This window comes from Mytilus trossulus, chromosome 10 (assembly GCF_036588685.1).
Source record: "Mytilus trossulus isolate FHL-02 chromosome 10, PNRI_Mtr1.1.1.hap1, whole genome shotgun sequence".
In the NCBI taxonomy this organism is placed as follows: Eukaryota; Metazoa; Mollusca; class Bivalvia; order Mytilida; family Mytilidae; genus Mytilus; species Mytilus trossulus.
In genome coordinates, this window is record NC_086382.1 from 5,565,419 (window position 1) to 5,709,597 (window position 144,179).

The window sequence follows — 144,179 nt, forward strand, 5'->3', positions numbered from 1 at the left end:
AAATAAAAAACGATATAAAGTTAAAAATGAAAAATAGGTATGAAGATTTAATTCAAAATAAATTTTAAAACATCGATGATAAAAGTATTTTTTTTCTCTATAAAAAACTTAAAAAAGATTACAAACTAATTTTCATATAAGGAGATTAATCACTAAATTTTGAATAAGTGATCACTCACTCTTGATTGTAAAGGGGAGATATTTTAAAATCCCAAGAGAGGAACGTCTTTGCCATAAATGTAAAATACTAGAGGATGAGAAACATTTTTTACTATATTGTGAGTATAATAAAACTCTAAGAAATGACTTTTTTCATCACATATGTGCAGAAAATAATAACTTTAATAATTTAAATGAAGAAGAAAAAATTCATTACTTACTAAATCCATCATCGCCTTAACAAACAAATAAGTTAGGATCCTTCTTGAAAAAGTCATTAGAACTGAGGGCAGGGGACTCTTAACAACTTGTTTGTTGTTATAAATTTTAATGCTGTTGATATTTTGTATGTTTAATATGTATGTATATATGTTTATTGTGGTCAATGTATTAATATATGTTGGTCACAAACTGTAAAGTTTATATGACAATAAAATATTTGATTTGATTTGATTTGAATTGATAATTTCAGTAATTTGTGACAAATCGAGCCTTCGCTCTTGATAATGTTTAAGTGTGTTAAATTCATAATTTTTGTATGAAGTAAGCCCGTTTTTTATCTTAACTAACTTTCCCTTGGTCTATATTATAAATCTAAGCTTTTTGAGAAATTGATATCATTTTTGTACAAGGGTTATGCTCGAAAATTTTCTGTGTATGGAACGCAAAAGCTGTCATAATTGAAATTGTGTAAAATTTTGTATTTTTTGTAAAACTCGATTTTTCTGTTAAAACAAGTGCTTGAATGCGTGTTTCTTTGTATTTTGTAGCTTTTTACCTGCATTACGTCCAATAAAGATATTATTTAAAGACCCGTCTTATTTAATTATTGGATCTAATCTGGTAGAACTATCTGTGGTGACAGAATAGTAAAAAGACTATAACATCAACTTGATAATAGATAGCTACATGTCACTCACATTCCATGATGGATAAAGGTTTTGAATCGTTACGTATACGAAAACTGACAGAAAAGGCAGCTGTAGAATTTGAAGCTACAAATGATGGTTTTGTCACTGATTTACACGGAAAGTGGACCACAATAAAAAAAATGTGATTTCAAGCTTTAGTTCGTCAATCACGACAGTAGAATATATTGAAAATATTGAAAAAGACATTTCAAAAGTTTATACTGAACTATGTTCAACATCCTCATCATACATTCTATTTCTTACGAACATTCGAACAGAGGACAGCATTCGATTATATCAGGAACATTTAGAAGCAATGTCTAAATGCAAGAAAACGGTAGAGGAGACCATCAAACATAGAGACGATGCACGCCAAAGGGCATTAGAAGTCGCCTTACAACGGACCAATGGTTCATCACGACACTCTCAAGGTTCAAATGCTTCGTCTGCACTTTCTAGGAAACGAGCAAAAGCCGAAGCAGCTAAGGCAAAATTGGTTTTTGCAGAGCAAGAAATCATCCTGAAGAAAGAACAAGCTGCGCTCGAAGAGCAAGAAATGACTATAATGGCAGCATCCTCACACAAAATGTAAGAGCTGGAAGCTGATTTGAAACTTCTAGCTAGCCGTCAAGACTTAGCCGTGGCGGAAGCGGAAGCAGAAGTCCATGAGTCAGGCAGTGTTATAAATGGGCCATCATTGTGTACTCTTGAAAAACTTGACCAGCTAAAACGGATTAATCCAATCGAGAGGACAAATCAATACGTTAAAGACCAAATAAATTTTATTAACGCCGATAATCAACCAATGTCAAAACCTACTGCTCCACTTAATGTTAATGCACAAACTTTTAGTCCTGTAGCGCAAGATAACAACCTTCAACTATCTAATCCGCCATTTCAAAACTTGAGTGTGCAAAATGATCAAATTCAAGATTTGACGAAGTTTCTACTTAAGAAAGACATGCTAATTTCTAGACTGTCCTGTTTTAATGATCGACCGGAAACTTATCAATTCTGGAAGGCTCAATTCAAAGGAATTATGCAAGAACTATCAACAACAGACATTGAAGAGTTAGATTTATTATCAAAGTGGTTAGGACCTCAATCTTACAAGTACGCTCTAAGCATTCGTTCAGCTAATACGTATAACCCTAAACGAGCATTGCAGCAAATTTGGGAAAGGCTTGATGAACTATACGGGAGTCCGGAATTGTTAGAATCCGTGCTGAAAACAAAGCTCTAAAAATTTCCACGTCTTGCCAACAAGGAAAATTTCAAACTTCACGAGCTGATGGATATTTTATGTGAAATTGAATCGCTTATGACCGATCCAAAATATCAGTCCCTGCTTGGATATTACAACTCGTCGTCAGGTGTCCTACCAATTATTGGCAAACTGCTCTACAATCTACAAGAGAAGTGGACAATCCATGCTCATAGATATAAAACAAAGCATCATGTTACATTCCACCATTCACTTGCCTTGTAGAATTCATGCGCGACATGACGAAGATGAAAAATGATCCTGGTTTTTCATATCCAAATGAGTCATCGATTACTCCAACAACTGTAAAGGAAAAGGACAAATTTCCTCGTAACAATCATAGTCGACCTCAAATCGCAGTTAACAAAACCGAAGTTAAATCTGAAAGAAATCAAGTCAGTAAAACATGTCCACTAAATAACACTAATCATAGTCTCAACAATTGTCGCGGATTCAAAGAAAAATCTTTTGAGGACCGCAAGAAGTTCTTGCGTGAACATAACATTTGTTTTAAATGCTGTAATTCAGATCAACATAAGTCCAAGGACTGAAAAGAAAAAAATCCCTGTGAAGCATGTGGAAGCAAATCACATGCATCAGCAATGCACCTTGGGTTTACAGAACATAAATCCAGAGTCAATCACGGTGAGGAGAAGAATATACCAGAGCAGGACGCGGTAACAAAATGTTCGCAGATATGCAAACAACAATTTTCAGGAAAATCTTGCGCAAAGATAGTTCAAGTTAAAATTCACAAATCAGACTCGCCAAACAAAACACTAACATCTTATGCGATTTTAGACGATCAAAGCAACAAGACCTTGGTGAACTCCAGTATTCTGGATACTCTGGATATAGCTTGTGATGCTTCATAGTATAGACTTACTTCGTGCGCAGGTGTCATAAAAACATCAGGAAGGCAAACTGACGGCCTTGTTGTAACATCGTTGGATGGAACTGTTAGCCTTACTTTACCTACCGTTATTGAATCTGACCGTATTCCTCAAATTCGTGACGAAATTCCAACGCCAGAAGTGGCCAAATACTATCCTCATTTAAAGGAATTAGTGAAATACTTACCAGAAATCAACGACAATATTCCTATCTCTATTCTAATCGGAAGAGACTTACCAGAGGCGCACCACGTTTAAGAACAATGCACTGGTGTGAGAAATTCTCGATACGCTCAGAGACTGCCACTAGGCTGGGTAGTCGTAGGTGAGTCTTGCCTACACAAAGTTCACCCACCAAAGAACAATGTAATCATTAATAAGACTTTCGTATTGCCAAATGGAAGGACTTCCATCTGCGAACCTTGCCCGATTCAGCGATTGAATATGTTAAACGGACAATCTGAGTCGGACTCACAAGAAACTCTCGACAATTCAATATTCTTAAAAAAGAAAGATGATGATACTGTAGGACTATCAATGGAAGATAAAGAATTTCTTAAGGTTATGGATGAACATGTTCATCAGAATTTCGATGGTAACTGGGAAGCCCCATTACCATTTCGTTACCCTAGGCAACGCCTACCAAACAACAGATCACATGCATTTAAGAGAGCAATGAACTAAGATGCCAGTCTTCGAAGAGACGAGAAGAAAAAGGAACATTTCTTCCAGTTTATGGAGAAAGTATTAGAGCGTAAACATGCTTAGATTGCACCGCCTTTAAGCCAAGAAGATGAGCGGTGGTTCTAACCTATTTTTGGGGTCTATCACCCACGTAAACCGAAAAAAATTAGAGCAGTCTTCGACTCTTCAGCTAAACTTGAAAATATTTCTCTTAACGATGTACTTCTGCCCGGACCAGATCTGAATAATAAACTACTTGGTGTATTGTTAAGATTCCAGAAGGAGCTTGTAGCCGTCACAGCAGATATTGAGTCTATGTTCTACTGCTTCGTCGTTAATCAGGAACACAGACAATACCTTCGTTTCTTCTGGTACGAAAACAATGACTTTGAAAAGAATTTGGTTGAGTACCAAATGAGAGTGCACGTATTTGGAAATTGCCCGTCTCCAGCAGTTGCTTCATACTGCCTTAGAAAATCAGCCTCAGTAAACAAAACTACAAACATATCAGATATTGTTGAATTTGTTTATAGAAATTTCTATGTAGACGATGGGTTGGTCTCACTTGCAACACCGAGAGAAGATATCGATTTACCTCAGCGAACTCGTGAATCACTTCAAACAGGAGGTAATCTCCGCATCCACAAAATTGCATCTAATAGCAAGGAAGTTATGGAAGCTTTTGAACAACAAGATCGTGCTAATAACTTCAAAGATATTGATTTGTGTGTTGACGAACTGCCTACTCATCAAAGTTTAGGTCTTAATTGGGAGTTAGAAACTGACACATTCACATACAAAGTTTCTCCAGAAGAGAAACCTTTCAGCAGACGAGGATTATTATCCACCGTAAACGGGATATTCGACCCTATGGGATTTGTTGCGCCTATTGTCGTTACATGGAAGTTGTTACTCCGAGAAAACGCAAATGGATCATACAACTGGGATGACCCACTTCCTGGACATCTGTTTGCAAAGTGGTCGGACTGGAACCAATCACTTATATCACTAGAGGGCTTGCATATACCCCGATGTTATTCGCCAACTTCTTCATGTAATGCTGCGGAAAAGGAGCTCCACATTTTTTCTGACGCCTCGGAACAGGCAATTGCATCAGTGGCTTACTTAAGGACCAAAGATATGGATAATAATTATCATGTCGGATTCGTTCTTGGTAAGGCTAAGGTGGCCCCGACCCACGGCCATACAATCCCAAGACTCGAGTTGTGTGCCGCCTTACTGGCAGTGCAAGTTTCAGAAATTATTCAAGACGAACTAGATATCCAAGTCAATCACACTCGCTTTTACATTGACAGTCAAGTTGTTTAAGCCTATATACATAACCAATGCAAGCGTTTCTACAAGTACGTCGAAAATCGCGTTGAGAGAATTCGAAAATCTACTCAACCAAATCAATGGTCACACGTCCGAACCAGTTTCAATCCAGCAGACTCGGCTACAAGAACTGTGTGTGCCGAAACCTTTCATAACAGCATGTGGTTTCTTGGACCTCCTCAACTTCGTGATTTTGAAATAGGAGATTTGGATGGAAAATATCCATTGCTGGATCCCGATAATGACTCAGAAATCAGACAAAATGCTAACGTCAAAACGTTGAAATCCGACAGAGAACGGTGCCAAGGTTTTTAATTTCAGTCATAGGACAGAAAGGTTTTCACAGTGGAACTCTCTGGTTCAATCAATTAACCGCTTAAAAATGCTTGCAAGGAAATTTCATCGAAATAACAAATCCGACTTAAACACAGTGTCGACAACGCTTATGTCAGAACAGATGATCATTCTAAATGTGCAAAAAGAAGCTTTTTTTTCGGAAATAGAGTGTATTAAAAACAGGAAACCCTTTCCAAGAAACAGCAGCATTGGCAATTTGAATCCGTTTATCGACCAAAGTGGTCTTTTGAGAGTTGGTGGTCGCCTTAAGAGAGCCGAAATAGAACTTTCAGAAAGACATCCAATCATTTTGCCGAAAAACCATCACGTCTCTATTCTTTTGATTCGCCATGTTCATGAATCTGTGAAACACCAGGGAAGGCACTTTACAGCTGGAGCTCTTCGTAAAGCTGGATACTGGATTGTAGGAGAAAAACGTCAAATCGCAGCTATCATCTACAAGTGTTTTCGATGTAGGAAATTCCGTGGAAAATATCAACAGCAGTTAATGTCTGATCTTCCTGATTCCTTACGATAGACTACAATCTACTCCACCGTTCACATTTATTGGCATTGATACATTTGGTCCATGGAACATTTTGACACGTAAAATCAGAGGTGGTCAAGCGAACAGTAAACGCTGGACAGTGCTTTTTACCTGCCTCTACACTCGAGCTATACACATCGAGGTGATTGAAGAACTCACATCATCTTCTTTCATTAACTGCCTAAGACGATTCATTTCTCTGAGAGGAGACATACAGGAAATTCGATCTGACCGTGGCACAAATTATATGGGTGCGACAGATCATTTGAATACAAATGTCGTTAACGTTGAGGACACAGCTATCAAGCATTTCTTGGACAATAGTTAAGTAACTTGGATCTTTAACCCCTACATTCCTCACACATAGGAGGAGTGTGGGAACGTAGGATTGGTGTCACCTGCCGGATCCTGGTTTCCATGATGATGGACATCCAATCAAAGCATCTGACTCACGAAGTCTTCATAACATTAATGGCTAATGTATGTGCAATTGTTAACTCAAGACCGATCGTTCCCATATCAACTGATCCGGACTCTCCAACCATTTTAAGTCCAGCTTCTTTGATAACTCAAAAGACGAATCAAATTCAGTCCAGCTTTGCACCCTATATGACATTAAAGATCTTTATAAATCACAGTGGCGTTGTGTACAACATCTCGCAAACATATTTTGGCAAAAATGGAGAACGGAATATATCCAGCAACAACAAGTGCGTCGTAAGTGGCAAAATGTAACACCTGATCTTACGGAAGGTGATATCGTTTTAATGAAAGACCAGAGTTTCTCGAGATGCGAGTGGCCAATTAAAATAATAGTAAGGGCAATTAAAAGTTTTGATAACAAAGTTCGAAAAGCCGAGGTCAGGATTTTCAGGGATGGAAAGCGTTTGACGTATACAAGACCAATATCTGAGTTAGTTCTGCTACTCCATGAGGAATAAACAGAACACATGTTGAACTTTGAACTTTCAGGTGAGGAGTGTTCTGACAACTTTTCTGTCGTTAATGTGGACTGCGCTCCATAGGTACTTTTTGCTAATTATCTCCCTTTATTATTGTGAACACACGGCATGTAACGCAAATCAAACTTTTACATTTTGGTTCCTGTGAATAACTATAGTGTATAGATATAGGAAGATGTGGTGTGAGTGCCAATGAGACAACTCTCCATCCAAATAACAATTTAAAAAAAGTAAACCATTATAGGTTAAAGTACGGCCTTATGTATGTATGACTTAATTACTTTATTTTTGAGATAATCTTATGTTGCGGAACACTTACCTTTGATGATTCAGTTGTTTTTATTGATAATTTCAGTACTTTGTGACAAATAGAGCCTTCGCTCTTGATAATTGTTTAAGTGTGTTAAATTCATAATTTTGTATGAAGTAAGCCCGTTTTTTTTTTATCTTAATTAACTTTCCCTTGGTCTATATTATAAATCTAAGCTTTTTGAGAAATTTATATCATTTTTGTACAAGGGTTATGCTCGAAAATTTTCTGTGTATGGGACGCAAAAGCTGTCATAATTGAAATTGTGTAAAATTTTGTATTTTTTGTAGAACTCGATTTTTCTGTTAAAACAAGTCTTGAATGCGTGTTTCTTTGTATTTTGTAGCTTTTTACCTGCATTACGTCCAATTAAGATATTATTTAAAGACCCGTCTTATTTAATAATGGGATCTAATCTGGTAGAACTATCTATGGTGACAGAATATGAACAGTGCGGTGCATTGCACGCTTTTAAATAAAAAGACATACGCACGCAACACATTTCTCATCTTTTGCATTGTGATGAATTAACAAAGTCTTACATTGCAAGGAATCGTCATTTTCAAGCATTGCATGAATAATGACTTCTTCAAAATATTTTAGTGTTGTCATTTTCTCTCTTTAAACATAGCAAATACTTATGCGTAACTATCATCAACAACCTATCCTGGGTCAGACACATTGGTAATATTGTAGGCAAAGGAAATAAAATATTGGGATTTATCCGAAGAAATCTGAAAAGACTGCATTAAAACAGTAAAAACAGCAGCATATACAGTCATTATAAGACCTTCAGTGGAATATGTCTGCACAGTGGGGGAACCATCGAGCCAAAAAAGGATCAGATCATTAGAACAAGTTCAAAAAGAGCAACAAGTTGTGTTCATAACAACAACTCAGACCAAACACCTGGCTGTGTAGCACACTTGGTTTAACAATTACAATGGGAAAGCCTAGAAGAACGTGGAAAAAACAATAGACTATGTATACCTTTCAAAATCCAGCATGGGCTGCAAGATATAGATAGACAATAATATATGATACCCAACAACAGCCGGACCAGAGGTATCGGTCGCTTTTACCAGAAAAGAACAAAAAAGTTCTAAATGTAGATAACTTTTGATAGTCCATCGGAAGGGGACGATAAATCGCTGACCCGTGTTTTGAGAGAGCCATATCTCTTGCACGTTAAAGACATCTTTGTAGATTTCGAAAAAGAGTAGGCTGATGCCGCTACAAGGCAGCACTCGCACCCGCAAAGTGGAAAGGGATTAATTTAAGTAGCAAAACTTGTTTCCCAATCTGCTATAAATAAATATGTTTTAACTAACTTTGAGAAGACTTGCTGCCTTGTCCGGCACTGCGCTAAGTTTTTCGCGGAACCATACATATTGAACATGAATTCGGTTTCTTTCTTGGAAGAAGAAGAAAAAGAAAACAAAAATACGTTAATGATTCACAGTTCTAACGACTAGTGCAAACAACTAATTACTAAATATGTGAATGCCCCATCTACGATTGTAGAGGGTTATTGTGTTTTCTGGTCTGTGCCTCCATTCGTCCGTTTGCTCGTTCGTACGTGCGTTCGTTCGTCTGTTTGTCCATCTGTCCCGGTTCAGGTAAAAGTTTTTGGTCGAGGAAGTGTTTGATGAGTTCAAGTTTAATCAACTTGAAACTTAGTACACATGTTCCTTATGACAGGATCTTTCTTATTTTAATGCGCAATTTGAGACTTACCCCCATAATTTGGTTTTTAACACAAGAAAAGACGTGTAGGTGTGAATTGTTTCCAAATGATAGAATAAGCCTTCAGTGATACTTAAGTTGAAAGCCCAAGGCAAGATTTTTTTTTATTGTATTTAAAAAAGAGGGACGAAAGATCTAAAACAAACTGACAACGCCATGGCTAAAAATGAAAAAGCCCAAACAGAAAAACAATAGTACACATGACACAACATAGAAAGCCAAAGAATAAACAACACGAACCCCACCAAAAACTAGGGATGATCTCAGATGCTCCGGAAGGGTAAGCAGATCCTGCTCCACATGTGGCAACCGTCGTGTTGTTAAGTTAGCACTCCACAGTTAGGTGTGTAGTTTCGCATTTTGGCCCCTGTGATTTTTTCAAATATGAGAGCTAGTGTGCAATAAAATTCATTTTTGGATAGCTGAGTATTAAAATAGCCTTTGTATTGATTTTATATGAACATTAAGGTTATGTAATGTATGAAATATAGACTGTTTTCTGTATGACAGTCCGCATTTGCATGTCCCTACCATACATTGGTCCGGCAATTATTGTAATGTGTTTTCCAACTTTTTATCGCACGAACTTTGTGTTTGGATTTTACGAAAAAATGAGGCGAAAGACACCCATTTTTTATTTGATCATTAGGAAGATTTAGGGGAACAGTTTCTGAAAAGGTATCACTCAAAGGCATTGAAATTCTAGTTTGATGCAAATTTTTGGGGGAAATGTGACATGTTCACCCCCGTTTTTGCAATATTTTATGGGAAATAAATGCAGAATGTTGCCATGGATACACATAAAAGGAATTAATTTTCACCCTTTTAACTTTCGAAAATGAAATCTATGGAAGATACTGATTACATACATATGCACATGTACAACACAAATAGTTAGGTTAATGTATTAGAAATCCAGGAATAGGAGATGATAAAACATTTTGTGGCTCATTTTTAAATTGATTTTCTAATTGTGGAGTACTACCTTATGTGATATCAAATCCGGTAAATAGTCTACTTCGGTAGCTTAAATTCATAAAAGGGAAGGAAATTGTAGTTACGACTTAAGGAACATATCCGATATCATTTGTGAAACGGTTATTACATAACGGTCAACCAACTCGTGATGGCGTCCGTAAATTACGTATCTACACAACTACAAAAATGAACCCTGTTAAGTCTTCCAGATCGAACTTATCAATACAACTAAAGTTGTAGTATATACGTACAATGTAGGAATGATCATTCGTGTTGTTTCCTTGAAGAATAATTTGAAACTAAGAAGAGGCAATGTGTATGTGTTTCTGATTTAAATTTGTATATACTGCTAACTGTCCATGTCGAATGAAACACGTCAACTACAAGAGATACACAGCAGACCAACAGAAACACTAAACTGCAATTAAAACAACACAGACATACATAGGAACGGACTATCATCCTTAACAAAACCATGTCTTATCTATTTATGGCGTTTTTCTGCATAAGACGAGATGACATGTGATCCGGACCTGAACGCATGTATTTTTTTTGAGACACTGGTCCCATTTTTTTATAATAAGATATTTTTGCGAAATAGAATAAGTGCACTTAATTTCGAAAAAATCTCACGGTACCCGTACTTGGTACTACCAGTTTCTTTTAAACAGGACAACATTGGAAATAGGAAATATGCCAAAATAATACCATTCGCGTTCTCTGTATATACCAGTTAGGTAGTGTCCCGTATGCGGGGTTAACACATTGCCGATTATTGCTCCCGTTTGAGATCAGACAGAGATACGACACGAACATTATCTGGAATGTCCTATTATTGTCTGAACGCAGTCGTTTAAGTTCGTTACATATTCCTACGGGTCGGGAATGGTCCTGATAGTTCGGCGAAGTTCCCCGACAGTTAAATGCATCCCGTAACATTCGGGGAAACTCAACTGATTTAGTCTAGTCGGATTACAATCATGCCTATGTCGTGACAGATTCTACTGTATGGGATCAAAATACTAACAATTTTCTGTGCATATGGACGGTGTCAAATTGAACGGGAATGATCTTGAGAAATTTTTTCATTGCTGTTTTTCTGCCGATTGAGTCCAGATTGCATTCATATCTTTTCGATTGCGAACCGTTTTTGCCAAAACAGTTCCGGAACAGTCCCGTTATTAATATGAAATTCGTCAATAATACCCACGTCAGAGTCCCGACAATTACAGAATACAATACGACTGAGACCAGACAAAGCCGTCTTCAATGCGATAGAGCGGACCGTGATAGAATTACGGATATGGTCCTGATAGTTCTGCGAAGTACCCCGACAGTTAGGCGCATCCCGTAACATTCGGGGAAACTCAACCGATTTAGTCTAGTCGGATTCCAGTCGTGACTATGTCGTGACAGATTCTGATGTATTGAATTAAAATCGTAACATTGTTCTGTGTTTTCTGGATGTTGTCCTCTGGAACGTGCATGATCTGGAGAAAATTTTCATTGCTGATTTTCCGTCGATTGAGTCCAGATTGCATCCAGATCTTTGATTGCGAACCGTTTTTGCCAAAACAGTTCCGGAACAGTCCCGTTATTAATACGAAATTCGTCAACAATACCCGCGTCAGAGTCCCGACAATTACAGATTACAATACGACTGAGACCACACAAAGCCGTTTGCAATGCGATAGAGCGGATAGTGATAGGATTGCGTTCCGACAGTACCTGATCATACCAAATATGACGACCGTTTTCTGACGGATACCTTCCGTCAGCGTCGATTCACTGTCTGGTCACTGTATGATCTCTGTCGGATCACATTTGGTAAAATAGTGACACTGTCGGGACAGATTAGGTTGTTTTGTACCATGCAAAAAATACCAATTCGATTGAAAACGGGATTATCTGATAAATCGGTCTGGAAACGGCTGAATTTGGACGCTTCCTGAAAAATATCTGATTGTTGTCTTGATTCATAAATATTTTTTCCAATTTTAATTTGAGTTTCAATTTCCAGCCATTATACAGACTTTTGATAAATTTAAATTGTAAATGGACCTGTTGTGGACGGCAGTAAAAATCGTGAATGTGTGACTCAAGCTTAACAGATACAAATTTCTGGAGAAGATATACAGATTATCCGTTCACACTAACAACAATTATTAAAGACGAAATTATTGACTAATATTTGCTGTAATTGATTGATTTTATGTAAGAAGCGAGAGAAGATACGTGACAAAATAGGCAACGGAGATCAGACAAAACCGCAACTGAAACAGAAAAGCCAACAAAGTGAATTAAACTAAAAACAAACCATTACAATAAAACTTAAGATTTTAAAACAACACACACTCAATTAAGAACCGAAGTTGAAATCGAGTGCTTTGGAAGGTAAGCAATTCCTGCTCCACATGTTGAATTAGCCGTGTTGCTCATATAATCATGTCGATTAATTGTATTTGGTAATGTCATAATTGAGGAAAGGTGACTGGGCTGTTTTATGCTCTTCAACTTTGTACTTGTTTGGCTTTAAAACTATTTTGATATAAACGTCACTGATGAAGCTTATATAGACGATACGCGCGTCTGGCGTACTAAATAACAATACTGTAACCTTTGATAACAATTACCACTACTGGGTCGATACCACTGCTGGTGGGCGTTTCGTCAATGAGGTTATCACCAACCCAGTAGTCAGCACCTCGGTGTTGACATGAATATCAATTGTGTGGTCATTTTTATAAATTTGCTGTTTACAAAACTTTAAATTTATCGAAAAACTAAGGATTTCTTATCACATGCATTATCTTACCCGTATTTGGCACGACTTTTGAATTTTGGATCCACAATGCTCTTCAACTTTGTTCTTTGTACACATCAAACAAACGGACAACAACTGTCATATTCCTTACTTGGTACAGGCAAGAGTTAAGAAATATACTCAGTTTAAAGAGAATAAAGGAACATGGTCCTCTGAAAATGAAAATAAGCAAAAAGGAACACAACAAATAATCCTTGATGTCGTAAAAATTAAATAGTTTTTTAATAAAATACATTGTCGTGAATATTTTTTTAAAGTTATATTAAAGGTAGTTTATATCAAAATTGATATTAGTGTTGTTGTATACACCTGTTCAATAGCAAATATGTCAATTTTGATATCAGTGTTGTTGTATACACCTGTTCAATATCAAATATGTCAATATGTCAATTTTGTTTTCACACATGTTGTTATTTTACTTCCTATCGATTCATAGGGATATGATAGGTTAAAGGACTATACGTGGTGACTATAGATAGTTTTATAGGGTGTCGAAAAAATACATGGTTAGTTACCATATAGGGAAACAAAAAAGATGGCATGATTTTTTTTATAAAAACATTTTAAAACAGCACGGTGTTGAGGAAAATGTAAACATTTTCAACAGACGATGACATTGGTGATGAATGATTAAGATAAAGTTATAAAACGCATTCAAAGCAAACAAGTTGGTGTTGTTGGCATTAAGGAGTTACTTTCCTTTCAAAACAAAAAAGAAATCTGAAAGGTTTCAACAAACGAAGAAATTAGTACATGTAATGAACGATTGAAATAAATTCATAAAACAAATTTATAGCCAACTTATTGTTATTGTTCGCATTCATTTTGTTTTTGTATAGACAAATGGAAGTAGGTTTTTGATACTAAGTATTGCAGACTTAATCACTTTGATAGGCCGCTAGTCTTAATACCACAAGTGAAGGTAGTCGGTAAGATAATTTCTCCCAAAATATCATATTAGGTCACTAACACACCATGTAACTAATATTATAAAATTTCAATACAAAATTTATACCAGGCATCTGCAAATTACGAAGACTTTCACTAGTAAAAGATAAAAAAAATAATAGTTCCTGTAAATATTTATTTTTGTGCTGGCTAGAAAAGTTATTCTTATTTGGTCGTTTCTTATTTTCTGTTAGCCATAATTTTTGTATGTCTATCAATTTGTAATTCATATTCGCCCCTCGTGCAGTACGTTTTTTAATATTCTCTGCTTTTTTTTTTTTTTTTAGTTATTAAGTATCTCTTAGATTTAAGAGTCTCACTGAATTAAAATGAATAAAAGACTAATCGAGTGTTTTTTGCTTAACGTAAATTAGTAAAATAAAACTAATTATATGTAATGTAATTAGATTTAATATATTTATAAGATATATAATTAATATCATATAACATGTATAATATGATAAGTTTCACTTCAAAGAGTTAACTGATAGTGTAGATAGCTACGTCCCCATCCTCCTCGTTGCACACAATTAACACTTTTTTTTCGAAATCATAATGAATACTTCTGGGGTTCTCCAAATTGTCTGCTTCGTTCATCAGTATTTTGCTAGCTTCGCCATTTTGTTGAACAGCTGTAAGCTTGTTTTCCTGGTCACTTGCAACAAAAATGTGGTTTTTATTGTCAACTGCTAATCCTGTCGGACCTTTAATGGACTGATCCTTAAATTCCCAAACCTCCTGACCAGCCATATCACAACTATGTAATGAGCTGTTGCCATAATCTGTGTAGAATATTCGGTTCTCTGTAACGGCTATATAGTCCACTATTGACGTAGCTATTGTAATTGTTTTCAGTTTTACCCCAAAAATAGCAATAACTGATATTCCGCTTCCATTAATAAAAACATAACACTTTTCATTTCGATGACATATTCCCCAGCAACTATTTTGAAAATATATCTTCTTGTCTTCTGTTCGTTTTGAAATGTTAATAATTTCTGTGTACTGCCCATAGTCACCATAAGTGATAGCAAGAACATCAGATTTAATTAGAGTGAGATCAAACGGAGGCTCGGAGACATCAATGTTTCTGATAAACTGACCGGTTTCGCTATACTCCATGACAACATTCGTACCATTATAATTTGCCAGTAGTAAATTACCGTCAGGTGCCATTGTACAACCAGTGATGCTCATTGTCTTTTTCGTTTGATTAATTTTAAACTTTTGTTTCAAAGTGAGACGGATTCCACGGACTAAAGGTACGGAGAGACTAATAGTACTCTGAGCACCTTTGAAACTTGCATTATTTACTTGAAGACCAGCTTTCTTCTTTTCCACCAAGATGTCACCAAACATTTCAATTTTCATGGAATCTTTTAAGAACTTGCAGAAAAATGGATGAATATTGATGGCAAATTTGCAATTTTCAGCGGAAATTGCAGTCGCAGTTTTCATTTCTTCATGGACTTTATGGTTAACCTGCCGTGTTGCGAGAAAAAGATGCTGATCCGAAGATCCAAGCTTCATTTGTATGATGGAATCATTAAGTGTCAGGAGTTCTCTGTGTGCTTTTTTGAATTGTGTCATCACTGTTGTGATTTTTCTTTTGCATATGTCGTTCTTCGACTCTAATTCACTCAGAGATGTTTTCTCTATTTCGTCTAAGCGCTTATTGATATGCTTTCTTGTATCTCGAATAATTATTTTAATGTTTCCCTTTTCTTTTTGTATATTTTCTTGTTCTTTCTCTCTATCATGAATTAACTGTTCGATGTTTTCTAAGCTTTCTATGATTGTTTTCTCCAAATCTGCTAGAGCGGTTGATTTCTTGGTATTTTTGGCCGCTTCTTTTATTGAAAGAAGATCTGAACAGTTTTGATGAAGGGCATTACTTTTAAGGCATGCATTACATATAGCCATGTCATGTATTTTGCAGTATTTAATAAGTGGTCTACTATGTTCGATGCAGCTCTGACTTACATGGAATTTGGACATTTTCAACTGAAATAAGAAAGTACAAATGGGCTACTTCTTATCTCATAGAATATCACAATCCATTTTAAAGTTTTTCCTGCAATATTCGAAACTATACTATACAATATTGGAGCATAACATATCAGACGAATAAAATTTAAGGAAGAAGATATTGGAAGAAGTCATGTATATGCGTGACTATTTTTCAATCACCTTTTTTTATGTCATAGATACACCACTAGTTATATAAAGAAACCTATAAGTTCTTAAAACATAATCAGAACCCTTTCTAAATCTGTGGTTGTGGCATTGTTTTACAAATGATCAACAGCTTTTAGATCCAAGACAAATAATTAAATGTTTGTATCTAAGTGTGTATTTACATTATTATTTGGAACACATATATGTATGTGTATACTGATAGATGGAAATTTGATATGATTTTCAATGAGACAGTTATCCGACAGAGTCTTTACGAAGCGGTACTTCAGCAATTATAGGCTACCGTCTAATAACCTCAGTCAATGAGCAAAACGCATATTGTATAGTTTTGTATGAACTACCGAAATGACAATATGTGAAATAATGCAAAAGAATCGACCTGATTTGCCTGTTCATGTGTTCACCTCTAAATGCATTCTTTTATTATTGCCTCGAAACTGTCTACTAAATACTGACATTTATACAGCAATTATTTTCAAATAATAAGTTTGCATGTATGTTTCATTATATTAAGTTATTTTGATTGGCTAACAGAAAGTTCGCGTCTTTCTAACATTGACGTTGAATTTCATTACACAATGAAATTTAACATTCATGATGACACGAGGTCCGACATTAAAGTATACAGTTAAATTTTTAAAACAGCTTGATAGAAATCATGTTTTCATGATCCTAGCTAAAAAATGTAATTATATATATATATAAGTATTGAATGCTTATTTTTGTAATTTCATAGGGTTGTAAAATCGTTGACCGCGCACACATTTTTATAATGAAGCGCTCCCGCACTCCAAACATAATGTACTTCGATAACGCTGAATGCCTTACCAAACTTTCTCCTTTAAAATCAAATATTGCCATGAACAATAAGAACACATGTACCAGTTACTTGTAATGTATAAAAGTCTAAAAACTTATCAGTTGTGCATGACAACCCTTTTTCGTATTTGTTTTTCTTCTTTCAAAAACAATTAAATTATGAAAATTACTTACTATATATTTTGGATTTTAGTCCAATTGGTGAATTTCCAATGGTTTTCAACTGTTTGTTTCTTAACAACCTTAATATGTATATAGATTTTATTCTGCCACGTAAAGAAATCGTTAAATGATTCAAAAGGTAAAGTAAAATTTTGTGATAAAAATGATTTCAATTTGATGTTATCGAAAATTTAATCTGATCAAACAATTTAATATCATAATGTTTTAGATACCAACGTCATGTCATCAGTTATCAGACGTCTTCAGATAAACCATATCTTTGAAATATTCTCTTATTGGTAGAATAATATTCACAGCAGGAATACTGATAGGGTGGCCTATTTCCCATTTAGACATCTATTCAACAGAGACAATACAGGGTGGTATTTGTTATCCATATTTTTACATTTTTTTTTATAATGTAACAAAACTTAGAAGCTGCCATCAAACTTTGTCGAGTTGGCTTTTTCGTGCAGAAGTTTATACTTATAAGTTCAAACATTACGTGTCAAATGTTTTTGACATAAATATAATTTCGAAATGTAAAGTTTCAAGCAGGGATACATCATTTCTTTTGTTTTTCTGCATACTAAGTATAACAATTAGTAGTAATATTACCAATGAGACATCCGGTGTTCAAATGATATAGATGGAATCATTTTTTGAATTATATATGCACCATAAGTCCATCATCAATAAACAAATCTAATACCTAACCGTCAGCTATCAAAGATACCTACTAGGCAAAATGTAAAACAATGTTATCGAGGAAAACACGGCCTTATTTATTACAACACAATTATTAGAAAACATATTTAACAGGGTGACATAACATGACAGGGTTTTCCTCTTGAAAGGTTACATTCAAGGTTGGTTAAACTGTGTGAAATGCTATTAACGCCATTTAACGATTAAGTGTGTTTAAACAAAACCATAACAAAAGTACCGAACTCTAATGCAAATATGTGTGTGTGTATTGTCATAACGTGTGCACATTACAATGCACTGTTTACACTACTGAAAAAAAGAGAATCCAATGTAACACATAATCACCATATAAATATAAAATACTTCTTGAGAATGAGATAAACATGTTTAAACAACAGTGATTTAATTTACGCAGGTCTCTACCTTATAAATTCTTAACATCTTCATGTCAGTAAAAAAAAACAACGAACTGAATGTGGATAAATGATCTTCGTTAAGAATTCTTAGGTCTCAACTAATTTTACCAAATATCACTGAATTATTATTTTAGGCCAAATTCGTCTATTTCAACATGTTTATGACTTCAAAGTGATGTTACATTTTGTATATCATAATATAACTAAAGTGTCAACATATCATCCTATGAATTCATCATTACAACTATACAAATTTAAAAGAATGAAAGAATTTTACTATTTTTGTGTTTCCAGGGGTCAGATAATATCTTTTCATATACCGTACCATTATCAATATGAAATTATTCCTTTTGTTGTTTCAATAATTGTATGTTTGTTCTTAAGATATGATAGATTTGCAAAAGTGTTGTCACTTGATAAACTTAAAACATATTTTCTATTCATAATTGAACATCTTCGCATTTTAGTTTCATTTTTCGTCTATTCTATGGAAACTTTATGCTTTTCTTTGAATTATCCCTCATATTGTCAATTTGGTAATTGCTTTTCAATTATTATTTTTTTGATATTCATTTTCAATGGAAAAATATAAATTAATAAGGCATTTGAAAAATTTATTTTATTAACCTATCTCTGTATCAGTATCTTCAGCCGAAAATCTGTTCGGCATTAACAAAATCTGTAGCTCTGAAAATAAGATAATGATTGCCATTATGATTCCTATCAAGTGTACCATAGGCTTCGTCACATGGAATCACGTTCTGGTCTACCAATGCCACAACTGGCTTTAATATTTCTTTAAAAAGACAGCAAGAAATACTTAAGATACAATAAAATTCATAATTCGATGAGAGACCGAGAACACCATACTGAAAACTGAAATTGTCGAAATTTCAAACAACTGCCTACATAATATTGCAAGGAAATCGGGAACCAGAGCAAAACGAACACCAGTTAATATCATGTGATTCTCAGAAGCACCGGGGAGTATGAATGATCTTTACAACATGTAGCACCAATTAGGTTGCTCATGATAAGTACATGTTTGGTCATTAGTTTCATTATGTAAGTTCACAATAAAAGAAAAGCAGTAGGATTTCGCTTACTTAATTGGAACATATCTGTTGTCAACAATGACAATGATATTCTATAACGGTCAATATACTCATCATAGCGTGCATACAACCTTCAAATGAATGATCTTAACTTAACCATGTGGAACCATGGTATTAATAGCCTTCTTGTAATCAGCGATCCTCTATCAAGGAAATCATGATAGAGAATGATAACTCTGCAATATTATATTAACTAGGAGACATATACCTCATGGAATTATGCAGACGCTGTTAGAGTGTTGATTTATGGAAATGGAAAGCACACAATTGAATGCCTGTTAGACTGTAAATACGACTTATTACACCAAATGATTTCAAGTTTTGACTAATTCTAAAGTTGTTGTTGTGTGTTATCATCTTAATTCTGAAACTTACTGTTTTTCACAAATGAAATGAACATTTCTATCATAACAATCGTTGTCGGTCCAATACAGGTTATCACCATCCAGGAAACACATCAAACAGTTCTTTTTGATAGAAAGTGACACATTATTATCTGGTTTACCTGGTTCCCAGGCTGTGTAACCTTTTTGTGCGGTACCAGTTTCTGTCCAAAGCCATTGTCCTTCAAACACTAGATCTGTTGCTCCAATAAAAAAGTTTCTGAAACCTTCTCCTGCAGTTAAAGACATTTTCAAATTTATTGGGGTGTAAAAGCGTTGACAGAAGTACATTTTTTTTTCTAAAAATGTGCGGACGGTGAACGCTTTTACAACCCTATGAAATTACAAAAAGAAGAATTTAATACTTATAATTACATTTCTTAGGTAAGATCATGAAAGCACGATTTCTATCAAGTTTTCCATTAATTTACCTGTGCACTTTATCGTGGGAGCTCGTGTCATCATGAATATTACATTTCATAGTGTAATGAATGTTGACTTCAGAAGGATGCGTGATTGATATTGGCCAATCAAAATAACGTATCATAATGAAATATTCATGCAATGTTATTATAAGAAATTGAAATGTGTCGATTCAATAAAAAAAACCCATTTATTTGGAAGAGTCAAATAACATATGTCATTAGTTTTGGACGATAATTGCCTTATTATATCATACCAGATTTTCTGAGTTTTAAATCTCTATAAATCAATGTCCTCGATGCTGTTTGACTTGGTACACATGATTTACCCTAGAATATCATCATCAAACAGTTGGGTCAGTTCAACACGACGGGTGCCACATGTGGAGAAAGATCTGCTCATCCTTCCAGAGCACTTAAGATCACCCCTAGATTTTGGTGTGGTTCGTGTTGCTTAGTCTTTAGTTTCCTATGTGTTGTCTTCTGTACTATTATTTGTCTGTTTTTCTTTTAATTTTAGCAGAGGTGTTGTCAGTTTATTTTCAATCTATGACTGTCTTTTCTAGCCTCTCTTGAAATTTTTCAAAAACTGAACTAGAACAACAGTAGAACTGTTCTGATATCCGCTGTTCTGTTGTAAAAGAGTTTGGACAGTTCTAGCTAAGAACATCGTCGGGAAAAATATTCATAATCATAATTGTTTTATTTAGCGTCACTGATGGTTCTTTTTAAACGAAACGAGCGCGTCTGGCCTACACAATTTGAATCATTGTATATATGATGAATTTTATTACGTTTTTTAACCCTATATTAGATTCTGACAGTTCTACTCTAACAGATTCTGACAGTTCTACTCTAACAGATTCTGATAGTTCTACTCTAACAGATTCTGACAGTTCTACTCTATAAGAAAGGTTAATACAGCTATAGTAGAACTGATCTAAAACTGTTTCGAACAGCGATAAAACAGATTTTACTGAGAAAATTGAGAGAGATTAGAAACAATCCTGAGATGTTTAATGAAAAATAAGTTATTCATGTTGTTTCTTCGAATATCAGTAGCTAATATCCTTTAAGCAGTATGATTTGTGTTAACTATAAAAAAAAAACGTTTTATAAAACATAAGCCACATCATCAACAAACTAAATTTCAAGTTCGTTTTTTGTTGTTGTGATATTTTGAGGGGAAAAAAGATATGTGCCTCTTATCTCTGTTTACTCATATTTTACTAACCATCTAAGATACTGATAATTTTTCTCATAAATGAATGTTTTTCTGCACTGTCATCTGTTGCTAAATACGCCTGATGAGATCTACAGCTGCTCTACAAACAAATTATAAATATCAATTCAGCATGTTATTCACTTGCACATTTGGTATGTGACCTTTTTTTTTAAACTTCATAGGTTAACATCTCATTCAGTGTGATGACTATATCCATTGGTTTACTATAACGGTTTATTGGATTATCCTTCGTAAGTAGAAATCAGTTTAATTTTGCAAAACATTTTTTTTTTTATTATCTATTATTTAAACTTCGTTTTTACAAATTTGACTTGCAAGAAAACAATTCGACATTATTTTGTTTTCGATTTATGCCGATTTTATATGTTAGACATTCTGTATTTGCTCAGCGAGTCCAGCTAATGTCAGAAGGAAAATTGAAATCAGGAAGACCAATATCGCTTACTATTTAGACAGATTTGGGTTTTTTTTTTGTTAAAGATAAAACGATTATATCGATGATACGTAATGTTTTGATATTCAATCAAAGGAATTTCGATACTAGTATTTAACTATTGCAAATGAGGTTCAAACTTCCAATCTATCTTCAAATGTCATGTTGATGTATTATTAATCCACTGGACGTGGAAAGATTTCGTGATGTTTTTTTTATGTTTTCGTACATAATAATATGTTTCCTGGTATACATCTAGTTTAGAGACAGCATAAATTAGTTCGATAAACAGATAAGTTCTCACGAAAGCATGAAATACGTAACTTCAAATCCTTCTATTTAAATTAATACCAATTTTATAGAAACTTACATGTGCCTCAAACCAATTTTTCTTTTCAGGACTAAACAAGAGACATTCGCCTTGAAATTCTGCCCAGCCCTTAGGACACCTTGAAGTTGACGGCACGTGTGGTATGCCTGAAAAATAGTTAAACTACAGTCCTTTATTAAGGTAAAAATGTAAACGGGATTAATTCCGCCATATTTTGTGCCAGGCTATATGCACCATAAACTAGCCATAAAAACTCAAAATCAAGCGTTTTCAATCCAGGGACCGAAGATAAAAAAAAAAATCTGATCTGTCATACTCCAATCTTCGTTACAGGCGATAGAAATTCTTATTTCCACCGTTCTTGAATGATATAAGCTGTTTATTGGATCGATGTTATAAGTGCTATCGAGAACAAAAAGTAAAAGAGCAGAAATATCGAACTCCAAAGAAAATTAAAAACAACAAGTCTCTAAGCAAATGGCAAAATCAAAACCTCAAAGAAATCAAACATGAATGGAAAACAACTGGCATATTTCTGACTTAGAACAGGCATATCACAGCGTAATCAAAGGGGCATGAGTTGCGTTTTAGATCGAGGTATGATGTTTTTTAATTTTTATAAAAGCGGAATATTAAAGATATATAACTCATAATTTTGTATAAAAAATCACATTCTTACTACATCAATATCGACACATATTCCATGACTTAAGTACCTTGAACATGTTATTATATCCTATAAACATAAACTAGAGGCCGACCTCTACATAGATGAACTAAGACTTTGATTAAAATTGAGAATGAAAATGGGGAATGTGTCAAAGAGACAACAACCCGACCTAAGGACAGACCAACAGCATAAGGTCACCAATGGATTTACAATAAACTCATCATAGATACAAGGATTGAAATTTATACAACACAGCGAGAAAATCTTTATTTGAAAATATTCAAGTAAAATTCAGTATAAGTGACAGCTTTAAAATCAAAAAACCTGAACTGCGGATGTCACACTTTATTGTCAAGGTACTTACTACAAAGGTTGCATGTCGCTTGGCAGAACATTTTCAAGCCGCTATCACATGCAGATTGATCGCACGCGACACGTGAATCATCCACACAGGACGGTACAGTTTGTGTTGTAACTGTTGTAGCTTGAGGTTTAGTTTGTACTGAAAATATATATGATATGTCACTAATTTAAAAAGCAGCTATTTTATACTCTTTCATTGAACAAAGTAACATGTTGTTTTCAATGTTTTTTGTTCTTTGGAATATTTTAATATTTAAAAACGGATTCATCCCCTACCTAACGTATATATTTTTACAAGAACTCTGAAACCCGGTTATCATTGCTGATAAAATTAAAATTGATGTTATTAGTCTTAAACAAAAAAGGTTACATTGAGCACTTGGAAGAGACCAATACATATGACGGTGTTTTGAAGACACTCATGTGATTAAGATATGAAAAAAAGTATTTATAAAAGTACCAAAATCCAGGGTTAATTCAAATGATGTGAACTCCATAAATCTGTCAAAACACTCCGCTATACCAACCAATGGTAGAAATTGTAAAAACTGAAATATTTCTGACTTTGTTCAGTCATTTTCTGAACAAAAGATTGTGTTAACACTGGTTTAATAGATGACAAAAACTGCAACTTGTATAACAGTTGTTGTTAGTTCCGATATATCGACAATATTGAATGCGCGTGATGGGAGATCCGTACTTCATCATTGCCTAAGATTCTAAATGAACACAGAACAGACGTATAATTTTTTAGTACAGATATATTCATTTTTGTAATTGTCGTTGAGTTTCCAGTGAAATTGTCACTAACTAATATTTCATTCTGATTTGTTTCAACGACCAAATAGCCATACCAGTTCCATAAAAAAGTATAAACGTCTTCTTCTTCTTTTGCGCTTAGCCCATTGTCTAGCATAATTCTTGATTAAATTCATCATATTTTAAAGTAGTTTCCAAAATTTTCTATATTGATGGTTTTACGCTCGATTGAATGTAAAGTGTAATGTATGAGTTGAAAATAAACTTCCAATTGCTGAATGGTTCTAAATCATTTGTAAATGCTAAGGTAAAATACAAGTTGCGTATATCTACTTTTGTCACTACCCGTGTTCAAAGGAGATATATTTTGTGGAATCGAATCCCAAAGTTTTGTAAATAGATGAACTCATGTTCTGTATTCCTTTTCTTTGTTACTTTGAGTCGATTATTTTCCATGAACAGTAAGTATGAGAAGACATATGCCAAAGTATGTACCGAATAACTATTAAAAAAGGGAAATCAAATATGTGTAAGCTAATATCATGTGAACTGTTCTATAAAATCAATAAGTGGAATATGGACTGATACATAAAATCAAAAGATATCTATTATGCCAACATAAAACTTACCGTTAGTACATCCTTCACACGACTGTTCTTCATATTTATTTTGAAAATACTGCTGTCTTGTTATATTACAGGACTGCAAGCATTCATCAAAAGTCGTTTGCTGGCCTTGAACATGAACACAGCAAAGTGGTTTCATTCTGTATCTTGTACCTCCGCAAGTGGAATTACATGCTGACCACGCTTCCCAAGGATAAAATTCGCATTCATGCAGTCCGTACGAGCAACTAGATTGGGCGTTTACTACGGAGACATATAAAAACATGAAGATATAAAAAAGTAACTTTATCATACTATAAAGTGTTGAAAAAAAATGTCGATATACTAATGTTAATTAAAAAAAGTTATACATATGCGGAAACTGTCATACGACTACGATAAGGATTACAAATACACCTACAGGTAGCGTTTAAATCATGGGCTTTCTCAAAGTGTAAAACAAAAAACATCAATCCAAAACAATGTAACGATAGTGATGTTTTTCTGTAGTTGAACAACGATGTTTTTTCTAAAATATTTGCAGAAGTGTGTTAATATTAATTACTTTATACGGTGTTATCCAGGTTGAAAATGCTGTAATTACATACTGAACATACATTATTTTAAAAATGAATTTAACATGAGAAACACAAAATATCGCAGTTGTCGTTGAAGCAGCTAGATTGGGCCAATTGCTGAAAAAAAAAGTCAGCAATACTTTGTATTTGGAAAGGTGCAATCAACCATGGATCATTTTAGAATGTTTATGCTAAAACATACTTTCTCTTTTTTATTTTGTTCTCACGAGATTGAGGACATAATGCGGACGGGTGTTTTTGAGCTATTTTTATTCATGAAATTTAACTTCGATATAATTTAATTTTGAAATCTTTTATTTTTCCAGAATAGGACAAACACTTTTGTCTACGTTTTTGATTTCAATGGAAAAAAGTCACAACTTTTCTAGGAGAAAAGAACAGTTATCAATGAACTTCTCTTTGTTTGAAATATATTTTAGACTGTTTGCCAAACTCAGTTGAAATTTAAAAATAGTGTACTCAAATAGTTAAATCTTTGCTAACTATATTTTAAACAGCAACAAAAGAAAAATGATGAGTGGGTGGTCTTAATAACCTACATAGAAACATGACTTGCAAATGCCAATAAATTTTCAAAGTCAATAGACAATTACTGAGGGGACAGGTCCAAATATGTTCTATGGAAATGAGATGTTCCTATACTTATACAACTGCATAAAACATAATATTGAACCACCACTTGTGGTTCAACATAAACTAGACGTTATCACAAACTAATACATTGCGAAGCAAACGCCGACGCCGTAAACATAATGTATATGTATTGAAAAGCTTTAAAACGGAGTGAATATCAAATATGATATGACGTGCTGCAGTGCTGCATTATGACTTGTCTGATTTACCCTGCATTTCTTGTTTTGCGTCTACATTATTAGCATTTGGGGATTAAGGTGAGAGTGCAAAAACAAACAAAAAAAGAAATGAAATTTTCCTTATTATAAAGAAGCAGAACTGTAGTACAGCAGGTGACTTTTTGCGTTTTATAGGTTTTTACCTTTGTGTATGAGCTTTATCAAATAAAGTGGAGGCAAAGTTGAATTAGAGTGCAGCAAAATAAAATGAAAAGATGGAAGGACAGACGGTAAAACGGACGATCAAGGGTAATACATGTCTAATGCCCCATACGCCTATCGACAGGGCATAAAAAAAAATCCCCCGTTTTGGTCCTTTCTATAACATCATAATAATAGAAAACAATACACATTTTGAGATCTTAGATTATACTGAATACTTTGAAAACACATTGAAATTGGTAAAGCAAATGGCAGTTTTATAAGAATGCATTTTTACAACTTTTGCCCCGTTAGTGGTAATAATCCTTGTGTAAAATTTAATACAAACAAATCGACTCCTTCAACGTTTTGACATTAAAACCAAGTGACTATAGATGAAGAAAACAGCGCCAAACCTTCATACATACCAAAATAATATTGCATTCATATAAAAATGATTCCAACAGTTGCTTAATTGAACAACATACATCATTAAGAAATTCTTAATAAACATTGCTTTTATGATATTGGAACCCTTAGTTCAGTTTGGAAAAAAAACAACAGAAAAGCATAATATGAATTGTAATTCTCACGTTGAAAAATGTTCATATATACTGAGAAAAGTATTCATATACGGAACTACATTTGTACATTCATATATAGAATAAGTATGTGCATATATAGAAAAAAGTATATGCATATGAATATAAAAAAGAAGATGTGGTATGAGTGCATTGATTTTTTTGTTTATCACTCAAGGGCTTCCGTAAGTTTCAATCCAAGTTTTTTTTCTTTTTTAAACAATATATTGTAATAGAGATCTTGGGAATCATTAGGTATGGACGGTTTTTTTTTGCAGTGTCGATAATTTTCCCATAGCATGGCTGGTATGCTCGAAACATGAGCTTTAACTCCTGTTCTGTAACTGGTAATATTTTCTTCAATTTATTTTACAAATTATTTAAGTATATAAGAAATTCACCGATTAATGTGGATAAGTATGATCAACTTATGAATTATATATAGGAATCATCGAAAACTTCGGTATTACAACAAATTACAAACCAAAGACGCTGGACTACGTCGAAAAATAAGATACAGTCATATACATTGGCACTCACACCACATCTTCCTTTATCTATATACAATGAACAAACAAAGAAAATTAGATCAACAAGACACGAAAAAGATACCTGTTACAAGCACAAATTTTGGTGAGGCAAAACCAGTTTTATGTCGCATCGCCTCATATATCAGTTACAAATTTGTTATTATTTTCTATTTGTTTTAATTTTTATTACACAATATATTTGTTTTGTTATATTTTACATAAATATCATTAAGAATGTTGTACTTTTACTTTTAAATTCGCAAAAGTATCACCTCCTCGAAAATATTTAAATGCTTGATATACTTATATAATATGAATGTTGGTTATCTTATCATATTGAATGTTTGTAAATATTGTCATGTTTGTTAATATTGTCATGTTTGTCTTGGTAACAACCAAATATTTGGATTTTACACTAATAAAATAATTTGATTTAATTTGATTTCATTTGGTGCCCTACTGTTCGCTCAATTTCTAAATGTTATACTGGAGGTATACACTAACACCTACGCAAAGAGATAAACTGTTTTAATTTCAAATCGAACACTGATATGATCAATTGATGCTTGTTCACAAAATTCTCAGTAATAAAGCATCTAATTATCTATGTTGTCAAATTGTCAACCTACGTTAACAATGTATAAATTATAGTCTGCATTATACGTCACATTCAATAACATTTAAGTACTAGTTAAGTAAATAAAAACTGAAGCCCTACCTATCTATTGATTGCAGATGTCAATCTTTATTATAATGTTTGAGCAAACATTCATACAAAGAAAGAAAGCATTCGGAAAACAGCTCTAAAGGTTCCCTGGAATATTTTGTTTTACAATTTATTGGTCATTACTCATGATGTGTATAGGAAAACGCATTTGTACTTTTTCATAACACTGGTTGTTATGTGACCTTGACCTGGACTCTCATATCAACGCGTTTCACACATTTGTACCTTGCCCTTTTTATGAGACTAGGACATTTAACACAGTTTCTGTACAAAGAATACTAGTAAATATGAATTAGAGTTATTGCAACTATTTTGTTATTTTAACAAGAATATGTTCGATGGCTCGATACCCTAACTTGGTACAACAATGGATGAAAACTTTTTTCTTTTTTTACTTGACGGCAATTGATTGGAAATATGTCTCAAATATCTCAAACTACTAATGTTCTCTTTGTATTTGGAATCTGTGCATGATTTTTAATGGAATTATGAGACGTAGAAAATAATATTCAAGAAATACGTTACTCTTACCGATAACAATCCCAGACAAACATAAACATGATAATATAAACATCTCCATAATTTTCTTTGCGTTATACCTGATAAAGCAGGTCGTGACCTACACTGGAATCTTTATTCCATTCATGTACACTGCTATCTTATGATAATATACCATTTCCGAAAGTTTATGAATAGTTTGTAGATGGATTGAAGGATATTTATTTTCTTCTTCTTCAAAATATGAAGCTCTTGTCTTCGTTCTGCAAATTATACTCACTCTCATTTACTGGAGCAAACCAAACATTATTGTATTTGAACTCGGAACTCTCTGTCCTATTCTGATATGTCTGATTTACTTAATAAATTTAATATCTCAATAAGTAGATGAATCCCATACACACTTACAGCCTTCCATAGTCATAGACAAACTAACAGGATGATTTCGTATAAATAAAATGAGATATAATTGTTTCATCATGTTAACGAGAGCATTAGTTATAAAAGACCTTTTTAACAATTGTCGAAACCTACAGTTGAGAACAAATATAAGAGAATGACGGCACAACATTAAATTGTAACACACACAGAAAACTAAGCCCTAGACAAAATCCGACGAGAATAAGAAATATAACATAAATACTAAATACATGAATTTGGTATAGAAAACTACCGTGACACGTCTTCCAATAATATTAATTCAAACTGAAATATAAGAGGAAACAAACGACACAAAAGAAACACAACGTTAAAATGTAACATTCACATGTCTTGGTAACAACCCAATAGTTTGATTTAACACCAGTAAAATGATTCGATTTGTTTTGTTTTGATTTGATTTGGTGCCATACTGCTCGCTTAATTAAGGTCTTTCCTTTTACAAAAGGGAAAGACCTTACTGTATTTCTTCTGTTTATTATTATTATTATTATTCTTTTTCCGCCAAACTTTGACAAATTTAGCCGCGTTAACCGTAAGATGTGTCGCTTTCATGTTCACACTTTGTATCGGTGTCATGAATACCTATCTGGAACTCACCCTGTTAGTCGAAATATTTTGTCGGTTCGGAGTAATCCCTCCGAAACCAAAAAACCTTGTTATCGTTCCAACACCGTAACCGTAATAGGTAGAAAAAAAACAAAGGGTGAAATTTGTTCAGGACCAGACCCCGGTTCTTCGTTACATTTGGATCGAAAAGATTCAACGACTCATTGGTAGGGTTATGCCCCTATGAAAATTAACCGGTGTCGGTTGACCACCAAAACTCAGAAACCGTAAGTCATAGACACCTAGGAGTTTCACCAATCATCATCAATTCATGTATCTTTGAAAAATACCTCAAGGTCAAATGTGTATGTTGACCTTGACCTTTGACCTACCACCTTGTTATGGAATAATCTCAGAAACCATTATACTTACAGAAGTTTTAAATAGTGGAAAATGTTTGGGTCATAAAGGCGCAACTTTGTTACATTTTGACCGAAGAGATTTGACCTTTTTTTAAGGGGCATAACACCTGTTTTAGGTTTCTGGAAAGACAAAATCATCTTTTACTATATAACCAAAGGTCCTAGACCCATGGGGTCTTCGGCAATGACATTGGGGACTTATGACCTTGACAAAGGTCAAAAGGTCAAAGGTCAAGGTCATGTCCCATATAGCGAATTTGGTGTTTTTGACCTTATTTAAAGGTTTTTCAGTGTATTTTAAAGCTTTTCAATACATTCTACGTCTATTTGAACATGTATTTTACATTACAAAAGGAAAGACCTCTCAATTGTTCAAGAACAATTGACAGTTTAATTTACAAATGTTATACTGGAGGCACCAACACTTACACCTACGTAAGGAGATAAACTGGTTAAATTTCAAATCGAACATTGACATGCTTCTTCATAAAATTCTCAATAATAAAGCATCTATTTATCTATGTTGTCAAATTGTCAACCTACCTTAACAATGTATATATTATACTCTGCATTATACAAAACATTCAATAACATATAAGTACTAGTATAGTATATAAAAACTGAAGCTCTACCGATCTATTGATTGCAGATGTCAATCTTTATTATAATGGTTGAGCAAACATTTCTACAAAAAAGGAAGCATTCGGAAAACAGCTCTAAAGGTTCCCTGGAATATTTTGCTTTACAATTTATTGGTCATTACTCATGATGTGTATAGGAAAACGCATTTGTACTTTTTTTCATAACACTGGTTGTTATGTGACCTTGACCTGGACTTTCGTATCAACGCGTTTAACACATTTGTAGCTTGCCCTTTTTATGAAACTAGGACATTTAACACAGTTTCTGTACAAAGAATACTAGTAAATATGAATTAGAGTTATTGCAACTATTTTGTTTTTTAACAAGAATATGTTCGATGGCTCGATACCCTAACTTGGTACAACAATGGATGAAAACTTTTTCTTTTTTTACTTGACGGCAATTGATTGGAAATATGTCTCAAATATCTCAAACTACTAATGTTCTCTTTGTATTTGGAATCTGTTCATGATTTTTAATGAAATGATGAGACGTAGAAATTAATATTTAAGAAATAGGTTTTTTCTTACCGATAACAATCCCAGACAAACATAAACATGATAATATAAACATCTCCATAATTTTCTTTGCGTTATACCTGATAATGCAGGTCGTGACCTACACTGTAATCGTTATACCATTCATGTACACTGCTATCTTATGATAATATACTATTTCCTATAGTTTATGAAAGATTGATAAATTGTTGGTTGCTTAAACGTCCAGTGGCAAAGCAAATATTTCATGCATATTCAGGACGAGAACAAGTTCACAATAAATACAATAGGTAGGTTGATACAATAGAGGCCATCTGGGATGATGGTCGGAGAAATTTGGACTGCCACCGGAAAAGGAGGGTATATTGGATAGGGACAGAATTTGTGCCTTGCAACAGGCCACCTACGGACCCCACAAAGGGTTGTTGCAAGGGTTGTTAACGTGCAAAGAGCGTGACACTCTCTTTACACGAGGCATCGGATTTAACGTCCCCCTTCTGACCGCACGTGACTGCGAACTTGATACATCCCGCACAGCCAAACGGACGCCCCACTTCGGCAAGCGTTTTATTGCCGGTCGGGAGAAGACCAAGTGACCATATTTTTATACCCCAGTCACCCTTGAAAGAAGTGGGTCCATTTAAACCTACATTTTACCCTTAGCTGAGACACAAATCATTATTATTTATTAATTATTATATTGACTATTCGTATACCAAGACGTTGTGTTATAAGTTGGAAGTTTTGATGAGTTTAAACTCTAAATATGACAATAAATGGGTAAATTGGATTATTTTAATTTTGGAACAATGTTTACACTGTGAATGTCATTTCTGTTGTAGGGTCGTTAAAATGTAGTTATTGCCATTTGAGCAACTTATTGATGTACCAAATAAACAAGGATGATTCTGTTCGGTAGCATTTAACTAAAAGACTGAACTAATTTTTATATGTATTATATGTAAAGTGTTCCGTACTTATACATCCTCGGATTTCAAATGTTTGGCTTTGAGCGTTCCTGATGAAGGGAAATCCAGAAAAGCGGTTCGGACGCATGCAATTATTAAACGTGTTGTTTTCAATATTTGTATCTTAATGTATGGAATAAGTTTAACATTTTTACTATTGTGATATAAAGAATCTGATAAACATTTGACTCCTTTACCCGATATTTAGAAAGGGACCTTTCCGAAAGGTTACCAAAAGCAAATATTTATGAATTGAGTGTATATTAGTGAGTTTTCCAAAATATTGTCCAAGTTTTGCAACAAAGATCAATACGATGCCATACAATACAATTCAACTTATTGCAGCATATTCAAACAGACGATACCTCATAAAATCACTCAATCTTCTTCTATTTTAACCAAAATAAATGGATTTGATATATCAGTGAGGGTACATCCTTATACATTTTTGTTTAAGTTACCTTTTAGTTTGCGTTGTTATGGTGCTGTCTTATTGATACATGGTCAAAATTAACTTTCTTTTCACGGAATCTTTTTAGGAATATGACAGTTGTTGTACATTAAATTCGTTTGATGTGTTTCATTGTTTGATTTTGCCATTTGATTTGGTACTTTTTGTTTAGACTTTTCCTCGGAGTTCCATATTTTGTTATTTTACATTTCAAAAGTTAAAACGCTACAGTTCATTTGAGGTTTGATATTTTTCTCCTGCCAACTATAAATATATATTGGAACCCTCTCATGTCTCCAAAACTTTAATCTCAATTGTAAAAATGTCAATTTAAAAATTGTAACTTACTGTCAACATTTATGAGTGTGGGAAATAGTGCATTTATTGTCCGACGAATTTGTGTCAGTAGAAAATAATTCTAGATCGAACAGTTATAACAAAAATCTGTAGGTGGATTGAAGGATATTTTTTTCCCTTCAAAATATGGAAGCTCTTGTCTTCTTTCTGCAAATTATACTCACTCTCATTTACTGGAGCAAACATTATTGTATTTGAACTCGGAACTTTCTGTCCTATTCTGATATGTCTGATTTACTTAATAAATTTAATATCTCAATAAGTAGATGAATTCCATACACAATAACAGCACTCTATAGTCATAGACAAACTAACGAGATGATTTCGTATAAGTGACATGAGTTATATAATTGTTTGAGTATATTTACGAGAGCATTAGTTACATAAGACCTTTTTAACAATTGTCGAAACCTACAGTTGAGAAAGACTACGACAGGTAATTAGAGTGTAGGGGTCGTCTTAAGAATAAAAATTGAAAGTATTAGTATTAATCACTGTTGATTGTCTTCTTTGAAATTTATTTTGTTGGTTAAGAGTTAACTTTCCAACACACATATTCAGAGTTAGTGCATTTTAATCGTTGTGGTAATACCCCCCCCCCCCCAAAAAAAAAGATAAAATCTGATTATAAAAAAATGACAGTTATCTCCAATCGACTAAACCGAAATCAAATATAAAGGCCAACCAAAGTGTCAAAATATCACATTATTTACTAAAAATTATATTGTGGCAAAGACGTACAAATTACCAACATATTCAGGTCTCAGTACAGGCGTACAAGACATGCGACAGGGTTTTATTAGTCTAATTGGATCCCTAACCTTCATTTTTTTTAAAGGTTCGAAAAAAAGAAAAGATTACAAAACCAAACCTTTGTCCAGGAAATGGGAAATAGAGAAACGAATTCTGACTTGGTAACAACGAAACAAAATATAGAAATAAAATTGTAACATTAAAAAAACAACGATATTTGATCAACACGTATGGCACGCCGTTATTATATTTATTCAATTTCGAGATATCTTATTTAGTTAAAAAAGATATCTTAAAAACTAATTGAGATATCTTAAAAATAATTGAGATATCTAAATAACAAAATGAGATATCTTATATATTAATTGAGATATCTGATTTATTGAATAATATATCTTATATTTTAAATAAGATATCTTATTAAAATGTTTATAAAGATATCTTATTAAATATATAAGATATCTTATTCAAAATATAAGATATCTCTATAAATTTATAAGATATCTTATTAACTATATAAGATATCTTTTATATAGTTAATAAAAGAGATATCTTATTTACTTAATAAGATATCTTAAAAAATAATAGAGATATCTTATAAACTAATAGAGATATCTTATTTACTTTCAAATTAAAGATATCTTAATACTTAATAGAATATCTTGTTAATTAATAGAGATATCTTATAAACTTATAGAGATATCTTATTAACTTATAGAGATATCTTATAAACTTATAGAGATATATTATAAACTTATAGAGATATCTTATAAACTAATAGAGATATCTTATAAACTAATAGAGATATCTTATAAGCTTTTAGAGATATCTTATGAACTTATAGAGATATCTTATTTAATTGGTTATAAAGATATCTTATTTAATATATAAGAAATAAGATATCTTATAAAAATTAAAGATATCTTAATACTTAATAAGATATCTTGTTAAATAAATAATTGATCTTCAAATTTGAATAAATATAAAAACGGCGTGCCATAAACACGGGCCCAAGTGAACTACAATGCTTAGCAATTTCCCCTTCTTGTAAGAAATCCAAATGCCATTTTCGGGAACGTGGGAAGGACTCTTCGACAAAGGTAAAATGTATTTTGATCTTATTAGACACGGACAATTATATCTATTAATCAGTTTGTTTTGACGATTATATAATTGAACTAGGGAACACATAAGTTGTTGGACTCCGGACCCCTGCTTGGCACTGTTCAAGACTTTGCAATGACAACAAGTTCTATAGTAGCTAACGAGTTGAAATATTAAATACATACGCAAATACGTAATGCTCAATTATTGTAATTAGTTATCAAAGGTACCAGGATTATAATTTAATACGTCAGACGCGCGTTTCGTCTACATAAGACTCATCAGTGACGCTCATATCAAAATACTTATAAAGTCAAAAAAGTACAAAGATAAAGAGCATTGAGGATCCAAAATACAAAAAAGTTGTGTCAAATACGGCTAGGGTCATCTATGCCTGGGATGAGAAAATCCTTAGTTTTCGAAAAATTCAAAGTTTTGTAAACAGAAAATTTATAAAAATGACCACATAATTGATATTCATGTCAACACCGAAGTGTTGACTACTGGGCTGGTGATAGCCTCGGGGACTAAACGTCCACCAGCAGTGGCATCGACCCAGTGGTGTAAATAGTTATCAAATTTAAGGTACCAGGATTATAATTTAATACGCCAGACGCGCGTTTCGTCTACATAAGACTCATCAGTGACGCTCATATCAAAATATTTATAAAGCCAAAAAAGTACAAAGATGAAGAGCATTTCTGACTATTTTGACATTACTAGAGGTGTGAAACAAGGGGATTCATTAAGTCCTACTTTGTTCAATATTTTTATAAATGATATCACTAAAGGTTTGGAAGATGACAACTCAAGTCCATTGGAGATTATAAATAGTAAACTAGGCTCCCTCCTGTTTGCTGATGATCTGCTTTTACTATCAGAATCTAAGGAGGGTCTCCAAAATAGTCTAAATAAAGTTTCCATGTTTTGTGAAAACTGGCTGCTTTCTCTAAACATAAATAAAACAAAAAGTATGGTCTTTTCAACAACAAAGCAAAAGCCTGAAACATCTATACTTGTATATAAAAACAAAAAAATAGAGAATGTTTCAGAATATCCTTACTTGGGTCTGCTGATTAAATCAAATGGTAATCTTAGTCATAGTACAGCTGAATTAACAAAAAAGGCAAAAAAGGTTTTGTTTTCTATTAAAACATATACTAATTCTCTTGGCAGCCTTCTTAGTGAGACCTATATTGACTTATAATTCTGAAATAACATATTTGGACTCATATATAACATATTTCAAAGCTAAAAAATTCTTAAGGGTTCCGCGGAACCCAGTGTCTCGCCTACTTATGCTGTTAATTGCAGGATCAACAAAAGAGGAATAAAATCAATAAAAATATTCCTCTTGATACTGTCTTATGATTCTAAGAAGCTTCTGTCCAAGTTTGGTAAAAATACAGTATGTTTTTAAAACTTTTTTAAAAAGTCCATTTATAAGTAAAATACAGATACTAGCTTTTGATCATAAACAAGCTTCTGTCCAAGTTTGGAACAACAAACTTTAACCACAGAGTGAATGCGTTGTTTCCTGGCAGAAAAAGTCCATTTAAAAGTAAAATGCACAAAAAATGGATTTATTTGTTAACAAAAATTACTTCTGGATACTATGTTATGATCATAAACAAGCTTCTGTCCAAGTTTTGTACAAACCCAGGATAGTTTAAGAAAGTTATTAAAATTTCAAAAGCTTTAACCACAGAGTGAATGTAATGTTTCCTGGCAGAAAAACTAAGTCCATTTTTAACATGTTTAAGTAAAATATGGAAAAAATGGAATTTTATTTTTCCAAAATTTCCTTCTGGATACTATGTTATGATCATAAACAAGCTTCTGTCCAAGTTTTGTACAAACCCAGGATAGTTTAAGAAAGTTATTAAAATTTCAAAAACTTTAACCACAGAGTGAATGTAATGTTTCCTGGCAGAAAAACTATGTCCATTTATAAGTAAAATACGGAAAAAATGGAATTTTATTTTTACAAAATTTACATCTGCATGCTATCTTATGAACATAAACAAGCTTCTGTCCAAGTCTGGTAGAAATCCAGTTTAGTTTAAGAAAGTTATTAAAATTTCAAAAACTTTAACCACAGAGTGAATATTTGTTGACGCCGCCGCCTACGCCGACGGAATGTAGGATCGCTATGTCTCGCTTTTTCGACTAAAGTCGAAGGCTCGACAAAAAAGAGCTTTGGTTTCTGGAAAAAATGTGGACCCATTTAATTTTATTGACAAGACTCCAATAGAAAACTTGCATCTTGGTTATTGCAAGTTTACCCTTGGCACTTACAAGAGTGCCTCAAATTTTGGTACAAGGAACGAATTGGGAAGACTGCCTATTGAATGTCATATAAAAACCCAAACTATTATGTATTTAGCAAGGCTTTTCACCTCAAATTTGAATCCCTTATTACATGAATCTTTTCAATTAACTAAAACTTTGGATGCTAGTGGCACCTATTCATGGTTCACTTTTGCAAAAGATATTCTTTCTGAATCTAACATTGATATAGATAGACTAAAAACCTGTGATAATTTAAAACAATTAAAAAATATTAAAAGCTATATTAAACCCCAAATAAACTCATACTACAACAACCTGTTGATAAATAAGTTAACATCTATTGATGATAAAAGTAAATTAAATTTTTATAAAGCACTTGAGCCAAATCTATTGATCAAACCTTACCTCTCTAACCCAAACTTTGAATTTAGAAAATTAATTACAAAACTTAGAATCAGTGACCATTCATTATTAATTGAAAAAGGGAGGCATTTTAAAATTCCTCGCGAAGAGAGACTTTGCAAAAAATGTAAAGTACTAGATGATGAGAAACATTTCCTAATAAATTGTTCTCATAATTCAAATATTAGATTAACATATTTTGATTGCATTAATAGAGAAAGTAATTTATTTGCTAATCTCACTGACAATGACAAAGTTATATATATATATACTTAACCCATCAACACCAACACAAGTGAATAAACTAGGATCCTTTATAAAAAAGTCAATGGAACTGAGGACAGGGGACCCTTTAATATTTACCTGAATTTGTGTATATATATTGAGTTACTTAGTTATTGTCTTTATTTGTTCTTGTTGTTGTTATATGTCACAAACTGTAAAGTTTATATGGCAATAAAACTTTGAATTGAATTGAATTGAGGATCCAAAATACCAAAAAGTTGTGCCAAATACGGCTAAGGTAATCTATGCCTGGGATGAGAAAATCCTTAGTTTTCGAAAAAATCAAAGTTTTGTAAACAGGAAATTTATAAAAATGACCTCATAATTGATATTCATGTCAACACCGAAGTGTTGACTACTGACATTAGAACTAGAAGTTAATTCATTACATACTTTTTCCAATACATCAAAGAAAAACATAATTTTTAACCAGGTATCTAAAAGCGGAGTAGAAAAATTTATATTTTTATTCAGTAATGAAGAACTATGTCAGGTAGTTGCTAAAACCTGCTTTAATATTTTATGTAGAAGAACAATTTTTTTATTTGTATATAGCTGATGATGTATTTTAAATCTTAGATATATATAGTTTTAAAATTGTGTAAAATATTGTATATAATTAATCATTTAATATTAGTCTCTCATAATTTAATAGAATGGCACTTGTATATGTTTTAGTATTTAGAAGCTAATAATATTTTACTATTAGTTTTAATATACAATATGTTTTATAGATGTTATCCAATATTTCATGTTATACGCAATGTTTTATATGTATATTAGAATGTATAATGTTATTCAAGTGGTGAGACTTTAATAAACTATTGAATCTGAATCCCTCGTTTATTATACTAGCGATGTGATTTCGAGATCGAGATCAGTAGGAAACACCACCTCGACCATATTTATACAAGTGTGTAACGATCGGACAGTGTTGTATTTGGCAAAACTTTTAAGAATTTTTGGTCCTTAATGCTCTTCAACTTCGTACTTTATTTGTTTTTTTTAACATTATTTTTCTTCGAGCGTCACTGATGAGTCTTGTGTAGACGAAACTCGCGTTTGGCGTTAATAAAAAATTTCAATCCTGGTATCTATGATGAGTTTAATGAGAAATAATGTTTCATAAATTTAGAAAATTTCATTATTGTTTTTTACACAAACAAATTTATAGTTATAGTTATGCGGCACAATATTTCATGTTAGACTCACACAATCATGAAACTAACGAGAAAGCTGATTAGTATTCGCATTGTCAGAATGTTGTAAGTTTTTTAAATCACTTCAACGTGAAATGTCGTATAAATACATGTTATAATAATATGATAACGACAGAGAAAAATATTTATTTAATTTTTTGTTGGATATATCTTCTGTAGCTATATAGCCAAGACAGTATATTACGCAATCATGGTAATCAAAACCATGATCGTTTTTGTCTTTGAGACGATCCCTCCATTTTACCTGTTAACCGTAAATGTCATTAGTCGATGTCGAGAGGTGTTGAAAAGGTCTGATAGTAAAACCTTGATTCAAGAAAATAATTGGTATGATAAACTCTTGATTAGTTGACATATAAAAACAGAAAAGATTGATACTAAACAAACCTTTTGTTTCTTATCAGTAAATATATACATGATATAGGTGTATCGTTTACATCTCTATTCACCTTCCTGGTTGCCACGGTCATTTGACTGCATATTTATAATTGAGATTATTTGCATGATTTTCTGTTTGCAGTCTACTTCATTGCAAAGAAATTTTATAAGGTAAAATAACCAGACTAAAAATTAAATGTGTCAGAACAACATAGATTATTTCACCGCATATAACCATGTAAACAAAGAGTCACAAATCAATAACTAAGCCATTACCCCATTCCTTACAAGCTGTGTTTCTTATCTTTTATGTCTCGGTGTCGTTGTTAGAACATTATTTTTTTACTTTTAATCTCATTTTTTCTGATCTGATGGGGACATTTGAAAAAAGGTTTTGATTCTTTTTAAGATGTTATAGACTCTTCTTACATTTTTAGATTTATCTCACTCTCAAACATTCATACAAAGAGTAAACGAGGATAAGTACTCAGATTTTTCCACTAAGACATGTACATAAAGAACTTAGAAAATCAATTCATCCAACATGTCAATTATAATATAAGTTGTTTTGATAGAGTTTTATATTGACATGTTTGAACTCTTGTTATTTCTTTTTTGATGTTGTCGTTTGAAATCATGTCATTTCAGTGCAAAAACATGTCTTCTGGGTTTATACTGCAATATATATGGTAAAGATAGTAAATGTGATTGCGGTTATAGTTCTTAAATTCGTTGTATATAACGATTTCTTCGGAAAGACTTTTAAAGTTCTGATATTTGCATTAAATGAATATTTACAGATTATGGCTATGCAAGGAACTGCAGTTGTCTATTGTGATCCATGTACATACAACAAACTGACAGCGCCGGTTCAGTTCTGGTGTCTATCTTGCGAGGAGGCATTATGTAAATCATGTGCAGATAGTCACAAAGGAATGAAAGCAACAAGAAATCACAGAATACTTACGTATGAAAAAAGCAAAGAGGTTACCTCTTTAGGTCACTTGATTTCACAGCAGTGTAAACAACACAATAAACTCCTTGACCTTTATTGTCCTACTCATGACGAACCTGTTTGCTCCTTGTGTATTTCAAAGAATCATAGAGAGTGCAAAGATATGGTTTCAATAGACGATGTAGCAAAAAACGTTATTTCGTCCACATCGTATTCCAATCTTCAGAGAGATATCAGTAATCATGAAGAAAATTTATTAAAGGTCAAGACAAAACGCCAGCAGAACTTAACAATCGTTGAAACCCAGGAATCATCTATTCAGTCATCAGTAAAAGACATGAGAAAAAAAATGGATGAACATTTAGATAATTTAGAAAAAGATCTTATACAAGAATTGGCGGGAACGAAAGAAACATGCAAAACTACGGTCAAAATGACGTTAGCAGATTTAGAATTTAGATTATCAGTAGCTTCCGAAATGCATTTCAAAATTTCACAACTTAAAGAGATTGCCACAGATGTTCAGTTGTTTCTTGCCATTAGAGAAATAGATAAATTGGTAAACATTGAGCAGAACTGGTTGCAAGAATCGCTCAATCAGCAAAACATGAATGAATCGTCCTTATATCTCAATATGGAACCAATGAATAACCTGCTGACTCTCAAGTCTCTTGGTTCTGTAACAATCGTAAGTAAATTCTCTGAAGTCCAAACTGTGACGCCTACATCTGGTGAAGCACAAATGCCAATAAAACCAATAGATAAAAGAATAGAGAAAATAAAGCTTTTTGAGAAGACATGCATTAAAAGCTCCTACAAAGTCAAGGACGGTAGTCTATATTTTGGATGCCTGATAAGAAGTACTGGAGGTTTCATGCTTGTAAACTATTGCGAAGACAATCTTGAAATGTTTAATGGAAGTGGGAAACATCAGGCGAATATTACTATACCTGGTACTCCAAGTGATATGACTGAAATATCAAACGACTGTTTTGCAATTACTTTCGGAAACGGAAAAAAAATTGAGATTGCTAGCATAAAAATTTCACAATACAAGACTATTAAAATAATTCCTACTACCGGAACCTGCTGGGGAATATCCTATTATGACAACAAATTAGCAGTGAAGATATCGAATGAAGGGATACATTTGTATAACATAAATGGAACATTACTAAAGAAACTTGAAACTGAAGAAACACAAGGCTTATTCTACAATGTTACTATGATGGAGAACATTTACTGTTCAAGGAGAAAAGAAAATACCGTATTCTGTTGTAACCAACAGGGTAATGTTTTATGGACTTTTCAAGACAACCTTTTGCAAGATCCTGAAGGTATAACGACAGACAGTTATGGAAATGTATTTGTTGTTGGAGGTCAATCGAAAAATATTTTCGTAATTTCTCATGATGGACAAGGTAGAGAATTACTGAAGATGGAACAGACACCTATTTCTGTCTACTATGATAAAGTGAACAATCAGCTCTTAGTACGGACAAATGAAAAGGTTTTCCTTTTTGATATAACTTTCGAAAAGTAGCTATGGATCTTGCTTACAAGAAAAAAGATAACTGTCTTTAATTATTTCTAATACTATTTTGTTAGTAGTTCCAGCTGTTTGAAGCCTGTGTCTGATAGATGTGTTATATCGTTCTTTTGTTTGTCTTTGCTCGGTACTTGTACATCCTGTCTAGTGTTATAATGCCATGGTAAATTTTTGTATTCATTTTTTTTTTATGGAATTTGCCTATATGCCTTTTTGTTTTTCTTCGTTGACATGTTTGTTTGTTTTTATCGTGATTAAGATTATAGCACGATGCATGTTGACAGCTGTGCCCCTATTTTTGACATTTGTACGTATTCTGTCAGTTTGTTTTGTTCGAATTACTGTTATTTGACTTTTTTTTCTCAATCTGAAGAATTACGCCTTTTTCTACTGATTATTATAGTGTGTTCTTATGTTGTACTGTTACACCACTGTCTCAGTTTAGAGTAGGATTGGTGCCATCAAACAATTTTAACCCCTCGATATTCTGTATGTGCCTGTTCCAAGTCAGGAGCCTGTATCAAAGAAGTTGTGGTGTGTTGCTGCATATAATATTTGTGTTTTTTTACTTAAATCAGGCTGTTAGTTGTCTTGTTTTAATCATTTTACATTTGTCATTTCGGGAGTTTTTATAGCCGACTATGTGGTATGGGTTTTATCTATTGCTGAAGGTTGTACAGTAACCTATAGTAACTGTTGTTAATTGCAGTTTGATAGTTTGTCTCTTGTTAAGAGATGTATCATTGGCGATCATAACACATCTCCTTACTTTTAAATTTGTCCATTTGTTAATCATTTGTTTTGTGGGTGTTTATGCCATCTAATTAACCATCCGAAAATTACAGACGATCATGTAACCGAATATAAACATAAATATAGATATGTCTATAAAGATAAATAGATAGCAAACTCGTGCAATTGAAATTTTATGTGTTTCATTTCATATAATAGGTTTTTAAAAAATTAGTTCATGGTCAGATTAACCATGCCAGACAGATATGTTCACCTAACAATCAATCTATGCATTAAATATAGTTGATCTTTAGCTTATAATATTTAAGAAACCAACTTAATCATGACAACTTAACATTGACCAATTAACCATGAAAATGAGGTCAAGGTAAGATGATACCTGCCAGACAGACATTTACACCTTGCGATCCAACCATACAACAATTATAGTTGACCAATACTCTAGTTCAGGGAAAGCTTGTTTGCAACCTGAGTGAGTCAAGCATTTAATTAAAATTCATGCGAGGATATGTGAGATTTGGGTGAAATGGGTGCAAAGATATTTGGTACGTTATCATTCAACGGTCACACTACATAATTATTCTCTTTGGCTTGTGACGGGCAGATATAGATAAACAATTTAAACCATATGATTGGCATGTAAAATGGAGCTTTTTGAAAAGTTGTTACTGGTCATAACACAAAGATGATATTGTGCATTATACAATATAAGTATTCAATAAAATATAACCATGTTATGTTTTCAATTTTGTATAAATAGTCTGATCATTAAACGTTGGAACAGTATATTTGTTCCTTTTATAACCCATAATAAAAAAAAGTTCGATTAAAAACAAACAGCTACAGGGCGTCGTATGGAATAGACTCAAAGCAAAAAAGCCACACCCACCATTGAGCTATACAATGTCTTTAATCGGACTGTTGTACTAGTATTTTGAACAAACAAGTGAATAGTCAAGCGCAATGTAGTACAAAACAGTTTCAACCTTTAAAATTATCTTCATATTGACCTGCATGGATATGCATTTGACTTGCAACTGGATGATTAAACAAAAAGGTTATTGATCTCCAAGTCTCGCTTACGCAAAATAAATTTCGTAAACTTGACAAGAAGAAGGATGTATGTCTTAAGATCGCCAAGTAGGCAGTTATTTCACACAGAAATCTTGAAGATCTCCTTTTTATGAAAACAAGACGACAATCATTTTTTTTTTGTCTTGGGGTACTTTTTTCTAAATAAAAATATTCTTTTTCACAATTATTATCATTTTTCATCCTATTAATGTGAACTTTCTGGCACAAAAATAAAAATTTAGACAACAGAACTGTTCATTAAAAGTCAAACTGTATAATAATGTAAGTGAAAATTTACTTTCTGAAGATTTAAAAAAATATAAAGCATCTGTTATACTGTTTAAGATCTTATAAAATCTCATTTTAATAAATTAGATATTATTTCCCATAACTAGATTACTGATTATAGACCAGACTAAAAAACTAAATCTAACATTGAGCAATGAACAGTGAAAATGAGGTCAAGGGCAAATATACGTACATCATAAAATATTTCTGTAAACCAAAATTGTTGACCTCTTGCATATTGTATGAAAAAAAGGACCAAACACAAAAACTTAACTTTGACCACTGAACCATAAAAATAAGGTCACGGTCAGATGACACCTGCCAGTTGGACATATACACCTTACAATCATTCCATCCACCAAATATGGTATACCTATTTTTTTTTATAGTATCTGATATATATATATATATATATATAGGTTTGAACGTAGTTTTCAATTTAGACTCGTTTATATATATATATATATATATACATAAGTACGTCTGAGTCAGTGACAACCCTGTGGTCTAGTGGGACGGCTGCAGTGCAGGCGATTTGGTGTCATGATATCACAGTAGCATGGGTTCGAATCCCGGCGAGGGAAGAACCAAAAATTTGCGAAAGCAAATTTACAGATCTAACATTGTTGGGTTGATGTTTAGACGAGTTGTATATACATTATGTACACAGCCATGTATCACCATCATTGATGGCGATCCGATGGATACATCTGTTGTAGGGTTGTCACTGACTCAGACGTACTTATGAATATAATTATTTTCTGTGACTGTATCTTACATTAATTTGTAGGATCCTTTACTATAGATAATTTAGCTGATCTGTAACAATAACATCTTCATGCCTTATATATCATGTACTGTAGTACGCCGCTAGATTAAAACTGACGTGGAAAGGTAACACATGCCCACCGAAAGCTCTTTTTTGAGAGCCCAGGTGGTCGTGTGGTCTAGCGGGACGGCTGCAGTGCAGGCGATTTGGTGTCACGATATCACAGTAGCATGGGTTCGAATCCCGGCGAGGGAAGAACCAAAAATTTGCGAAAGCAAATTTACAGATCTAACATTGTTGGGTTGATGTTTAGACGAGTTGTATATACATTATGTACACAGCCATGTATCACCATCATTGATGGCGATCCGATGGATACATCTGTTGTAGGGTTGTCACTGACTCAGACGTACTTATGAATATAATTATTTTCTGTGACTGTATCTTACATTAATTTGTAAGATCCTTTAATATAGATAATTTAGCTGATCTGTAACAATAACATCTTCATGCCTTATATATCATGTACTGTAGTACGCCGCTAGATTAAAACTGACGTGGAAAGGTAACACATGCCCACAGAAAGCTCTTTTTTGAGAGCCCAGGTGGTCGTGTGGTCTAGCAGGACGGCTGCAGTGCAGGCGATTTGGTGTCACGATATCACAGTAGCATGGGTTCGAATCCCGGCGAGGGAAGAACCAAAAATTTGCGGAAGCAAATTTACAGATCTAACATTGTTGGGTTGATGTTTAGACGAGTTGTATATATATATTTTTTTTTTTTTTTTAAATAATGATTTTTAGATATATGGACTTCAGCACGAAAACTTAACCTTATTCACATGAAATGTGGTCAAGGTCAGATGAAAACTGTCTGGCGGGCATGAGATCATGCAAGGTACTCACATACTTAATATAGTTATCCTATTATTCATTATAGGGTGCATTTCTGTAAATCTTGACAATGGAATTTCCCATAGGAAATCCTTTTACGGCTAAAACTGTACCACTTTTGCTATGAAGTTTTGAAAAAAATCTTATCCTAAAATTGAAAGTTCATTTGCACCACAATTTTTTTCAAAGGTCAAAATATAGGGCTGTGAGGCATATTTTCAACGTTTATATGCACTGAACTTCTCAGAGTTTAAACTAACACTAATTTTCTTAACTACCCCTACCTCGAATGAAAGGTTACCACAGATTTCAATGTAAACAATATGCACGTGTTTATTTACTGGTAATATTCCCAAGTTCTGTCTCTGCGATATGGAACACAGAGAGCATAACTGGGAACCGGTATGTAAACAAAATAAATTTTCTATGAATATTCAATTTCTCCCCAAAAGAGGCGTGTTTTCAGAAACAGCTGTATTTACAAAGTGCAACCTATAAGAAAGGAATTAACATTACAAAAAATTTTTACTTATTTTTCAATTAGCCACTAAACCATGAAAATGAGGTGGAGGACAATAGACATATGACAGACAGCAACTTCATAACATATGTATATGATTTATGTAAACACCACACTTGTTCATCTGTTCAAAATGTTGAAACAAAATCATGCAAACATTTTTGTATCAACAAAAAACTTCTCTTGCAAAAAGATGTGCAGAAATAATAATCTCCATATCAAATTGATAAAGCCTTTAAGCTATTTTATTTATCAGATAGTAAATGACAATGGACTGACAATTATTTGTTCTTAAATCTGATCAACAAACAACATTTATAATGAATATGAATGAACACTTCTGAATACTCCAGACAAATGCTTTTGGTCATCATTATCTATTATAGCAATTCCTTTCAATACTGAGATGAAGTGTAGTTTGAAGTTCATTGAAAATTAGTTTCTTACAAAATTAATTTTTGTTTAAAAACAATTAATTCTGCTTCTAGTTAGTGATATATAAAATAACATATTTTAATTCCATACGAAATCTAATATGAACACTTATAATAACATTGCTTATAAAACATATGGAGTGAATAAAAACAGTTTAAAAAAAAAAAATGTTTTTTATAATAGTTTTATTTTTACTTATTTAAATTGTTTTTAAAAGTCTCTTTCTTTGGTATCTTGAAAAACTTGAGTGTCACTAAGGTTCAATTCAATTAAGCTACCATTTCAATAAATACAATAACGTGAGTCTAGCTTTGTGAATTTAAAGGTTTGTTTATCCTATTGATACAATAGGAGTGGATCTAACTCATTTTAAATTATCCCCCTTGTAATTGCTTATCCATGACCTAACCGATTGGCAAAAGCTGAAGTTTATCAACACCAAATTTGATACTTAGCTTAATTAGATACAAAAACTACAACCTGATTGTAATCTAAATGAAACAATACTTAGAAGAAACCATAAAGCTTTGAATAGTTGTTATTCATGTCTAAAAGAACAGAAATATCTCAGGTTGTAATAATAACATATATTAATAAAAGAAAATTCATTAAGCAACAAATAAGACAACTATATTCAGTCCACTTCCTCTGTAGAGACTTGTTTTGGTTTGTCACTTTCCTTTTCACTTTCCTTATTTCCTTTTTCCTCCTCTGATTCTTTCTTTGTCTCCTGTTCTAGAGCTCCTTCATTGATTTCATCATATTCCTCTCCGTCGTCATCGCCCTGGGGACCTTGGTCTCCACCCCCTGGCACCCATAGACCTGAATCCACACATCTTTTGATGTGGTAAGAGGCTTCTTCCTGGGGCATTTCAGCAACAACTTGTTGTAATAGAGCAATGTCTTTTTTATCGAAACAATCTTTTAAAATCTAAATAAAACAAAAAAGAATGTTTATTTGATGTGACTTGTCATTCACGTGAGAGGTTTAGCACTACAAAACCAGGTTCAAGCCACCATTTCCTACATTTGAAAATGTCTGTACCAAGTCAGGAATATCACAGTTGTTATTCATTCATATTTCATGTGTTTTCTCATTTGATTTTGCCATTTAATTAGGGACTTTCAGTTTTGAATTTTCCTCAGAGTTCAGTATTTTTGTGATTTTACTTTTTATTGATATTAATTGAATGTAGTAATTTCAATTGAGTGTAATGTTTCATTATAATTGCCATAACAACTGCCAGCAGAGTTAAGAAAAGATCATTAAATACATATCATAAGATGAAGGGTGAAAACAGTTATCATCATTTTTTTGGTTTGTACCTACTATTCCTTCATGCAAATTTTTATCTTTCTATTCTGATTTCTATTGTAGGCTTTTATTAGTTAAATTTCATTATTCCTTGGATTCGCGTAAAAAGAGGACAAGGTTGATATCAAAAAATAAAAACATTTTGAACCCTGAATCCTGGTTTGTGGCTTTTTCTGATGGCATATCTAATTAATGCTTATGATATCTATAAAATTGGTAACAGTAACATATCTTCGATAGTTTCTGTTTAATGTATTCACTTCTTTAGGACTCTTGATTAAGAGCTGGTTATAGACACTTCTTTTGTTCATAATAACATGTTGCACTTTGACCCTAATACTAGGTTGTTTTAGTCATTGTCTTGATTTCTCCTGAATATAACAGTTGTTATTTATTCATTTCATGTGTTTGAGCTTTTGATTTTGCTATTCAAGTAAAAACTTTCTGATTCGAATATTCTCAAAGTTCAGTATTTTTGTTACTTTACTTTGACATATAACCAACATTTCTATTTATTTAGAAATCAAACAAAGTTCAACATGTAAGTTAAAAAGAGACCCCAATATTAGGCCTTACTTGTGGTAAAGATTCAAAGACTTCCACTGGGTCCAGTCCACCTGGTCCTAATCTTTTCTGTCTTTCTTCCTGTAAAATCATTACATTGTATTAACATTCACACATTTGGCTTATTCAATCTTCTTTCATAAAAGACATTTTATCAGGTGGTCAATTGACCCAGAATATGACAGAATGAGAAATATTTGCAACTTATTGTTAACAAAACAACAATCAAAGAAATGTCAGATCTACTAAAAACAATAAAATTGTTGCAACCTTCTTTATTTAAGCTAGAGGCCTGTGTCGCTCACCTGGGTCTATTTACATATTTAACAAAGAACACAGATCTAGATGGATTCATGACAAAAATGTGTTTTTGTGATGGTAATGTGTTTGTAGATCTTACTTTACTGAACATTCTTGCTGCTTACAATTATCTCTATCTATAATGAACTTGGCCCAGTAGTTACAGTTGAAAATATTTTGTAAAAATTTACAAAATTTATGAAAATGGTTAAAAATTGACTACAAAGGGCAATAACTAACTCCTTTTGATCATGCTGACTTATTTTAAGGTCTTACTTTTCTGTACATTTTTGCTGTTAACAGTTTACTTCTATCTATATTGATATTCAAGATAATAACCAAAAGCTGCAAAATTTTATTAAAATTACCAATTCAAAGCATCAACCCAAAAACAGGTTGCCTGAATGGTCTTAAAATTTCAGGGCTAATTTAATCCTGTCAGATTTGTTCATGAAATGCTTTGGTTTCAGCGATATGATCCAAAAACGGTCTTTTACCCTATTTACTGTTTTTAGCCATGTCGGCCGTCTTGGTTTGCATTGTCCATTTTTCATATTATTACCTCCAGTCAAAATCTCTTTCTTTTCTGTGCAGATTTTATTAAGTTTGTGTTTTTGTTGTTTAGTATTATTATTGGGATTGGTTGGGTTTTCTAAGTTTTTTTTTAAAGAGAGGAAAGAGCTAGGGAATAAATGGTAATTTTCATAATTTATGAATTGTTTCGACTTGGTAAAGATCTACCCTCAGAAGTTAAGTAAATGTAATATACCAGTTGTTTCAGTTCCCTGAATTTTTGTATCACTGATGTTTAATATTAATACTTTACTGTACCTCTTCATATTCCTGAATAGCTTTATCTAGTTTTTCTTTGGCTCTAATTTTAACTCTTTCTTTAAAGGCATCTAGTTCACTGTTAAATGCTTCCATATATTGTTTTTCTCCCATCTGTATTCTACAGAGAAAAATACAAATCATGCAAACATCAGTTAATAAGATTTTTGGACAGTTTGGATGAGTTTACACATACTGCAGACCTAAAAAAACTGAATTTTTTACCAGTAACATTAATTAGTTATTTTGTGTGCAAATAATTTTTTGACATTACCTGTGCAAAATTTGTTCGCTAAAAAATTATTTCCATTTTTTTTTTACCAATTTGGTTATTTTTCTATATTTAAAAACTTCCAAGCTGTTTATGTTTCGAGAGACAAACAAGACAGGTGGAAATGTTGATCACATCAAAAATATATTCATTTAATTGCCCAGTTTACAATGGAAATAATACAACACATGGTTTATTTTGTTGTCACAACACACCTGTTAAAGAATGGAGCCACACATCCTCTCGGATGGATATCCATGGATTTTGCCAATTCTAAGATAAAGTTCAAAACAATCAGCTGATGAGCTACATGTGACATCAATTCATGTTTCTGAAAGAAAACAAAACATTGTTATCTAAGTAATAAATTTTACCTCAGTGAAATGAAAATCATGTATGTTAAAGAAGACACAAGTTGTCTCCCTTATCATATATTTATGTAAATATATCACATATTATTTGTTTCAGGATTTTAGCTTATCTAGGTTTGACATTCTGTCTGATATTTCCAATCCTCTAGTGTTATCCATGTGATGCTCACTAACAATGCTAACACTACTTTTCTTTAATTTTATTACATATCTAGTTTAAAAAGTTATTTTTGAAAATCATATAAAATCCTTGTTATTTTTTCGTTGTTTTTAAAAGAAAAAGTTGCCATTGGCAGGATACTTGACACTGACCTCTTCCATTTCTAAGTCAATACACCAGATGACAAGATAATTAGCTGATTCTTCACACACTAACTCTGGATTATCTCTATGTAACAGACAGAGAGGGGAGATAACTTAGATGGGGAACAGATACTTACTTCTTCCATTTCTAAGTCAATACACCAGATGACAAGATAATTAGCTGATTCTTCACACACTAACTCTGGATTATCTCTATGTAACAGACAGAGAGGGGAGATAACTTAGATGGGGAACACATACTGACCTCTTCCATTTCTAAATCAATACACCAGATGACGAGATAATTAGCTGATTCTTCACACACTAACTCTGGATTATCTCTATGTAACAGACAGGGAGGGGAGATAACTTAGATGGGGAACAGATACTTACTTCTTCCATTTCTAAATCAATACACCAGATGACAAGATAATTAGCTGATTATTCACACACTAACTCTGGATTATCTCTATGTAACAGACAGGGAGGGGAGATAACTTAGATGGGGAACACATACTGACCTCTTCCATTTCTAAGTCAATACACCAGATGACAAGATAATTAGCTGATTCTTCACACACTAACTCTGGATTATCTCTATGTAACAGACAGGGAGGGGAGATAACTTAGATGGGGAACACATACTGACCTCTTCCATTTCTAAGTCAATACACCAGATGACAAGATAATTAGCTGATTCTTCACACACTAACTCTGGATTATCTCTATGTAACAGACAGGGAGGGGAGATAACTTAGATGGGGAACACATACTGACCTCTTCCATTTCTAAGTCAATACACCAGATGACAAGATAATTAGCTGATTCTTCACAAACTAACTCTGGATTATCTGTATGTAACAGACAGGGAGGGGAGATAACTTAGATGGGGAACAGATACTGACCTCTTCCATTTCTAAATCAATACACCAGATGACAAGATAATTAGCCGATTCTTCACACACTAACTCTGGATTATCTGTATGTAACAGACAGGGAGGGGAGATAACTTAGATGGGGAACACATACTGACCTCTTCCATTTCTAAATCAATACACCAGATGACGAGATAATTAGCTGATTCTTCACACACTAACTCTGGATTATCTGTATGTAACAGACAGGGAGGGGAGATAACTTAGATGGGGAACACATACTGACCTCTTCCATTTCTAAATCAATACACCAGATGACGAGATAATTAGCTGATTCTTCACACACTAACTCTGGATTATCTGTATGTAACAGACAGGGAGGGGAGATAACTTAGATGGGGAACACATACTGACCTCTTCCATTTCTAAGTCAATACACCAGATGACGAGATAATTAGCTGATTCTTCACACACTAACTCTGGATTATCTCTATGTAACAGACAGAGAGGGGAGATAACTTAGATGGGGAACAGATACTGACCTCTTCCATTTCTAAATCAATACACCAGATGACGAGATAATTAGCCGATTCTTCACACACTAACTCTGGATTATCTCTATGTAACAGACAGGGAGGGGAGATAACTTAGATGGGGAACACATACTGACCTCTTCCATTTCTAAATCAATACACCAGATGACGAGATAATTAGCTGATTCTTCACACACTAACTCTGGATTATCTGTATGTAACAGACAGGGAGGGGAGATAACTTAGATGGGGAACACATACTGACCTCTTCCATTTCTAAGTCAATACACCAGATGACGAGATAATTAGCTGATTCTTCACACACTAACTCTGGATTATCTCTATGTAACAGACAGGGAGGGGAGATAACTTAGATGGGGAACACATACTGACCTCTTCCATTTCTAAGTCAATACACCAGATGACGAGATAATTAGCTGATTCTTCACACACTAACTCTGGATTATCTGTATGTAACAGACAGGGAGGGGAGATAACTTAGATGGGGAACACATACTGACCTCTTCCATTTCTAAGTCAATACACCAGATGACAAGATAATTAGCTGATTCTTCACACACTAACTCTGGATTATCTCTATGTAACAGACAGGGAGGGGAGATAACTTAGATGGGGAACACATACTGACCTCTTCCATTTCTAAATCAATACACCAGATGACGAGATAATTAGCTGATTCTTCACACACTAACTCTGGATTATCTGTATGTAACAGACAGGGAGGGGAGATAACTTAGATGGTGAACACACACTAACCTCTTCCATTTCTAAATCAATACACCAGATGACGAGATAATTAGCTGATTCTTCACACACTAACTCTGGATTATCTGTATGTAACAGACAGGGAGGGGAGATAACTTAGATGGGGAACACATACTGACCTCTTCCATTTCTAAGTCAATACACCAGATAACAAGATAATTAGCTGATTCTTCACACACTAACTCTGGATTATCTGTATGTAACAGACAGGGAGGGGAGATAACTTAGATGGTGAACACACACTAACCTCTTCCATTTCTAAATCAATACACCAGATGACGAGATAATTAGCTGATTCTTCACACACTAACTCTGGATTATCTGTATGTAACAGACAGGGAGGGGAGATAACTTAGATGGTGAACACACACTAACCTCTTCCATTTCTAAATCAATACACCAGATGACGAGATAATTAGCTGATTCTTCACACACTAACTCTGGATTATCTGTATGTAACAGACAGGGAGGGGAGATAACTTAGATGGGGAACACATACTGACCTCTTCCATTTCTAAATCAATACACCAGATGACGAGATAATTAGCCGATTCTTCACACACTAACTCTGGATTATCTGTATGTAACAGACAGGGAGGGGAGATAACTTAGATGGGGAACACATACTGACCTCTTCCATTTCTAAGTCAATACACCAGATGACGAGATAATTAGCTGATTCTTCACACACTAACTCTGGATTATCTGTATGTAACAGACAGGGAGGGGAGATAACTTAGATGGGGAACACATACTGACCTCTTCCATTTCTAAGTCAATACACCAGATGACGAGATAATTAGCTGATTCTTCACACACTAACTCTGGATTATCTGTATGTAACAGACAGGGAGGGGAGATAACTTAGATGGGGAACACATACTGACCTCTTCCATTTCTAAGTCAATACACCAGATGACGAGATAATTAGCTGATTCTTCACACACTAACTCTGGATTATCTCTATGTAACAGACAGGGAGGGGAGATAACTTAGATGGGGAACACATACTGACCTCTTCCATTTCTAAATCAATACACCAGATGACGAGATAATTAGCTGATTCTTCACACACTAACTCTGGATTATCTGTATGTAACAGACAGGGAGGGGAGATAACTTAGATGGGGAACACATACTGACCTCTTCCATTTCTAAATCAATACACCAGATGACGAGATAATTAGCTGATTCTTCACACACTAACTCTGGATTATCTCTATGTAACAGACAGGGAGGGGAGATAACTTAGATGGGGAACACATACTGACCTCTTCCATTTCTAAATCAATACACCAGATGACGAGATAATTAGCTGATTCTTCACACACTAACTCTGGATTATCTGTATGTAACAGACAGGGAGGGGAGATAACTTAGATGGGGAACACATACTGACCTCTTCCATTTCTAAGTCAATACACCAGATGACGAGATAATTAGCCGATTCTTCACACACTAACTCTGGATTATCTCTATGTAACAGACAGGGAGGGGAGATAACTTAGATGGGGAACACATACTGACCTCTTCCATTTCTAAGTCAATACACCAGATGACGAGATAATTAGCCGATTCTTCACACACTGACTCTGGATTATCTGTATGTAACAGACAGGGAGGGGAGATAACTTAGATGGGGAACACATACTGACCTCTTCCATTTCTAAATCAATACACCAGATGACGAGATAATTAGCCGATTCTTCACACACTAACTCTGGATTATCTGTATGTAACAGACAGGGAGGGGAGATAACTTAGATGGGGAACACATACTGACCTCTTCCATTTCTAAGTCAATACACCAGATGACGAGATAATTAGCTGATTCTTCACACACTAACTCTGGATTATCTGTATGTAACAGACAGGGAGGGGAGATAACTTAGATGGGGAACACATACTGACCTCTTCCATTTCTAAGTCAATACACCAGATGACGAGATAATTAGCTGATTCTTCACACACTAACTCTGGATTATCTGTATGTAACAGACAGGGAGGGGAGATAACTTAGATGGGGAACACATACTGACCTCTTCCATTTCTAAGTCAATACACCAGATGACAAGATAATTAGCTGATTCTTCACACACTAACTCTGGATTATCTCTATGTAACAGACAGGGAGGGGAGATAACTTAGATGGGGAACACATACTGACCTCTTCCATTTCTAAGTCAATACACCAGATGACGAGATAATTAGCTGATTCTTCACACACTAACTCTGGATTATCTGTATGTAACAGACAGGGAGGGGAGATAACTTAGATGGGGAACACATACTGACCTCTTCCATTTCTAAGTCAATACACCAGATGACGAGATAATTAGCTGATTCTTCACACACTAACTCTGGATTATCTCTATGTAACAGACAGGGAGGGGAGATAACTTAGATGGGGAACACATACTGACCTCTTCCATTTCTAAATCAATACACCAGATGACGAGATAATTAGCTGATTCTTCACACACTAACTCTGGATTATCTGTATGTAACAGACAGGGAGGGGAGATAACTTAGATGGGGAACACATACTGACCTCTTCCATTTCTAAGTCAATACACCAGATGACGAGATAATTAGCCGATTCTTCACACACTAACTCTGGATTATCTCTATGTAACAGACAGGGAGGGGAGATAACTTAGATGGGGAACACATACTGACCTCTTCCATTTCTAAGTCAATACACCAGATGACGAGATAATTAGCCGATTCTTCACAAACTAACTCTGGATTATCTGTAAGATATTGCTGACTATCTTTATACTGTCTCAACATTCCAAACTTCTTTACTTTCTCTTTGTTCTTCTTTACAAATACTTGCTATAAATAGAAATAAACATACCCCTATACTATAGAAGAATCTTTATTCTCTAATTTTTGTGCAATTTTCACATTTCTTGACCAAGTGGGAAAATGTATCTCCTCACTAGTGAAATATCTGTTCTCGGCAAATGATTGGTTAAAACTTTATTAAGATGTCAATACTTCTTGGTTTTCTCTGAATTTTCCTATTGTGATGTCATGAAAAAGGCAACCATGTCTGATGATGTCAAATATAAAGAATATAACTTTCTGCAGATCTTTGAAAAAGACAGATAAAAATCATTTGAGAAACAGATTCTGACACTATAACACTATAACATTACAACAGTTAAATTTTAATTATTTAAAAAGCTTGACAAGCCTTGTGTTGAGTGGAGAAATCTTGTTACACATTTGCTGTAGTGGAGGAATCTATATTAAACAATTAATTTCACTGGGACTTTCTTTCTTTGTTTCAAGAAACAGAGATTTTGTCTTATGCTAATTTTTCATATGGTTTTAATTTTCTAAAAACATATTTATCCACAAAATATTAAACAAAATCAAAAACCCAAGAAAACTGTCTGCTTTCAAATGTTTCCATCTTCAATATGATATACATTAAAGACATATAGAATGGATTTGTAAAGTGAATTCAGCATGCACATGCTGAAACGTCTCGCCTCAATGTTAGCAACCTATCTGAGTTGTGATTTTAATTTACTTATCTAAAACCTTACACAAATAAAACTTTCCGCAAACACTGGTATCTTTAGTTTATTTATATCAAAATACATGTATCAATCTTAAGTTAAATAACCTAACATTATCTTATGTATAAGAATTAGCTCTCGCCCTGACATAGCCTTTTTGTGCTAATGCGGCTTACATCAAACACCAATCAATCAATCTTATGTAGAAATTTAATCTTGTTCTAAGCAGGAAAAATTATCTGTATGTCCTTGGAAAATTTCATATTTCAATCTATTTCAAAATCTCGCAAAAATACATTTTATCTTCTGATATATTACATGCTTCCAGAGCATCATTACCTGTCTCTCAGCCTTTTCTTCCTCTGTTAAAACTTCTACCTTTGGTGCAATCTTATTTATTATCTGTAAAGAAAAATTAACAATTAAATGATAAAATACACAACAAATGTGGACACACTCAAATGTTTTCAACATATCAATTATAAAAAAGAAGATGTGGTATGATTGCCAATGAGACAACTCTTAACAAGAGTCCAAATGACACAGAAATTAACGTTTTAATTTATAGGTCACCATATGGGCTTCAACAATGAGCAAAGCCAATACAATGTATCGCATAGTCAGCTATAAAAGGCCCCAAAATGACAAATGTAAAACAATCCAAACGAGAACAAGTTTGTATGAATTATATATTGTTAACAACCTTTTGAGAGCAAGAACAACTGGCATACATCATTTTACATGCTTATCCAACTTCAGTTTCAACTTTTTTCTTGTAAATAACAAAAATAATGTTTTGTTCATTACAAACCTTTTTTTAGAATAATTGCATTGTTATCATGGTTATATGGTGTCAAATCATTTTATACAAAATCTTTTTTAACAATTTTGTGTTTTCAAGCATGAATACAAACAGCATATAGGTATTCTCTAGGGAAAAATATAATGAAAAACCATTAATTATTGGCCAACATCTCAAGGTCAATTTCATAGTTGACAGTTGGGGTCATTGACAACAACATTAACCAATTACACCCAATATTTCAATATTTTTGCATATGTTTTATTTTAAATATTTAATCAGTATTGCATTATAATATTTAAAAGTAATGTATTGGTTGAAAATTCACAAGTTTCTGTCTTGATGGCTTCACTACTATCACTAGTAAAACTACATTTTGTTTTCATCAAAACCCAAGATGATGGTGCAATTTTCTACTGGTAAAAGTAGCACTATTGTTACTTAATATTTTGGTGACTTTTGTGATGTTGTTGGATGTCAGCTGATCTTGTGAAGGTTAAAGCAGGTTTGGTTAAGTGTCTCAAATTTCCATCTATTTAAGCACTTTTAAGCACCGTATTTAGGCTATTTCGTGGCGATCAATTTTTATGGTGGAGGAATTCAGAGTGCCCAAAGAAAACAACCAACCTTGGATAGGAAAACTGATAATCCTAGTCAATTAAGATTGGAGTCAAGTGCACCCACACGAGCGGTGTTTGAACTAACAACCTCAGTGTTGACTGGCTAGTGATAACAGTAGTAACTACTTATACCACTTGGCCAGCGAGGCCCCAACTTGTGTTTTCATAATAGGTCTTCAGGTAGAGGTACAACACAAAATTTTGTTTTACTTACAGTTTTTGATTTTCCATCATGACAAATAGTGTCTATATTTAATGGAGTCAACTGAAAAAAAGAAAGAAATATCTTAACTATTTCATATAATTGATGTAAAAGACAAAAAGATGTAAAAATAAAGTGTTCTAAACAAAAGAAAAACATATTCATACAAAATCATTGTTCCCTTGTTTAAATACACAGCAAGAAGATTTCTATTGTCCTATTTTTTTATTTGTGCTCATCCTGAAATATTTGACATTGGAAATTAAGAAAACAAAACTTAAATTTGTAAGTTTAACTGACCAAATTTAAAAAAAATAATTACACTGCAATAATTCCATTACATGTATGTTTTATACTTTTCACAACAATAATGCAAAAGAAAACAAACAAAATCTTTTTTTAAGGATTTTATGAGTGTTGATTGTTCACACATTTTTTCACACATTTTTTGGGTGCATTAGTTAAAGCTTTTACACCCAAATAAAACAAATGAATCTGTGAGCTACTTCTCACTAGTGATACCCCACTAAAAGTTCACAGTAAATAGGAATGTGTTGAGTGACGAATCTGGAAACACATCACACAGTATAGCTGACTCATATAAACCCTAAAACCAAATTTCAGAAATCCTTGTAGTGTATTTCCTGAGAAAGATAAGACAAAAAATATTCATTGGACCAATGGACAGACTGACGAAAAGACAGAGTTAAAACAGCATACCTCCATTTTTTATTGCAGGTGTATAGTTACAAAAAGAAACATTCAATTCTTAATAAAAGTTAAGTACCTTCTCTTTTTTCTTCAGTTCCTCTTCTTTCGCTCGCCAATCTGATTCTTGTTTTTCTATCTCTTTCATCTCAAGTTGTAAATTATTTATATCTGGTAATTGGTTCTATCACAACAAAGAAAAAGCATTTACAGCTAAATAAATAGTGTACATACATATTACATAATACATACAAATGAAATAATTCTAGTGTTAGGAAAACCAATTTAATGCAGTATGGGCTTTGCTCATTGTTGAAGGCCGTATGGTGACCTATAGTTGTTAATTTCTGTCTCATTTTGGTCTATTGTGGAGAGTTGTCTCATTGGCAATCATACCACATCTTCTTTTTTATATTAATATCTTTTATTATAAGTAGAATCGAGGATCACATAAGCTAGTTAATTCATGTAAAGAACCTATATGTAATTCAGAGGCTATAGTTTATTGACGTTTGTCATATTTGTTTGTTTTTATTTATTGTTTAAGCATAAATCAGGCCTAAATTTTTTTTTAAAAATTTGTTACACTTTTTGTTATGCCACGGCCTTTTTAAAGTTATATACAGTATGGACGTATTCTCATTATTGAAGGCAACACAGTAACCAATAGATGCTTACATTAATGTCCTGTAACCAGTAATGGATATTTGACTAAATATAATCTGCAATCATAACAAATCTCTTTATAATAAGTTATAAAGTATTAATGAAATATTAAAAATAACATATTGTATGCAACCACATAATAAAAACAGGAAAATGCCCTTCTTCATTTGTATTCATACCTTTTCTGCTTCTTTAAGTTTTTGTTGAATTTCTACTTTCTTCTGCTGAAAGCTACAAAATTTAGAATATATATGATTATTGTATTTTTAGAAAGAATATGAAATAAGGAAATAATTCAAATAGGGTCTCTAAAACTGTGCAGTTTTATAATAGAACTCATATGTAATATGAAATTATAAAATAAAAAAATCCAATTACACGAGTTCAATATATTAATACAATGTCAGGCCACTGTTTTTTTAATTTGTTGGTTTACGGATTTTCTCCATGAAAAAGTCCGGTCGGTCGGTCATGAAAAAAAAAGAAAAAAAATATCTTTCAAGACAGAAAACTGATATGCAAAATCTGCAAAATCTTACTATACAAATCCTTTGCAAAATAAATATATATTTCTGACACCTTTCTAATAATGTTTGTTATGCTATTTTGTCATTGTTTCTTAAATTTTAGTTCGATGAAATATTATTGCTGTAATAAACATCGCATGACATTGTCTAATAATTTCCCGTTAAAAAAAAGGGGGTGCACGGACAAAGACGAAATAAAATCGTCATTTTTACAAACAGAAAAACAGATTCAAGTAGCTCTTAATCAATTCCAGAAAACTTGGTGAATAATGATCTTCAAGCACGAAAACTGATAAAGAAAAAAATGTAAAATCGTAGTACGAAAATAGGTTTCAACACGTGTCAAAAACATAAAAGACTTGTCCACTGGAAAAACAAGAATATCAGGGTAATCTGTTGTCATGCATTCCCTTTTTTATCCAAATGGATGATATTTTTTTATTATCTATGAAACAAGAAAATTTCAAATGATTTGTTAATATTCAGAACTTTAACTTGATGTCTTGAACTTCCACCTGTCCACATTTGGACAAGTTTATTTCTATGAGAAGATGCATCATACGGACTGGTGACAAATAAGGGAAACAAACTTATTGTGTAATTGGTTTAAAACACAGGTTTCATTCCTCAAAATTATTTGCGCAAACGACATTTCAAGGTCATAAATAATTGATTTGTCTATTTTTAGAAACGTAACCTGGAAGTTTCATTTCACAACAGAAAGTGTTATCAATTCTGTTAGTGATTAATGCATTTCATTTCATAAAAAAGGATATTTTAATTATTTTTCAGGGATCATGCATTTGTTAAGGTCGGCGGGAATAAAAAAGCAGAAAAGTCAATTTTATTTTTATTCTGGAAATCGGCAAAATCGGGTCGGCGGATCCGTAAACCAACAAATTAAAAAATCCTGGCCTTATATCTATATTAATGTTTATATTGCTTATACATGTATGACAATCGGAGGTTTTCGAAAGTCAACTCAAATAAAATACACACGAAACAAAGCTACATTTTATTGAGCCCATGCCCTGTAAATTGTTCATTTTAGTCTTTTTATTATTTGGATAAATATTTTACATGTACATTGTTATAAATCAAATATGCCAATTTGAGTCAAATCGGTGAACATGCATTTGACAGCTAGTGCCTCTTAAAAAGTTTTTTTAAAACTGCTTTAAATTAACAATGAACATGATGAATATTCATCAAACATGATATTTAGGTTATATTTATCCATTTGACCCCCTCTCCCATTTTATAGTTTTTAAGATGTTAGTAAGTAAGTAAGTAAATTTTATTTAGAGTTGGCATATATATACATAATAACAGAGAAAACATGAGCTCTGGTGAGCTCTTTAACCGACTATAATAAGTAAAATGCATGTGATGTATTTCTAATAATAATAATAATCACATAGTCATTGAATCATTAGTTAATAATTTTATATACATACCCCACATCTCTTTCATAAATTTATAAAATATGCAACAAGTGAAGTATCTCTATTTTGAACATTTTACATGCACTCTCTTAGCACAGATACATACCAGTCTGTCTAGCTAGCCTATGTTAATTTTAACATGTTTAATACTAAAATATTTTAACAATCTTTTATGCTGCTGATTGCATACAACATGATGAACATGTACATGATGTACAAAAGCATGCCAAAGTCTTGATTCTGTGACTTTTCAGACAGACGAGAAATTAACTTAAACCTACTCTGTCAATCCTTTATTTAAATCTTCCTTTTCTTTCTTCGATTGTTCCATTCTATCAACACGTGCCTGGTGGCGCCATCTGAAGAGACTTGGAGTGTCAATGTTTGGATGAGTGTCATCTTCATCATCAGAGATCTGAAATAATTCAAATTAACTCACAACTTGTAACCAACATCTCATTTTTTTAATGTTCATTCTTACATCGGAAAGGCAGTAAATATAATAAAACATACATAATTAAACATACTCAATGATCATGGATGATGGGATTTCTAGAACTTTCCACTGTGTGTGTTAAGAAGTCAGAACAGTACAGTTACAAAGCATTACATTTACTAGTAGGTGTAGAGTGTTTGAGTATGTAGAATATAACTAAATTAACAAAGAAATATTGATAAAATAATTTTATTGGATTTTGCTTTGTGTCTCTTTCGGTCGTTTGTGTTTTGGCCATGCCCGGCATACTTTTCAGTCACTTAAAAAATGGAAAATGTTTATTTGTGTTATAATTTCTTAAATTTGCTCGTATATCATATAAATATTTACAATGTTACCTCAATGTGATCCCACTTGCTATAGTTAATTGTTGACATTTTGGTAATCTGGCCTTCACTTTGTCATTTTTTCCAGCGTAAATCAAAACCGGAAGCTATTTTTGAGTAGGGCGATTATAAGAGCAAAAATTATCGGACTGGATATAAATAAATTGCGGATTTATTCAATAAATGGTTTCTTACAAGCATTAGCCTTTCAAAAAGGGCTATAGTCGACTCTTAGCTGATGAAAATGGAAAGTGCTCTCGCTTTGTAGATTAATTCATTTACTAGAATAGCCACGTGCATCAATCAACAAATTTTACCACACACGTGAGGTCACACGTTATGAAGTAGTATATAAATATATCGTTTAACGTTGTTGTTTACTCCAGAAGATTCGACTATTTATAGATAAAAGTTACCTGTGTAAAATCTAATTGCTAAACTAGAGAGGACAAATCCGATACTCTACGGGATTGAAGGACATTTACTAGGTTTGGATTGTCCTAACCAATCAATAAACTTTGATTATTCACGTCTCTTAACATCAATTCTCTGTATGCATCAACCAACAGCTGGCCACATAAAAAAATAATGTTTTAGAAAAACTACCTCTAACATCAAAGTTAGTTACATTATTCATAAAAATTAGTTTAAAATCTTAATCATCCCAGTCCTTCTTGTCGGTTGCTAAGGAACATAAATTTCCTTAGCAACCAAGAAAAAATTACCTCAAAATGACCAAATTTCAATTATGAACAGCTCATTTATTATGGCAGATAGCTTTACAAAGTTTAGCATTAAATGAACAGCAGAATATGCTTTATAAAAATATATTCATCAAAGTAATTCATTTACGGTGAAATACAGCGTAGAATATCAGAGCTAAAAGCTATTTTAGGTACTATGGATCTTAGGCAAAAAGTGTAAAATTCTACCAAATTTAGTCCCTAAAATATTTTTTTGGCAGAAAAATAGCCGAAACATGACTCACTACGCTTAAAGATGAGGTATTTAGCTAATCATTCATGAAAAAATATCTCTGGGGAAATATATTTTGAAAAAATGGCGGATAATTCAAATTAGGTCATATTTGGGGTGTAAACTGTTCATGTAGGCCAATTTTTCATATGTTTGCTATCCTACCAGACAATTTCAACCATAAAAACCAACTAATATGTTATATTGATGTTGGTGTTTTGGTATGGATACTTCAAATGATTTTCTTTAAATACAGAAAATAACAAAATGGGTTCATTACTAGGTTCGTTATATTTTTGGAAATTTTTTGGTTTTATGTTAAAAATTGGGGAGTTTGAGAATCAATTTATTTGCATTTAGACTGAAGATATAACTTTTTTTTCTTCAATCCAGTTTAAAGTAAAGGTTAGAGGACAAGATGCTACACCTTTGTTGAAAACCGTAATTTTTGGATGAAGTGTTCTTAAGGCAGATGCTTATTTTATCCCCTTCCCTTTCATAAATGTGACCTACCGAATTAGAGACGTTACGCGCAATGTTCGTACCGTTTACGTTTTTTGTATGTTTTATGGGTAAAACTGCGCTGCAGGTGCAGGAAAAAACTTATTCTAATTAAAACAAAGATATCAATGTACTGGATATAAATGTCCTTGTTCATTTATCTTCATTAAACATAATAAAATGCATTTGTTCGAGTTGTTATGCATTTGATTATGGATTTTGGAGAAAAGAAATGGGCTGTCCCGGGTAACATTTGACGACGAAATCTAAAGCATAAGTCTTCTTTTCGACTTTCTTTTCCCGATTTTCATAATATTTTTTTTTTGCCGCGAATTGCCATGAAATGACAACCAATTGTTATATATTTATTTGATGGCTAATGACGACTTATTCTGTTACGCCAGGTAAATCTGCAAAGTTTCATTGTGTCCCCTCACCATTTTCGAAACTACTTTAACAAAAACAGTTTAAAAAATACGAATAAATGATGTCATCCGGTGAGAAAATGATATAACAAGTATAATTAAGGATAACAGTACTGTAGTTGAAGAGTTGACACCGTCAATTGTAGATTTGACGGTCGCAAATGCAGTTTTACTGTAATTAATCAATTTCAAACGCAAAATCGGCCAAACACAAAAACAAAAAAGATTCTAAATTTTAAAAATTGGTGAATAAAATGTCACACATTCATTTTTTGCAAAAACGTTTCGTACAATCGTAATTAAAGTAAACTATGTTTAGTTTTGCACTTGATTATCGACAAATCTTTTCAAAATATTTATATTGATCTCCATAGCATTCGGACTTTCTGAGAAAGAACTGTTTGAAAATTGGTGAAAAAGATGTTGCACGCATTATATTAATAATTTCTTACGGCGGCAACCTGACGTCGTTTCGAATAGTCAAAACAACAGTGCCATATTAAAAAACTTACAGAACAAGCACACAACTTAGTCGATTTTCGGAGCATGTGTTGTTCAAGTACATATACAGAGAGCTCGGACTTTTTTTAACTACGATTTAATTTATCTATATGTTACTGATTTTTCGGATTCTTTTTGTTATTGTGTAAAACAAGTAAAACTTGGGTGGGTATTTGTACGAGCATATCTTTTGTGTTTTTATCATATAGCAATAAAGATGCTTCTTTAAAAATTACGGACAAAATATGTTTCGGATGATGCTCCTAATGTATCTTTGGAACGATAAGAATATATTATTGTGAAAACCAAGAAAAAACTTGCACTTGTCAGAAAATGCACTGGACCGGATAATATGTGTAATTACTAAATGGTTCAGTAAAAGTCACGAAATTGTTGTTGAATGTTACTTAACTGACACACGGTCATAAAATGTTCAAAGTTTCGAAATAATACTTGAAAGGGACTTTATAACGCAACCAGTTTTTTTTTTTAAAGATTCAAGTATTACAATCTGCGGCAATTTTTTTGATTGCAGGAAACATTTGAACGGCACTAAATTACTTTATTGTAAGCGCCGAACATTTAGATATGTTGAGAGTATAGATCGTGACACAATATCTTTTGAATTCGTTCCTAATACTAAAAGTCTCTTTTAAGGTTTTTTTCTTCTTTTGACGATGCTTAATTGACAGTAAGGTACCTGTCATGTTATTTTTGTGAAAACTGTTTGGTTGTAATTACAAAGACTGCATAAATAATACAATTTGAAGTATAAGGCGATCAGACCGACAGTTGTCGAAAACAACTGAAGCCGCTATTTTGGCCCCATAGAAGATGTGGTATGATTGCCAATGAGACAATTAACTGTTCACAAGAGACCAAAATAACACAGCAATTAACAATTATATGTCACATAACAGCCTTCAACAATGAGTAAAGCCCATACTGCATAGTCAGCTATAAAAGGCCCTGCAATGACAAAGCCAAACGGGAAAACTAAGAGCCGTATTTATTTTTAAATGAACGGAAAACAAATATGTAACACATAAACAAAGGACAACCACTGAATTACGGGCTCCTGACTTGGGACAGGCACATTCATACATAATGTGGCGGAGTTAAACATGTTAGCGGGATCCGAACCCTTCCCCTAACTAGACAAGTACATTAACTTTAGATCCAAATCCATGAAAAACGTCCGGTTTTAGCGATAACGTCTGTTACGCTTATAGGCACGAACATCGCACGTAATGTCAGAGTATTTACCAGATTTGTTATCACATAAGCAACACGACGGGTGCCACATGTGGAGCAAGATCTATTTACCCTTCCGGAGCACCTGAGATCACCCCTAGTTTTTATTGGGGTTTGTGTTGTTTATTCTTTAGTTTTCCATGTTGTGTCATGTGTATATTGTTTGTCTGTTTGTCTTTTTCGTTTTTTCCATGGCGTTGTCAGTTTGTTTTAGATTTATGAGTTTGACTGTATACCTTTTGGTATCTTTCGTCTCTCTTCTTTAATAAGTATCAGTGTCAGTGCTACTGGTGTTCTTTCGTGTTCACACTTAAATTATTTTTAAAAGAAAAAAGGTTTTCGTATTTTTTCAAAGTGTTTTTTGTTGTTGTTATACATATAGATAATTGCTAATTGCCTTTATAGATACTTATTGTCTTTGGCCCAACATGATAAGTTCTGCATGCATTCACGTTATTTTCAATAAATTTGTTAACTTTAAATTGCTTGAACTGTAACTCATTTTGTATTGGAGGTTTGAGTCAGTACCCATTTAGTTTCACATCAATTTATATGTACCATACACATGATACAGTTGTAAAAATGTTTTTGAACAATATATTGTATAAACAATAATAAGAACTAAAGGCTCTTACTATAAAGAGCCTTTGTCGCTCACCTTGTGTACAAATAAAACAAAGGACACGGATGGATTCATGACAAAATTGTATGTTGGTGATATCGATGTGTTTGTAGATCTTACTTTACTGAACATTCTTGCTACTTACAATTTTGTCTTTCTATAATAAACTTGACCTTTTAGTTACAAAGGAAAATATTTTGTAAAAATTTACAAAAAATTACCAAATTCATTGAAATTGTTACAAATTGACTATAAAGGACAATAACTCCTAAAGGGATCAACTGACCATTTTGGTCATGTTGACTTATTACTCTGCTGAACATTATTGCTTTTTACAGTTTTAGCTCTATCTATAAAGTTAAACCACAAACGGCAAAATTTCTTTCAACATTACAAATTGGAGGGGGAGGGCACCAACCCAACAACCAGTTAACCAATTCATCTAAAAATTTCAGGGCAGAAAGAAATTGACTTGATGAACAATTTAATTCTGTCAGATTTTCTCTCAATGCTTTGATTTCAGAGTTATAAGCCAAAATCTACATTTTACCTCTATGTTCTATTTTTAGCCCCATCTTTGTTGATTGGCTGGGTCACCGTAGACACGTTTAAACTAGATACCCTAATAATGATTGTGGCTTAGATTGGTTTAATTTTGCCTAGTAGTTTCAGAGGAGAATATTTTTTGTATAAGGTTACAAAAATTTACGAAAAATTGAAAAAATGACTATAAAGGGCAATAACTCCTTACGGGGACAACTGACCATTTCAGTCATCCGACTTATTTGTAGATCTTACTATGCTGAACATAATTGTTGTTTACAGATTATCTCTATTTATAATTATATTCAAGATTATAACCCAAAACAGAAAAATTTCCTAAAAGTTACCAATTCAGAGGCAGCAACCCAACAACCGGTTGTCCAATTCATCTAAAAATTACAGGGCAAATAATACATTGTATCTCTTGATATTGCAGTGTATTAGATGTCACAAATAATGTCCGGCATTGCCGCAATTGTTTTTAAAATGGACAGACAACATATATATTATTAGTATGTCACTATCTGTGGAATACAGTTTTGTTTTCTATCTATTGATCGAAGATTTTCAAAAAGGGGAAATAACTCAATTTTTAAAAATTACATCCAGATTAGTTTGAGCATGAAATTCTTAATTGCTGGCATATGTAATATGATATAATTACTCTCAATACATCTAAAAATATTTGTTTCCATAAGAAAGGACTATTTTATCATGAAAATATTCATATGAAATATTTATTTACAAATAGAACCTAAAAAAGGGGGAGTTTCAGGGTAAATTGCAATGACTAATATTCCTCTATTGGCAACTTTCTGGAACATTTCCCCAAGATTTTTTTTGCAGCATTTTGTTGACAAAACATCCACAATTTTATATGTTATAGTCTTTTATGTGAGGATTTCTGCGTTTTCGGTAAAATCAGGTGTAAAAAATGACAAAAATCGGCCAAAATCATGCCGATTTTTGTGTTAAGTGGACCATCTGATGTACCACATAATTGTTTTTTTTCGAAAAATTTGTCAGTTAGCAGTTTAGATGATTGAAATCTTCTCTTATACCCATGAAAATAACAAAAAATTATATGCTTTATCCCATTTTCACCATAAAATACAATGTTAGCCATTTCTCCTTGCTATACTAATATATACATGTGATGTCACGTGGTTTCCATGGCAACCAGACTATTCAGATTTTTTTTATTATTTTTTTTTTAATTAGACTGTTAGTTTGGACCATTTGAACTTTAAAAAAAGTAATCGAAAAAAAATAATCTGGCCAAAATTTGTCATATTTGGTCTATTTTTACAGAGAATTGATGTTAATATCTTCCAATCAGGTAGCAAGAAAAATTCACGCACTAATTGTCCATTGTTCAATTCTTAAAATCGACTCCTAGGAGTCGCTAGGAGTCGATAATAAAGAGTGTAACAGCCGGAACAAGTAGGGGCGATTGATATTAGTCATATTGTCCAATTTAAAAGTGTGACGGGGGGAAAAAATGGTTTCCCCCTACTTCTTGACACAAAAAGACTTTTAACAAGACGCACACCACCTAGTAATTCCCCGCTACTGTGGGGTTTTAAATATTTTGGTCATGTAGGAGACTGTAAAGCGGAGCTCCGACATTCGAAAAAATAACTTGTGACAAGTTGCTTGATGGAAAGTTGGATGCACTATCATTTTGTGTCTTTATGGCATTGAATGTCATAATTCTTTATTAACATCTGTATTGATGAATTAACCTGAAAATTTTGCTATACGGATAGAATCGTAAATAAAATTATATATAATTGTTCACTTTTCTTTCAATACACATTAGTTAGTGGGCGTTTCATAGTCATACCATACGACACGACAAATTCATAACCACTGAACACACTGTTATGTCATAAACTGTAAATTTTATGATATAGCATTAAAACTTTGAAATGAAAAAAAAATGATTTGTTATTATTAGAAAAATCCAGACTTTATCAAACACGCCTTCTTTTTCAAAATGTGTTCTATGGAGTTTCTTGTTGTTAGTTACAATTCGACGAAAAGAGAAAGTAAGTTCCAATAGGTTATCAAACAGTGTGTTGTATGTAGAACTAACAAATTTCATAGATTTCAGCAAAAAGAGCAAGAACCTTATATTGACAAAATTCGTTTCATTTCCAGAGATTTTGTTCTGTTAAAATTAATAAGAACAAATTATATTTGCATCTTTATTGGACGAATCTTATCCATCGAACTAGATATAAAGGATACCACAGATACAGTTAAGTCGGCCTCATATTTCGACTTACATCTGGAAAATGACAATGAGGGCGGGTTGAAAACAAAACTTTACGACAAAAGAGATGATTTCAGCTTCCTAATTGTGAACTTTCCATTTCTATGTAGCAACATTACAGCAGCGCCTGCATACGGAGTATATATCTCCCAATTGATATGACATTCCCGCGCTTGTATTTCCTATCATGATTACCTTGATAGAGGATTGCTGCTCACAAGGAAGCTATTAAATCAAGAGTTCCAAATGGTGAAGTTGAGGTCATCCCTTCGTAAATTTTACGAAAGCCATCACAAGTTGGTTGACCGTTATTGAATAACCGTTTCACAGATGATATCGGATATGTGCCTTGTGTCGTAACTACTATAGATCACTATACCCCATCCCTTTTCACGAATGTGACCTACCATATTATACTTTTTACCGGATTTGTATCAACATAATCAACACGACGGGTGCCTCATGTGAAGCAGGATCTACTAACCCTTCGGCACCTGAGATAACCCCAAGTTTTTGGTGGGGCTCGTGTTGCTTATAGTCTATAGATTTCTATATTGTGTCTTCTGTACTTTGTCTGTTTGTCTTTTAATTTTTTAGCCTTGGCGTTGTCAGTTTATTTTCAATCTGTAGGTTGACTGTCCCTTTGGCATCTTTCGCCCCTCTTTGGCAATTATTTTTCAAATTATTATTTATAGGCTTATACTTTCAACCTATCTATAATTAAGTTACTTGCGAAAAGGGCAAATAAATCAAATGCCTTATACTACTATAATAGTCACATTGCATTAGAATATTTTCAAACAGCTATAATTTGTTTCAAACACTAGATGACTTGTATGGTTCATTATAATACGTTATTCTGATTGGCTAACTGCACATCACGTGTTAATTTTTCCTTACGCAATTGATTGGCTAACTGCACATCACGTGTTAATTTTTCCTTACGCAATTGCATTACTCAATAAAACTTTTCATTTATGATAACACGAGGTCCCACAATAAAGTGTATACAGATGAATTGAATAAAAAAAAAGATAAAATTCGTGTTTTCATGAGCCTAGCTAAAAAATGTAATTATAAGTATTGAATGCTTCTTTTTGTAACTTCACAGGGTTGTAAAAGCGTTGACCGTGCGCTTCCTACAAAATTTACTTCGGTCAACGCTTTTACACCTCCATAAAGTTACAAAAAGAAACATTCAATTCTTAAATAAACACATAATGCTAAAATAATATATCGCTATTAGCAGGAACTTTGGTTCACTTTTGTCAAAATAAGCTAGAAACAAATCGCTGATGTATTATTGACATGCATTCAAGTGAAACGTTCCACCTCCGTATTCATGCGACCTATGATTTAACCTTGGTTTGAGATCGGTTGTCCTCGTTTCCAGTATGTCCACATTCTGATGAAACGAATGTCAGATGAAAATGTGATTCTAGGGAATTAAGGCAACAGAAGACCTATATCGATGACTGATTCCACCCTCAGTCACTTGTCTCTGAAACCACCCCACCCAATATATATATATTTGGTGTTAGAACATTAGTTATTCGACCTGTTAGTGAAATGCTTTTTGTTAGAATATACTTTTTCACTTTTTTGGTCTTTTGGAAAATGTTGTTTGTGCTGTATTTAACCCCTCTACAACGAAATTTGTTTTTGATGCACACGTAAAAAAAATTGCGGTTTCTATCACAGGTTTGAACGGTTTTTTTTCAATTTAGACTTGTATATATACATATTTATATTTTTATACGTGTGCAGGTCGAACTATTATATTCTTAAACCCTGCTGACTGCCATTGACTATGATTGCCAGTTTTCTTGCTGAAGGTTGTTGATTCTCTAGTGGTACTCCAGCTTCACCAGCTAATGAAAACTGATCGCCAAGATATATTCCCTATAAAAAGATAAGTGATACGACAATCAATCAATCAATATAATTACAACAGGATCATATCTCCATCATTTCCATCGACAGGTTATTTACCCATGTTGTTGGTTTTTTTTTTTGGGGGGGGGGTCTCTTCGATGCAGATGGTATTCAGTCAGGAATACACACGAACAATTGACACTTTATAAGGATTCTAGAATTTGTGTTTTTTTATCGGTTGGACTTTTGTAATTTTGAATTACTCGTCATAGTTTTTATTTGTTTTTTTTTCGAATTTGGAAGGCATAAAATGAGTTGATATATACTGTGTATATCAAGCGGTTAATTGTCACTGGTTGTACCCGTTTTAAACCATGCCAATCTTTATAATCATTGCACAAATACATCCCAAAGGCCCATGAGCAAACTATCATGAGAAAAAGTTACTTAATATAGTGTCGCCATTTAAAATTTCGAAATAATATAATTATAGTTTACGGGTATTCAAACATTTGTTTTCGTCCTTATTATTTTGCAATTTTTATTTGTTTTAAACACTAAGCAGGGGACAAAATATACAAGCCAAAGTTGAATGTAAATTTAGTTTTCTTATTAAATCATCTTAAAACGGAAACTTGTTTGAGGACATAATAAATCTGACACTTTGTATACTACAGATTCAAACATCAACTTGTAGTTGTGTGTACAAAGCTCACGAATTCAATGACTTTAAAGAGATTTTTAGAGAATTTTTTTATGACTTTAAAGAGATTTTTAGAGAATTTTTTTGTAAGTTGAAACTGAATAAAAAAAATTAAGTGCCTGGCTTAAATTAATACAGTTTTCCAGTGGTTGTTATTGAGATCGTCGTAGGTTGCTGTTCTTTAATTTCATAATTTCATAATGTAAAATAACTATATAGGCTTCTACAGTAGACAAAAAAGAAAAAAAAAATTAAAAAGATTTAGATGCAAATAATGACACAGGCTTCAATAACGTTTTCTCAACGTTCCGTCGATGAAAGTTTTCTGACGTTACAAACGTAGCACCAATTAATACTGTGCAAAAATAAGATTTTCTGATTCAAATTACTCAAAAAACTCGATTTCCATGTTACAAGTTACGGTCATATTTTTTGACGTTTTTTTCCTTTAGGGTTATTGATTTAATTTTATGTTATAATTTTATCATTTCAAAGATATTACTATAAAACTATAGTCTTTTAAATATTACATATCATACCAGTTTTCATTTATTCTAAAAGACATGCTCAAATTAGGAAGAAAACACGCGGAACTAGTAGGGTTCACCAATACTGTGCGTAACGTCTGGAGCTCTAAGGAAAAGATATCCCAAAACATCGAAATAAGCGCCATGAAATTGTACAGCAATTCTTTTTTTTTGCATTTACGTTTTTCAATACAAACTATGCAAACTAGCATGTTTGAAGGTACTATTATCTATGGTTATATATGTAATATCAAACAAACAAACACCCTCTAACATGTTTAACACCGCCACATTCTGTATGAATATGCCTGTCCTAAGTCTGGAGCCTGTAATTGTCGTTTGTTTATGTGTTACACATCTGTGAGATGAAAAACAGCAATCGCATCCCCCTTTCAATGCTTATGTCCTGTGTGCGGATGGCCTTGTGTTTCATAAATCAATATGCCACAATCCACTGCACATTCATGAACTGTAACGATCTAAACTCAACACAAAGTCAATGACAAAACACTTTGGCCATTTATGTTGCAAATCGAGCTTTTTGATCTCAAATTAAAACTAGTCTGAAACAGGTGCTAAAATTAGACAAGATACTACTGAGTAAGACATATTCGCATCTTAATTAATCCATACCGACTGTGCTAGAATAATGCATATCAAAACAAATCATTTTGTATCATGTTAAATCTTTATTTTTATTCAAACTTAAATACATAAAAACAAAAATGCAAAACAAAAAACTCAACAAAACATGTAAATATGCGCCAGTATAAATGTGCTTGGAGACCCCTGTCCTCAGTACTTGCGAAAAAAAAGAAACTATTAACACGTACTTACTTTAGATGGTACATGCGTATATCGTTAATATGAGTGACATTTTTTGTTTTGATATCAGCTCATCAAAACCTACATTTTGTACTTTATTCTTATTCTTATACAAATCCTTGATATCAGTAACTTTTTAGGGACAAGTGACTGTGATACAAATAATTTCTCTTCAAACAAATTGGAAATAATTAATAAAAGTACATAAAATCAACTTTTGTTTTGCAAATAAGAAAACGAAAAAAGAACATACACGTATCAGGTTTTATATTAAAAAAAAAGAAGATGTGGTATGATTGCCAATTGTCCACAAGAGGACCAAATGACACATAAATTAACAAATATAGGTTACTGTACGGCCTTCAAATATGAGCAATGCAAAATCGATTGATTCAAAAAAAAATTAAACGACGGAAAAATAAAAAGGAAAACCACAATTAGCGTTTAGTTATAAAGTGATTGCACGGACGTTTGTTTACGCTTTTTCAAAAATAGTTTTTGGCCCTGCCACATCACACGTAGAACGTTTGCGATCCATTTCACTGTCCTTCTTACCAAACATTGCACCTAATTTCTTGGACACATTCACTAAAGAACTTTTCCGTCTTTTCAATAAAGGCTTATTCTGTTGAATTATTTTTGTCTCTCTTAAAAGCGCCTGAAACGCAATGCTAATCGTCACAAAGTCCTCAGCAGCCGACACTTCATAATACTGGCAATTGTATTCTAGCGCCGCCTGGTGTCCTTCCTCGACACCAACTGTTCGTCTGTGTTCTAAGTCTGTTTTGTTGCCCAGCAAAAGTGCTGGGCAATACACACTTGCCCGAGCTTTGTTTATTATGTCCAGAATTTTAATGGCCTGTTCGAACGAGGAGTGAACACAGATATCATATACCACAATAAAGGCATCTGTCCATGTTATAACACTATCTCCTGGTGCAATGGATGTATTCTGGAAAAAAAAATCTGTTGATGAATAAGTTCAATATCCAATCAATATTTATAGTAATTTATAACACAAGCAACATTATGGGTGCCATAGGTGGATCAGGATCTGCTTACCCTTCCGGAGCACCTGAGATCATACTCAGTTTTCGGTGGGGTTCGTGTTGCTTAGTCATCAGTTTTATGTGTTGTGTCTTCTGTACTATTAATTGTCTGCTTCGTTCTCAGTTTATTTTCAATCTATGAGTTTGACTGTCCCTCTCGTATCTTCGTCCGTCTTTTGTAATTCAGTGGTTGCCATAATGCATGTGTTGCTGTATATCATATTCATTTTTGTTCATTGTTTTGTTCTTAAATCAGGTTGTTATTTTTGTATTGAATTTATCTTTTCGTGGCCTTTGATAGCTGATTATGCGGTAGCTCATTGTTGAAGGCCATACAGTGACATATACATGTAGTTGTAAACCTTGCTCTATGTCATTTGGTCTCTGAAGGAGAGTTGTCTCATTGCCACAATAGTTTCCGATTATATTTACAGAGTACATTTTTGTTTTGGGGACTCATTTAACCTATATTCTTGGGAAATAGATTGTTATACTTTTTAAAGAATTTTATGCGTTACCTTACGTGCACCCTAATATTTTTAATTGTCTTTACAAGTAAGAAAAAATAATTTTCATTTTAAATAAAGATAAGATATTTTACAGTAACTTCTAATAACTGTTATTTATAAAGACCACATCGTTTTGATTGTGAAATAACAACTATGTGATGTGTTATCATTATACGCGATGAGTTATGCCCCCCAATAAAACGCATCACCACGGTTGCTCGTCTTCTCCATGACAAAACTATAACAGTACATAGAAATAGTTATGACAAATCAAAGTAAAAGCTTGATTTCACTCATAATTTTCTCGTTTTTAAAAGCATTAAAACGCAATTATTAGAATTGAGTTGAGTGCTTCTTTTATGAGTTTTATGATCTTTTATTGTGTTGTAAGAACGTTGACCGTGTGAGCATTTAAGTATGAAGCACTTCAAACAAATTATGCTTCGTTTTATGCTTTTACGTCTCAATAAAACTGCAAAATGCATTTAATTCTTAAATAAATGTAATAATGCGAACAAATTGGCCCTGATCAGAAGCATTATTAGTTAAAAGGCTGTTTTTTTTTTATTCAAGTCTAAGATGTGTAAAAAAAACTGACGGTCTACAACAAAACGCTTCTAAAAACAAGTCCTGCTAAAACTTTCAATGGTCATTGTTGTCTAAGGGAATTACAATGCTATATTTTTGAACCAGTCAAAAAAAATATCAGCTGAGATGTTATTTCTGAATGTTCTTTTTAAGCTTAATACCCTTATTGTAACTTAGTATCTAAGAAATAAACAAATTTTCATGAAATGTGTATGGCGTTTTCTAGTATTTTGACACAGATCTTAAAATAAACAAAAATATCAGATATTTGTTTACTTGTATATTTACAACTTTTATTCTGTGTGTTGACAAACAATCTGTCTTGTGTTCCAATGGTCTTAATCGTCCAATTTAAAGTTTCTGATTTCTTTCATCTGTTCGATATTGAACTAATAAATTTGATAAAGCCAGTTAATTTAAGGATAAGAATACACGTGTTGACTTAAATTGACCTTTTAGGGTCAGTGTTATGTCAGCGTTGCTCTCTGTGGGTCATTTACATTTTAATCTTTGATCAAATAAGGTCAAAAAACTTCTTTGCTTTTGGGATTCAGTTAAGTTTAATGTGACATATGTCAAATTAATTGTGCTTTCGGTCACTCTGGAACATTTGGTAGACATGGTGAGGCAGAGTGCTGCACTGTTATTGCGGTTATTGGCCCTGATTTGGGAGTTCAAGATTTCCAGGTACCCCGTTACTTAAAACATGGTTTATCAATCAAGTTATCAAAGAAAAAACGAGTAGAAAGCTAACAATTTGACGGGTGTTCTTCTTGTTTCCAACAGGTGTTATCTTTTCATCTTCTTCGGAATTTTTTTAAATTTTTTTTTCTGTATTTTGCGCTCAGAATGTTGGGCAACTTATGACAGCGTTTGATAGATTTTTTTCTACCATAGTCTTTAATTTGGTGATATCCCCCCTCTCCAAAAAAACCAACAAAAAAAAACAACCCAAAGGCTGTCCCTGCATCGTGATTGACTTCATTCAAAGAATTTTCCCCGAACCGGGAAATTTGGTTGTCTTGAGCTTGCAGCGATATATTAAGCATTTGCTACATATATCGAAGGCCTTACTGTGATATGGATAAAACGTACTGATCCTTTGTTAATAGCTTTGGCGATTGCACTTAGTGAATGTGTATCATACATTTTGTATCCTTTCTTTACCCTCTAATTTTTCTCGATTTTTACGCAATATAAACTAAAGAAAGGAGAGATATTCAACCACGAAGCCCCTCTTGGTCCCTCAATAATGCTAACCATATATACTGAGTTAGATACCTTTTTAGCACATGAATCTAATATTTCTATATCTGTTACATAGTCTTCCTGTTTAATGCTTGACTTGTATATCAGGTCTGAAAAAGAATTTCATGATCATCATAAAACATTCGTTATTTTTTTGGCAAACTCAAGGTCAATGAGGTAAAATGAGAATAAGCTATTTTATGTAGTTTTACACTGCGTTTGAAAATACACCCTATTTTTTATTTCAATTTAATATGTCGTCAACCGGAAAAATCAATCATGATAATGACCAATACGGCGATAACAATTATTTTCTTGCTGTTGTAACTTTTGGGGACAAAAAAGGGGGGTAACTGTACGTATTGGAGAAGTGCACTTATCAAGCATTATGTATAATATCATTCAATTTAACGACAGAGATCAACGCAAACATATTCCTAAAGATAAGCAGGGGCGTATCCAGCCATTTGAAAAAGGGGGCGGGGGTCCCAACCAAGGACAAAAAAGGGGGGTTCCAACTATATGTCCCCATTCAAATGCATTGATCGGCCAAAAAAAGGGACACCCCCCTCTGGATCCGCCACTGGTTAGTGTTGCTGCTTAAAAATATTCAGTAAATATACTATTTTTTCTTCATATTTTAGATTGATAGTGCTGATTCATTTACAATCCAGTCGGAAGGAAACCTTTTGAAAAAAAACATCAAAACACGGAAGTTGTCTTCCTCACCTCTACATTTATCAAAAGTTAAACTCTTCGAAAGTTAATTAAGAAATGTGTTTTAACTAAAAATAAAAAGTAAAATGTATTTGCATCAATTGAACATATGCATCTGCACTATAATTATTAGGTTATCTCCCCTAAGGTAATATATTTAATTTAGATTCTTAACCAATTCATTAAAGAAAAGAAAACCCCGATTGATTTATGCAATGTTAAGTGTGTCGCGCACTTGGTGAGAAGACAAGGTAATAAAGAAAGATTGAAAGAAAGAAAGTATTAGTCGTTAATTATAGAAATGACCGACCGAAAATAGGAGAAAGATCGCGCGAGAACAACTCAGAGTCAGAGACAGTTCGTATGAAGACACGACAGAAATATGTTTTCATTTTGCTTTTAAAAACATTCCACAAAGAAAATTTGGAGCCTCACGTTTTTAAAAAATCCGGGATCAAAAATAAATTAATATCTTTGTTATTATTAAATGTCTTCGTTTAACTGATAAAGTTAAAAGTTGTGAATTTCATAAGTGAATCTTTTTGACAAGTGGTATGAAATAAATCAATTTGCGCATAAACACTTAGTGATGAAACAATCTTGAACCCTCTTTTCTAAACATTCAATACATTTGAAGAAAGTATTTCTAAATTGAAACGGAAAAGTAAAATATGTTCCCATTGAAAAACGACAAGATATATCGATTAAGGTGTAAAAAGGGTTAACGCTGTAAATATTTACTATTCGTCCGCCGCTAGTACAAATGGGAAACAAAACTTCTGCGACTGTCCATTTTTTTATCATATCAACAGTGGTGGATCCAGGGGAAGGGTTTCGGGGGTTGGACCCCCCTTTTTTTGAATGGGAACATATGGCTGTACCCCCCCCCCCCCCCCCACACACACACCCTTTATCATCGGTTCGAAACCTCCTTTTTGAAAATGGCTGGATCCGCCCTTGTATCATTCAGATTTAAGATATGTTGAGTTATAATTGATGACAGTCGAGAGTGTTACCAGGTCATTAGCCACTTGTACTTCGGTACTGGTATAAATATACGTATATTTTTTTATTGAAATGTTCTGTTGTAAAATAGGGGAAATCTTTCTGTATTAATGAACGTATTTCCCCTCATGCAATGATTGATTCCTTAGTATCCGGGGTTGAATTATTACTTTTGTTCCTTTTTTATCAGCTATTCATCGTTGGTATTAAGTTTTGGATTTTCAAATATTTAGACCTTGATAATTACTGAAGAGACATAAAAAAATATTGAAATGTGTATCTGATGTAACCTGTTCACTGCCGTATACTATATACTAGTAATATCATGGATAGTATTTACCCATATTTGAATTGTATTCTCCAATAAATCTTCGTGTAAGAAATCTCACTGTCACTGCTGAAAAATAAAACATAAGTTTGAAAAAACTAAACAGTTTGTGAGAAGCAGTAACAATTACATTATGACTTTTTTTAGTTTCTAATATTTCTTATATCATCAGCATCAGTAGCAATAGAAAAACAGAGTGAGAACAATTCAATGAACAATTTTAGAAATAACAAGAGAAAAAAATTGAAGGTAATTATTCAGTTTGGAGAAATATGAATTAAAAGTTAAGAATGCCAGAATTTACAGTTAGGAAATTATTTTTGTACTTTTTTCAGTTGCAAAAGATTATTGTTCAATCAGTATTAATTGTATATACAATGTATTCTGAATTCGTTCCTTAATATCATTCGCTTTACTTACAGTTAGGTTAATATGTACACATACTTTTATATTTGCTATTTTCATTGAACTTCAATAAATACATTAGATATCTATTTGAATTTACTAAAACATGGAAAGTTCTCTCCAAAATGTTAATGCAACCTGAAAGCAAATCAAAGTGGCACGCTTTTAGAAATTCATGGTCAGATTGTTCATATTTCTCAATCAATGTCATAACAGAGAGGAACAAACATGTGCAGTTAAAGTTGCTTACCGGATTTGCCAACATTTTCTGCACCCAAAACAACAACTCTCAATGACATGCTGCAACGGTCTCAAAATTCACAAAAATATACAGTCATGATCACAAAATATTCCTTACTATTTGTAACTATTAAATTTCCAATAATAAAGACACTGAATATCGCGAATAACTTTGCAAATCTAATTTAACTTTGTGATAAACAAGTTTTCTAAAATGAAAAATTATCGAATTGGTTTTAAAAATCTCATTTCTGTCACTATATTTACTCTTCACAACTTTATATAAACTAACTGAGCTTTGTGACACCCACGTGGTTAATCTATCAAGGTAAAATTTGTTCATTTAAGAACTTCTAAATGTAAATAGTAACGTCTTTGGTCCCATTTGATGTATGTTTCAAAATAATGAATCAAAGTAACTTAAATTCTTCAATGACATTCTGCTGAGCAAAAAACCGTAAATAAACTTAAAACGTTTCTGAAATGAGAGCTTTTAGATAAAATCGAGGAGTTATTTCGGGTAGTTACTATTTATGATCTTAAATTCGTTGTATATCCCAGTACAAAAGTTATTGGGCCACGTTCTTCGAGTTCATCTGCAGTTGTTAGTTCAAAAATTCACGTATCTATCAAGAGAAATAAATACTGTATATTACTTTCATTTCATTTTATTGTATCGTTCAGTGTATTTATGAATGAGAAATGGGGTTGAGGTGAAAAAGAAAATTAAAAAAAAGTCTCCAAAATTTGATCCAAAGTAAAATTTTCATACTTTATCTGCAACCATTTAATTTAATCTAAAGAGGTGAAAAAATCATAGTTTATAACTGACTATGCAGTATGGGCTTTTCTCATTGTTTGAAGGCCGTACGGTGACCTATTATAGTTGTTAATTTCTGAGTCATTTTGGTCTCTTGTGGAGAGTTGGCTCATTGGCAATCATACCACATCTTCTTATTTTATACATACATGTATATATATGCATTTCAACTCCTTTTTCCATCAAATTGAATTGAAAAGTTCAAGCCTCAAATTATTATTGAAAAACACAAGGTTTGGCTAACCACAAAACCAGGCTTAACCCACCATTTTTCTCAAAACGTCCTGCACCAAGTCATGAAAATGGCAGTACTTGTTGTAATCTTATAATTCGTTCCTGTGTGTGTTGCATTGTTTTTTGTTTTTTGTTGCACTTCGTTTCTGGTGTTTCGTTGTTTCCCTCTAATAGTTGATTTGCTTCCCTCGGTTTTAGTTTGTAACCCGGATTTGTTTTCTCTCAATCGATTCAATTTATGACTTTCGAAAAGCGGTAATTACTAATGTTGCTTTTATATATGGCTATTTCAATATCACATACATGATTGATAGAGTGTGCTATTGAAAAAGCCATATCAAAAAAGTTTATTATATAAACCTCAAGTAGTATTTTTTTGACATGACGTTATACAGATTCAGGGTTTGATTCAGCTGCCTTTGCACTGTGCAATGTTCAGTGAGTGATATCAATGACGTGACGTCATACAGATTCAATGTGTGACAAAGCATTTGCAACCGTGGCGATATCGATATCCTCACAGATGGCTGATACATCACGATTGCCGTTGCTGTATTTACAACTAATTCTATAATATGTTGATTATTGCTATTTTACGAAATTTTACATTGCTCTTGCAGACTGGTAATTTCCTTTCTCAGCGGAGTCGAGTGGTATGAAAAATCATCACCAGAAACTATGTGGGCATGTGGCATGTCGATGAAATTGACATGAAATTGATAGGTAAAATAGCGACAAACATATTACAATTGGTCATCTCAACTCGATTGCGTGTCTCTCTCTCGCAGTACCTGCTCAAGCGAGAAAATCAATCTCGTTCAAATGATCGACGATAAACTATAAATATTGTTGCGATATAAAGGCTGAAGACTTCAATATTATGACGTTACGCATCAAACTTTCGGTTTAGTAATGGTAACGTTACTCGACGTAGTTTCAACCGACTTCTGTCCAAAACGTCAAAGCTTTGCACTATTTATAATACAGCTGGCATTTTGATGTTTTAACTACTTATTTAAAAAAAAATAGACTGTTAACAGGACGGATTAAATATTTTTGACTGATAAACTTGTCATTCTCAATTTTATTTATTTCTTCATAATCTTAACTTATTGAAAGTTTATATTTCAAATATTTGTCACTGGCCAAGCATGGCAATTACTGCAAAATGCATATCCTCGATGATGCTCAGGATTCCGTCAACACAAATATCTAAATCTAAGCCAGTATTAAAGCTGTAGAGACATTAAAGAGTTTAAGTGTTATCAATCCTCCTTCAATTGTAGTTTTCGAACTACAATTAGCGCATAATTTTAGAATCTTTCTATCCGAAATTACCAACATCCCAAATATGTGTTTTTTTCAGGAGGATTATAATGAAAAATAATCCTCGTTCGGGTCTATGGCAGCCACCGCGCTCCTTTTTGCTTGATCTGTAATTTCAATTTCATCTTCAACTTTTGGAAAGAAAACTGCAGTTTGGAATTATTTATTTTATCTAAAATTTAAAAGTGATCTCCAGTCCTTGATATAGAATAAGTATTGTTCACATGCGTCTGTTTGTCGGATGCGTGTTAAAAAGACTGTGAGTGTATACAATAAACATTCGTACTAGCAAAAACATATCTGTTACTAGGTTCCAAACGAAGTCGAAAGGTTCGGTATTATAGATAACTTATTATTTATCAAAAGCTTCGACGCCTTTAAGATCAGCACATGATTTACAAAACTTTGATAGAAGTCAAATTTTCTTGTTGATTTATTACCTCTTAAAAGAAATTACTAAAAGTTATCTCCAAAGAATTATATATCATTACACAGGAAGTGTCAAATGTTAAAGACACAAAAATGCTTAACTTTCAGTCAATGGAAAATAAAATTATATATAGTACGTGACATTAACATTCCGTGCAAACAAAACCGTTCAATTCGGACGTGGTAATATTTTGGAGAGACATGGACAACTTGATGAAAATTAATGAAGAATTTAGCGTTTCCATAACATTAAAGGCTTAAACAAATCTGTAAAAAAAAAATCACATTTCAGTAATAACATTTGTTTTCATAGTTCATTTATCTGTAACAAATTAAAAGTACCCTTAATTATCATGTTCCTGGAAACTCTTGAACAATGGATGTGTGTAACATTTAAGGGAGACACGGAGGGTACTGGAAAAAAATAAAATAAGAGAAACTGTGTCAGAAATAATAATGTGTTCGTAAAATTCAATAAAATCACATCTGCATGTAGAGGTGGCGAACCTTTTCTATGATTTATGTGAACATATTGTAATATCGAAGTGCTTGCTTTCATTTTTGTTAAATCAAATTTTCAAATCTTACAGCTTTGTGGAATTTCGAAAATGGCCACTAGATTGCGAACTAACATGATATTTTTCGAAACCGTTTCACAGCATGAATATGATCCTTTTGTATCCAACCTGTACAAATTTTATCGAAATCCATTCAGTAGGTTTTGGTTTTTTTTCGTATATATTAGGACGGTTAGCTATTGTTGTTACGTCTTACACGGCAAAAATGGCATTATGGATACGAAATCATTGCTTTGTTATGTAATAATACATAACATAGAATTTATTAAAATCAGGTTTTATTTAATTTTGATTGAAATGATCAATTAAGACAAGTAATTATTTAATAATACGCAGAATTGGTTTGTTTTTGTCCTACTTTTGCATCAAGAAATGATCAACGTTACGTCTATATTATTTGAGGACAACATAACCATTTCTACGTTCTTTTTGAAAACAACAAAGAAAAAACATTTTAAAGTTTTCTCTGATCACACATGTTCTCATTTTTATATTGTACCATCTTTAATTGTAGTGATAATGTGAAGCACTGTGCAAATCATACCATATTTTCTTATTTTGTATTATATAAAGCATCGATGTTATCAAATTGTGAAATATAAAGCTGAATAAAAACATACTACGTTATCGCCGCCCCTGTCGTCGGATAATCATCCCTGTGTCTCGCATTTTTAACTTTGAGTGATCTTCTCAAATGATCTATTATTATTTACTTTTGTAACATTCGTCAGGTTGAAACAATGCCGGTGTTGGTTATAAATGTTTACATATATAGAACATTCATACGTATGTGTGAGTGTGTAACACTTATCTACGTCATATCGAGGAATTCCGGGGTTTCCCTTAGTATGTTAGGCGGTCATGAACCAGTTGCAAAACAAATCGGACGTCCCCACTTTAGACGAGCAATCAACCTGATGACCTGATCAAGCCTGCAGGCAATACACTACAAATACACACACCCCACACACACACACAAGATAAAAGAATTAAAATAACGCAAATCTAGATACATCGTTCACACTTAAAGACAAAAAAGGACAAAAAGTTGAAATTGCCGGTATGAAAATACTTGCACAGCTTCTTTAAAGTACAATTTCAACTAATAAATGAATAGTGCTTTCCAAGCTGAAAATGTCGAGAACTATACACATCCAGTAAAGACATGAAATTAGCATGTCAAAATATAAGAGGACAATGTTTAGTTAGGTATAATTCTAATTTTGGATGTAACACTTCTTCTGATTTGCTAAAAGTGTTTTTGTCCATCAGCTCATATACATAATCTTGTCATGTGACCATGACGTCACCAACATGTTTCATCATTTACTATTAAAAAACTGAGTTCAACTTCATAAGGAATGATTTTTTTTTTGATTTTTTTTTTGGGGGGGGGGGGGTATTCGAAATAAACTCAAACATATGGTGCGCATTTTGGAACTACACACTAGGCGACCCGTGTCAGTGTGCATCAACTTTTTATGTTTTTTCCTGTTGGACATACACAATATTACAGCCATTCCTTCAATATTACAAATCTAAACAAATACACATCAAATCAGTACCGATAAAGACATTTTTAACAGATAAAGCAGCAATGCTAATTTGAAAACCTGAATAAAAAGCAATTTTAAAAAGATCCAACAAATAAGATAAATCGTTTACGCTCTATAAACAAGTGACAATTCCGACCATGGCATACACTAGTCATTAGGTGTACACGTCTGTATGTTGTTTTCTAGTAGTCTATTTGTTACTTTTTTGTCGTATTATTGCTGTCTCATTGACGTTTACCATCTCCATTGATTCATGATACATAGCAACCATCATTTAATGATCATAAAATCCAATTTAAGATACTTTAAAAAAAGCCAAATTATCAAATGCAGTTTATTTTATTTTACACAATTTTTTAACTGGAACTTTCCACGAACTGAATGTCAAAATAAACTGGTAAGTGTTTTCTTTTAAAGCGCATCACCCAAGTGTGTTTTGTTTGCGAAATGCAGCTTTATTCAACTTCACATACGTATACTGGAACTTTCCACGAATTAAATGTTAAAATAAACCGGTTAGTATTTCGTTTGAAGCGCATCACCCATGGATATCCAGTGATTGTGTTGTCTATATCTGCCACGGGTACGATCTGGATAAGTTGTCCAGTAGAGGTCAGCTGATGAATATTATGTGAAGCGTATCCTACTACGTATATTTTCCCTTCTTTATCAATTTCCTGATTATACGGATTTGATAATTTATCATGGTTGTACTGAAATCCTTTACCCACAGCCGATTCAAAGTTGATCGTGTGTCCCCCCTTACAGTAAATGTATTCACCTTTCTGGTAACTAGTAACGAATCGTGTATCTGAGCTTGTTGTTTGTATTTGTTTTATCTTAGCCCCCGTTTCAGCGTTTAACCAAGAAATGGTACCGTTTCTGGCTGTTATGTACTGATTGTCAACCAAACATAATCCCCACAAAGGAACACTGCTATCTAATGTCTTAACTAATGTTAACGATTTCACATTGATTATAAATATCTTCTCTGTATTTGAAGACACGGCTACAGTGCAATCATTCACCTTTGTAATATCAGTCGGGGGTTTCAGAATGTTTAATATATCAATTTGTTTCCCATTTGTATCATTATGAACCACCCTTTTCTTGTCATGATCGGTTATAATGATGTCGTCGTTAAAGAATATTCCACTGATAAAACTACCTCTAATGTCGATTTTGAACAACACTTTTATCTTTTCAGTATGGACGTTTACAGTCTTTAAACCCTGAAAAGACGGCATTTTTTCACTTAAATGTAGGTGACCGAAGCGAACCGTATCTGAAACAATTTCTGTAGCTTCAAACTTAATAGACACGTCCCTTATTCCTTGTATAACTGTAGACCAATCCTTTTCGAACTGAGGAATTTTCCTTGAAATCTCCTCTAATTTGACGAAGCATTGTAGTTCAGATCCCTCGGATAGACACGTTTCAAATAAATTCTTCCAATGATCAAACTTACTCTTCAATGTTAACAATTCTGTGGAATCTTCACTTAGTCTAAGAAGATTGTCTTTCCTTGCACCATTTATTTCGTCTTTTATCTTATTTTCTATTTTATTCAATTTTTCATTTATTTTTTGGCGCATGTTTGCAACTTCCATTAAGACAGCATCTGTTTCTTTTTTGAAATTTGTCGTATAATGGTTTCGTTTTTTGACAACTCCATCTAATTTTTTACCTGTTTCGTTTAACTTATTCATTAGTTCCTGTGCTTTTTTAGACTCCTTTACACCAGATACAGCCTTATCTATGGCAACCACGTGATCGCATTTTCTGTGGTGTACAGTAGCACAAATGGTACAACATGGCTGGGTGTGATCCTTGCAGTATATTTCTATTGTCTTGTCTGGATGTTCGTCGCAAGTAACAGACGCACAAATATTTGTAATAGGCGTTTCTTCATGCATGTCTTTGATCGGTACTATCTTGTGATTTCGCGCCATTTTGTATGATCTGTGATAGTCTTCACAAGTATCACAATATGCTTCCTGACAAACCGTACACCAAGAAATTGCCTCTTTAGACACATTTTTACCGCTACAAGTATCACAAAGTTTTTCGGTTTTCTTCATTGCTTTCCTATCCATCATCGAAACGACAAAATAATTACCCGGCAAAGATCTAGCCCATGTCTCAGGATTCTTCAAATTGTCTCCCATAGGAATAAAGCGACGACATACCGGGCATTTGAATCCCTTTAAGTTGTTTCCTTTCGCCTTTGAAACAATATATGAACTTATACAAGTCTCACAAAACGTATGAAGGCACGGTAAATACTTTGGCTGTTTAAATATTTCAAAACATATACTACACGTCAATAAATCGACAAAATCTCCTTTTATGTGTTCAGCTTCTTCCCCCACGTTTAACGATGTCGCCATTTTATCATCATACAAACATTTATAAAATTTCCTTGTTCAAAGAATTTCAACTGATAAATATCTAAGTACTTACATACTAATTTCAGTGTACGGATGTTGGTACTTTGTCGAACACTTTATTTATAACAAAAGTATATATCATAATTTTAACGGTGACGTGTTCGTTTGTGTTCTTTGCATTTCTTCCGGGGTCAATGTTTGACTGGCTAGTTAAAAAAAAACGATGTCAAAATTAAGAGTTTTGTAAATTGAAAACTTATTAAGAAATTATCCTCAAATATTAATAAATAAAAATCTTGTCCTCCTATGTGAAATACCCGTAAAAAAGTAAGTAAAAGATGTCAAAAAGAGAAAGATGCTAAGTATTGCGATCAGTTCGTGAAAGATCTGATCTTATATCGTATTATAAATGCTATCAAATGCAACTTTACGTTAAACTTTGCGCAAAAAATGTTTGTATAATCAACAGCAAAGCAAAGGAAAAACAGTATATGTCTGTAAAAACCATTATACTTCCTCAATAACACTGCACAATAAGGTAACAAAAATGCAGAACATTAACATTAGAAAACACAATCATGTGTGAATTATTGATGGAAAAGCACGTTTTATTTTAGTTAGATTTTACTATACCACACGTCATTGGAAATTGAATCACTAGTTGATCAGGTAGTGTAGAAAGTGTTATCGTATTTCCTCGAGAAAATGATCAGAATATTTATGAAATTTGTTTTTTGTTAATATTTAAAGAGGATTTATCGTGAAAGACCACACTATTAAATATCTGTAACAATGGATAAACTGTTAATTAGACCACATTATTGTCCTCAAATCTAAGCTAAAACATTGGAGGAAAACGAAACAGAATGTTATCTAAGGGCCCCATTGGAAATAAAATCTCATGTTGGTTGACCGTTATGGAATAACCGTTTCACTAATGATATCGGATATGTTCCTAACGTCGTAACTACAATTCCCTTCCCTTTCATGAATGTTACTTACCGAATTAGACAATTTACCGGATTTGTTTAAACATAAGCAACATGACGGTTGCCACTTCTGGAGCAGGATCTGCTTACCCTTCCGGAGCACCTGAGATCACCCCTAGTTTTTGGTAGGGTTCGTGTTGTTTATTCTTTAGTTTTCTTTGTTGTGTCATGTGTACTATTGAAGACCTGTTGGTGAATTTCCGCTGGTTTTTTGCTATGGTCGGGTTGTTGTCTCTTTGATACATTCCCCATTTCCATTCTCAATTTTATTGTTGGTCTGTTTGTCCTTTTCATTTTTAGCCATGGCGTTGTCAGTTTATAATCAATTTATGAGTTTGACTGTCCCTCTGATATCTTTCGTCCCTCTTTTATTACAAATAAGGTAAACAGTTTAACTCGGTAGGTCCGTTAGTGAAAAAGGAACGATATTTTTGTTTCGACATCAGAAAAATATGCGATATCATCTATGAAACAGATATTCCATAACGGTCAATCAACTCGTGATGGCGTCCGTAGAATTTATGAAGGGATGAAATCAACGTCACAATTTGGAACTCTTGGTTTAATTGCTTTCTTGTAAGCAACGACCCTCTATCAAGGAAATCCTGATAGAAAATACAAGCCCTTGAATATCTTATCAATTTGGAGATATAAACTCCGTATGCAGGCGCTGCGATAATATTGCTAAATAAAATAGGAAAGTTCACAATAGGGAAGCTGAAATCATTTCTTCTTTGTAAAGTTTTGTCTTTAACCGACCTTATTGATAATTTATAGATGTAATTCAAAAGATGAGACCAACTTAATTGTATCTGGTGTATCCTTTATCTCTAGTTCGATGAAATAGATGCAATCAACATAGTTACAAATTTTGAATTATTTAGTGAGCGAACATCATCTATATACTAGTATAGCGGAAAGTACAGATTAAGGATATTTCTTCCTCAAATGTTCCAGTATGACGTCAGCCTCATAAGAGTAAAGGAACAAGTCGGTAAGAAAAGCGACACAGTTGGTACTCATGGGAATGACGATAGTTTGTGCTCAAAAAGAAATTTGGTATTTTCAACTCTTTGAATCTTTGAAGCCCGCTTTTGATTGCTGATAAAATTAATGTTAATTATTTAGAAAGAGGTTTTGTGCAGCACTTGGAAGACCCAGGAATATACTTGTGTTTGTACGGACACTTGTGTAGTGATTATTGACGCTCTAATCAAGTAAAAAAGCTAACTAAAGTACGACATTGAAGAGCATTTATTATCGAAAATTCGAAAGATTTTGCCAAATACTTTCCCGCCTATAATATGTTAGGGGTTATTGATAAAGATATCATAAAGAACAGGATCTCATTGAAGAATTTTGACCTGTTTGCACGCACCATATATTCAGGCTTAGTACTTCTTGTATGTCTTTTTAATTATGTTAATTTAAATGGGACAAATTTCCTTTAAGGATTATGTACCCTTGTGTTGATTCAATGCTAAACATATGGAATTTTTATTGAAAATCCACAGCATTCATCCTTTTTCTCTCATATGTGGCAATTTCATGACTGATGGATATAAGATTATTGGATGCAGTACTAGCATTGATGTCCTGAAAACGAACTAAAGAAAGGAAGCTATTGGTGAAAATTAATTAAAATATGAACCAAATCAAGTACACCTTTGTATTTTGGAATTTATAGGTTACTTAGAACGTTTGGGAAAAAATAAACACTAGCACATCATAGAAAAGCCCGTGAGTAATCTATGTTTCAAATTTTATAACAACAATCTCTGTATAAAAGTTTGTGGGTTTTCTATAAAAATCTTGGTTTAATTGTCACAAAGTACTCTGTTTCTATTAAATGCAACAACACAATTAATAATAATACTTTGCATGAAGTTTCCCCTTGGTATATGTACAAAATGGCCTATCTCTATTATTCATTACATCTGTAGTTTTCAAACAATTGAAGTTTGAAAAATTCGTACAAAAATGGTTATAGAAGGGGTCATAAACCTTAATTTCGTTTGCATAACTACTAAAGTGTATACTCTAAATATATATATTAAACCATGACCCGCCATAACCTTATTCCTAAATAAAAGTAATTTCACATGTTTTAGCCATTCATGTGGGTATTCAATTATACCAATAACATAGTGTCGCGATAGTTACGCTTCTAAATAAGTTCATTATGACATGATCTCTCACGATCTAGTTCACTGTAATAAAAAAATCAGATCTTGATCTTTCACATTGTGCAGTTGATATGCCGAGAAAAGGAGTTAATCAACAAGGCTATAGTGATTTAACTATTGTTTCACCCTCAACTCATATAAAGTCCCTGTCACATGGTAATCATTTACTCTTACATGTTCATCGGAATGTGTCAAGGTTTGCCTATTTTTGTATTGGACATAAGTAATGATTAAAGTGCTTTATAAAAAAGATGTGTATGCGTTCTGGATATATAATCTGTTTATCTTGATAACAATAAGCTGCCTGATATTTGTATAAGAATGCAAACCATACGAATGTCTCACATGTCTCACTGACAATCCTACCACATGTATTTGTTTGTATATGTCAAAAGAACATTTGATTAATACAATAATTTTGAAATATAAAGTAATAATCTTAACGGAACATATCAAAATTTGCTAAGTTTCAACTAGTGAAGTATCCAATGTATATATTTAATGCACCTTTTTTCTTTTCATTACTTGTTAAAGATCGTTATATAACATAACAAAAATCTTTCTGTATTGGTATTAAAATGTACAATTAATTCCATAAGGCTTATTGATATATCTCTCTCTATCTAAATATCTGCGGTACAGACGAAGTAAAATTGAGAATGGAAATGGGGAATGTGTCAAAGAGACAACCCAACCATAGAAATAAAAAAACAGCAGAAGGTCACCAACAGGTCTTCAATGTAGCGAGAAATTCCCGCACCCGGAGGCGTCCTTCAGCTGGCCACGTTTACACTCTGTTTGTCCAAAGTCTCTTTGGTGGTTTTATTGTTCTATTTTTGTTCTGATGAAATTAGTGCTGGTGGCAGATCTTTTGTTGTGACTTGTTTTTGCCAAATCTATTATTGACTAAGAACGAATATTAAGAGCTTTGTTATTGTACAGATACTGTGGATTCATTATTAGTGGGATACCAATTTTCGTGGCTTTCGTTGGTACTGGTAAACAACGAAGTAAAATATTCAACGAATAACAAATTTTCTATAGGCTTGTATGTAGAATTCGGCAAAACCACGAAATTAAATATCCACGAACTTGCAAGTTTTCCATAACCCACGAAAATTGGTACCCACGAATATAAATGAATCCACAGTACCTTTTTCGAAGACTATCTATTTTGGGATTGTTTTTGTTTCTCGTTTGGTTACTATCTCATTGAAGTGTATACCGTCTACATCACTACTCAATGCATAATACACCTTAACTCAATGTCACTGTTTTGAATCGATTTCAGTTAAGTATGGCGTTCATTATCACTCAATTAGTATATACATTTGTTTAGGGGCCATCTGAAGGACACCTCCGGGTTCGGGATTTTCTCGCTGCATTGAAGACCTGTTGGTGACCTACTACTATCGTCTTCTCTATGGTCGGGTTGTTGTCTCTTTGACACATTCCCCATTTCTATTCTCAATTTTATTCTGATATTTTATTTCATTACAATACAAATATCAATAACTCATGTATTAGTTTATTTTAAAGTAACAGCTTATTAAATTCCATATATACGTATACTGGAACATTCGAACAATGAAATATTAAAGAAAACGATTAGTATTTTGTTTAAAGCATATCACCCAATGACCTCCAGTAATTGTATTGTCGATATCTGGTTAAGGAATGATACGGGTAAGTTGCCAAACACAATCACTTTTGAAACAATATCAGTTCTTATACAAGTCTTTCAAAATGTGTAAAGACACGTTAAACATTTTGGATGTAATAATGTTCAGACAAACAGTACACGTCAACAAATTCTCAAAGTCTTCTTTTAAAGATTCAACTTATTCCTTCACGTTAAACGAAGTCGCCTTTTATCCTTGTTACTGACATTCCTAGATAACAAATCTCAATATGTATCTATGTAATGCTTTATTGAACAAAATTAATAAAAGAAAAAAGTTACAGAGACGTTTTCAAAAATCATTATTTGAAAGAAAAATGCAGTATTTTAAAACCCATATAGTTATGATAAATGTAGCTTATTCAATTTCACATACTAGCACTGGACCTGCCGATGCATGAAATGTTAAGAGAAATCGGTTAGTATTTCGCTTGAAGCGCATCACCCAAGGACATCCAGTTATTGTACTATCGATATCTGATACTGGTATAATACGGATGAGTTGTCCAGTAGGGGTCAGCTGATGAATGTTGTTTGAGGAGTATCCTACAACGTACATATTCCCTTCTTCATCAATTTCCTGATTGTACGGATCTGATAAATTACTGTGTTTATACTCAAAACCTTTACCCAACGCTGACTCAAATTTAATAGAGTGGTCTACATTTCTATAAATGTACTCATTTTTCTTGTAACAAGTGACAAATCGTGTGTCTGCGCTTGTTGGTAATTCTTTTATTTTAGCACCTGTTGCAGCGGTTAACCATGAAATAGAATTATCGTAAGTAGTTATGAATTCATCTTCTACCAAACATAATCCCCACACAGGAGCATTAATATCTAAAGTCTTTACCAAAGTTAACGGTTTTACGTTAACTATACAAATCTTCCGTGCATAAGAAGACACGGCTACAGTCCGATCGTTCACTTTACAGATATCTGTAGGATCGGTCGGAATGTCCAATACTTCTTTTAGCTTCCCGGTTATGTCATGACAAACTATCCTGTTTCGATTATAGTCGGTTATAATGATATCGTCGTTAAAGAATATACCACTGATGCAACTACCTTTAATGTCAATTGTAAATATTACTTTTATCTGTCCAGTATGAAAGTTTATAGCCTTAAATCCAGGAAGAGACGGTCTTGTTTCGTTTAAATGTAGGCGACCGAGGCATTCAATATTTGAAACAGTGTTTGTAGCTTCGAATTCTACCGATAAGTCCTTAATTTCTTTTACAACTTTAAACAAATCATTTTCAAACTGTGGCATTCTCCTGGAAATCTCCTCCATTTTGACCAAGCATTGTATATCAGACCCTTGTGACAAACACGCTTCAAATATATTCTTCCAATGATCAAAAGTATTCTTCAAAACCGATAGTTCAGTAGAATCTTCACTTAGTCTGTGAAGATGTTGTTGTCTTGTACTATTTACCTCTTCTCTTATTTCATTTTCCATTTTATCCAATTTGTCATTTAATCTTTTACGCATGTTTGCAATTTCTACCAAGACGATATCTATTTCATTTTTGAAATGTGTTGTATTCTGATTTCGATTTTTAATAATATCTTCTATTGTTTTACTTCTTTTTACTAACTTTTTGGTAAGTTCCTGCGCATGTGTAGATAGCTTCACACCGGAAACAGCTGTATCTATGGTAACCACGTGTTCACATTTCCTATGGTGAATAGTGGCACAAACGGTACAACATGACTGGGAGTGATCTTTGCAGTATATTTCGATTGTCTTGTCTGGATGTTCATCACAAGCAACAAACGCACACACATTTGAACAAGACACATCTTCAATTATGTTTTCAATCGGTACTATCTTATGATTTCGAGACACTTTAAAAGTTTTATGATTTGTTTCACACGTATCGCAATATGCTTCTTCACAACCCATACACCATGATGTTGCTTCTTCTTCGGAAACACCTTTACTGGTACAAGCATCGCAAAATTTCTCAGCTTTCTTCATTGCTTTTCTATCGATCATCGAAACGACAAAATGATTTCCTGGCAAATTTTTAGCCCATGTCTCAGGATTCTCAGTACTGTCTCCAATATGTACAAGGCGATGACATATTGGGCATTTGAATCCCTCTTGGTTTTGTTCCTTCACGGTAGAAACAATATACGTACTTATACAGCTCTCACAAAACGTGTGTAGGCACGGCAAATACTTCGGCTGTTTAAATGTTTCTTCACAAATAGTACACGTTAATAATTCGGAAAAATCTTCATTGATAGGTGTAATTTCTTCTTCTACCAAATTAATCGAAGTTGCCATTTGTCTCCTGATAAAAGTTCCTAGTTCAAATACCGACTAATATCTGTACAACAATATGTATATATATATATTATAATGTTAAGTGTACCGATAAATATAGTTTGTCGTCTACAAATTCATAATTAATTTGTGAATGATTATGCTTGCTGAAACGGTCTGTCTATATTCATTACAAAATCACTAGCGAGAATGTTCTGTAGACTGATTCTTAAAGGAGATATACGTATCATAACGTAATATTTATTAAAAGACGATCATCAAATTACATTTCGTAAACACACCACAGTTTAACATACTTTTCATACAATTGTTTGACGGTATTTACCACTATTTTCTTCTTTTATATGCTTTCTCTTAGAAGCATCCCGGTTTTTTGTGTCTTTAAATGATACTTGTACTGTTCAGAAATAGAAAACAAAGGTCATAGAAATTCTGTAATGTACCATAACCCTTAACTAAGATTAAAAATCAAGAAGACCTGACAAGCTTACTTTCTCAAATGTAAATGTATACACTCACATACTCAATTTAGATTTACAAACCAATAACGAATTTGAGGTTAAGAGAGGCTACCCTAATACATTCTATGTTATATAACTGTTTTTGCTATAGATTCATTATTATTTTATTTTATTTTAGAGAACTAGCTCCTTTTCCTTCTCCATTTGCATCCAGTTCTGATTAGTTGGTTATTGATAATTAGAAAGTGAAAACTAATTAAATAGCACACTGTTCAGTTTAGTTTCTTATTATGAATACCTTATATGTCATTGCACTAGTACTTATACTTCATCAGACCTTATTTTTGTTGATCTGCTCAACTTAATGTACACCATATAATAATTCTAGGTAATAAAACACCTTTACACGGTATGTATAAGCCCCTAAAAATTCGAAGTGACTTGAAATTTTCCACAGAAAAAGCCCATCTTATGGTTCCATTTTTATATGTATTCGTACATTTCTACTATTTCAAAAAAATTGCCCTGTTAAAGCTTTAGTCAAATCTTAGAAATGTTTCGTGTTTAATGCTCTCCAACTTCGTATATGAATTGACCGTCCGTCATTATGATTCCAGATGATCAAATCTTGTTTGCGCAAGTACAAACCTAACTTACTAACATTAATTTTATGTTTAACATATATCTAAACATGATTACCACCACATTATAATATCAATCATAATTCTGTATCCTGTCGATATGCATATTTTGACATTGCGCAAATTAATTATTACGTCATAACATTTTATATAAAAACAAATACATTATGATATTGTATCACATGAAGCGGTTACTAGTATCCTGGGCGTTTCAGTTGGTATATTTTTGAGTTTGTTAGATTGCATTCTTATTACCTACACCCATTTTGCATATCAAACCAGTGTAAGTCAAGCAAAAAACAAAACCAAAACTTAAATAAATGAAATACGTTACAGATAAATACATAATGAGAATATTCAAATAGTTTATCTTTTGATTTAGATCGACCTCATTTTTGCAGTTCTAAAGATTATTTCAAAAGTCAATGACTGCTGATAAAAGTGGTAACTCTACTTAAGAAGTAGTTTAAATATGAAAGTTTTATTATAACGATTAAATAAACAAGTAGTTGGTTCAGTGTAAAATAAAGAAAAAGTGATATTCTTTATCAGGTTTAGTTTATTATCAAAATATTTAGGAGAATTATATTTATTCGACTAATTCTATTAATCCACTTTTTTCAATTATGATTCTATTTGGAAAGAATTTAACATGAATATAATTGAGTTTAAAAGAAAGTTTCTTTGGGAGCTTTTTATGAAAGACGTCATGAATTAATATAAATGAAATGTAAAATTCTGCCTTCCTGTTTATCATAGCTTTCAAATTCTACAATATCCACATATGAAAATAACACTATAACTCTTGTACATTCGAATTGCTTTTCTTGATTTATGTTCACTCATCGTCGATACACATACTTACCTGCATATATCTATACATTTCCCAGGGTGGGGTTCGTGTTGTTTATTCTTTAGTTTTCTATGTTGTGTCACGTGTACTATTGTTTTTCTGTTTGTCTTTTCATTTTTTAGCCATGGCGTTGTCAGTTTGTTTTAGATTTATGAGTTTGACTGTCCCTTTGGTATCTTTCGTCCCTCTTCCCAACTTATTCGGTATGAAGAGCTTACAGCTACTTTTCACACTTTACAAAACGCGTAAAAGAGAAAGCTGGTAAATCAATCTTTTGTTAAACAGCATCTCAATCTCTTTCTAACATGAATTTATTGCAAGACATCAAGACCTTATTGATAAATATTCCATATCAATTTCGCAAAAAATACGTGATGGTATTGAAGTATAGATTCTTTGTGTATTTGTAAACATTGATAATTAGTACATTTTCGGTAATATACTTTTGGTAGGGTTCGGTGATGTGAATTGAGTTCATTACCAAAAAAGAGAGTACATTTACAGAATTGTAGACCACACTTTTAAATTTGAATCAATTTCATTCAGTAAGTGATAAAAGCCGACAACAGTCAATTCTGTAAAATATTGGGCCTGTTCAATATTTTACAGAATGGACTGTTAGAGGCTTATATCTTACATTAAACATTGTTTAACACACACAAAAAGGTTAAACAAAAGAAAAAGCAAGCTAAGATTTATTTTCATCAGGTATGAAAATTGTTTTGTGAATAATCTTTTCTTGCATTAAAATATATCCTAAATACTGACCCCTTTAAACAGTAGCTCAACTTACAAAAATAGACCAAAAAAAAATGCTGCTGAAGGTAAACAAAATGTTGTTGTCCTCTCCTATTAGTTTCTTGTTTATTCTCGGGTTTTATTTTTACTAGGTGAGTGAGAAGAAAAGAAAAGCATATGAAGACAGGTTCTTGTTGATAAGAAACCTCTGGAGTGACAATATGTCATCACTTGTATTAAAAAAGAACTGGATGTGGTTTCAACTCAAGTCATTGTAATGGTCAAAGTTTTAGAATTGGGGCAGCTACTAGTGCTGCTGGTAAGGCAAAAATAGAAGATCATTTGATAAAAACATTTTTTTATTTTTTTTTTCACGGCTTTATTGAAGGTACCCCCTCCCTTACCTCACAAATCCTTGGGGACACTAAGCTGTTACCATCTGTGTTATGGACAGTTATGAAATTTATCACTGGTTGTTTCAAAAATTTCACTCATCCCCCAAGAATTTCTGGTGATAAACTGTCAAATTTCATACAAATTTATTGGGACACTAAGCTGTTACCATCTGTGTTATGGACATTTATGAAATTTTATCACTGGTTGTTTCAAAAATTTCACTCATCCCCCAAGAATTTCTGGGGATAAACTGTCAAATTTCATACATATTTATTCCAACACCAATTCAACATCAACACTACTAGGCTTCCTCATAGCCTCCTCATAGGGTCCTCAGACATGTATAAATATAACTTATATAACATATAAGTACCTATATAAAATATATGATTAATATGAACAAATGAAGAGATACCAACATGCAATCAGTTATATTCTTTTGTTGAAACTTTCAAGAGACTAAATACCTGAATATCCAGCCCTCTTCCCCCTCCCCTTTTTTCCTTTTTTTGTCTTTCTGCAAGGTCGTGTCACTCTCTTTTCGCTTATTTGTGCATAGAGTTCCTTGTGGTTTTTAAATGTTACAGAACGTGCAAATCGGACACACGATTGGTTTGTTTGACAGATAAAATGCGGTAATGTCTTCCTTTATTCTGCTTCCCATATTCATCGTCGTTCATAAGCGAAGTTGCATTATATATAAGTTGCACTTATATCAGACTTAAAAAACAACTTGTAAATCAACACCGAAACCTGAAAATTATAAAAACTAGTATAGTTCACTAGTTCATGAAGGAAGTTCTAGATTCGCACTTTGTATACAGGATAAGGTAAAGGTTGTTCATGGCCCTTGTATTGCGGCATGATCTATCAAATTTTAGAAGCATTACTTTATTGCTTTTTTTTAAATTTTAATTGTAGTTGAAATTGATGTTAAGAAGAATAAGAGCAACACCAGTGGTCAAGTTTGGGGTTAAGGTCATCACTTAAGAAATTTTACGGTCGCCATCATGAGCTGATTGGCCATTACGACAAAAGTGTGTCATAAATCATATCTGATATTCTTCCTCAGTCATAATAACCTTCCATCATTACCGAACTGAACAAACGGCGGGTGCCGTATACGGTGCAGAAAAAGCTTACCCTTCCGGAGCACCTGATTTCACTCCCGGTTTTTAGCGGAGTTCGTGTTGTTTCTTAATTATTATTTATAACTGTTGATGTAAATGTCCTTTGGTTTTGTGAGTCTTTGTTTACTGCTTGGTTTTGATTGTTATTGTCTTTGATAACCCAAAGACGGACGAGGATAAATCTTTTGAAAAAAGAAATTCATAAAAGCAACAAAAACAAGACTTACTACGAGCATAATCAACTTATTGAATAAGTGCTAAAAGAGACAATCTAAAACATAAAGAAAAATGGCTTTGATATAAGTATTCGTAGTGTTAAAATATCAATTTGATTGTGACTGTTTTTCTCCCGAAATCGTTTTGATGATTGGCAACATTATTGTATTGGAAGGTGACTTTTATAAAATGTTTTTTTTAAGTGTCATTTGTTCTTTGGTTGTATTTTTGTTTACATGATGAAAACAATTGGCCTCTGGCTATGTAAGTCTTGTATGATTTTTGATTTTAGATCATTTATATATTTCAGAGTCTAGTATGACGTCCATTATCACTGAACTAGTACATAATTTTTTAGTGGCCAGCTGAAGCACTCCTCCTGATCTTATGTAATGTCTTTACTTATTTTTATTATGTTTGATATTTGATGTCTGAAACAGACCTATGATTGTTTCTGCTTTATTTATTCACAACCATTATAGAATCGGGAAGATTAAGATAATTGCAATTGTTGTTGAAGACTGCATGTTGCCCTTTAGATGTCTTTCGTATTTCTGAATCATTCGTTTTATTGATTTAGCATTGACGAAAAGCCGAAATTTCCATTATATTTACAATACATTGCAACTGTAGGTCAACGATTTATATCATTTTCTGATATTCCATTTTTCAATAAATCGAAGATCAGTTAATCAATACCAGTTTAATCAATTTCACACACTAGCACTGGAGCACGCGATGCATGGAACGTTAAAAGGAACCGGTTAGTATTTCGTTTGAAGCGCATCACCCAGGGACATGTTACTGTATTGTCGATATCTGATACAGGTATGATACGGATAAGTTGTCCAGTTGGGGTCAGCTGATGGATATTATTTGAATCGTAGTCTACAACGTATACATTCCCGTCTTGGTCAATTTCCTGGTTAAACGATCTCAAATTACTATGGTTATATTGGAAACCTTTACCTCCAGCTGATTCTAATTCAATAGAGTAAGTACCATTCCTATAAATGTACTCATTTTTCTGGTAACAAGTCACGAATCTAGTATCGCATCCTTTTTGTAATTCTTTTATCTTAGCCCCCGTTTCAGAGTTTAACCAAGAAATTGTGTTAGTGTCAGAAGCAGTAATGTACTCATAATCCACCAAACATAGTCCCCACATTGGAACACTTGTATCTAAGGTCTTTACTAATGTTAACGGTTTAACGTTAATTATGAAAATCTTCTGTGCATAAGAAGACACGGCTACAGTTTGATCATTCACCTTAGTGACATCAGTTGGTTCGTTCGGAACGCTCAATACTCCCGTTTGTTTGCCGGTATTGTCGTGATACGCAACCCTTCTATTATTATAGTCGGTTATAATGATATCGTCGTTAAGGAATATACCACTGATAAAACTACCTCTAATGTCGATTGTAAACATAACTTTTATCTTTCCAGTTTGAAAATTTACAGTCTTGAATCCGGGAAGAGACGGTCTTTTTTCAGTAGAAAGAAGGCGACCGAAACTAACAGTGTTTGAAATAAAATCTGTAGCTTCGAACTTTATCGATATGTCCTTTATTCCCTGTATAACTTTAGACAAATCATTTTCTAATTGTGGTATTTTCCTGTAAATCTCCTCCATTTTGACCAAGCATTGTACTTCAGATCCCTGGGATAAACACGCTTCAAACAAATTCTGCCAATGATCAAAGGTACTCTTCAGAAAAGACAGTTTAGTAGACTCTTCACTTAGTCTGAGAACATTGACCTTTCTAGCACTGTTTACTTCTTCTTTTATTTTGTTTTCTAGTTTTTCCAATTTTTCATTCAACTTTTTACGCATGTTTGTTATTTCGACTAAGACAACATCTATATCTGTTTTTAAATTTGCTGAATTTTTATTTCGGTTTTGAATGATTTCTTCTAGTTTAAAACTTGTTTCTTTCAATTTCGTCAAAAGTTCCTTTGCTTTTAACGATTCCTTAACACCGGCTACAGCTTTATCTATAGTTATAACTTGTTCACATTTTCTATGATGTACAGTAGCACAAATGGTACAACATGGTTGGAAATGATCGTTGCAGTATATCTCAATTATCTTATCTGGGTGTTCGTCGCAAGCAACAAACGCACAAATATTTGAAATAGGCGTATCTTCATTTATATTTTTGATCGGAACTATCTTGTGATTAAGCGTCACTTTGAAAGTTTTGTGATTGGCTTCACATGTATCGCAATATGCCTCCTCACAAACCGTACACCATGTTATTGCCTTCTGAGAAACATTTTTACGACTACAAGCATCGCAAAGTTTCTCGGCTTTCTTCATTGATCTTCTATCAATCATAGAAACGACAAAATGATTTCCCGGCAAATTTCTAGCCCACCTTTCAGGTTTCTCCATTTTGTCTCCAATAGGAACACGGCGACGACAAACTGGGCATTTGAATTCATTTGTGTGTACATCCTTCACGGTTGAAACAATATAGGTATTTATACATGTTTCACAGAAGGTGTGTAAGCACGGTAAATACTTTGGCTGTTTAAATGTTTCAAGACAAATAGAACATGTCAATAAATCAGCAAAATCTTCTTTTACAGGATCAACTTCTTCGTTTACTTTAACAGGAGACGCCATTGTGTCCTAATTAATAAACTTCCTTGTTCCTTGATACCTACCCGATAAATATCTAAATATAAATACTGATTTATGTGTAAAGAGGTCGATAGCTAGCCTTCTATTGATAACAAATGCATATATCTATGTTCACTGTAAAAAAAACCATTGTACACCTCAAAATGATCATTATTCTTTTTAAAAGCAACATTATAAGATTCATAAGAGTACACAAACGCGACATGCACTTAAAAAAAATCTTAAGAAAAGACACGTTTTACAATTATTAAAGCATGCTACAGTTCAGAATATTTTGACAGTGAAAGGTAATGAGGGCATTCAATTATCTTTCTACAACTAATGAAAAAATTTAATTGGTTTAGGCGAGCGATTTCTTTATAGAACCAAAATGAATGCTTTTGTATTTATAATGGACCTCCACTTAATTTAATAATGTGGCGATATTAAAGCCTCAAAATGTGCCTGTAGATGAAAAAATACCATCGTATACACGCCTTGTGCATTGGATGGAGCGAAGGGGGAATTTTGGTGATAGATGGCTGATTAACGTCTAGTGGCAAGTTAATATGCATATTTAGGACGAGAATATGCTAATGTACTATGAATATTTACGGTTATTTTACCATACCTTATACTAGAATGACATGAATGACATGCTGAGCCGGATTATTAATGTGCTAGTACACAAGGTACCTGTCCAAAGGACGACATGTCACCTTACACAGACATATATTCCAACTCCGAGCCCATCATTTTATGCTCTTAAGTCTTAAATACGCGTGCTATAAAAATAATGCATTAGTTAAGATAATTATGATAATTGATATCTTTCGATCTATCTATCTGCTGTACAGACGAAGTGTACGATTGTGTACAGATGTTACATGTTGAAACTGTGCTTGTTTAAAGTCGGGAAGCTCGTTAGTGGTTGTATTAAACTATCGTTTTTGGGAGAAATTAATGCTGGTGACAGACCTTTGCTTGTTCAATATTTAGTATGGACTAGGAACGAATAAGAGCTTTGTTATTGTACTGACACCTTTTTTTTTAGGACTATATGTTTTGAGATTATTTTTGTTTCTCGTTTGGTTGCTGTCTCATTAAAGTGTATACCATCCACATCACCAATCCATTCATTATACACCTAAACTTAATGTCATTGTTTTGAATTGATTTCTGATATTTTATTTTATTACACAATACAAATATTATTAACTCATGTATTAGTATATTAGTTGCAGTTCATTTAATTTTATGCAAGGCTAAAAACCCGTACAAAGGCATGTTTAATAAAAATTTTGGTAGTTAAGATGTTTAGACAAACAGTACAGGTCAAGAGAAATCGCCAAAGTCGTCTTTTATAGAGTCATCATTTATGGTCTATCTTTGGTAAAGTATATTCAGACTTTTTATAGAGTCATCTTTTATTGAGTCATCCTTGGTAAAGAAAATACAATGCATAGTAGAGCGAAAATGACAAGGACCCTTTTCATAAATTTTCTAAGACGTTTCTTAGCTTTTGTACTTTCAAAATCAAATACTTTGGTAGATAACTAGAATTGTTGAAGAAAATGTTTTAGACTTTTCACTAAGGAGAGACAAGTACGCTTGATAGAAATGTTTTGTTTTAGAGGAAAATATATCACAAAAAAGCTTTAAGAAAAAGGGTACAAGGTACCAAGCTAGGTGTACTTGTAACTATAGTAGTTACTGATAGCTAGTTCAAACTCTGATTTCAACTTATATATAAATCATGTTTCCTCGACTTCAAAGGGGTATCACTCGGAACTATTTGTTAAAAAGCGTCAAATTATTAAAAAGAAGATCAATGTTAGAAGGATAAATACAATTTTAGTTTCTTTATTATTATGAGGCTGACTTCATACAGGAACTTCTTAGGAAGACAGATAGGAAGTTAGCAATATCCTTTATCTCTACTTTCCGCTATATAGATGATGTTCGTTCACTAAATAATTCAAAATTTGGTGACTATGTCGAACGCATCTATCCCATTGAACTAGAGATAAAGAATACAACAGATACTGTTAAGACGGCCTCATATCTTGACAACCCCGCCACATTATTTATGCATGTGCCTGTCCCAAGTCAGGAGCCTGTAATTCAGTAGTTGGCGTTTGTTTATGTGTTACATATTTGTTTTTCTTTAAAAAAAAATTATATATATAAGGCCGTTAGTTTTCTCGTTTGAATTGTTTTACATTGTCTTATCTTAACCTGTTATAGCTGACTATGCGGTATGGGCTTTGCTCATAGTTGAAGGCCGTACGGTGACCAATAGTTGTTAATATCTGTGTCATTTTGGTCTCTTGTGGACAGTTGTCTCATTGACATTCATACCACATCTTCCTTTTTATATTACATCTAGAAATTGATCATAAAGGTCGATTGAAAACAAAACTTTACAACAAAAGAGATGACTTCAGCTTTCCAATTGTGAACTTTCCATTTCTAAGTAGCAGCATTCCAGCAGCACCTGCATACGGTGTATATATATCCCAATTGATACGATATTTCCGTGCTTGCATTTCCTATCATGATTTTCTTGATAGAGGGTTGTTGCTCACAAGGAAGCTATTAAATCAAGAGTTCCAAATGGTGCAGTTGAAATCATCTCTTCGTAAATTTTACGGACGCCATCACGAGTTGGTTGACCGTTATGGAATAACCGTTTCACGAATGATATCGGATATGTTCCTTATGTTTTAACTACAATCCCCTTCCCTTTTATAAATGTGACCTACCGAATTAGACTATTTACCGGATTTTATATCTTATAAGCAACACGACGGGTGCCACATGTGGAGCAGGATCTGCTTATCCTTCCGGAGCACCTGAGATCCCCCTAGTTTTTTGGTGGGGTTCGTGTTGTTTATTCTTTAGTTTTCTATGTTGTGTCGTGTGTACTATTGTTTGTCTATTCGTCCTTTTCATTTTTAGCCATGGCGTTGTCAGTTTATTTTCGATTTATGAGTTCGACTGTCCCTCTGGTATATTTCGTCCCTCTTTAATAGATTGTGGAATAGATAACCTGAAAAAATAAGTGTATCTAAAGAATCAACTACATAGTACTTCACCAGATAGTTCATTAACTCTTTAGACTCTAGATAAGTGAGAGTTTGGCAAAGTTAAAGTCTATAATATATCTGTTGGACGTTTTTTGTCGCAGGATTTTGATCTAATTAATGTATACCCATCACCAACATTTCATTCATACATATTGATGTTGATTGAGAGCGTTTGCGTTTGTTAGTATTTGTGGTTTTCCTTTTGTTGAATTTGCCTTGGATCTCGATATTTTAGTTTTACTTTTTCATAGTAATTAAACGACAGTAATATTAAACAGTTGCTATTATTTTATTGATTCACTACGCAGAATTTTGAATACCATATAACAGTTCATCAGTAACAGTTTAATCAATTTCACATACTAGCACTGGACCTGCCGATTCATGAAACGTTAGAAGAAACTGGTTAGTTTTTCGTTTGAAGCGCATTACCCAAGGATTTGTTACTGTATTGTCGATATCTGATACAGGAATGATACGGATAAGTTCACCAGTAGGGGTCAGCTGATGGATGTTGTTTGAGCAGTATCCTACAACGTATATATTCCCTTCTCCGTCAATTTCCTGATTGAATGAATTTGATAAATTACTATGGTTATACTGAAAGTTTTTTCTGGGAGCTGATTCAAATTTTACAGTGAGTTGACCATCCCAATACATGTATTCACTTTTCCGGTAACAAGTGACGAAACGTATGCTAGAGCCTGTGCCTATTGGGAATTCTTTTATGATAGCACCCGTTTGAGCGTTCAACCAATAAATATAATTATTGTTAACAATCATGTACTCATCGTCTACACAACATAATCCCCACATTTGAACACTTGTATTTAATGTCCTTACCAGAGTTAATGGCTTATAACGTTAATTACAAAAATCTTCTTTGCATTAGACGACACGGCTACTGTCTGATCATTCACCTTAGTGATATCAGTCGGTAAGTTCGGAAGGATCAATGCTCCTATTTGTTTGCCGGTTTTGTCGTGATACACGATCCTTGTATTACTATTGTCGGTTATAATGATATCGTCGTTAAAGAATATACCACTGATATAATTGCCTCTAATGTCGATTGTAAACATAACTTTGATCTTTCCAGTTAGAAAATTTACAGTCTTTAATCCGGGAAGAGACGGTCTTTTTTCAGTAGAATGTAAGCGACCGAAGCGAACAGTATTTGAAATAATATTTGTAGCTTCGAACTTTACCGATATGTCCTTAATTCCCTGTATAACTTTAGTCAAATCATCTTCGTACTGTGGAATTTTCCTGTAAATCTCCTCCATTTTGACCAAGCATTGTATTTCAGAACCCTGGGATAAGCAAGCCTCAAACATAGTCTTCCAGTGATCAAATGTACTCTTCAGGCCTGACAGTTCAGTAGACTCTTCACTAAGTCTGAGTATATTGACTTTTCTAGCACTGATTACTTCTTCTCTTATTTCGTTTTCTAGTTGATCCAATTTTTCATTTAACGTTTTGCGCGCGTTTGCAATTTCGACTAAGATACCATCTATTTCGTTTTCGAAATTTGTTGTGTTTTGATTTCGGTTTTGAATAATTTCTTCTAGTTTGTGACTTGTTTCTTTTAACTTCTTCGTCAGTTCCTGTGCTTTTGTAGATTCTTTTACTCCGGATACGGCTTTATCTATGGTAATAACTTGTTCACATTTTCTGTGGTGTACAGTAGCACAAATGGTACAACATGGATGGGAATGATCCTTGCAGTATATTTCGATTAACTTGTCTGGGTGTTCGTCGCAAGCGACAGACGCACAAATATTTGAAATGGACGTATCTTCATTTATATCTTTGATCGGTACTATCTTGTGATTTAGTGTCACTTTGAATGTTTTGTGATTGGCTTCACAGGTATCGCAGTATGCCTCCTCACAAACCGTACACCATGCCATTGCCTTTTGAGAAATATTTTTACGGATACAAGCGTCGCAAAGTTTCTCTGCTTTCTTCAATGATCTTCTATCAATCATGGAAACGACAAAATGATTTCCCGGCAAATTTCTAGCCCACCTTTCAGGTTTCTCCACGTTGTCTCCAATAGGAACACGGCGACGACATACTGGGCATTTGAATTCATTTAATTTTTGTGTGTACATCCTTCACGGTTGAAACAATATAGGTATTTATACATGTTTCGCAGAAGGTGTGTAAGCACGGTAAATATTTTGGCTGTTTAAATGTTTCAAGACAAATAGAACAAGTCAATAAATCAGCAAAATCTTCTTTTACAGGATCAACTTCTTCGTTTACTTTTACCGGAGACGCCATTTTGTTCTTATCAATAAACTTCCTTGTTACCTTACCAATAAGTATCTAAATATAGATAGACAGAATGTCTAACATTGATAACAAGTTCATATATATTTATGTTAACTGTAATACATAAATGTACGCCTCAAAATTACAATTATTATTTCAAAACGCTTAAATAAAAGACGACTGACAGTTTATAAAAAGACGATTTTTTAACGACTTTGATGCACCAACTTAACAAACGACTATACCATATATCATTCGAAAGCTTAAAATTAATTGTACTGTCAGTGTTGCCAGGTCGCCAATAATTCGTACGGTGCAGTAATTGTCGAGTCTGCGATTTTTTTTCTCGCGCAAAAGAGAGACATAGCGATCCTACTATTTCGTCATCGGCGGCGGCGGCAGAGTCCACAAATATTCACTCTGTGGCTAAACCATTTGAAATTTTAATAACTTTCTTAAACTATTCTGGATTTCTATCAAACTTGGACAGATCATTGTTTATGATCATAATATAGTATCTAGAAGTAAATTTTGTAAAGAAAAACGTATCCTGTTAATCCGTATTTTACTTATAATTGGACTTAATTTTTTTTCTACCTGTAAATATAACATTCACTCGGTGGTTAAAGTTTTTAAAATTTTGAATAAATTTCTTAACTTTCCTGGATTTGTACCAAAGTTGGACAGAAGCTAGGTTATGTTCAAAAGCTAGTATCTGTGAAGGAAATTTTGTAAAACATTATTTCACGCTTTTTTCCTATATTACTTGTAATTGGAATTTACAATAAAGTCTGCAGTTAATGATTTCAAAACATTTATTAGACTCATAAGCCATCCTGTATTTTTATCAAACTTGGAAAGAAGCTTCTTACAATCAGAGATAGTAGATCTAGAGGAAATTTTTATTGTATCTTTTTCTCATTTTTGTTGAGCCTGCGACTAACACAAAAAGTAGTCAAGACACTGGGTTCCTCGGAACTCATTCAATTTATTGTTAAATCAAGGTCAAATCTCAAAATTGAGCATTCCTAAATTTTGCTAGAATAAATCAAAATGTTCTTTTCTGGTACTTGGATGATCATCGGAACCGTATAAAACAACATACCCTAATTACAAAACGAATGCAAACTAAAATGTTGATTGTGCATAATTTACAGAAAATTGCATTTCAAAAAAGAAACGTCTTAAAATGATAAAACTGCAATAAAAGATTAATGTTTGAGGTTTGACTATTTATATGTCAAAAATAGAATAGATTTATCGTTTATAGACGAAGGATTATTTTCATCATTTTAAACTGCAATTAATATAATATACGTCAGTATGAAGCTTTAACTGTTGCCCTCAAACCACCATCTTCAAAAAAGGATTAGTTTTCTGGCTAGATACTATTGTCAATGTCGGCAAACAATTATCAAATTTATCTAAATAAGAGTAATGTAAGAACTTTAAGGAGCAAACAAAGGTATATAAAATTTTCGAAGGGATGATTTTATCTTCACCATTTTGATATCTTGGTTTAATTGCTTCCTCTATCAAGGAAATCATAATGATCAGAAAAACAAGCCCGGGAATATCGTTCGATTGAGAGATATATATTGTAAACCAACTTATTTGCGCGAGCGAGTTATTTTCGTGACTTTCGCGAGGAGAAAAATAAGGCGAATATTAATCGTCGTGAATAATTAAAACTGGGATCGTCTCGTATTTAAAATTTTCAAGTAAGTATGAAAATAGTGAAAATAAATCGACACGAAGTGGCCTAGAAAGGACTTAACGCGAAATAAAGTATTCGCGAAAACATAAGCATGTGTCAAGGTTTGCCTATGTGTGTATTGAACATAAGTAATGATTAAAGTGTTTTATAAAAAAAGATGAGTATGTGTTCTGTATATATATTTTGTTTATCTTAATAACAACAAACCGCCTGATATTCGTACACGAATACGAACCATATGAATGTCTCACATGTCCAACTGAAAATCATACCACATCTTCTTGTGTGTATATGTCAAAAGAACATTTGTTTAATACCATAATTTTGAAATATAAAGTTATATCTGTTTTAATTTAATTTTAACGGAATATATTAACTTTGCTTAGTTTCAACTTGTGAAGTATCCAATGTATATATTTAATGCACCTTTTTCTTTTTATTACTTGTACCGTTAAAGATCGTTACATAACATAACAAAAATCTTTTTGTATTGCTATTAAAATGTACAATGAATTCCATAAGGCTTATTGATATATATCTCTCTATCTATATATCTGCGGTACAGACGAAGTGAATGCTTGCTACATGTTTATACTCTGTTTGTCCAAAGTCTCTTTGGTGGTTGTTATGTTTTATTTTTGTTCTGAAGAAATTAGTGCTGGTGACAGATCTTTTGTTGTTACTTTGTTTCTGCTAAATTTATTATAGACTAAGAACGAATAAAAGCTTTGTTATTGTATAGATACCTATTTTCGAAGACTATATGTTTTTGGGATTGTTTTTGTCTCTCGTTTGGTTGCTGTATCGTTGAAGTGTATACCGTCTACATCACTTCTCCATGTTTAATACACCTTAACTCAATGTCACTGTTTTGAATCGATTTCAGTTAAGTATGGCGTTCATTATCACTGAAAAAGTATATATATTTGTTTAGGGGACAGCTGAAGGACGCCTCCGGGTGCGGGAATTTCTCGCTGCATTGAAGACCTGTTGGTGACCTTCTGCTGTTGTCTTCTCTATGGTCGAGTTGTTGCCTCTTTGACACATTCCCCATTTCAATTTTCAATTTTATTCTAATATTTTATTTCATTACAATACAAATATCAATAACTCATGTATTAGTTTATAAGTTGCAGCTCATTAAATTCCATATACGTATACTGGAACATTCAAACAATGACATATTAAAGAAAACGATTAGTATTTCGTTTAAAGCATATCAACCAATGACCTCCAGTAATTGAATTGTCGATATCTGGTTAAGGAATGATACGGGTAAGTCCCTAAACACAATCACTTTTGAAACAATATCAGTACTTATGCAAGTCTTACAAAATGTGTAAAGGCACGTTAAACATTTTGAATGTAATAATGTTCAGACAAACAGTACACGTCAACCAATTCTCAAAGTCTTCTTTTAAAGATTCAACTTATTCCTTCACGTTAAACGAAGTGGCCTTTTATCATTGTTACTGACATTACTAGATAACAGATCGATACATTAAACAAATGTCAGTATATAGTATCTATGTAATAATGCTTTATTGAACCAATAAAAGACAAAAGTTACAGAGACGTTTTCAAAAATCATTATTGGAAAGAAAAATGCAGTATTTTAAAAACCATATAGTTATGATAGTTGCAGTTTATTCAATTTCACATACTAGCACTGGACCTGCCGATGCATGAAATGTTAAAAGAAATCGGTTAGTATTTCGCTTGAAGCGCATCACCCAAGGACATCCAGTTATTGTGCTGTCGATATCTGATACTGGTATAATACGGATAAGTTGTCCAGAAGGGGTCAGCTGATGAATGTTGTTTGAGGAGTATCCTACAAATTATATATTCCCTTCTTCATCAATTTCCTGATTGTACGGATCTAATAAATTACTGTGTTTATACTCAAAACCTTTACCCAACGCTGATTCAAATTTGATAGAGTGGTCTACATTTCTATAAATATACTCATTTTTCCTGTAACAAGTGACAAATCGTGTGTCTGCACTTGTTGGTAATTCTTTTATTTTAGCACCTGTTGCAGCGGTTAACCATGAAACAGAATTATCGTAAGTAGTTATGAATTCATCTTCTACCAAACATAATCCCCACACAGGAGCATTAATATCTAAAGTCTTTACCAAAGTTAACGGTTTTACGTTAATAATACAAATCTTCCGTGCATAAGAAGACACGGCTACAGTCCGATCATTCACTTTACAGATATCTGTAGGATCGGTCGGAATGTCCAATACTTCTTTTAGCTTCCCGGTTGTGTCATGACAAACTATCCTGTTTCTATTATAGTCGGTTATAATAATATCGTCGTTAAAGAATACACCACTGATACAACTACCTTTAATGTCAATTGTAAATATTACTTTTATCTTTCCAGTATGAAAGTTTATAGCCTTAAATCCAGGCAGAGACGGTCTCCTTTCGTTTAAATGTAGGCGGCCGAAGCACTCAATATTTGAATCATTGATTGTAGATTCGAACTCTACCGATAAGTCCTTTATTTCTTTTACAACTTTAAACAAATCATTTTCAAACTGTGACATTCTCCTGGAATTCTCCTGGAAATCTCCTCCATTTTGACCAAGCATTGTATATCAGACCCTTGTGACAAACAAGCCTCAAACATATTCTTCCAATAATCAAAAGTATTCTTCAAAATCGATAGTTCAGTAGTCTCTTCACTTAGTCTGTGAAGATGTTGTTCTCTTGTACTATTTACCTCTTCTCTTATTTCATTTTCCAATTTATCCATTTTGTCATTTAATCCTTAACGTATGTTTGCAATATCTACCAAGACGATATCTATTTCATTTTTGAAATTTGTTGTGTTCTGATTTCGGTTGTTGATAATATCTTCTATTGTTTCACTTCTTTTTATTAACTTCTTGGTAAGTTCCTGCGCATGTGTAGATAGCTTAACTCCGGAAACAGCTTCATCTATGGTAACCACGTGTTCACATTTCCTGTGCTGAATAGTAGCACAAACGGTACAGCATGACTGGGAGTGATCCTTGCAGTATATTTCGATTGTCTTGTCTGGATGTTCATCACAAGCAACAAACGCACAGACATTTAAACAAGACACATCTTCAATTATGTTTTCAATCGGTACTATCTTATGATTTCGAGACACTTTAAAAGTTTGATGATTTGTTTCACACGTATCGCAATATGCTTCTTCACACCCCATACACCATGATGTTGCTTCTCCTGAAACCCCTTTACTGGTACAAGCATCGCAAAATTTCTCAGATTTCCTTATTGCTTTTCTATCGATCATCGAAACGACAAAATGATTTCCATGCAAAATTTTAGCCCATGTCTCAGGATTCTCAGTACTGTCTCCAATATGTACAAGGCGATGACATATTGGGCATTTGAATCCCTCTTGGTTTTCTTCCTTCACGGTAGAAACAATATACGTACTCATACATCTCTCACAAAACGTGTTTAGGCACGATAAATACTTCGGCTGTTTAAATGTTTCTACACAAATAGTACACGTTAATAAATCGGAAAAACCTTCATTGATAGGTGTAATTTCTTCCTCTAACAAATTAATCGAAGTTGCCATTTGTCTCCTGATAAAAGTGCCTAGTTCAAATACAGACTATATATAACTGTAATACAATGTATATATATTATAATGTTATGTGTACCGATTAGGATAGTATGTCGTCTACACATTCATAATTAATTCGTGAATATGTATGCTTGCTGTAACGGTCTGTCTATATTCATTAAAAAGTCACTAGGGGGAATGTTCTGTAGAGAGATAGACGTACTTCTTGTTACAGTATTAATTAAAACACGATCCTCAAATTACATTTCTAAAACACACCACATTTTAACATAATTTTCGTACAATTGTTTGACAGTGTTTAACACTTTTTTCTTCTTTTATATGCTTTCTCTTAGGAGAATCACTTTTTTGTGTGGCTCTAAATGATATTTGTAATATTTATAAATAGAAAACTAAGGTAAAAGACAAAACAAATTGTACTAACACCGTTAACTAAGATTAAAAATCAGAAAAACTGACAAGCTTACTTCATCAAATATAAAAGTATACCCTCGCCATCTTGGATTGCAAAATCCCATTACAAATTCGGTCTATTGTTTTGCCTAAATCTGCAAATCTGGAATCAGATTTGCAACTTATTGGTTAAACTGTTTATTTATATAGAAATCTTGTTGATTTATTGTATAATTCTTATTTTTTTTTTAAATATAAAATTTTGTGTTCTTAGAATCATTTTTTTTCAAATAATACATTTAGGGGAGGTTACTCTTTTAGGAAAAAAATATACACTGAAATGATAGGGAAATTTTTTATTTTTACTTCTAGCAAGAAAATAAGTTAGGTGACACAATTTTTTATTTTGATTTTCTTTTAACATATTATAAAACCGATCATCTCATAATGTATTTCAAAATTCTATTTAATAGAGTCTCAAATGCACACAAATGTTGGGTTTTTTCATGAACGATCTTACCAATTTTAGGCAATTTTCAACGACTCGTACCTTGGAAAAGAGAGACGAAAGATACCAAAGGTCAATTAGAAAATAGCACGGGGACGTATACTTTTTATTATTTATTTTTTTAGAAAAAAGCATAGTAATATCTTTATTTTGGCGAAGAATAAGAAATTTCTATCTCAAGAAAAATATATAACTATGATCTACCTTAATACATACATTGGTATATAACGGTTTTTTTTGCCTTTCTAATTTTTCATTTGATTTTTGTGAACTATCTCTCCAGTCCTTTGTCCCAGTGCATCTAATCGTGATTTAAAATGTAATTGATAAAATTGAAAAAAATCTGTGAAAAGTTTACTGTACTTGGTCCGAGTACACAGTTATATAGTCCTTAATGTGGACAGTGTGTTACTTGCCAATTTATGTTATACCCCTTCCAAATTTAATTCTCCATGTTTTATGCCTCATATAGCAAGTTGGGGGGTGAAATGACACTGTAAAAAAATTTGGGTCATAAATATTTAGGTAAAGTAGTGATTAGGTCCAGCTGAAAAAGGTCAAAAATTAGCACTTCGGAAGCTGTCAAAAGATTTCAAGACCCCCTTAACACAAAATTGTCCATATTTTGAGTTAGAGCTGATGAAGTTTTCTATAATTTTGATATAATTTGTCCCAAAAGTAGTACAACACACTGTACAAATGTTATTGAGAAAGCGCAGGTGAGATTTTTTTTATTTACATTTATTGTCTAAAAGAAATGCACTACGAAATAACTGTGTACTCGGACCTAAGAGGTGAAATCAGGAAATATAGAATCTGTACTTTGGCAACTTCCCTGAATGATCTGATGGTGTCAATTTGTCAAATAGCATAAAACTAAAGGATTTAAACTTTTATTTGATAGAATTTCTGCAAAAATTACCAATTTTGGCATTATATGGTCAAAATAAGCATTTCATAGCTTTTTCAATTTTGATGCATAAGTGGCATTTTGACTTTCTATCTGACATGTTTTCATGTGTCAATTTTTGTGTTTCTATGCTTTAATCCAGTTGTATTACTCATTTGTGAACTCTGAATCTACAGAAAAGAAGATTATCTCAGACAATATGAGCAAAGTGTGTTGTATAAATGACCCTCATCTAACGCCCTGTTTGGATCAAGTTAAATGTGAGGAGCATGGTACATAAAAGTTGAAGTCCATAATAAAGACCTCACTAAAATTGTATAAAAAGCATTTAACAATGTCTTTTGTACCTGTTTCATTTCACATAATATCTTTCTTTACCTCTTTAGGATACCATGTGGTTCAAATATAAGCCTGTTGAGACTAAAATTGATGCAAGTATTTCACTAAAAAGTGAAAAATCTTTGTATCAGACCATACTGTCTGCTCAAAAAGTTGAATGTAATAGGCTTTTTGTGCTCAGATTTATTGTATCATGTCACCTGAGTATAGAAATGATAGAAAAGACACAATTTTTTTATTTCCTATAGCTTCAATATGCATTTTTAAATGTAAATATGTGCTATGGCCTAAATTGACCCTAAATTATTTTTAGTCATACTTGGCCTAAGACCCTTTTAAACTAATATGATATGTTATTTGTAAGTTTTCTTTCCATTTAAAGTACATTAAGTACATATGTAAGGATTATTTATAATCAAAAAGCTTCACAAATTTAAAATTGCTGGAAAATATTACATCTTCATGTAAGGCTCCCCTTCATTGGAAAACCTTCATTTTTAGGCACAGGCTCATATAAATTTGACTTTTGAAAAATTATGCTAAGTCTGATATATAAAATGAGTACTGTATTGCTTTAAATACATGATGTATTATATATTAAGGCATTTTAAAGTATATTTTTGCAATATTTTAATTTTAAAAGCCCCAAATGTTGATAGTTGAAATTTCTCAATTTTAACGTCCAAATTTAACACGTAAAGTTGAATATAGAATTAATCATAGTGTCTATAATATATATCCTATTGCTATGAAACTTTGTAAGCAGTCTTATAATATATTAAGCTTTTGTCATACCAAGTTTTATAAAGATTGGGCAACTTTTTCTATCCTATTAGGTCCGAGTACACAGTTATCGTCCTTTGATTTTCGTTGTCCACGAATATAGTCCTTAATGTGGACAGTGTGTTACTTGCCAATTTATGTTATACCCCTTCCAAATTTAATTCTCCATGTTTTATGCCTCATATAGCAAGTTGGGGGGTGAAATGACACTGTAAAAAAATTTGGGTCATAAATATTTAGGTAAAGTAGTGATTAGGTCCAGCTGAAAAAGGTCAAAAATTAGCACTTCGGAAGCTGTCAAAAGATTTCAAGACCCCCTTAACACAAAATTGTCCATATTTTGAGTTAGAGCTGATGAAGTTTTCTATAATTTTGATATAATTTGTCCCAAAAGTAGTACAACACACTGTACAAATGTTATTGAGAAAGCGCAGGTGAGATTTTTTTTATTTACATTTATTGTCTAAAAGAAATGCACTACGAAATAACTGTGTACTCGGACCTAAGAGGTGAAATCAGGAAATATAGAATCTGTACTTTGGCAACTTCCCTGAATGATCTGATGGTGTCAATTTGTCAAATAGCATAAAACTAAAGGATTTAAACTTTTATTTGATAGAATTTCTGCAAAAATTACCAATTTTGGCATTATATGGTCAAAATAAGCATTTCATAGCTTTTTCAATTTTGATGCATAAGTGGCATTTTGACTTTCTATCTGACATGTTTTCATGTGTCAATTTTTGTGTTTCTATGCTTTAATCCAGTTGTATTACTCATTTGTGAACTCTGAATCTACAGAAAAGAAGATTATCTCAGACAATATGAGCAAAGTGTGTTGTATAAATGACCCTCATCTAACGCCCTGTTTGGATCAAGTTAAATGTGAGGAGCATGGTACATAAAAGTTGAAGTCCATAATAAAGACCTCACTAAAATTGTATAAAAAGCATTTAACAATGTCTTTTGTACCTGTTTCATTTCACATAATATCTTTCTTTACCTCTTTAGGATACCATGTGGTTCAAATATAAGCCTGTTGAGACTAAAATTGATGCAAGTATTTCACTAAAAAGTGAAAAATCTTTGTATCAGACCATACTGTCTGCTCAAAAAGTTGAATGTAATAGGCTTTTTGTGCTCAGATTTATTGTATCATGTCACCTGAGTATAGAAATGATAGAAAAGACACAATTTTTTTATTTCCTATAGCTTCAATATGCATTTTTAAATGTAAATATGTGCTATGGCCTAAATTGACCCTAAATTATTTTTAGTCATACTTGGCCTAAGACCCTTTTAAACTAATATGATATGTTATTTGTAAGTTTTCTTTCCATTTAAAGTACATTAAGTACATATGTAAGGATTATTTATAATCAAAAAGCTTCACAAATTTAAAATTGCTGGAAAATATTACATCTTCATGTAAGGCTCCCCTTCATTGGAAAACCTTCATTTTTAGGCACAGGCTCATATAAATTTGACTTTTGAAAAATTATGCTAAGTCTGATATATAAAATGAGTACTGTATTGCTTTAAATACATGATGTATTATATATTAAGGCATTTTAAAGTATATTTTTGCAATATTTTAATTTTAAAAGCCCCAAATGTTGATAGTTGAAATTTCTCAATTTTAACGTCCAAATTTAACACGTAAAGTTGAATATAGAATTAATCATAGTGTCTATAATATATATCCTATTGCTATGAAACTTTGTAAGCAGTCTTATAATATATTAAGCTTTTGTCATACCAAGTTTTATAAAGATTGGGCAACTTTTTCTATCCTATTAGGTCCGAGTACACAGTTATCGTCCTTTGATTTTCGTTGTCCACGAATATAGTCCTTAATGTGGACAGTGTGTTACTTGCCAATTTATGTTATACCCCTTCCAAATTTAATTCTCCATGTTTTATGCCTCATATAGCAAGTTGGGGGGTGAAATGACACTGTAAAAAAATTTGGGTCATAAATATTTAGGTAAAGTAGTGATTAGGTCCAGCTGAAAAAGGTCAAAAATTAGCACTTCGGAAGCTGTCAAAAGATTTCAAGACCCCCTTAACACAAAATTGTCCATATTTTGAGTTAGAGCTGATGAAGTTTTCTATAATTTTGATATAATTTGTCCCAAAAGTAGTACAACACACTGTACAAATGTTATTGAGAAAGCGCAGGTGAGATTTTTTTTATTTACATTTATTGTCTAAAAGAAATGCACTACGAAATAACTGTGTACTCGGACCTAAGAGGTGAAATCAGGAAATATAGAATCTGTACTTTGGCAACTTCCCTGAATGATCTGATGGTGTCAATTTGTCAAATAGCATAAAACTAAAGGATTTAAACTTTTATTTGATAGAATTTCTTCAAAAATTACCAATTTTGGCATTATATGGTCAAAATAAGCATTTCATAGCTTTTTCAATTTTGATGCATAAGTGGCATTTTGACTTTCTATCTGACATGTTTTCATGTGTCAATTTTTGTGTTTCTATGCTTTAATCCAGTTGTATTACTCATTTGTGAACTCTGAATCTACAGAAAAGAAGATTATCTCAGACAATATGAGCAAAGTGTGTTGTATAAATGACCCTCATCTAACGCCCTGTTTGGATCAAGTTAAATGTGAGGAGCATGGTACATAAAAGTTGAAGTCCATAATAAAGACCTCACTAAAATTGTATAAAAAGCATTTAACAATGTCTTTTGTACCTGTTTCATTTCACATAATATCTTTCTTTACCTCTTTAGGATACCATGTGGTTCAAATATAAGCCTGTTGAGACTAAAATTGATGCAAGTATTTCACTAAAAAGTGAAAAATCTTTGTATCAGACCATACTGTCTGCTCAAAAAGTTGAATGTAATAGGCTTTTTGTGCTCAGATTTATTGTATCATGTCACCTGAGTATAGAAATGATAGAAAAGACACAATTTTTTTATTTCCTATAGCTTCAATATGCATTTTTAAATGTAAATATGTGCTATGGCCTAAATTGACCCTAAATTATTTTTAGTCATACTTGGCCTAAGACCCTTTTAAACTAATATGATATGTTATTTGTAAGTTTTCTTTCCATTTAAAGTACATTAAGTACATATGTAAGGATTATTTATAATCAAAAAGCTTCACAAATTTAAAATTGCTGGAAAATATTACATCTTCATGTAAGGCTCCCCTTCATTGGAAAACCTTCATTTTTAGGCACAGGCTCATATAAATTTGACTTTTGAAAAATTATGCTAAGTCTGATATATAAAATGAGTACTGTATTGCTTTAAATACATGATGTATTATATATTAAGGCATTTTAAAGTATATTTTTGCAATATTTTAATTTTAAAAGCCCCAAATGTTGATAGTTGAAATTTCTCAATTTTAACGTCCAAATTTAACACGTAAAGTTGAATATAGAATTAATCATAGTGTCTATAATATATATCCTATTGCTATGAAACTTTGTAAGCAGTCTTATAATATATTAAGCTTTTGTCATACCAAGTTTTATAAAGATTGGGCAACTTTTTCTATCCTATTAGGTCCGAGTACACAGTTATCGTCCTTTGATTTTCGTTGTCCACGAATATAGTCCTTAATGTGGACAGTGTGTTACTTGCCAATTTATGTTATACCCCTTCCAAATTTAATTCTCCATGTTTTATGCCTCATATAGCAAGTTGGGGGGTGAAATGACACTGTAAAAAAATTTGGGTCATAAATATTTAGGTAAAGTAGTGATTAGGTCCAGCTGAAAAAGGTCAAAAATTAGCACTTCGGAAGCTGTCAAAAGATTTCAAGACCCCCTTAACACAAAATTGTCCATATTTTGAGTTAGAGCTGATGAAGTTTTCTATAATTTTGATATAATTTGTCCCAAAAGTAGTACAACACACTGTACAAATGTTATTGAGAAAGCGCAGGTGAGATTTTTTTTATTTACATTTATTGTCTAAAAGAAATGCACTACGAAATAACTGTGTACTCGGACCTAAGAGGTGAAATCAGGAAATATAGAATCTGTACTTTGGCAACTTCCCTGAATGATCTGATGGTGTCAATTTGTCAAATAGCATAAAACTAAAGGATTTAAACTTTTATTTGATAGAATTTCTGCAAAAATTACCAATTTTGGCATTATATGGTCAAAATAAGCATTTCATAGCTTTTTCAATTTTGATGCATAAGTGGCATTTTGACTTTCTATCTGACATGTTTTCATGTGTCAATTTTTGTGTTTCTATGCTTTAATCCAGTTGTATTACTCATTTGTGAACTCTGAATCTACAGAAAAGAAGATTATCTCAGACAATATGAGCAAAGTGTGTTGTATAAATGACCCTCATCTAACGCCCTGTTTGGATCAAGTTAAATGTGAGGAGCATGGTACATAAAAGTTGAAGTCCATAATAAAGACCTCACTAAAATTGTATAAAAAGCATTTAACAATGTCTTTTGTACCTGTTTCATTTCACATAATATCTTTCTTTACCTCTTTAGGATACCATGTGGTTCAAATATAAGCCTGTTGAGACTAAAATTGATGCAAGTATTTCACTAAAAAGTGAAAAATCTTTGTATCAGACCATACTGTCTGCTCAAAAAGTTGAATGTAATAGGCTTTTTGTGCTCAGATTTATTGTATCATGTCACCTGAGTATAGAAATGATAGAAAAGACACAATTTTTTTATTTCCTATAGCTTCAATATGCATTTTTAAATGTAAATATGTGCTATGGCCTAAATTGACCCTAAATTATTTTTAGTCATACTTGGCCTAAGACCCTTTTAAACTAATATGATATGTTATTTGTAAGTTTTCTTTCCATTTAAAGTACATTAAGTACATATGTAAGGATTATTTATAATCAAAAAGCTTCACAAATTTAAAATTGCTGGAAAATATTACATCTTCATGTAAGGCTCCCCTTCATTGGAAAACCTTCATTTTTAGGCACAGGCTCATATAAATTTGACTTTTGAAAAATTATGCTAAGTCTGATATATAAAATGAGTACTGTATTGCTTTAAATACATGATGTATTATATATTAAGGCATTTTAAAGTATATTTTTGCAATATTTTAATTTTAAAAGCCCCAAATGTTGATAGTTGAAATTTCTCAATTTTAACGTCCAAATTTAACACGTAAAGTTGAATATAGAATTAATCATAGTGTCTATAATATATATCCTATTGCTATGAAACTTTGTAAGCAGTCTTATAATATATTAAGCTTTTGTCATACCAAGTTTTATAAAGATTGGGCAACTTTTTCTATCCTATTTGGTCCGAGTACACAGTTATCGTCCTTTGATTTTCGTTGTCCACGAATATAGTCCTTAATGTGGACAGTGTGTTACTTGCCAATTTATGTTATACCCCTTCCAAATTTAATTCTCCATGTTTTATGCCTCATATAGCAAGTTGGGGGGTGAAATGACACTGTAAAAAAATTTGGGTCATAAATATTTAGGTAAAGTAGTGATTAGGTCCAGCTGAAAAAGGTCAAAAATTAGCACTTCGGAAGCTGTCAAAAGATTTCAAGACCCCCTTAACACAAAATTGTCCATATTTTGAGTTAGAGCTGATGAAGTTTTCTATAATTTTGATATAATTTGTCCCAAAAGTAGTACAACACACTGTACAAATGTTATTGAGAAAGCGCAGGTGAGATTTTTTTTATTTACATTTATTGTCTAAAAGAAATGCACTACGAAATAACTGTGTACTCGGACCTAAGAGGTGAAATCAGGAAATATAGAATCTGTACTTTGGCAACTTCCCTGAATGATCTGATGGTGTCAATTTGTCAAATAGCATAAAACTAAAGGATTTAAACTTTTATTTGATAGAATTTCTGCAAAAATTACCAATTTTGGCATTATATGGTCAAAATAAGCATTTCATAGCTTTTTCAATTTTGATGCATAAGTGGCATTTTGACTTTCTATCTGACATGTTTTCATGTGTCAATTTTTGTGTTTCTATGCTTTAATCCAGTTGTATTACTCATTTGTGAACTCTGAATCTACAGAAAAGAAGATTATCTCAGACAATATGAGCAAAGTGTGTTGTATAAATGACCCTCATCTAACGCCCTGTTTGGATCAAGTTAAATGTGAGGAGCATGGTACATAAAAGTTGAAGTCCATAATAAAGACCTCACTAAAATTGTATAAAAAGCATTTAACAATGTCTTTTGTACCTGTTTCATTTCACATAATATCTTTCTTTACCTCTTTAGGATACCATGTGGTTCAAATATAAGCCTGTTGAGACTAAAATTGATGCAAGTATTTCACTAAAAAGTGAAAAATCTTTGTATCAGACCATACTGTCTGCTCAAAAAGTTGAATGTAATAGGCTTTTTGTGCTCAGATTTATTGTATCATGTCACCTGAGTATAGAAATGATAGAAAAGACACAATTTTTTTATTTCCTATAGCTTCAATATGCATTTTTAAATGTAAATATGTGCTATGGCCTAAATTGACCCTAAATTATTTTTAGTCATACTTGGCCTAAGACCCTTTTAAACTAATATGATATGTTATTTGTAAGTTTTCTTTCCATTTAAAGTACATTAAGTACATATGTAAGGATTATTTATAATCAAAAAGCTTCACAAATTTAAAATTGCTGGAAAATATTACATCTTCATGTAAGGCTCCCCTTCATTGGAAAACCTTCATTTTTAGGCACAGGCTCATATAAATTTGACTTTTGAAAAATTATGCTAAGTCTGATATATAAAATGAGTACTGTATTGCTTTAAATACATGATGTATTATATATTAAGGCATTTTAAAGTATATTTTTGCAATATTTTAATTTTAAAAGCCCCAAATGTTGATAGTTGAAATTTCTCAATTTTAACGTCCAAATTTAACACGTAAAGTTGAATATAGAATTAATCATAGTGTCTATAATATATATCCTATTGCTATGAAACTTTGTAAGCAGTCTTATAATATATTAAGCTTTTGTCATACCAAGTTTTATAAAGATTGGGCAACTTTTTCTATCCTAAGAGGTGAAATCAGGAAATATAGAATCTGTACTTTGGCAACTTCCCTGAATGATCTGATGGTGTCAATTTGTCAAATAGCATAAAACTAAAGGATTTAAACTTTTATTTGATAGAATTTCTGCAAAAATTACCAATTTTGGCATTATATGGTCAAAATAAGCATTTCATAGCTTTTTCAATTTTGATGCATAAGTGGCATTTTGACTTTCTATCTGACATGTTTTCATGTGTCAATTTTTGTGTTTCTATGCTTTAATCCAGTTGTATTACTCATTTGTGAACTCTGAATCTACAGAAAAGAAGATTATCTCAGACAATATGAGCAAAGTGTGTTGTATAAATGACCCTCATCTAACGCCCTGTTTGGATCAAGTTAAATGTGAGGAGCATGGTACATAAAAGTTGAAGTCCATAATAAAGACCTCACTAAAATTGTATAAAAAGCATTTAACAATGTCTTTTGTACCTGTTTCATTTCACATAATATCTTTCTTTACCTCTTTAGGATACCATGTGGTTCAAATATAAGCCTGTTGAGACTAAAATTGATGCAAGTATTTCACTAAAAAGTGAAAAATCTTTGTATCAGACCATACTGTCTGCTCAAAAAGTTGAATGTAATAGGCTTTTTGTGCTCAGATTTATTGTATCATGTCACCTGAGTATAGAAATGATAGAAAAGACACAATTTTTTTATTTCCTATAGCTTCAATATGCATTTTTAAATGTAAATATGTGCTATGGCCTAAATTGACCCTAAATTATTTTTAGTCATACTTGGCCTAAGACCCTTTTAAACTAATATGATATGTTATTTGTAAGTTTTCTTTCCATTTAAAGTACATTAAGTACATATGTAAGGATTATTTATAATCAAAAAGCTTCACAAATTTAAAATTGCTGGAAAATATTACATCTTCATGTAAGGCTCCCCTTCATTGGAAAACCTTCATTTTTAGGCACAGGCTCATATAAATTTGACTTTTGAAAAATTATGCTAAGTCTGATATATAAAATGAGTACTGTATTGCTTTAAATACATGATGTATTATATATTAAGGCATTTTAAAGTATATTTTTGCAATATTTTAATTTTAAAAGCCCCAAATGTTGATAGTTGAAATTTCTCAATTTTAACGTCCAAATTTAACACGTAAAGTTGAATATAGAATTAATCATAGTGTCTATAATATATATCCTATTGCTATGAAACTTTGTAAGCAGTCTTATAATATATTAAGCTTTTGTCATACCAAGTTTTATAAAGATTGGGCAACTTTTTCTATCCTATTAGGTCCGAGTACACAGTTATCGTCCTTTGATTTTCGTTGTCCACGAATATAGTCCTTAATGTGGACAGTGTGTTACTTGCCAATTTATGTTATACCCCTTCCAAATTTAATTCTCCATGTTTTATGCCTCATATAGCAAGTTGGGGGGTGAAATGACACTGTAAAAAAAATTGGGTCATAAATATTTAGGTAAAGTAGTGATTAGGTCCAGCTGAAAAAGGTCAAAAATTAGCACTTCGGAAGCTGTCAAAAGATTTCAAGACCCCCTTAACACAAAATTGTCCATATTTTGAGTTAGAGCTGATGAAGTTTTCTATAATTTTGATATAATTTGTCCCAAAAGTAGTACAACACACTGTACAAATGTTATTGAGAAAGCGCAGGTGAGATTTTTTTTATTTACATTTATTGTCTAAAAGAAATGCACTACGAAATAACTGTGTACTCGGACCTAAGAGGTGAAATCAGGAAATATAGAATCTGTACTTTGGCAACTTCCCTGAATGATCTGATGGTGTCAATTTGTCAAATAGCATAAAACTAAAGGATTTAAACTTTTATTTGATAGAATTTCTGCAAAAATTACCAATTTTGGCATTATATGGTCAAAATAAGCATTTCATAGCTTTTTCAATTTTGATGCATAAGTGGCATTTTGACTTTCTATCTGACATGTTTTCATGTGTCAATTTTTGTGTTTCTATGCTTTAATCCAGTTGTATTACTCATTTGTGAACTCTGAATCTACAGAAAAGAAGATTATCTCAGACAATATGAGCAAAGTGTGTTGTATAAATGACCCTCATCTAACGCCCTGTTTGGATCAAGTTAAATGTGAGGAGCATGGTACATAAAAGTTGAAGTCCATAATAAAGACCTCACTAAAATTGTATAAAAAGCATTTAACAATGTCTTTTGTACCTGTTTCATTTCACATAATATCTTTCTTTACCTCTTTAGGATACCATGTGGTTCAAATATAAGCCTGTTGAGACTAAAATTGATGCAAGTATTTCACTAAAAAGTGAAAAATCTTTGTATCAGACCATACTGTCTGCTCAAAAAGTTGAATGTAATAGGCTTTTTGTGCTCAGATTTATTGTATCATGTCACCTGAGTATAGAAATGATAGAAAAGACACAATTTTTTTATTTCCTATAGCTTCAATATGCATTTTTAAATGTAAATATGTGCTATGGCCTAAATTGACCCTAAATTATTTTTAGTCATACTTGGCCTAAGACCCTTTTAAACTAATATGATATGTTATTTGTAAGTTTTCTTTCCATTTAAAGTACATTAAGTACATATGTAAGGATTATTTATAATCAAAAAGCTTCACAAATTTAAAATTGCTGGAAAATATTACATCTTCATGTAAGGCTCCCCTTCATTGGAAAACCTTCATTTTTAGGCACAGGCTCATATAAATTTGACTTTTGAAAAATTATGCTAAGTCTGATATATAAAATGAGTACTGTATTGCTTTAAATACATGATGTATTATATATTAAGGCATTTTAAAGTATATTTTTGCAATATTTTAATTTTAAAAGCCCCAAATGTTGATAGTTGAAATTTCTCAATTTTAACGTCCAAATTTAACACGTAAAGTTGAATATAGAATTAATCATAGTGTCTATAATATATATCCTATTGCTATGAAACTTTGTAAGCAGTCTTATAATATATTAAGCTTTTGTCATACCAAGTTTTATAAAGATTGGGCAACTTTTTCTATCCTAAGAGGTGAAATCAGGAAATATAGAATCTGTACTTTGGCAACTTCCCTGAATGATCTGATGGTGTCAATTTGTCAAATAGCATAAAACTAAAGGATTTAAACTTTTATTTGATAGAATTTCTGCAAAAATTACCAATTTTGGCATTATATGGTCAAAATAAGCATTTCATAGCTTTTTCAATTTTGATGCATAAGTGGCATTTTGACTTTCTATCTGACATGTTTTCATGTGTCAATTTTTGTGTTTCTATGCTTTAATCCAGTTGTATTACTCATTTGTGAACTCTGAATCTACAGAAAAGAAGATTATCTCAGACAATATGAGCAAAGTGTGTTGTATAAATGACCCTCATCTAACGCCCTGTTTGGATCAAGTTAAATGTGAGGAGCATGGTACATAAAAGTTGAAGTCCATAATAAAGACCTCACTAAAATTGTATAAAAAGCATTTAACAATGTCTTTTGTACCTGTTTCATTTCACATAATATCTTTCTTTACCTCTTTAGGATACCATGTGGTTCAAATATAAGCCTGTTGAGACTAAAATTGATGCAAGTATTTCACTAAAAAGTGAAAAATCTTTGTATCAGACCATACTGTCTGCTCAAAAAGTTGAATGTAATAGGCTTTTTGTGCTCAGATTTATTGTATCATGTCACCTGAGTATAGAAATGATAGAAAAGACACAATTTTTTTATTTCCTATAGCTTCAATATGCATTTTTAAATGTAAATATGTGCTATGGCCTAAATTGACCCTAAATTATTTTTAGTCATACTTGGCCTAAGACCCTTTTAAACTAATATGATATGTTATTTGTAAGTTTTCTTTCCATTTAAAGTACATTAAGTACATATGTAAGGATTATTTATAATCAAAAAGCTTCACAAATTTAAAATTGCTGGAAAATATTACATCTTCATGTAAGGCTCCCCTTCATTGGAAAACCTTCATTTTTAGGCACAGGCTCATATAAATTTGACTTTTGAAAAATTATGCTAAGTCTGATATATAAAATGAGTACTGTATTGCTTTAAATACATGATGTATTATATATTAAGGCATTTTAAAGTATATTTTTGCAATATTTTAATTTTAAAAGCCCCAAATGTTGATAGTTGAAATTTCTCAATTTTAACGTCCAAATTTAACACGTAAAGTTGAATATAGAATTAATCATAGTGTCTATAATATATATCCTATTGCTATGAAACTTTGTAAGCAGTCTTATAATATATTAAGCTTTTGTCATACCAAGTTTTATAAAGATTGGGCAAATTTTTCTATCCTATTAGGTCCGAGTACACAGTTATCGTCCTTTGATTTTCGTTGTCCACGAATATAGTCCTTAATGTGGACAGTGTGTTACTTGCCAATTTATGTTATACCCCTTCCAAATTTAATTCTCCATGTTTTATGCCTCATATAGCAAGTTGGGGGGTGAAATGACACTGTAAAAAAATTTGGGTCATAAATATTTAGGTAAAGTAGTGATTAGGTCCAGCTGAAAAAGGTCAAAAATTAGCACTTCGGAAGCTGTCAAAAGATTTCAAGACCCCCTTAACACAAAATTGTCCATATTTTGAGTTAGAGCTGATGAAGTTTTCTATAATTTTGATATAATTTGTCCCAAAAGTAGTACAACACACTGTACAAATGTTATTGAGAAAGCGCAGGTGAGATTTTTTTTATTTACATTTATTGTCTAAAAGAAATGCACTACGAAATAACTGTGTACTCGGACCTAAGAGGTGAAATCAGGAAATATAGAATCTGTACTTTGGCAACTTCCCTGAATGATCTGATGGTGTCAATTTGTCAAATAGCATAAAACTAAAGGATTTAAACTTTTATTTGATAGAATTTCTGCAAAAATTACCAATTTTGGCATTATATGGTCAAAATAAGCATTTCATAGCTTTTTCAATTTTGATGCATAAGTGGCATTTTGACTTTCTATCTGACATGTTTTCATGTGTCAATTTTTGTGTTTCTATGCTTTAATCCAGTTGTATTACTCATTTGTGAACTCTGAATCTACAGAAAAGAAGATTATCTCAGACAATATGAGCAAAGTGTGTTGTATAAATGACCCTCATCTAACGCCCTGTTTGGATCAAGTTAAATGTGAGGAGCATGGTACATAAAAGTTGAAGTCCATAATAAAGACCTCACTAAAATTGTATAAAAAGCATTTAACAATGTCTTTTGTACCTGTTTCATTTCACATAATATCTTTCTTTACCTCTTTAGGATACCATGTGGTTCAAATATAAGCCTGTTGAGACTAAAATTGATGCAAGTATTTCACTAAAAAGTGAAAAATCTTTGTATCAGACCATACTGTCTGCTCAAAAAGTTGAATGTAATAGGCTTTTTGTGCTCAGATTTATTGTATCATGTCACCTGAGTATAGAAATGATAGAAAAGACACAATTTTTTTATTTCCTATAGCTTCAATATGCATTTTTAAATGTAAATATGTGCTATGGCCTAAATTGACCCTAAATTATTTTTAGTCATACTTGGCCTAAGACCCTTTTAAACTAATATGATATGTTATTTGTAAGTTTTCTTTCCATTTAAAGTACATTAAGTACATATGTAAGGATTATTTATAATCAAAAAGCTTCACAAATTTAAAATTGCTGGAAAATATTACATCTTCATGTAAGGCTCCCCTTCATTGGAAAACCTTCATTTTTAGGCACAGGCTCATATAAATTTGACTTTTGAAAAATTATGCTAAGTCTGATATATAAAATGAGTACTGTATTGCTTTAAATACATGATGTATTATATATTAAGGCATTTTAAAGTATATTTTTGCAATATTTTAATTTTAAAAGCCCCAAATGTTGATAGTTGAAATTTCTCAATTTTAACGTCCAAATTTAACACGTAAAGTTGAATATAGAATTAATCATAGTGTCTATAATATATATCCTATTGCTATGAAACTTTGTAAGCAGTCTTATAATATATTAAGCTTTTGTCATACCAAGTTTTATAAAGATTGGGCAACTTTTTCTATCCTATTAGGTCCGAGTACACAGTTATCGTCCTTTGATTTTCGTTGTCCACGAATATAGTCCTTAATGTGGACAGTGTGTTACTTGCCAATTTATGTTATACCCCTTCCAAATTTAATTCTCCATGTTTTATGCCTCATATAGCAAGTTGGGGGGTGAAATGACACTGTAAAAAAATTTGGGTCATAAATATTTAGGTAAAGTAGTGATTAGGTCCAGCTGAAAAAGGTCAAAAATTAGCACTTCGGAAGCTGTCAAAAGATTTCAAGACCCCCTTAACACAAAATTGTCCATATTTTGAGTTAGAGCTGATGAAGTTTTCTATAATTTTGATATAATTTGTCCCAAAAGTAGTACAACACACTGTACAAATGTTATTGAGAAAGCGCAGGTGAGATTTTTTTTATTTACATTTATTGTCTAAAAGAAATGCACTACGAAATAACTGTGTACTCGGACCTAAGAGGTGAAATCAGGAAATATAGAATCTGTACTTTGGCAACTTCCCTGAATGATCTGATGGTGTCAATTTGTCAAATAGCATAAAACTAAAGGATTTAAACTTTTATTTGATAGAATTTCTGCAAAAATTACCAATTTTGGCATTATATGGTCAAAATAAGCATTTCATAGCTTTTTCAATTTTGATGCATAAGTGGCATTTTGACTTTCTATCTGACATGTTTTCATGTGTCAATTTTTGTGTTTCTATGCTTTAATCCAGTTGTATTACTCATTTGTGAACTCTGAATCTACAGAAAAGAAGATTATCTCAGACAATATGAGCAAAGTGTGTTGTATAAATGACCCTCATCTAACGCCCTGTTTGGATCAAGTTAAATGTGAGGAGCATGGTACATAAAAGTTGAAGTCCATAATAAAGACCTCACTAAAATTGTATAAAAAGCATTTAACAATGTCTTTTGTACCTGTTTCATTTCACATAATATCTTTCTTTACCTCTTTAGGATACCATGTGGTTCAAATATAAGCCTGTTGAGACTAAAATTGATGCAAGTATTTCACTAAAAAGTGAAAAATCTTTGTATCAGACCATACTGTCTGCTCAAAAAGTTGAATGTAATAGGCTTTTTGTGCTCAGATTTATTGTATCATGTCACCTGAGTATAGAAATGATAGAAAAGACACAATTTTTTTATTTCCTATAGCTTCAATATGCATTTTTAAATGTAAATATGTGCTATGGCCTAAATTGACCCTAAATTATTTTTAGTCATACTTGGCCTAAGACCCTTTTAAACTAATATGATATGTTATTTGTAAGTTTTCTTTCCATTTAAAGTACATTAAGTACATATGTAAGGATTATTTATAATCAAAAAGCTTCACAAATTTAAAATTGCTGGAAAATATTACATCTTCATGTAAGGCTCCCCTTCATTGGAAAACCTTCATTTTTAGGCACAGGCTCATATAAATTTGACTTTTGAAAAATTATGCTAAGTCTGATATATAAAATGAGTACTGTATTGCTTTAAATACATGATGTATTATATATTAAGGCATTTTAAAGTATATTTTTGCAATATTTTAATTTTAAAAGCCCCAAATGTTGATACATGTAGTTGAAATTTCTCAATTTTAACGTCCAAATTTAACACGTAAAGTTGAATATAGAATTAATCATAGTGTCTATAATATATATCCTATTGCTATGAAACTTTGTAAGCAGTCTTATAATATATTAAGCTTTTGTCATACCAAGTTTTATAAAGATTGGGCAACTTTTTCTATCCTATTAGGTCCGAGTACACAGTTATCGTCCTTTGATTTTCGTTGTCCACGAATATAGTCCTTAATGTGGACAGTGTGTTACTTGCCAATTTATGTTATACCCCTTCCAAATTTAATTCTCCATGTTTTATGCCTCATATAGCAAGTTGGGGGGTGAAATGACACTGTAAAAAAATTTGGGTCATAAATATTTAGGTAAAGTAGTGATTAGGTCCAGCTGAAAAAGGTCAAAAATTAGCACTTCGGAAGCTGTCAAAAGATTTCAAGACCCCCTTAACACAAAATTGTCCATATTTTGAGTTAGAGCTGATGAAGTTTTCTATAATTTTGATATAATTTGTCCCAAAAGTAGTACAACACACTGTACAAATGTTATTGAGAAAGCGCAGGTGAGATTTTTTTTATTTACATTTATTGTCTAAAAGAAATGCACTACGAAATAACTGTGTACTCGGACCTAAGAGGTGAAATCAGGAAATATAGAATCTGTACTTTGGCAACTTCCCTGAATGATCTGATGGTGTCAATTTGTCAAATAGCATAAAACTAAAGGATTTAAACTTTTATTTGATAGAATTTCTGCAAAAATTACCAATTTTGGCATTATATGGTCAAAATAAGCATTTCATAGCTTTTTCAATTTTGATGCATAAGTGGCATTTTGACTTTCTATCTGACATGTTTTCATGTGTCAATTTTTGTGTTTCTATGCTTTAATCCAGTTGTATTACTCATTTGTGAACTCTGAATCTACAGAAAAGAAGATTATCTCAGACAATATGAGCAAAGTGTGTTGTATAAATGACCCTCATCTAACGCCCTGTTTGGATCAAGTTAAATGTGAGGAGCATGGTACATAAAAGTTGAAGTCCATAATAAAGACCTCACTAAAATTGTATAAAAAGCATTTAACAATGTCTTTTGTACCTGTTTCATTTCACATAATATCTTTCTTTACCTCTTTAGGATACCATGTGGTTCAAATATAAGCCTGTTGAGACTAAAATTGATGCAAGTATTTCACTAAAAAGTGAAAAATCTTTGTATCAGACCATACTGTCTGCTCAAAAAGTTGAATGTAATAGGCTTTTTGTGCTCAGATTTATTGTATCATGTCACCTGAGTATAGAAATGATAGAAAAGACACAATTTTTTTATTTCCTATAGCTTCAATATGCATTTTTATATGTAAATATGTGCTATGGCCTAAATTGACCCTAAATTATTTTTAGTCATACTTGGCCTAAGACCCTTTTAAACTAATATGATATGTTATTTGTAAGTTTTCTTTCCATTTAAAGTACATTAAGTACATATGTAAGGATTATTTATAATCAAAAAGCTTCACAAATTTAAAATTGCTGGAAAATATTACATCTTCATGTAAGGCTCCCCTTCATTGGAAAACCTTCATTTTTAGGCACAGGCTCATATAAATTTGACTTTTGAAAAATTATGCTAAGTCTGATATATAAAATGAGTACTGTATTGCTTTAAATACATGATGTATTATATATTAAGGCATTTTAAAGTATATTTTTGCAATATTTTAATTTTAAAAGCCCCAAATGTTGATAGTTGAAATTTCTCAATTTTAACGTCCAAATTTAACACGTAAAGTTGAATATAGAATTAATCATAGTGTCTATAATATATATCCTATTGCTATGAAACTTTGTAAGCAGTCTTATAATATATTAAGCTTTTGTCATACCAAGTTTTATAAAGATTGGGCAACTTTTTCTATCCTATTAGGTCCGAGTACACAGTTATCGTCCTTTGATTTTCGTTGTCCACGAATATAGTCCTTAATGTGGACAGTGTGTTACTTGCCAATTTATGTTATACCCCTTCCAAATTTAATTCTCCATGTTTTATGCCTCATATAGCAAGTTGGGGGGTGAAATGACACTGTAAAAAAATTTGGGTCATAAATATTTAGGTAAAGTAGTGATTAGGTCCAGCTGAAAAAGGTCAAAAATTAGCACTTCGGAAGCTGTCAAAAGATTTCAAGACCCCCTTAACACAAAATTGTCCATATTTTGAGTTAGAGCTGATGAAGTTTTCTATAATTTTGATATAATTTGTCCCAAAAGTAGTACAACACACTGTACAAATGTTATTGAGAAAGCGCAGGTGAGATTTTTTTTATTTACATTTATTGTCTAAAAGAAATGCACTACGAAATAACTGTGTACTCGGACCTAAGAGGTGAAATCAGGAAATATAGAATCTGTACTTTGGCAACTTCCCTGAATGATCTGATGGTGTCAATTTGTCAAATAGCATAAAACTAAAGGATTTAAACTTTTATTTGATAGAATTTCTGCAAAAATTACCAATTTTGGCATTATATGGTCAAAATAAGCATTTCATAGCTTTTTCAATTTTGATGCATAAGTGGCATTTTGACTTTCTATCTGACATGTTTTCATGTGTCAATTTTTGTGTTTCTATGCTTTAATCCAGTTGTATTACTCATTTGTGAACTCTGAATCTACAGAAAAGAAGATTATCTCAGACAATATGAGCAAAGTGTGTTGTATAAATGACCCTCATCTAACGCCCTGTTTGGATCAAGTTAAATGTGAGGAGCATGGTACATAAAAGTTGAAGTCCATAATAAAGACCTCACTAAAATTGTATAAAAAGCATTTAACAATGTCTTTTGTACCTGTTTCATTTCACATAATATCTTTCTTTACCTCTTTAGGATACCATGTGGTTCAAATATAAGCCTGTTGAGACTAAAATTGATGCAAGTATTTCACTAAAAAGTGAAAAATCTTTGTATCAGACCATACTGTCTGCTCAAAAAGTTGAATGTAATAGGCTTTTTGTGCTCAGATTTATTGTATCATGTCACCTGAGTATAGAAATGATAGAAAAGACACAATTTTTTTATTTCCTATAGCTTCAATATGCATTTTTAAATGTAAATATGTGCTATGGCCTAAATTGACCCTAAATTATTTTTAGTCATACTTGGCCTAAGACCCTTTTAAACTAATATGATATGTTATTTGTAAGTTTTCTTTCCATTTAAAGTACATTAAGTACATATGTAAGGATTATTTATAATCAAAAAGCTTCACAAATTTAAAATTGCTGGAAAATATTACATCTTCATGTAAGGCTCCCCTTCATTGGAAAACCTTCATTTTTAGGCACAGGCTCATATAAATTTGACTTTTGAAAAATTATGCTAAGTCTGATATATAAAATGAGTACTGTATTGCTTTAAATACATGATGTATTATATATTAAGGCATTTTAAAGTATATTTTTGCAATATTTTAATTTTAAAAGCCCCAAATGTTGATAGTTGAAATTTCTCAATTTTAACGTCCAAATTTAACACGTAAAGTTGAATATAGAATTAATCATAGTGTCTATAATATATATCCTATTGCTATGAAACTTTGTAAGCAGTCTTATAATATATTAAGCTTTTGTCATACCAAGTTTTATAAAGATTGGGCAACTTTTTCTATCCTATTAGGTCCGAGTACACAGTTATCGTCCTTTGATTTTCGTTGTCCACGAATATAGTCCTTAATGTGGACAGTGTGTTACTTGCCAATTTATGTTATACCCCTTCCAAATTTAATTCTCCATGTTTTATGCCTCATATAGCAAGTTGGGGGGTGAAATGACACTGTAAAAAAATTTGGGTCATAAATATTTAGGTAAAGTAGTGATTAGGTCCAGCTGAAAAAGGTCAAAAATTAGCACTTCGGAAGCTGTCAAAAGATTTCAAGACCCCCTTAACACAAAATTGTCCATATTTTGAGTTAGAGCTGATGAAGTTTTCTATAATTTTGATATAATTTGTCCCAAAAGTAGTACAACACACTGTACAAATGTTATTGAGAAAGCGCAGGTGAGATTTTTTTTATTTACATTTATTGTCTAAAAGAAATGCACTACGAAATAACTGTGTACTCGGACCTAAGAGGTGAAATCAGGAAATATAGAATCTGTACTTTGGCAACTTCCCTGAATGATCTGATGGTGTCAATTTGTCAAATAGCATAAAACTAAAGGATTTAAACTTTTATTTGATAGAATTTCTGCAAAAATTACCAATTTTGGCATTATATGGTCAAAATAAGCATTTCATAGCTTTTTCAATTTTGATGCATAAGTGGCATTTTGACTTTCTATCTGACATGTTTTCATGTGTCAATTTTTGTGTTTCTATGCTTTAATCCAGTTGTATTACTCATTTGTGAACTCTGAATCTACAGAAAAGAAGATTATCTCAGACAATATGAGCAAAGTGTGTTGTATAAATGACCCTCATCTAACGCCCTGTTTGGATCAAGTTAAATGTGAGGAGCATGGTACATAAAAGTTGAAGTCCATAATAAAGACCTCACTAAAATTGTATAAAAAGCATTTAACAATGTCTTTTGTACCTGTTTCATTTCACATAATATCTTTCTTTACCTCTTTAGGATACCATGTGGTTCAAATATAAGCCTGTTGAGACTAAAATTGATGCAAGTATTTCACTAAAAAGTGAAAAATCTTTGTATCAGACCATACTGTCTGCTCAAAAAGTTGAATGTAATAGGCTTTTTGTGCTCAGATTTATTGTATCATGTCACCTGAGTATAGAAATGATAGAAAAGACACAATTTTTTTATTTCCTATAGCTTCAATATGCATTTTTAAATGTAAATATGTGCTATGGCCTAAATTGACCCTAAATTATTTTTAGTCATACTTGGCCTAAGACCCTTTTAAACTAATATGATATGTTATTTGTAAGTTTTCTTTCCATTTAAAGTACATTAAGTACATATGTAAGGATTATTTATAATCAAAAAGCTTCACAAATTTAAAATTGCTGGAAAATATTACATCTTCATGTAAGGCTCCCCTTCATTGGAAAACCTTCATTTTTAGGCACAGGCTCATATAAATTTGACTTTTGAAAAATTATGCTAAGTCTGATATATAAAATGAGTACTGTATTGCTTTAAATACATGATGTATTATATATTAAGGCATTTTAAAGTATATTTTTGCAATATTTTAATTTTAAAAGCCCCAAATGTTGATAGTTGAAATTTCTCAATTTTAACGTCCAAATTTAACACGTAAAGTTGAATATAGAATTAATCATAGTGTCTATAATATATATCCTATTGCTATGAAACTTTGTAAGCAGTCTTATAATATATTAAGCTTTTGTCATACCAAGTTTTATAAAGATTGGGCAACTTTTTCTATCCTATTAGGTCCGAGTACACAGTTATCGTCCTTTGATTTTCGTTGTCCACGAATATAGTCCTTAATGTGGACAGTGTGTTACTTGCCAATTTATGTTATACCCCTTCCAAATTTAATTCTCCATGTTTTATGCCTCATATAGCAAGTTGGGGGGTGAAATGACACTGTAAAAAAATTTGGGTCATAAATATTTAGGTAAAGTAGTGATTAGGTCCAGCTGAAAAAGGTCAAAAATTAGCACTTCGGAAGCTGTCAAAAGATTTCAAGACCCCCTTAACACAAAATTGTCCATATTTTGAGTTAGAGCTGATGAAGTTTTCTATAATTTTGATATAATTTGTCCCAAAAGTAGTACAACACACTGTACAAATGTTATTGAGAAAGCGCAGGTGAGATTTTTTTTATTTACATTTATTGTCTAAAAGAAATGCACTACGAAATAACTGTGTACTCGGACCTAAGAGGTGAAATCAGGAAATATAGAATCTGTACTTTGGCAACTTCCCTGAATGATCTGATGGTGTCAATTTGTCAAATAGCATAAAACTAAAGGATTTAAACTTTTATTTGATAGAATTTCTGCAAAAATTACCAATTTTGGCATTATATGGTCAAAATAAGCATTTCATAGCTTTTTCAATTTTGATGCATAAGTGGCATTTTGACTTTCTATCTGACATGTTTTCATGTGTCAATTTTTGTGTTTCTATGCTTTAATCCAGTTGTATTACTCATTTGTGAACTCTGAATCTACAGAAAAGAAGATTATCTCAGACAATATGAGCAAAGTGTGTTGTATAAATGACCCTCATCTAACGCCCTGTTTGGATCAAGTTAAATGTGAGGAGCATGGTACATAAAAGTTGAAGTCCATAATAAAGACCTCACTAAAATTGTATAAAAAGCATTTAACAATGTCTTTTGTACCTGTTTCATTTCACATAATATCTTTCTTTACCTCTTTAGGATACCATGTGGTTCAAATATAAGCCTGTTGAGACTAAAATTGATGCAAGTATTTCACTAAAAAGTGAAAAATCTTTGTATCAGACCATACTGTCTGCTCAAAAAGTTGAATGTAATAGGCTTTTTGTGCTCAGATTTATTGTATCAGGTCACCTGAGTATAGAAATGATAGAAAAGACACAATTTTTTTATTTCCTATAGCTTCAATATGCATTTTTAAATGTAAATATGTGCTATGGCCTAAATTGACCCTAAATTATTTTTAGTCATACTTGGCCTAAGACCCTTTTAAACTAATATGATATGTTATTTGTAAGTTTTCTTTCCATTTAAAGTACATTAAGTACATATGTAAGGATTATTTATAATCAAAAAGCTTCACAAATTTAAAATTGCTGGAAAATATTACATCTTCATGTAAGGCTCCCCTTCATTGGAAAACCTTCATTTTTAGGCACAGGCTCATATAAATTTGACTTTTGAAAAATTATGCTAAGTCTGATATATAAAATGAGTACTGTATTGCTTTAAATACATGATGTATTATATATTAAGGCATTTTAAAGTATATTTTTGCAATATTTTAATTTTAAAAGCCCCAAATGTTGATAGTTGAAATTTCTCAATTTTAACGTCCAAATTTAACACGTAAAGTTGAATATAGAATTAATCATAGTGTCTATAATATATATCCTATTGCTATGAAACTTTGTAAGCAGTCTTATAATATATTAAGCTTTTGTCATACCAAGTTTTATAAAGATTGGGCAACTTTTTCTATCCTATTAGGTCCGAGTACACAGTTATCGTCCTTTGATTTTCGTTGTCCACGAATATAGTCCTTAATGTGGACAGTGTGTTACTTGCCAATTTATGTTATACCCCTTCCAAATTTAATTCTCCATGTTTTATGCCTCATATAGCAAGTTGGGGGGTGAAATGACACTGTACAAAAATTTGGGTCATAAATATTTAGGTAAAGTAGTGATTAGGTCCAGCTGAAAAAGGTCAAAAATTAGCACTTCGGAAGCTGTCAAAAGATTTCAAGACCCCCTTAACACAAAATTGTCCATATTTTGAGTTAGAGCTGATGAAGTTTTCTATAATTTTGATATAATTTGTCCCAAAAGTAGTACAACACACTGTACAAATGTTATTGAGAAAGCGCAGGTGAGATTTTTTTTATTTACATTTATTGTCTAAAAGAAATGCACTACGAAATAACTGTGTACTCGGACCTAAGAGGTGAAATCAGGAAATATAGAATCTGTACTTTGGCAACTTCCCTGAATGATCTGATGGTGTCAATTTGTCAAATAGCATAAAACTAAAGGATTTAAACTTTTATTTGATAGAATTTCTGCAAAAATTACCAATTTTGGCATTATATGGTCAAAATAAGCATTTCATAGCTTTTTCAATTTTGATGCATAAGTGGCATTTTGACTTTCTATCTGACATGTTTTCATGTGTCAATTTTTGTGTTTCTATGCTTTAATCCAGTTGTATTACTCATTTGTGAACTCTGAATCTACAGAAAAGAAGATTATCTCAGACAATATGAGCAAAGTGTGTTGTATAAATGACCCTCATCTAACGCCCTGTTTGGATCAAGTTAAATGTGAGGAGCATGGTACATAAAAGTTGAAGTCCATAATAAAGACCTCACTAAAATTGTATAAAAAGCATTTAACAATGTCTTTTGTACCTGTTTCATTTCACATAATATCTTTCTTTACCTCTTTAGGATACCATGTGGTTCAAATATAAGCCTGTTGAGACTAAAATTGATGCAAGTATTTCACTAAAAAGTGAAAAATCTTTGTATCAGACCATACTGTCTGCTCAAAAAGTTGAATGTAATAGGCTTTTTGTGCTCAGATTTATTGTATCATGTCACCTGAGTATAGAAATGATAGAAAAGACACAATTTTTTTATTTCCTATAGCTTCAATATGCATTTTTAAATGTAAATATGTGCTATGGCCTAAATTGACCCTAAATTATTTTTAGTCATACTTGGCCTAAGACCCTTTTAAACTAATATGATATGTTATTTGTAAGTTTTCTTTCCATTTAAAGTACATTAAGTACATATGTAAGGATTATTTATAATCAAAAAGCTTCACAAATTTAAAATTGCTGGAAAATATTACATCTTCATGTAAGGCTCCCCTTCATTGGAAAACCTTCATTTTTAGGCACAGGCTCATATAAATTTGACTTTTGAAAAATTATGCTAAGTCTGATATATAAAATGAGTACTGTATTGCTTTAAATACATGATGTATTATATATTAAGGCATTTTAAAGTATATTTTTGCAATATTTTAATTTTAAAAGCCCCAAATGTTGATAGTTGAAATTTCTCAATTTTAACGTCCAAATTTAACACGTAAAGTTGAATATAGAATTAATCATAGTGTCTATAATATATATCCTATTGCTATGAAACTTTGTAAGCAGTCTTATAATATATTAAGCTTTTGTCATACCAAGTTTTATAAAGATTGGGCAACTTTTTCTATCCTATTAGGTCCGAGTACACAGTTATCGCCCTTTGATTTTCGTTGTCCACGAATATAGTCCTTAATGTGGACAGTGTGTTACTTGCCAATTTATGTTATACCCCTTCCAAATTTAATTCTCCATGTTTTATGCCTCATATAGCAAGTTGGGGGGTGAAATGACACTGTAAAAAAATTTGGGTCATAAATATTTAGGTAAAGTAGTGATTAGGTCCAGCTGAAAAAGGTCAAAAATTAGCACTTCGGAAGCTGTCAAAAGATTTCAAGACCCCCTTAACACAAAATTGTCCATATTTTGAGTTAGAGCTGATGAAGTTTTCTATAATTTTGATATAATTTGTCCCAAAAGTAGTACAACACACTGTACAAATGTTATTGAGAAAGCGCAGGTGAGATTTTTTTTATTTACATTTATTGTCTAAAAGAAATGCACTACGAAATAACTGTGTACTCGGACCTAAGAGGTGAAATCAGGAAATATAGAATCTGTACTTTGGCAACTTCCCTGAATGATCTGATGGTGTCAATTTGTCAAATAGCATAAAACTAAAGGATTTAAACTTTTATTTGATAGAATTTCTGCAAAAATTACCAATTTTGGCATTATATGGTCAAAATAAGCATTTCATAGCTTTTTCAATTTTGATGCATAAGTGGCATTTTGACTTTCTATCTGACATGTTTTCATGTGTCAATTTTTGTGTTTCTATGCTTTAATCCAGTTGTATTACTCATTTGTGAACTCTGAATCTACAGAAAAGAAGATTATCTCAGACAATATGAGCAAAGTGTGTTGTATAAATGACCCTCATCTAACGCCCTGTTTGGATCAAGTTAAATGTGAGGAGCATGGTACATAAAAGTTGAAGTCCATAATAAAGACCTCACTAAAATTGTATAAAAAGCATTTAACAATGTCTTTTGTACCTGTTTCATTTCACATAATATCTTTCTTTACCTCTTTAGGATACCATGTGGTTCAAATATAAGCCTGTTGAGACTAAAATTGATGCAAGTATTTCACTAAAAAGTGAAAAATCTTTGTATCAGACCATACTGTCTGCTCAAAAAGTTGAATGTAATAGGCTTTTTGTGCTCAGATTTATTGTATCATGTCACCTGAGTATAGAAATGATAGAAAAGACACAATTTTTTTATTTCCTATAGCTTCAATATGCATTTTTAAATGTAAATATGTGCTATGGCCTAAATTGACCCTAAATTATTTTTAGTCATACTTGGCCTAAGACCCTTTTAAACTAATATGATATGTTATTTGTAAGTTTTCTTTCCATTTAAAGTACATTAAGTACATATGTAAGGATTATTTATAATCAAAAAGCTTCACAAATTTAAAATTGCTGGAAAATATTACATCTTCATGTAAGGCTCCCCTTCATTGGAAAACCTTCATTTTTAGGCACAGGCTCATATAAATTTGACTTTTGAAAAATTATGCTAAGTCTGATATATAAAATGAGTACTGTATTGCTTTAAATACATGATGTATTATATATTAAGGCATTTTAAAGTATATTTTTGCAATATTTTAATTTTAAAAGCCCCAAATGTTGATAGTTGAAATTTCTCAATTTTAACGTCCAAATTTAACACGTAAAGTTGAATATAGAATTAATCATAGTGTCTATAATATATATCCTATTGCTATGAAACTTTGTAAGCAGTCTTATAATATATTAAGCTTTTGTCATACCAAGTTTTATAAAGATTGGGCAACTTTTTCTATCCTATTAGGTCCGAGTACACAGTTATCGTCCTTTGATTTTCGTTGTCCACGAATATAGTCCTTAATGTGGACAGTGTGTTACTTGCCAATTTATGTTATACCCCTTCCAAATTTAATTCTCCATGTTTTATGCCTCATATAGCAAGTTGGGGGGTGAAATGACACTGTAAAAAAATTTGGGTCATAAATATTTAGGTAAAGTAGTGATTAGGTCCAGCTGAAAAAGGTCAAAAATTAGCACTTCGGAAGCTGTCAAAAGATTTCAAGACCCCCTTAACACAAAATTGTCCATATTTTGAGTTAGAGCTGATGAAGTTTTCTATAATTTTGATATAATTTGTCCCAAAAGTAGTACAACACACTGTACAAATGTTATTGAGAAAGCGCAGGTGAGATTTTTTTTATTTACATTTATTGTCTAAAAGAAATGCACTACGAAATAACTGTGTACTCGGACCTAAGAGGTGAAATCAGGAAATATAGAATCTGTACTTTGGCAACTTCCCTGAATGATCTGATGGTGTCAATTTGTCAAATAGCATAAAACTAAAGGATTTAAACTTTTATTTGATAGAATTTCTGCAAAAATTACCAATTTTGGCATTATATGGTCAAAATAAGCATTTCATAGCTTTTTCAATTTTGATGCATAAGTGGCATTTTGACTTTCTATCTGACATGTTTTCATGTGTCAATTTTTGTGTTTCTATGCTTTAATCCAGTTGTATTACTCATTTGTGAACTCTGAATCTACAGAAAAGAAGATTATCTCAGACAATATGAGCAAAGTGTGTTGTATAAATGACCCTCATCTAACGCCCTGTTTGGATCAAGTTAAATGTGAGGAGCATGGTACATAAAAGTTGAAGTCCATAATAAAGACCTCACTAAAATTGTATAAAAAGCATTTAACAATGTCTTTTGTACCTGTTTCATTTCACATAATATCTTTCTTTACCTCTTTAGGATACCATGTGGTTCAAATATAAGCCTGTTGAGACTAAAATTGATGCAAGTATTTCACTAAAAAGTGAAAAATCTTTGTATCAGACCATACTGTCTGCTCAAAAAGTTGAATGTAATAGGCTTTTTGTGCTCAGATTTATTGTATCATGTCACCTGAGTATAGAAATGATAGAAAAGACACAATTTTTTTATTTCCTATAGCTTCAATATGCATTTTTAAATGTAAATATGTGCTATGGCCTAAATTGACCCTAAATTATTTTTAGTCATACTTGGCCTAAGACCCTTTTAAACTAATATGATATGTTATTTGTAAGTTTTCTTTCCATTTAAAGTACATTAAGTACATATGTAAGGATTATTTATAATCAAAAAGCTTCACAAATTTAAAATTGCTGGAAAATATTACATCTTCATGTAAGGCTCCCCTTCATTGGAAAACCTTCATTTTTAGGCACAGGCTCATATAAATTTGACTTTTGAAAAATTATGCTAAGTCTGATATATAAAATGAGTACTGTATTGCTTTAAATACATGATGTATTATATATTAAGGCATTTTAAAGTATATTTTTGCAATATTTTAATTTTAAAAGCCCCAAATGTTGATAGTTGAAATTTCTCAATTTTAACGTCCAAATTTAACACGTAAAGTTGAATATAGAATTAATCATAGTGTCTATAATATATATCCTATTGCTATGAAACTTTGTAAGCAGTCTTATAATATATTAAGCTTTTGTCATACCAAGTTTTATAAAGATTGGGCAACTTTTTCTATCCTATTAGGTCCGAGTACACAGTTATCGTCCTTTGATTTTCGTTGTCCACGAATATAGTCCTTAATGTGGACAGTGTGTTACTTGCCAATTTATGTTATACCCCTTCCAAATTTAATTCTCCATGTTTTATGCCTCATATAGCAAGTTGGGGGGTGAAATGACACTGTAAAAAAATTTGGGTCATAAATATTTAGGTAAAGTAGTGATTAGGTCCAGCTGAAAAAGGTCAAAAATTAGCACTTCGGAAGCTGTCAAAAGATTTCAAGACCCCCTTAACACAAAATTGTCCATATTTTGAGTTAGAGCTGATGAAGTTTTCTATAATTTTGATATAATTTGTCCCAAAAGTAGTACAACACACTGTACAAATGTTATTGAGAAAGCGCAGGTGAGATTTTTTTTATTTACATTTATTGTCTAAAAGAAATGCACTACGAAATAACTGTGTACTCGGACCTAAGAGGTGAAATCAGGAAATATAGAATCTGTACTTTGGCAACTTCCCTGAATGATCTGATGGTGTCAATTTGTCAAATAGCATAAAACTAAAGGATTTAAACTTTTATTTGATAGAATTTCTGCAAAAATTACCAATTTTGGCATTATATGGTCAAAATAAGCATTTCATAGCTTTTTCAATTTTGATGCATAAGTGGCATTTTGACTTTCTATCTGACATGTTTTCATGTGTCAATTTTTGTGTTTCTATGCTTTAATCCAGTTGTATTACTCATTTGTGAACTCTGAATCTACAGAAAAGAAGATTATCTCAGACAATATGAGCAAAGTGTGTTGTATAAATGACCCTCATCTAACGCCCTGTTTGGATCAAGTTAAATGTGAGGAGCATGGTACATAAAAGTTGAAGTCCATAATAAAGACCTCACTAAAATTGTATAAAAAGCATTTAACAATGTCTTTTGTACCTGTTTCATTTCACATAATATCTTTCTTTACCTCTTTAGGATACCATGTGGTTCAAATATAAGCCTGTTGAGACTAAAATTGATGCAAGTATTTCACTAAAAAGTGAAAAATCTTTGTATCAGACCATACTGTCTGCTCAAAAAGTTGAATGTAATAGGCTTTTTGTGCTCAGATTTATTGTATCATGTCACCTGAGTATAGAAATGATAGAAAAGACACAATTTTTTTATTTCCTATAGCTTCAATATGCATTTTTAAATGTAAATATGTGCTATGGCCTAAATTGACCCTAAATTATTTTTAGTCATACTTGGCCTAAGACCCTTTTAAACTAATATGATATGTTATTTGTAAGTTTTCTTTCCATTTAAAGTACATTAAGTACATATGTAAGGATTATTTATAATCAAAAAGCTTCACAAATTTAAAATTGCTGGAAAATATTACATCTTCATGTAAGGCTCCCCTTCATTGGAAAACCTTCATTTTTAGGCACAGGCTCATATAAATTTGACTTTTGAAAAATTATGCTAAGTCTGATATATAAAATGAGTACTGTATTGCTTTAAATACATGATGTATTATATATTAAGGCATTTTAAAGTATATTTTTGCAATATTTTAATTTTAAAAGCCCCAAATGTTGATAGTTGAAATTTCTCAATTTTAACGTCCAAATTTAACACGTAAAGTTGAATATAGAATTAATCATAGTGTCTATAATATATATCCTATTGCTATGAAACTTTGTAAGCAGTCTTATAATATATTAAGCTTTTGTCATACCAAGTTTTATAAAGATTGGGCAACTTTTTCTATCCTATTAGGTCCGAGTACACAGTTATCGTCCTTTGATTTTCGTTGTCCACGAATATAGTCCTTAATGTGGACAGTGTGTTACTTGCCAATTTATGTTATACCCCTTCCAAATTTAATTCTCCATGTTTTATGCCTCATATAGCAAGTTGGGGGGTGAAATGACACTGTAAAAAAATTTGGGTCATAAATATTTAGGTAAAGTAGTGATTAGGTCCAGCTGAAAAAGGTCAAAAATTAGCACTTCGGAAGCTGTCAAAAGATTTCAAGACCCCCTTAACACAAAATTGTCCATATTTTGAGTTAGAGCTGATGAAGTTTTCTATAATTTTGATATAATTTGTCCCAAAAGTAGTACAACACACTGTACAAATGTTATTGAGAAAGCGCAGGTGAGATTTTTTTTATTTACATTTATTGTCTAAAAGAAATGCACTACGAAATAACTGTGTACTCGGACCTAAGAGGTGAAATCAGGAAATATAGAATCTGTACTTTGGCAACTTCCCTGAATGATCTGATGGTGTCAATTTGTCAAATAGCATAAAACTAAAGGATTTAAACTTTTATTTGATAGAATTTCTGCAAAAATTACCAATTTTGGCATTATATGGTCAAAATAAGCATTTCATAGCTTTTTCAATTTTGATGCATAAGTGGCATTTTGACTTTCTATCTGACATGTTTTCATGTGTCAATTTTTGTGTTTCTATGCTTTAATCCAGTTGTATTACTCATTTGTGAACTCTGAATCTACAGAAAAGAAGATTATCTCAGACAATATGAGCAAAGTGTGTTGTATAAATGACCCTCATCTAACGCCCTGTTTGGATCAAGTTAAATGTGAGGAGCATGGTACATAAAAGTTGAAGTCCATAATAAAGACCTCACTAAAATTGTATAAAAAGCATTTAACAATGTCTTTTGTACCTGTTTCATTTCACATAATATCTTTCTTTACCTCTTTAGGATACCATGTGGTTCAAATATAAGCCTGTTGAGACTAAAATTGATGCAAGTATTTCACTAAAAAGTGAAAAATCTTTGTATCAGACCATACTGTCTGCTCAAAAAGTTGAATGTAATAGGCTTTTTGTGCTCAGATTTATTGTATCATGTCACCTGAGTATAGAA

The 144,179-nt window shown here is 32.4% G+C and overlaps 9 protein-coding genes across 10 annotated transcripts; 1 reads left to right on the plus strand and 8 right to left on the minus strand.

Moving 5' to 3' along the window:
- Positions 1-18,945: 18,945 nt before the first annotated feature.
- Positions 18,946-28,555, minus strand: LOC134686659 (neurocan core protein-like). The gene is made up of 7 exons (XM_063546333.1): positions 28,489-28,555; positions 24,553-24,792; positions 23,166-23,303; positions 22,171-22,277; positions 21,356-21,446; positions 19,692-19,932; positions 18,946-18,997 (listed from the first exon to the last, which is right to left on the minus strand). Exons 1-7 carry the CDS (start codon positions 28,535-28,537, stop codon positions 18,946-18,948), a joined length of 918 nt encoding a protein of 305 aa, XP_063402403.1. The 5' UTR covers positions 28,538-28,555.
- Positions 28,556-40,016: 11,461 nt separating this feature from the next.
- Positions 40,017-41,711, plus strand: LOC134686660 (uncharacterized). Its single transcript, XM_063546334.1, has one exon. The coding sequence runs from the start codon at positions 40,017-40,019 to the stop codon at positions 41,709-41,711; it is 1,695 nt and encodes a 564-aa protein (XP_063402404.1).
- Positions 41,712-47,004: 5,293 nt separating this feature from the next.
- On the minus strand, positions 47,005-62,164 carry LOC134686763 (hsp90 co-chaperone Cdc37-like). Its single transcript, XM_063546505.1, has 11 exons — positions 61,936-62,164; positions 61,383-61,516; positions 59,309-59,360; positions 58,543-58,647; positions 57,768-57,818; positions 56,471-56,533; positions 55,278-55,436; positions 49,946-50,061; positions 49,460-49,580; positions 48,341-48,409; positions 47,005-47,380 (listed from the first exon to the last, which is right to left on the minus strand). The coding sequence occupies exons 1-11, from the start codon at positions 61,972-61,974 to the stop codon at positions 47,084-47,086; spliced, it is 1,206 nt and encodes a 401-aa protein (XP_063402575.1). The 5' UTR covers positions 61,975-62,164; the 3' UTR covers positions 47,005-47,083.
- Positions 62,165-72,822: 10,658 nt separating this feature from the next.
- On the minus strand, positions 72,823-86,521 carry LOC134686765 (ras-related and estrogen-regulated growth inhibitor-like protein). 2 transcript variants are annotated; one of them, XM_063546509.1, is made up of 4 exons: positions 86,448-86,521; positions 78,409-78,465; positions 76,380-76,456; positions 72,823-73,904 (listed from the first exon to the last, which is right to left on the minus strand). In XM_063546509.1, the coding sequence occupies exons 2-4, from the start codon at positions 78,410-78,412 to the stop codon at positions 73,428-73,430; spliced, it is 558 nt and encodes a 185-aa protein (XP_063402579.1). In that variant the 5' UTR covers positions 78,413-78,465; positions 86,448-86,521; the 3' UTR covers positions 72,823-73,427. The 2 variants fall into 2 exon arrangements, with proteins under 2 accessions (XP_063402579.1, XP_063402578.1); XM_063546508.1 differs by lacking the exon at positions 86,448-86,521 and adding an exon at positions 79,052-81,090.
- Positions 84,282-86,483, minus strand: LOC134686764 (E3 ubiquitin-protein ligase TRIM45-like). Its single transcript, XM_063546506.1, has one exon. It carries the CDS (start codon positions 86,372-86,374, stop codon positions 84,440-84,442), a length of 1,935 nt encoding a protein of 644 aa, XP_063402576.1. The 5' UTR covers positions 86,375-86,483; the 3' UTR covers positions 84,282-84,439.
- Positions 86,522-91,574: 5,053 nt separating the features above from the next.
- LOC134686003 (E3 ubiquitin-protein ligase TRIM45-like) lies at positions 91,575-93,526 on the minus strand. The gene has a single exon (XM_063545707.1). It carries the CDS (start codon positions 93,524-93,526, stop codon positions 91,589-91,591), a length of 1,938 nt encoding a protein of 645 aa, XP_063401777.1. The 3' UTR covers positions 91,575-91,588.
- Positions 93,527-98,664: 5,138 nt separating this feature from the next.
- Positions 98,665-100,593, minus strand: LOC134686661 (E3 ubiquitin-protein ligase TRIM33-like). Its single transcript, XM_063546335.1, has one exon. The coding sequence runs from the start codon at positions 100,591-100,593 to the stop codon at positions 98,665-98,667; it is 1,929 nt and encodes a 642-aa protein (XP_063402405.1).
- Positions 100,594-103,949: 3,356 nt separating this feature from the next.
- LOC134686663 (tripartite motif-containing protein 2-like) lies at positions 103,950-105,968 on the minus strand. Its single transcript, XM_063546337.1, has 3 exons — positions 105,795-105,968; positions 104,888-105,595; positions 103,950-104,534 (listed from the first exon to the last, which is right to left on the minus strand). Exons 1-3 carry the CDS (start codon positions 105,966-105,968, stop codon positions 104,025-104,027), a joined length of 1,392 nt encoding a protein of 463 aa, XP_063402407.1. The 3' UTR covers positions 103,950-104,024.
- A 4,493-nt stretch (positions 105,969-110,461) lies between these two features.
- On the minus strand, positions 110,462-111,268 carry LOC134686664 (E3 ubiquitin-protein ligase Midline-1-like). Its single transcript, XM_063546338.1, has one exon. It carries the CDS (start codon positions 111,266-111,268, stop codon positions 110,462-110,464), a length of 807 nt encoding a protein of 268 aa, XP_063402408.1.
- Positions 111,269-144,179: the final 32,911 nt, after the last annotated feature.

Coding starts and splice junctions, on each gene's coding strand:
- LOC134686664 (XM_063546338.1), bottom strand. CDS start 111,268: ATGGCAACTTCGATTAATTTGTTAGAGGAAGAAATTACACCTATCAAT.
- LOC134686659 (XM_063546333.1), bottom strand. CDS start 28,537: ATGGAGATGTTTATATTATCATGTTTATGTTTGTCTGGGATTGTTATC. Junction 22,278..23,165: donor AGCGACATGCAACCTTTGTA/GTAAGTACCTTG, acceptor ACTATTTTTCAG/GCATACCACACGTGCCGTCA. Junction 18,998..19,691: donor CATTTCATTTGTGAAAAACA/GTAAGTTTCAGA, acceptor GTCTTTTTAAAG/AAATATTAAAGCCAGTTGTG.
- LOC134686003 (XM_063545707.1), bottom strand. CDS start 93,526: ATGGCAACTTCGATTAATTTGGTAGAAGAAGAAATTACACCTATCAAT.
- LOC134686663 (XM_063546337.1), bottom strand. CDS start 105,968: ATGGCGTCTCCGGTAAAAGTAAACGAAGAAGTTGATCCTGTAAAAGAA. Junction 105,596..105,794: donor TTGTTTCAACCGTGAAGGAT/GTACACACAAAA, acceptor ATTTCTCAAAAG/GCAATGGCATGGTGTACGGT. Junction 104,535..104,887: donor AGGGAATTAAGGACATATCG/GTAAAGTTCGAA, acceptor TAACGTTATAAG/CCATTAACTCTGGTAAGGAC.
- LOC134686661 (XM_063546335.1), bottom strand. CDS start 100,593: ATGGCGTCTCCTGTTAAAGTAAACGAAGAAGTTGATCCTGTAAAAGAA.
- LOC134686765 (XM_063546508.1), bottom strand. CDS start 79,100: ATGTCATTGAGAGTTGTTGTTTTGGGTGCAGAAAATGTTGGCAAATCC. Junction 78,466..79,051: donor AGAAAATGTTGGCAAATCCG/GTAAGCAACTTT, acceptor TTTATTTTTCAG/CAGTGACAGTGAGATTTCTT. Junction 73,905..76,379: donor TAGATTCATGTGCTAAAAAG/GTATCTAACTCA, acceptor TTTTTTTTCCAG/AATACATCCATTGCACCAGG.
- LOC134686764 (XM_063546506.1), bottom strand. CDS start 86,374: ATGGCGACATCGTTAAACGTGGGGGAAGAAGCTGAACACATAAAAGGA.
- LOC134686763 (XM_063546505.1), bottom strand. CDS start 61,974: ATGTCAACAATTAACTATAGCAAGTGGGATCACATTGAG. Junction 57,819..58,542: donor AACTGAAGAAAAAAGAGAAG/GTACTTAACTTT, acceptor TCTTTTTTTCAG/TTGACTCCATTAAATATAGA. Junction 48,410..49,459: donor CTATTCAGGAATATGAAGAG/GTACAGTAAAGT, acceptor ATGATTTTACAG/GAAGAAAGACAGAAAAGATT.
- LOC134686660 (XM_063546334.1), top strand. CDS start 40,017: ATGGCTATGCAAGGAACTGCAGTTGTCTATTGTGATCCATGTACATAC.